Source organism: Boleophthalmus pectinirostris, unplaced genomic scaffold, assembly GCF_026225935.1.
Source record: "Boleophthalmus pectinirostris isolate CB_2022bp ecotype Guang Dong unplaced genomic scaffold, ASM2622593v1 HiC_scaffold_3, whole genome shotgun sequence".
NCBI classification, from domain to species: domain Eukaryota; kingdom Metazoa; phylum Chordata; class Actinopteri; order Gobiiformes; family Gobiidae; genus Boleophthalmus; species Boleophthalmus pectinirostris.
The window spans coordinates 9,631,407-9,775,585 of NW_026571299.1; the positions used below are offsets into that span (position 1 = coordinate 9,631,407).

The following is a 144,179-nucleotide window of genomic DNA, read 5'->3' on the forward strand; positions in this document are numbered from 1 at the left end:
ACCCCGCTCACAGTCAGAATTCCTGTTTTCCTAGGTATTTTTGAGCTGTAAAACCACCTGTAATTTAATAAATGTACAGTGGAGCTGTTTAATGTCACACTGTGGAAGATTCCAGACAGAGTAGTGACATTTTCATGAAGAAATTTGTATTTGTGTTTTGTATACTGAAAACAATCCAACAGAACCCAGTACAATCCAGTAAAACCAGCATTAGTGAACGTATAGAGCCTACTTGTGAAAGTTGCAAAAGTCCCATCCACTGTGCTGAACTGATTGCTGTTGACCTATTGAAATTTATATTGAGGATTTTCTATATACATACAGGTTCATCTTTGATCGATTGTTATTCCATCAATTGTATTGCTGGGTTTCAGACGACATCATAACACTCTGTAGGCCAATAATATTTTACACAATAATATTTACATGCCCAGTCCCCAAGCCTATGTCACCCACAATTGTTCATAAATACACAAAAGCATGATANCTGTGTTTTTAAACTCCATACATCTTCAACATAGAATAATTTTAGGTAATTTCAGCCTGAGACTAGCCAATCTCTTTCAAATTAAAGGTAAAAGGTAGTTGTTGAACTTGAAAACTACCACTTCATGACATCACGAGGAGGAACAGAGCATTTTAAGCTTTGGAGATTCAGACAGACGAATAATAAAGAGTTACTCAAACATGTGTGAATGAAACAAAACACAACTCCAGGTCTGTTTGTGATGAGGAAACAGCATTATAACATGGCATAAAGTTCATAAGAGTCAATTTTGTGTAATACAGGACCTTTAAATAAAAAAAAAAAAAAAAAAAAATCAATAAGAATTTAGTATTGGGAAAAAATATTATTATTATTATTATTATTATTATTATTATTATTATTATTATTATTATTAATTTATTTATGTATTATATGTAAACTTTCAATTAACATTTCAAAATATTACGGTTCTCACTTAATTTTTTTATTCTTTATTTTTCTCTGTGGCTTGGTGGCGTCGCTTCGTTGTGTCCATGGCGATAAATAATCATTAAATGCCACACTGCGAAACATTTTAGCCACGACGACAAGCAGGCGCCAAAACAAAACCCTCCACCAGAAAAGTTACATCGTGTCCCTTTAACTCTAAAACGAAAATCCCCACAACAAGTACTACGTAATTACAACAGGTTTGAAAAAAGTACTGCAGTTCATTAAAGTACAGCGTGTATCATTAGGGACGGTTACAGGAAGTACAGTAAGTATCTAAAAGAGAAGGAGGGTGTGTTCGAAATTTCAAATACATGCAAATTGGCACCGAACTGAGACTGGGACTGGAACCTAGAACTAAACCAGGACTAGACTGGGACTAAACCAGGTCCAAACCAAGTCTAGCTCAGCACTAAATTGCTCAGATTATTGCGATATTTTAAATATGTTGTATTTATTTTGCACGAAGGACGCTTTTGAAATATATACAAAAATGTAGACTGCTTAGTATTTGTACTGCATAATGTTACTTCATAATACTTCATTTTAACACAGTGTACATGTATCCACCTTACATAAGCAGGTGTGTACTGTATGTTTTTACTGCCCCTATTGCTCTGGTCTGCTGCTTCAAACTCACACTAAACATTAATAACCAGAAAAAAAAATAAAAATAAAAAACTTTGATTCAAAATTGTAATATGCGGCGTTGTAAAATTCTTCTCTTGTGAATATGTAAATGCAAACGTGTGGATAAAAAATGTGACTGGTTTAGACTGAGTTACCCAGCTGCATTTTTCTTCATTCCTAATACGTAATACTCCTACTAGGAAGGAAGTACTGTGTAAAAGTACAGTATGTATGTATGTGTCTGGTGGAACACTGAGGGGAAAAGAGACGGGACAACAGGGGCACACGGGGAGGGACGGAGGGACGGAGGGACGGAGGGGGTGGGGCAGTGATGTTGGAGATGTAGAATGTTGCATCACCCAGTATAGAAGCGAAGTCCTGATCTAGTCCTGGTTTAGGTCTAGTTTAGTCCCAGTTTTGTCCTGATTTATTTCTAGTTTAATCCTGGTTGAGTTCTGGTTTAGTCCTGTTTTAATACTGGTTTACTTCTGGTTTAGTCCTGGTTTACTTTAGGTTTAGTTCTGGGTTAGTCCTGGTTTAGTCCTGTTTAGTTCTGGTTTAGCCTTGGTTGAGTTCTAGTTTGGTTTTGGTTTAGTTCTGGTTTAGTCCTGGTTTAGTTATGGTTTAGTTCTAGTTTAGTCCTGGTTTAGTTCTGGGTTAGTCCTGGTTTAGTTCTTGTTTAATTCTGGTTTAGTTTACTTTTGTTCTGGTTTAGTCCTGATTTAGACCTGGTTTAGTATTGGTTTAGTACCGGTTTAGTCCTGATTTAGTTCTAGGTTAGTCCTGGTTTAGTTTAGTTCTAGTTCTGGTTTAGTTCTAGTTTGGTTCTGGTTTAGTTATAGTTTAGTTCCAGGTTAACTAAACCAGGTTTAGTCCTGGTTAATTCTAGTTTAGTCCTGGTTTAGTCCTAGTTTGGTTCTGGTTTAATTCTGGTTTAGTCCTGTTTAGTTCTAGTTTAGTTCTGGTTTAGTCCTCATTCAGTCCTGATTTAGTTCTGGTTTAGTTCTAGTTTGATTCTTGTTTAGTTCTAGGTTAGTCCTGGGTTAGTTCTGGTTTAGTTCTAGTTTAGTTCCCTTTTAGTCCAAGTTTAGTCCTGATTTATTTCTAGTTTAGTCCTGGTTTAGTTCTGGTTTAGTCCTGTTTAGTTCTAGTTTAGTTATAGTTTAGTCCTGGTTTAGTTCTAGTTTGGTTCTGGTTTAATTCTGGTTTAGTCCTGGTTTAGTTCTAGGTTAGTCCTGGTTTAGTTCTAGTTTAGTTTGGTTCCTTTTTAGTCCAGGTTTAGTCCTGATTTATTTCTAGTTTAGTCCTGGTTGAGTTCTGGTTTAGTCCTGGTTTAGTTCTGGTTTAGTCCTGGTTTAGTCCTGGTTTACTTATGGTTTAGTTCTGATTTAGTCCTGGCTTAGTCCTGGTTTAATCCTGGTTGGTTTCATTCCAGTTTAGTCCTGGTTTAATTTACTTTTGTTTTGATCTGATTAATCTAATACTTTTATTTTTATTTTGTGCCAAGACAGTAAGAGCAGTAGGACAGTCATTAGTACCACAACTATAATTACTGAAGTAAAATAAGAGATCACAGTAGTAGTCTAAGTAGTACTAATTAAAGTGATGCAATTTGTCTAATAGTACTTGTACTTTAGGAATTTATTTTTCTGCATTTTTATCAGTTGTTTACCTTATTTCCTCATGTTTCTGCTTCAGACTTAGTGATTTGCATGTTCACTAAGTAATATTTGCCCACTTGACTTTGAAAACATCATTTTGTTTGTTTGTCTTTTGTAACACGCGTTTTGCATTTCTTCATTCTTTGTGTTTCACCTTTGACCTGTTTCACTGAACTTGACTTTGCTTCTTTTTTTTTTTTAACTCGTCTGCGTGTGAAGAGTTTAAGTGACTGAGTTCACATGACTTAAATTTCTGGAGCTGTCACAAGCCTGTTTAGTTTGTCTGAAATAGAAATGTAACTAGTAAAATTTGCATACAGTATTTAACTAAATTAAAACATGACTTGCTTCTAATCAACTATTTATTGGAAGGTTAAGAACTGTATTTTTCATGTAGTTTTGTCCCAGTGCAGGTATATTATAAAAATAAGCTTTTACAATCAAAATTAGATTGCTGTGTACTGTTTACGCCTAATTATGAAGCGTTTCTATCGTCCGCGAACCAGGAAGTAAGGCTGGTGTGGTGTTAGTACGCTAATTGTTGTTAGCGTTACCATGACGACGAAACTCTGAAGTCTGAAAGTGGCGTAAAAGCTCTTACAAACTCATCACTGTGAATAAGTACGATGCGTTTAGAATCGTGAGAAATAACTCTGGACCACTGCAAACTATTTAAAATGAACTAATTCTTTTTTTCCACATTTTTAAGATTGTTATTTAAAGATATCGACTTAATACCTTTTAATAATAGTAAGTAATACTAATACTACTAGTAATAATAATAATAACAATACAGTTTATTTATATAGAGCTTTTCTAAACAATCAAAGATGCTGTACAGTAGGGTTGAACAATTTTAGGAAAAAATTGAATTGTGATTTTTCTGGCAGATATTGCAATTTTGATTTCATCCATGATTTTTTTTCAAATCAAATTTTAGTGCATATGAACATTTGTAAACATCACAGAAACTTACATCATACCAGAGTCCTGCGCCGACGATTTGACGTTGGACCGTTTGCGCACATTTGTTTACGTTTTACAAAAATGAAACTTAAATCACACGGCTCATTTGCATAAATTATAAGCGCTGAAAAAAACAGCTCGCTCCTTGTGCGCTGATGCGGGTCAGCTTCTGTCGGACTAAAGGACACTGCTCAGGCTACGTTTACACTGAAACACTATATCACCGTATCGGAAACGATTTGCGTCCACACACGTCGTTTCTGTGTCCGCGATTAGTGTGGACGAACACTGCATCTACAACGAAAACCACTCGAATACGTACTAGTGTGAACGGGGCCTCAGTGGAATATGAGTTTTCTTTCTGTGACAGAGGGGTGTTCTGCTGATGGTGAGTCTGGTCTGTGCTTCTATTGTGTTGGAGATTTTCATGTTAAACTTTACGCCCCCTAGTGTTGTGGCGGTGAATTGAGTTTTAGGAGCACTGCAAAACAACACAGCTGTGACTCTCCCAAAATCATGTTGTCTGAAATCGCAATTTTCGGTCCAAAATGATACATCGTTCAGCCCCACTGTACAGAGAATACAATTTAAAATAGTACATATAAAATAAAGATACAGACACGATAATAAAATCAGATTAGACATGTTTTTCTCAACTTAGATTTCCAAATAAATCCAACAAGCATCATTACAACATCTCTCCAGGTGTATCCACTCCTCATCTCCTACCTCCACATTTTTAAGACTGTAAATAATCAAGTTTCTCTCAATTTACATTTACACGTATAATTTCACCATCTCTCCAGGTGTATCCACTCCTCGTCTCCTACCTCCTAGCTCCTCCGTCCTCGACTCCTCAGGATGCCTCCTCAGCTTCAGTCCCAGAACCAGAACGGTACGCGCGTGGTTCAGGGGGATCTGGGCGCGCTCAGTCCGGCCGTGAGGGAGTTCGTGGAGACCAACGTCGCCCTCTGCCAGCCGGAGTGTCTGCACATCTGCGACGGGTCCGAGGAGGAGAACAAGGCTCTCCTGGTGCAGCTGGAGGAACAGGGCCTGCTCAAGAAGCTGCCCAAATACCACAACTGGTAAGAAATATTCAAATATTTTATTACATTGTTCCTTCGTCAAAATCATATCCTTGTTTTATATTAAAGACCCTATAAGCTCTTCTGAGGTTTAAGCTGTGTTATAATGTTGTAACCTCCTCAAACATACTCAAAATATCGTGATTTTGTATTCGTCAAAAGTCTCTATAATAACGTGGACCATCACAATATATCGAATCACAAGTTTCTTTGCTTAAATTAATTGTTATGGTGCAGAAATACCTAAAAAAAATAGAGGGAACTACATCGACCATGGTGCTTTGCTCTGTTTTTGTGCAAACAACATGAAGAAATAGAAGTTTTAAGCACTTTTAAGTCTTACTTCTTTGGATTAAGTCTTGTCAAGGCATTTTAAGAGGAAAAAGTAACCCTCCACAAAATATCGCAATAAATACCGTACCGTGAGATGTACACTACTGGTCAAAAGTTTTAGAAACACCACACTTTTTCCTTTCCAGTTTTTTATGGTTTACTGTTGACGAAAACTTATTTCTAAACTTTTGATTGATGAAAGTGTCGACCTTTGGCAGATATAACAGCTGAACACACTCGTGGCTCGTTCTTTTTACTACAGAAAACAAATATTCTTCAGAAAGTTCTTCCCAAGTCTGTTGCAGAAGTTCTTATAAATGTGTTGGCACTTGTAGGTTGTTTGACTTTCACTCTTCTGTCCAGTTCATCTCAAAACAGCTCGATGGGGTTTTAAGTCTGGAAACTGTGCTGGACGCTCCATGTTTTCATGCTTTACCATCTTGTTTATTTTTTCCTGAGGTAGTTTTGGCAGAGCTTGGACTTGATTTTTGTTCTTTTATCTTTTTTTTTAAACCTCTGGCTATTCAGTTCTTACCTTTGTACCATTTCCAGCTCGTCACTGGACTTGCACGACTTGAACTGCAATAAATAACTGGAAAAAATTAGGGTGTTCTAAACTTTTTTGACCGGTAGTGTAGATCGTGAAAATATCGTACCGTGAGATTTGGATATCGTTACATCTCTAATACTCACAGTTCTGTTTTGTCTCATTCACACAAGTTTGAGTAATCCTTTATTATTATTCTGTCTGAATGCTCCACCTCGTGCCTCCGTTCCATTTCATTTCTCTCCAGCGACTAGGTCAGGAATCGTAATACAATAGACGGTTCGCAAAAACCCCAGAAATGCAAGTTCGGGCACCAGCCAACCAGCGAAGAGCCATATATTCCCGTGTTGTCAACAATTCCCGAGATCGAGGATTTAAAGCCGGAACAAAGAGAATGTTTGATGAATTTTATCAACGGGAAAGACTTTATTGTTCTTCTTTCTACGGGAATTTGGAGCATTAAATACGTCACGACCAAATAGCAGCGATTGATTAAATAAAAAAACTTACCCACCTACTGTCGAGCGAACGAATCCTAATGCCGCGAGGTCAGACGGTTTCCGTGAAGTGAAACCGGCTGATGAATCAGGCTACGTGCTCTGTTCCACCTTGTGATACCCTAAAGTAGTAGTTTTTCATTTTTTACTTTTTACCTTCAGTTCAGCAGAGATCGGCAATTCCAGGTCTGAAATCATCCAAATGATTCTACTGAAGGTGTGTGGAGTTTAAAAACACAGTGGAGCACTTCCTGTATTCGAGTTTTCTGTTTGAAACGCAATTCCAAGTATGTTTTTGATGAGAAAAAATCTGAAAATAGGGTAATATGGGCCCAGTAACTCGTAATGATGACAGCATTTTTTGTTGTAACATTGCAGTGGGCTTGGTATTACAGTCCATTGTTTTGGTTAGAACACTGCGTTTTATAAAGAATGTGTTTATGTGTACGTACCGCTCATGTGTTTTCTCTAAAAAAAAAAAAATACCCACAGTGTGTTCTCAGTTTGTCTATAGAGGCTGTAGATTATGTTTGTGTAATTGCCTGAGCTCCAGTTTGGTGACATCTCTGTTCCCTGTGATGTCAACAGTGTTATGGGACAAAACAGCTGCTGACGTCGAACTGTTTTGAGTGTAGATGTTTTCTTTTGAGTCAAACATGATTCACACAGGTACAATTTTGTGGTTACATACGGTGCATTGTGTAACTTTTATGCTGGAGGGTTCGTGAAACGTGGAAATGTTATTGCTTTTTCACTAATGTTTCACAGTATGGTTAGTGTTAAACCTTTTTATCTTGATGGAGATCAAACTAGACCGGTCAAATCTGTGGAGAGGCGACCCCGCTCACAGTCAGAATTCCTGTTTTCCTAGGTATTTTTGAGCTGTAAAACCACCTGTAATTTAATAAATGTACAGTGGAGCTGTTTAATGTCACACTGTGGAAGATTCCAGACAGAGTAGTGACATTTTCATGAAGAAATTTGTATTTGTGTTTTGTATACTGAAAACAATCCAACAGAACCCAGTACAATCCAGTAAAAGCAGCATTAGTGAACGTATAGAGTCTACTTATGAAAGTTGCAAAAGTCCCATCCACTGTGCTGAACTGATTGCTGTTGACCTATTGAAATTTATATTGAGGATTTTCTATATACATACAGGTTCATCTTTGATCGATTGTTATTCCATCAATTGTATTGCTCGGTTTCAGACGACATCATAACACTCTGTAGGCCAATAATATTTACACAATAATATTTACATGCCCAGTCCCCAAGCCTATGTCACCCACAATTGTTCATAAATACACAAAAGCATGATACAAAACACCACAACTTCATAAACTTGCGCTGCAATGTGCAGTAAATGCATGTTGAATGTGTTGTTTCAGCGCTCTGAAGGGGAGTGGCACAGTGTGGTCATTTAACAAACACATCAATGAGTTGTTTTTGGAAATATAACATATTCTAAATCAGGCATGTCAAACTCAGGCCCAGGGGCCAAATTTCATCCGCAATATAATTATATTTGGCCAGTGAGATCATATCAAATATGTATTAGAGCTGGTCCACCGGCTACAGATAGACTATAGAGACAACATTTATTTCAAATTTTGCTATTATTTTATATTTTGCTTGTTCTGGATTCAATGTTTAAGCAAAACTATTCTTAAACATTTGTTTTAATAAGAAAAAGGTTTAACATTATATATCCTGAAAGAAGAAAAAACAAGTAGCCTGATTCATCAGCCGGTTTCACTTTGTGGAAACCGTTGAACCTTGCAGTGTTAGAATTAGTTCGCTCGACAGTAGGCGGGTAATTTTTTTTCATTTAACCTATCGCTGCTATTTGGTCATGATGTATCTAATGCACCACTAACGGGTCTAACTGGTATATTAAGCTTTTCCCAAATCCCGTAGGAAGAAGGACAATAACGTCGTTCTCCTTAATAAAATTCACCAAACATCTAGGGAATTGTTGCCAACACAGAATGTATGACTCTTTGCTGATTGGCTGGTGTCCGAACTTGCACTTCTGGGGTTTTTGCAAATTGTCTAGTGTATTCCGATTCCTGACCTAGTTGCTTGAGAGAAATGAAATGGAGCGGAGGCACTAGGTGGCGCCAGCCTGGCTAGAAAACATGCAGATGTTGTTGAAATTTTTCAATAAATATTTAGTTTGGCCCATAGGCTCTGTGAATTTGAGTTTGACACCCATGGACTAAACAATAAAAGTTAACATGGTGATCTAAATATTTAATTTCATTGTCCGTTGCAGTTGGTTGGCGCGTACAGACCCCAGAGACGTCGCCCGGGTGGAGAGTAAGACGGTGATCGTGACCCGAGAGCAGAGAGACACAGTGCCCTCTCCTGTCGGGGGAGGGAACAGTCAGCTGGGCCGATGGATGTCACACGAGGAGTTCGACAAGGCTGTGACACAAAGGTTTCCTGGATGTATGAAAGGTAGGTATGAAATAGGAACATGAAGGAATATAATCTATATAGGAATATGAAAAACTCACTCCAGTGGGTCAATTCCTGGGGTGTTAGAAATTGGCTTTTGGTGGATTCTATTTGATAATTGTGATAGTATTACACTGTGACCTGTATCACAATTATCAATTAACCAATTAATCTTAAAACCCCTAGTTTGCATGGAGTTCGACAAGGTTGCCCACTTTCTCCCCTCAACTTTTGACCTTTTGAACTACAAATCTTTCCACACTGTGTCACACTCCTCAGCACTACACACAGTAAGTTTAATCCTCTCTGTCTCCCCCTGCAGGTCGTACGATGTATGTGATCCCCTTCAGCATGGGTCCACTGGGCTCTCCTCTCGCTAAGATCGGTGTGGAGCTGACAGACTCGGCGTACGTGGTGTTGAGCATGCGGGTGATGACCAGGATGGGCAAAAGCGTCTTGTCCCAGCTGGGCAACGGAGAGTTTGTGCGCTGCCTGCACTCGGTTGGATGTCCTCTGCCGCTCAAAAGTAAGAAACAAGAAAATTATTTAAAGGGCCCTTGTTTCACTGTTTTCTGATCGATGTTATAATGTTGCTTCCACATCATAAACAGACCTGGGATTGTGTTTTGTTTCATTCACATGTATTTAACACACAAATTCCAATATTACTCAGTGTATTTAAAATGAGTTATTCTCTCAAAACAGTGTGTTCCTCTTTGTGATGTCATGTGGTCAAGTGCTTCACCTTCACAAGAATAATTTGGATAATTTCAACCCTAGAATTGCCAATCTCTACTAAACAACAATAAAAAAATAAAAAATAAACTACCGCTTCATAACATCACAAGTTGGAGCAGAGCATTTTGAGCTTATTAAAACATGTGTGAATGAAACAAAACATAACTCCAGGTTTGTTTTTGATGGGGTAACAACATTTTAACATGTCTTAAAGCTCAAAAGAAGACTACATTAAAAGCACAACTCCTTTTCTTTTCTCTAGAGTGCGCCCTCCTACATTTAAAATAAAATAAAATACCCCTAGAGGCTCTATTCACGTTATGTCACAAAACAGGAAGACGTTTGGAAAGATGCGATTACAACTTCCTGCTGGCTCTGTTCACAGTCATAAGTCTGACAAAATCTAGAAAAAAATGAGAAAATGTCCCAGTTTTCTTCATGTCCATGTCATTGCAAAGTTCCGTTATGTTCGGCAAATTAACAATTACAACCACTAACTTAAATTACAACTAACTACACCGAAAGTTGTAATCGCATCTTTCCAGACGTCTTCTTGGTTTGTGACGTAAGCGTGAATAAAGCCTGTCGACACTTATATAATCCCTCTCTTGACTTTACTGTTGCGTTCCAACACACATATTAGCATCTTATTTAAATATGGAAATACAGTCTTGTTCACTTTGCAAATTGTTGTTTAGTTAAATGTCTTATGAAACAATACTTCTGAGAAACAGGACGGCAGGAACACTCGTATTTGCAATTAACATTTTTGTTGCTTTGTCAACAACACAACAAAAATTTACTGAATTCAGCTTTAAACACTAAGGAATGTATGAATAAAGTTAAATGTAATTTGAGAACTTAAAGTACATATGACAGGTTAGACCACAGGTGTCAAACATAAGGCCCGGGGGCCGGATCCGGCCCTCCAAGACCTTTAATCTGGCCCTCGGCTGATTTTCTACTAAAATATTTTAATTATATTTTCTATTAAAATATTGATAATTTTCTGTGCCTGTGCATAGCAGTGTCTCCAGCGCCTCTGTGCGTGGCCCCTCCCAACAGAGCAGCACAAATGAAGACTTGTCTCTTTCCAAACGCTCTTAAAGGACGATCATTTTTGACCTCATCAGCAAAATGTCAAAAGTGAGAAAAGTGGACGTCAAGTGCAGGATTTTCCAAGAAAAATTGACTTATTCCTATTTGCATACAAGTTAATGTTAAAACATTGAGTTGAAATTGCATTTTTCTTAAAGTTTCAGGTTGTTCATAATATTATAATATTTTGTAAAAAAAAAAAAAATTAGTTAATCAATTAAAAAAGATTTCTGTAATAGATTTGTGTTTCTCTGCACAAATATTTGAACTTATTGTTTTTTTTGGGGTTTATATGACATGAGTTTTCTCATCCGGCCCCTTTGGGATCAAAGTAGGTTGGATACGACCCCCAGACCAAAATGAGTTTGACACCCCTGGGTTAGACTATTCAAAACAAAAAATCTAGATTCATAATTTTCATAATTTTGGTGACATTAATAATTTTACTTTCTGGTTAGACACGTTGCAGATGCAACGTACGCAGGGGTAATTACATAACTCTTAGCAAGCAAAATATTAAATTGCACAGTAGATAAAAAAAATTAGAAACTTTATTTTAATGAAGTAAACTCCCAGAAATGTGCCTTTTTTGTGCGTAAATTGTCCATTAAAGTTTTTGGTGAAGATTTCCATGTTGATGACATAGGTAGAGGCATTCAGTTTTAAAATTCTGCGCTATTTCCTGTATTTTTGTGCTTTATCAACTTTTTTGCTCAAACTGCCATGTGTCTGATGTAAAAATACCACAGATATTATCCCACCAAACATCGTGATAATTACAAAAACACAAATATCTGTCCATATGCACTTTAATAATTACTGTCAACACTGTTTTTCTCTTGTAGAGCCGTTGGTGAATAACTGGCCGTGTAACCCCGAGCTGACCCTGATCGCCCACATCCCGGAGAAGAGGCAGATCGTCTCCTTTGGCAGCGGGTACGGAGGAAACTCTCTCCTGGGCAAAAAATGCTTCGCCCTGCGCATCGCCTCCAGGATCGCCAAAGAGGAGGGCTGGCTCGCAGAACACATGCTGGTAAGAAACGTCTAGAAACATCGAGAGAATAAGAGTAAAAAGATAGATTTTGGTATCCAAGAATAGGGTCCTTGCGTGTGGAATTTGCATGTCTGGGTGGCATTCAGTAGGTCAATCCTTCATCTATTTACTTGGTACTGATTTACTTGGTCCTTGGGTTGGGTCAAATGTGTGGGCAGTTAAGGTTATAATGTCCCCATTGGGAAATTTGTTCTTTGCATTTGACCCATCGTTCAATGCTGTTGGAGCAACCTGTCAGGGACTCAGATCTTTACCTAGACTTTGTCAAAACTATCTTAACCGTAGAATTTAACCTTTCACAAAACATAGTCACAAAACAAAACCAAAAATAATAGATAACAATAATAATAACAAATTATTTTTTAAATAAGTACAGGAGCACTCTTAGAAATATTTATTCTAAACGTAATGTGTCACGTTTACTTATATTTTGGTGACCACCTCTTTCTTTATGCACATAACAATGCTGAACACATCGTACTGTATTTTTCAGTCGCATTAGCCAAAAAATGCGTAATGAAAGAAGAAAAAAACATATATAACAGAACAGAACATCTCCATCTCACTCCAAATCACTAAATCCATTCAATTCTTCATCCTCCGGTGTCACTTCTGAGCAACTTCACGACCTACGGAGGTAAAAAGAGCGCCGCTTCCTCTTCTGTGTAGCTGTCGTCAGACTCAGCATCAGTTCCAGTTAGAATTATTCCGGTCTTTCTGAATCCCGACAGGATGGTTTCAGTGTCACTGAAGTCCAGGCTTTGTTGGTCCATCCAGTGACTTCCAGAAAATCTGCAAGGCACAACCTCCTGGTGGCTGTGAAGCTGTCTTCTCCATCCCTCACAAGTTTCTCGCTCACTCCAAACTTTCTTTCTGCTGCTTGATTAACGTTTTCGGCTGCATATTTCACTACGTGCAGCAGGACAGATGCTCTTTCTGCAGGAGACATGCGCAGTAGAGCAAAGTGTCAGTGGTACAGGAGTAACAGAAGCAGCAGATACTGACACACAAGACTAGAGCCTCTCACGGCTGTCAGTGTGAAAATTTTAATATATAAATCGCATCATAGTATAAGTTGCAGGAAACACCCAAACCATGAAAAAAGTTAACTTATACTCTGAAAAATACAGTAGTTAAACCTGTGTATATTTTTGTTGATTTCAGATTCTGGGAGTAACCAACCCCGCAGGAGAGAAGAAGTACATGGCGGCTGCGTTCCCCTCGGCCTGTGGGAAGACCAACCTGGCCATGCTCAGGCCCACTCTGCCCGGCTGGAAGGTGGAGTGTGTCGGGGACGATATCGCCTGGATGAAGTTTGATGACCAAGGTCAGAAGAAAACCATGTCACTGTATTATGAGAATATTTAGACCACGTAGCATCCACTCATTTTTTTATCCAACAGGAAATCTTCGCGCCATCAACCCCGAGAACGGATTCTTCGGCGTAGCTCCCGGCACGTCGGCCAAAACCAACCCCCACGCCATGTCCACCATCGTCCAGAACACCATCTTCACCAACGTGGCCGAGACCAGCGACGGAGGAGTTTACTGGGAGGGCATGGACCAGGAGCTGCCAGAGGGAGTCACCGTCACGTCGTGGAAGAACAAGCCCTGGACCAAAGAAGATGGTGAGACATTAGCTCAACTTGTACTTTATGTAGGCCTACGTAGGATTTACATCAAGCGTCTGTTTTGGGAGTTCTTGTGGTTTGTCCCCTGAGCTGCACAAATACATAAACTTGTGCGATGTTTGACAGATTGGGTTCGGAGATTCGGCAAAAGGAGATGCCATGCTGTATTTAAGGAATTTTTGCATTGGTATTTTATAATTTAGAACTATTTCTTGTCTTGTTGTGCCTGTGACAAGAGAACGTACATAGTGAATGATACAAGGTTTAAATAAATATATTCAATCTGTAATTTTCTCGTCACCAAGAGTTCTGGAGGAATTAAACCAATGATCACTCTCTGTATGTCCTGCAGGTGAACCATGTGCCCACCCAAACTCTCGATTTTGCACTCCGGCCGGACAGTGCCCCATCATCGACCCGCAGTGGGAGTCTCCCGAGGGCGTCCCCATAGAGGCCATCATCTTCGGGGGCAGGAGACCAGAAGGTGTGGCTCTACTCTACTCTACTCTTCTCCTCTAAAATGAACTAAAGCTAACGTGCATTTTGGTGTGTTTTGGTGACCAGGTGTGCCGCTGGTGTATGAAGCCTTTAGCTGGGAGCATGGAGTGTTTGTAGGAGCAGCCATGAGGTCTGAGGCCACCGCTGCAGCTGAGCACCAAGGTAGGGCATCAGGGTTTTATTGTATTTTGGGAACAAAATATACTACAAGATTTTTGTTGCAATTTTTTCTCAACTTAAAGTTACTTACCCAACCACCACCGCCAAATTAAATGTCTTGCTTAAAGGGACAGTTTGGAATTTTGGACATAGGACCTCATTTCCTAGTGAGCCAGAGTGTTGGAGACGTGTGGAGACACTTTTTTAAAATATTCTATCCAGTCCTTGTATTTGCAGAGGTCGCTGGTGCTAGGCTAGTGCATGTCAATGGCCATAGTTACCCTGCCACTAAAAACAGTCTTACCCACTCCACAAAACACCCGAAGAAAATCTATTATTACACCAGACTGTCCGTGCAAATGTCTGTTGATAGAATAATGTTGAGAAGTAAAACCAACCTTACATTTGAAGGATTTATGTCTGAGCAGCAGCAGCGAGTTGTACTTCCTGATAGAAAGTTTGGCAGCGGCTTAGCACCTATTTTACCGCCAAAGTAAAATTCTGCTGCTGCTGAGAAAATAGTCCCTCAACATGCGACGATTCATGCGACGCAAGGTTAGTTTTATTTCAAACATTATTCTGTCAACACAGACATTTACATCGACAGTCTGGTGTAATAATAGATTTGTTTCGGGTGTTTTGTGGAGTGGGTAAGACTGTTTTTAGTGGCAGGAAAAGTATGACCATTGACATGTACTAGTCTAGCACCAGTGACCTCTGCAAATACAAGGACTGGATGGAATTAGGGGTGTCAAATTATCGCGTTAATTGCGATTAATTAATTACAGTCATATTTTGCACGTTATATTTTTTTATCACGTTAATCTCATTTTTAATCTCTAACTTTACTGTTTCTGTGCGAGTTGCCTTATTATAAAATCTGTTTTTGTGTTGTTGGGACAATAACACATCGCTTCCGCAAACAATAGTGATTTTCTTTCTCGTTCTCGCCGCATCTGCGATAAACCTGCACACGTCTGATCTCTGAAAACATCACGACACAAACACAGAACAGACTCACCTTCACCTTCAACACTCTGTCAGAACACTCATATTCCACTGAGTCGTGTCCTTCAGTCCCACAGAAGCTGAACCGCATCAGTGACACAAGAGCTTTTTTTTTTTTTTTTTTCTCGTTTAGTTTATGCAAATTAGCCATGCGGTTTTTAAGTTTCGTTTCTGTGAGACTTGCGCAAATCAGCATTAAACACATTATAATTTCAAACGAGCTGATGTGGCTCTAGAGTGTTCCTGGTTCATATGTAATAATAATAATGTAATAATTAATTTAAATGAAAATACCTCAAGTTGAAGGATTTTCTCAGCAATTTTTAGGTGAGATCAAAAAGAGATTAATTAGATTAATTAATTACAGATCATAATTAATTAATCTCTCAATTTTTTTAATCGCCTGACAGCACTAGATGGAATATTTAATAAAGTGTCTCCACACGTCTCCAACACTGTGGCTCACTAGGAAATGAGGTCCTATGTCCAAAAGTAAAACTGTCCGAACTGTCCTTCTTTTAAACACTATATTACAATACATTTTGAAAAGTAAAAGTCTTTATTTTGAACTAGAAGAAAAAAGTCCTGACTCCATTTCGTTTTGTTGCAGGTAAAGTGATCATGCACGACCCGTTCGCCATGCGTCCCTTCTTCGGCTACAACTTCGGCCAGTACCTGTCCCACTGGCTCAGCATGTCCCAGCGCCCCAACGCCAAACTGCCCAAGATCTTCCACGTCAACTGGTTCAGGAAGTCCCCAGAGACCGGCTTCCTGTGGCCCGGATTCGGAGACAACATCCGAGTGTTGGACTGGATCTTCCGGAGGGTCACGGGGCAGGCGGGCGCGATGCCGTCCACCGTGGGGTACCTGCCCTGCCAGCATTCCCTCGACCTCAGCAACATGAACCAGGACGTAGATCTGCAGCAGCTGTTCCGACTGGATCAAGCCTTTTGGGAGCAGGAAGTGATAAAAGTGAGGGAGTATTTCGCGACGCAGGTTAATGTGGATTTGCCCGACGAGATCGCGAGGCAGTTAGATCAGCTGGAGCAGCGGGTTAGACAGATGTAAATGAAAAATAAATGGACAAACTTATCTCATTTATAGCTTTTAAATGGATTTCTGTATGGTAAGAAATTAAATTAGGACCTTAGCCGTAGCAATTAACAATTTAAAACAAAATATTCTATCTTTTTGAATGGGTAAAATGATGCTTATACCCGAACTAGTTCATTTTTAGGCTACGTTTATATGATGATGGTCTGAACAGATGACGCAAAAGTGGACGTAAACGCATACGTGACCTGAGCAGATCTGACCATAGTTTTGTGTCTTGGGCAGTGTAGACTTTCCCACTCTGGAAGGTGGTTTCAGATTTTTGCATTTTTAAGACCCAAAAATGCTGTCACCATCTAAACCAGGGGTGTCAAACTCATTTTGGTCCAGGGGCCGTTTCCAACCTACTTTGATCCCAAAGGGGCCGGATCAGAAAACTCATGTCATATAAACCCCAAAAATAGCAATAAGTTCAAATATGTGTGCAGAGAAACACAAATCTATTACAGAAATCTTTTTTAATTGCTGAACTGAATTGATGAATTGATGAAAAATGCAATTTCAACACAATGTTTTAACCTTAACTTGTTTGCAAATAGGAATAAGTCATTTTTTCCTGGAAAATCCTGCACTCGGCTCCACTTTTCTCATTTTTGACATTTTTCTGATGAGGGTGTCACGGTCAACAGTCAAAACGATCGTCCTTTAAGAGCGTTTGGAAAGAGACAAGTCTTCATTTGTGCTGCTCTGGTGGGAGGGGCCACGTACAGAGACACTGGAGAAGCTGCTCTGCTCAGCGACGCAGAAAATTACCAATATTTTAATAGTAAATAGTAAATATTTTAGTAGTCTTGGAGGGTCGGATCCAGCCCCCGGGCCGTATGTTTGACACCCCTGAACAAAAGGCTCTTCCCATAAAACATGTTGTCATTTTTACCCACAAGCGTTTTCGTCTAAACACCAACTTTATTCATTCTGAGCATCCTAATTATTACGAGCACGATGACAATGATAACAACAACTAGCATGGTAACGCACACTTCCTGATTACTGGCCAAAGAAACACTTATAATTCGACATTATTTATATATATTTTGATCTCAAGAGGCTGAGGGAATGAAACTAAGACTTTTGGGGGTTAAAACTATTCCATGATAGAGCTGGTTTATTTTTTTATTTTAATTACATGTTATGGTAGTAGTAGTAGTAGTAGTAGTAGTAGTAGTAGTAGTAGTAGTAGTAGTAGTACGTCAATGCAATTTTTAACACTATACATGGTCAATTATCCAAATATATAGATTTAATTTAATATAGTTTGAGTCAAAGTTTTACTCAGTGATGTTAATTACAATGATGAACTGTGTAGTATTTACTATTATTGAACACTGTTAATTTTTTTAGATTTTAGTTACACTTTTGTTTAGAATAACGTTAAAGTATTGTATTTTTATTTTTGTTCTATTCACTTTTATTTTGAAAAGGTTTTAGTATTGTAGCTGCTGATGGTAAAACTGAACTGTTTTGTTTCTCTATTTAAGTAACTTATTGATGTGGGCACAGTTTTAATTCACTTTTAAGAATGAGTTCACTGCTCTCTCTGTATTATATGAGGTAATTTATTTTTCTACTTCGAAACAAGAACGTACCAATAAATATATTTATCTATTCACGTCATTTGTCTGTTTTAATTATTCACCAGATGTTTCTTGTAGGATGCTGCTTCCTTGCATTTTGCTCAGATACAAAAAAAAATAAAGGCAGGAGACGGGATAACCACTCTGCCACAGTCACACAGGGAAGAGATTCACAGTTCAGTAAGAGAGATTTGCCTTTTTTACCTCAGGAGGTTATGTTTTTGCCGGCGTTTGTCTGTTTGTTTGTTTGTTTGTTTGTCTGTTAGCAACATAACTCAAAAAGTTATGGACCGATTTTGATGAAATTTTCAGGATTTGTTGGAAATGTGAAAAGGAAGAACTGATTTCATTTTGGGGGTGATCCGGAAGAAATTCTGGATTCTGGATCACTTTGAAATTTTAGTTAACATTGTGGTAAATGGGGCCAAATATGTTGTTTCTCAATATCTCGATTAATTATTGACCAAACCTCATGAAATTTGACTCAGGGATGGACAATGGGATCCTCTTTCATATTCCAAAGGCTGATCCGGATCTGATCCAGAAGACTGATTTTATCGCAATTTATATAAAAAATGGGGGTAGTCCTTGGCGGAGGTCTGCGCTCTCTGAGTGCTTTTCTAGTTTTTGTTTTATAAAATGGTACTTCTCATAATAATTTTCAGATATGATACTTTTACTTCTGCTTGAGTAATATATTGCACACAGTGTTGGGGAGTAACAGATTACACGTACCGGAGTTACGTAATCAGAGTACAAATTATGAGTAACTGTATTCAGTTACAGTTACTGTTTCAGTGAGTGGTAATTGGATTACAGTTACTTTGTTGAAATAAATGGATTACATGGCGGGATTTTCCTGTTTTCACATTTTGGGCTATATCCCCCCTTTTTTTTTTTCTTTTTTTCTCGGTAATTCCACTCATTCCCGGACACTAAACCAGATCTAAACCAGGTCTAAACCAGGTCTAAACCAGGTCTAAACCAGGTCTAAATCAGGTCTAAACCAGGTCTAAACCATGTCTAAAACAGGATTTAACAGGCAGACCGTGTCTCCTCCTCTTCTGTCAATAACATTTTTAGAGACTCTGCCTTTTCATTTTCTTTTAGCAAACAAAACATCTTATGTGAAGATTACCGCATCTTTGCTTCTCTACAACAAATCAAGTAATCCAAAGTATTCAGATTACGTTACTCACCTTAAGTAACTTAATGGATTCCGTTACAAACTACATTTTGGGGTATGTAATCTGTAATCTGTAGGGGAATCCATTTTAAAAGTAACCCTCCCAACACTGGTCATTGATCACTCAAGCACAAGTTGTGTGTGAACTCTGCCTCTCTCCACTGGCAGAAAGAAAGAATAAATAACACAGGCTTCTGCACTGGGGAGTGGGTTAGGTCCAGTCTGGTGCCAATAAGGAATCAGTATTTCTGTTTTAGATTATTTCAGGCATGGGATTACTCCAAAATGATTAAAAATGTATGAAAATGTAAGTAATTCCAAACCCAAAAAATGCATAGTGCGCCCTAAAGTCCAACTCATTGCAAAACTCCCAGCATTGGTTTGAAGAAAGCTGAATTACAATGAATTAATATTTGTAAATGTTCTAATTATAACAGTAGTAATAATAAATAAACAACAGTAATCCTTATTTTATGGCTGAGAGGTGGGTTGAATTTATCATGAAAAACAATAACTTTTGTGTTATTATTTCTACTGCAACTCATTTTACAACTACACTTGCATCTTTTTCAGTCCTGCACTGCCCTCTGGTGGACTTGACACAAAATCACTGTTAGGGAAAAGAATTGGACTCCTGTCTAATTTGTACAACAGCAGCAGGACAAACCAGTTTCTAAACTATGGGGAATTTGAACTATATTCACCAAAATTTCACATAAGAGTCACTGTGTTCTTCTGAATAGTGCAAAATAAAAGAAATGCAGCTCACAAACACATTTTAAAGGTCTTATATGCAGTGTTGGGGAGTAACAGATTACATGTACCGGAGTTATGTAATCAGAGTACAAATTATGAGTAACTGTATTCAGTTACAGTTACTGTTTCAGTGAATTGGATTACAGTTACTTTGTTGAAATAAATGGATTACATGGCGGTATTTTCCTGTTTTCACATTTTGGGCTAAACCAGGAGTAAAACCAGGACTAAACCAGGACTAAACCAGGTCTAAACCAGGTCTATCATAAACCAGGACTAAAACCAGGACTAAACCAGGTCTAAACCAGGTCTAAACTAGGACTAAACCAGGTCTAAACCAGGTCTAAAACTAAACAGGTCTAAACCAGGTCTACTAAACAGGTCTAAATCAGGACTAAACAGGTCTAAACCAGGTCTAAACAGGACTAAACCAGGTAAACCAGGTCTAAATCAGGACTAAACCAGGTCTAAACCAGGTTAAACTAGGACCAGGACTAAACCAGGTCTAAACAGGACTAAACAGGTCTAAAACCAGGACTAAACCAGGACTAAAACCAGGACTAAACAGGTCTAAACAGGACTAAACCAGGTCTAAACCAGGTCTAAACTAGGACTAACCAGGTCTAAACCAGGTTAAACCAGGACTAAAACCAGGTCTAAACCAGGTCTAACTAGGACTAAACAGGACTAAACCAGGTCTAACTCAGGACTAAACCAGGACTAAAACAGGACTAAACCAGGTCTAAACCAGGTCTAAACCAGGTCTAAAAACTAAACAGGACTAAACCAGGTCTAAAAATCAGGACTAAACCAGGACTAAACCAGGTCTAAACCAGGACTAAACAGGCTAAAACCAGGACTAAACCAGGACTAAAACCAGGACTAAACCAGGTCTAAACAGGACTAAACCAGGTCTAAAACCAGGTCTAAACTAGGACTTAAACCAGGTCTAAACCAGGTCTAAAATCAGGACTAAAACAGGTCTAAACCAGGTCTAAACCTAGGACTAAACCAGGTCTAAACTAGGACTAAACAGGACTAAACCAGGTCTAAAACCAGGACTAAACCAGGTCTAAACCAGGTCTAACCAGGACTAAACCAGGACTAAACCAGGTCTAAAAGGACTAAACCAGGACTAAAACCAGGACTAAACCAGGTCTAAACCAGGTCTAAACTAGGACTAAACAGGTCTAAACCAGGTCTAAACTCAGGACTAAACCAGGTCTAAACCACAGGACTAAACCAGGCCTAAACCAGGTCTAAATCAGGACTAAAAGCAGGTCTAAACCAGGTCTAAACTAGGACTAAACCAGGACTAAACCAGGTCTAAATCAGGACTAAACCAGGACTAAAACCAGGACTAAACCAGGACTAAAACCAGGACTAAACCAGGTCTAAATCAGGACTAAACCAGGTCTAAACCAGGTCTAAACTAGGACTAAACCAGGTCTAAACCAGGTCTAAATCAGGACTAAAGCAGGTCTAAACCAGGTCTAAACTAAAACCAGGACTAAACCAGGACTAAACCAGGTCTAAACCAGGACTAAAACCAGGACTAAAACCAGGACTAAAAAAACCACCAGGTCTAAATCAGGACTAAACCAGGTCTAAACCAGGTCTAAACCAGGACTAAACCAGGTCTAAACCAGGTCTAAATAAACCAGGACTAAAGACCAGGTCTAAACCAGGTCTAAACCTAGGACTAAACCAGGTCTAAACTAGGACTAAACCAGGACTAAACCAGGTCTAAATCAGGACTAAACCAGGTCTAAACCAGGTCTAAACTAGGACTAAACCAGGTCTAAACCAGGTCTAAACTAGGACTAAACCAGGTCTAAACCAGGTCTAAACCAGGTCTAAACTAGGACTAAACCAGGTCTAAACCAGGTCTAAACCAGGTCTAAACCAGGTCTAAAACTAGGACTAAACCAGACTAAACCAGGTCTAAACCAGGACTAAACTAGTGTAACCCTAACATGTTGTTGTTACCAGTCTCTTAAGGCTGTGGGTATCTCTTACACTTGGATTTGATAATTGTAGTTTCTTGTAGTTTTCCTTGCTCACTAAAAACCGACAGTGTACAATACATTTTTATTAAGCAACACGTCTCTGCTCTTCCAGGCGCAGTGTGCGTTCACCTCTACCTCAACCCCGGTGCACTCACCAAACACGCTCCACTGAAACAACTAAACAACATAACCGAACCAACACAATGCAACAATGAAATGTCAATAAAATAAATGCAAAATAATATTAATTAATTATCCAAACAATATATAAAATAATAATCACACAAATTAATATTAATAAATGAAATAATATGCATTAAAATAAATCAAAGGTTACATACCATTAAAACCAGGATAAATCAAAGGAAACTAAAACCAGGACTAAACCAGGTCTAAAACCAGGACTAAACCAGGTCTAAAACCAGGACTAAACCAGGTCTAAAACCAGGACTAAACCAGGTCTAAAACCAGGACTAAACCAGGTCTAAAACCAGGACTAAACCAGGTCTAAACCAGGACTAAACCAGGACTAAACCAGGTCTAAAACCAGGACTAAACCAGGTCTAAAACCAGGACTAAACCAGGTCTAAAACCAGGACTAAACCAGGACTAAACCAGGTCTAAACCAGGACTAAACCAGGTCTAAAACCAGGACTAAACCAGGTCTAAACCAGGACTAAAACAGGACTAAACCAGGTCTAAACCAGGACTAAACCAGGTCTAAAACCAGGACTAAACCAGGTCTAAAACCAGGACTAAACCAGGTCTAAACCAGGTCTAAACCAGGACTAAACCAGGACTAAACCAGGTCTAAACCAGGACTAAACCAGGTCTAAACCAGGACTAAACCAGGTCTAAAACAGGACTAAACCAGGTCTAAAACCAGGACTAAACCAGGTCTAAAACAGGACTAAACCAGGTCTAAACCAGGACTAAACCAGGTCTAAAACCAGGACTAAACCAGGTCTAAACCAGGTCTAAACCAGGACTAAACCAGGTCTAAAACCAGGACTAAACCAGGTCTAAACCAGGACTAAACCAGGTCTAAACCAGGTCTAAACCAGGTCTAAACCAGGTCTAAAACCAGGACTAAACCAGGTCTAAAACCAGGACTAAACCAGGTCTAAAACCAGGACTAAACCAGATCTAAACCAGGTCTAAACCAGGACTAAACCAGGTCTAAACCAAGTCTAAACTAGGACTAAACCAGGTCTAAACCAGGTCTAAACCAGGACTAAACCAGGTCTAAACCAAGTCTAAACTAGGACTAATACCCAATAAACATTATAGTCCTCAAAACAGTCATAAAATCCTGAAAAACGAGATTAATAACTGATCAAAGTTCATTTATAGTTTAGACCGAAATGTACCAAAGACTGAAAACAACAGAGTAAATGAGGTCATTACTGCGGGTGTGAAAAACATGTTTGGTCAATGATTTGTGGAGGTAAACATGTCCAAAGGTTTTTCCAAGAAACGTTCATACAATATTCATATGGCCAAAGTAGAACATTCTTTTAACACATGTCACCACTAAAGGTACACTGTGAAACTTTTCTGGTGATGTCACTGTTTGTTTGTCACCGTGGAGATGTTATGAGATGTTAAGAATATCATCAAACATAATTATCAATCTTAATCCGTGTATCGTTTGTTCATTTGTTTTTCAAAATAAAACCAAAAATAAGAAAAAGAGAAAACAACTATTTACGGGACCAGACCGGGGCCAGGATCAGGACTGAGATCAGGACCAAACCAGGACCAGACCGGGACTAGACCGAGACCAGACTGGGACTGAGAGCGGGACCAGACCAGGACTGAGACCGGAACCAGACTGGGATTGAGACCAGGACTGAGACCAGGATTGAGACCAGAACCACACCGGGACGTAGACCAGGACCAGACTCGGACCAGAGCGGAACCAGACTGGGACTGAGACCAGACCTGAGACCGGAACCAGATCGGGACGTAGACCAGGACCAGACTCGGACCAGAGCGGAACCAGACTGGGACTGAGACCAGACCTGAGACCGGAACCAGACTGGGAAGTAGACTAGGACCAGACTCGGACCAGACTGGGACTGAGACCAGACCTGAGACCGGAACCAGATTGGGACGTAGACCAGGACCAGACTCGGACCAGACTGGAACCAGACCGGGACTGATACCGGTGCCAGACCCTGACGTAGACTAGGACCATACTCGGACCAGACCGGGACTAAGACCAGGACTGAGACCGGAACCAAAACAGGGCTGAGACTGGGACCAGACTGGGACTGAGACCGTAACCAGACCGGGACGTAGACTAGGACCAGACTCGGACCAGACCGGGAGTAAGACCAGGACTGAGACCAGGACTGAAACTGGGACCAGACCGTGATTGAGACCGGAACTGAGACCAGGACCAGGCCAGAACCAGACCAGGACTGAGACCGATTTAGTCCTGGTTCAGTCCGTATGCAGCGCAAAAGTCCGGCATCGCAGTCACGTAAATGGGAAATGGCCGTTATCCATTTTTTCCATTATTAATTTAAACACAAAATCGAAAACTTAAAAAACAGATCGTTATCTGTTTCTCATTTAGTTTTAGAGACAAATAATGAAGAATATTTTTGTTTTTTCGTTGTCTTATTTTTGGTTTTAATTTGTTTTGGAGTCTCCCTCACTTCCTCCATTGCGTCTTGAGCCAGAATCGAACAAGATCGTCCAATCAGATTCATTTATTTTAGTGCTACTGATTTACAAACTAAATCACAGTTTGGTGCTTCGCTCATTGATTCTGCAGAAACGTGCAATGTTTTTCAGTCCATTGTGATATATTCGTTTACTTTTTCCCCCCTCATAAGCAGCCACATTTGTTTTGACGCAGATTTGCCATGCCTGCTTCTGATTGGTTAATCCATCTGTCAATCACGCCCATTTGAAAACGAGACATTCATTTTTGTAAAGTCCTGGAGAAGTGACTATTCTGGGTACAAGACAAAGTTTGAGTTTTAATAAATAATAAACCATTTTGTAAAGCATTTTATCGATTGGAAACTTGGATAATTTTCACTTTTATTTATTTATTTATTTACACTGATGGAGACAGGAGAGGGTACGACGAAGGGCCTGTGATGTAACATGTTTGTGAAGTTTGAGCGTCTTCTGGGACAAAACACGGCAGAAATCATTCACTCATATCACGCAGCGGTGCACTGTGGGGGTAAACAGGACACATGACATCATTCTCACTTGTTTATGAGAAGAGAGGACACTTATCTGGTCAAATTTTAAGTCAGCAGGTTTTCTGATTACCATATTTGGAAAGGGATGAAGTTAAAGTGACACTGTGTAACTTATGAAATAATAAAGAGTCCGTCACCTGCTTGTTATTGCTTTTGCCTGTGATGTTTTAGACTTTTTGACTGTGACATTAAACTTTTTTAAAATTTAATTTCAAAGGTCTTCATCCACAAAAATACAGTATGTTGAAAAACTTTATTCTTACTGTGAGTGGGGTCACCTCTCCACAGATCTGCACCCTCAGCCGTGGCTTTTTATTGTTGTGTCATGCGTCGTCTCCCCGTCAACTTTTCTTTAGTTTCAAAGCAGAATTCATCCGACTTCTGAACATTTGCTTAATTTGAAGAGCTTTTGTCATCAGCTGGACTCTGTAGATTTGATTACATCACTGCACTTTACCCATCGCAGGAAGAGTAACAGATAAAAGTCAAAGTTGTAGTAAAAGTCAACATGGAACAGCTGTGTCCCAACGTCCCGCACAGACAAACACGGTGCCAACGCAGTGAAGTGGTGACATCATTGTCTCTGAGCTCTGACTGGCCATTTATCATAGGATAACATATACCTTTGAATGACCGCTCAGTACGCCGCTCTGGGTGCATTTCACTGATGAAACAACTGCACATTGCACCAGGTTTGAGAAGTTGCAGTGTATTGTTTTGTATCATACTTTTGCATATTTGTGGAGAATTGTCATGTGGGATCTTAGAGGATGAAGGCTTGTGGACTGAGTACTGGGCAGAATTGTAATGCTAACCATAAAGAGGGTTTGAATAGGCTCAAGCGAGATCACTAGATTACTGTATTTTTCTGACTATAAGTCACTCCAGAATGTAAGTCACACCAGCCAATAAATGCGAAATGAAGAAGAAAAAACATATATAAGTCCCACCAGACTATAAGTCACACTTTTTGGGGGAAATTTATTTTTATAAAATAAAGACCAGGAACCAACATTTCATTTTTGAAAGACAAGTTCTAGTAAAAACATTAGACCAGAGAACAACAGACTGTTAACGTCACATATGAACAGTTCTTCAGATAATTATAGCATAAACAACAGAACAGAACAAGTTTAACAAACTCTCCATCTCACTCCAAATCACTAAATACAATTCTTCATCCTCGGTGTCACTTCTGAGCAACTCCATGACCTCCAGAGGTAAACAGAGCGCCACTTCCTCTTCTGTGTAGCTGTCGTCAGACTCAGCATCAGTTCCAGATTTTTCTGAATTATTTCAGCCTTTCTGAATCCTGATAGGATGGTTTCGGTTGGCACTGAAGACCAGGCTTTGTCCATCTGTCCAGTGACTTTCTTTCTGCTGCTCGATTACCGTTTACGGCTGAATATTTCGCCACTTGCAGCTTGTAATCTGCAAAATATGATTTTCTTTTTGGGGGCATTTGTGTTCAGTCTTCTCAGTCGTCATTATAAGTTTGTTTAAATTTTTAGTGATGCAGAAGTAATGGTGCGATCGACTGACATGATACAGACAGGACAGAGGCTCTTTCTGCAGGAGACATGCGCAGTAGAGCCAAGTGACAGTGGTACAGGAGGAACAGGAGCAGCAGATACTGACACTGACAAGCCTTGAGTGCCCTTGTGAGACTGTCAGTGTGAAATTTTAATATATAAGTTGCACTGCAGTATAAGTCGTAGGACCACCCAAGCCATGAAAAAAGTGTGACTTATAGTCCAAAAAATACGGTACTCAAACATGCATGGATGACATCTAAAACTTCTTCAGACATGTTTCAATGTTAGAACAGAAAGTCCCAACATGTTTTTGGCATTATACTCCCTCTTTAACATCTTAAATTGTCGATTGATATAATATTGGCTAAATAAAAATTCTGGTGACATCACAATCACGAGCAAATGCCATCGTTGTCCAGGGTTAAATGTCCATGTTTTTTATCGATGATGAAATTGTGAAACTCTCTCTCTCCCTCTCTGTCAACTCTTTCTCTCTGTTTCTGTCTTTCATGTGTTATCAGTAGAGCGTCACACATTATCTCTTCCCCCACGCGTACCTTTGATGTTCGTCTGGTCCAGGGCGAGGACTATAGCCCCAGATATCCCCGGGTCTGGAGCAGGGCCACAGTGACGCGTGAGGGCAGGAGGTGAGAGATCGATACGGGGGGACACTACATGACGCTACACCACAAACACACGAACGCAGCTGACAGGACTGGACAGGTCAAAGTACTAGTCCATAGTATCACTATCATTAAAAGCTGTCACAACCCAGAGTGTTCAGCTCCGCTCAAAAGAAACACGTGATGCTGACAGTTATATGGGCGAATTTGGAGCCAGACTCTATGTTATAAATATGATTTTTTTGACAAAGAAAAGCAAAAATAAATCACGTAGATCAGGCATGTCAGACGATAAAATTATATTTGGCCCTCGAGATCATATCAAATATTTATTAGAGCTGCCCGCCAGCTACACATAGACTATAGAGACATTATTTATTAAAAATGTTATTATTTTATATTGTACTTGTTCTGGATTCAATGTTTAAGGAAAACTGTTACTAAACATTTATTTTAATAAGAAAAGGTTTAACATTACATATCTCGAAAGAAGAGAAAACATGCAAATGTTGTTGAAATTTTTCTGTAAATATTTAGTTTGGCCCACGACTTAGTCCCAGTTTTTAATTTTGGCCTCTGTGAATTTGAGTTTGACTCCCCTGATGTAGATCGTGTAGAGCAGAGACTGAAATGACGAGGCTCACAGCAGCAGGTACAGAGACAGAGGCCACAATATTCTAACTGTAAGTCAATGGGAGCCAGGGTCAGAAGGAGCCAGAAGAGCCACATGTGAACTTCCTATTTGGAACGTGGCGACTAGAATGTTAACTATGTCCATTTATATATATACAGTCTATGGAACAACCTTATAACATGTCTTAAAGCTCACAAGAGTCAATTTTTGTTCCTTAGAAGTGGTGCTGCACCCAAGGGACCCATCTCCAGATTTTGAGCTAATCTTGGTCAGGACCTTACATAATCAGAGCATTTGACCCATTGTTCAGGTTTTGGGTGAATGGGGGGAAACCGGAAGGCCCAAAGAAAACCTGCAAATTAAGTAAGATCTCAGTCTAATAGCTGATTTTATAGTTACTTAATGGATTTAAGGGGGGGGGGGGGGTGGACTCATCAAGAATATATATTTTATAAAACCATGGAAGGAATGGGAGCTTCAGGGGAGTTTTACTTGGTTAAAAGTCCCAGGGTCAAAGCCCAAAAGCTAAAACAAACTCTAAAAATGACCATGACCATGTAGTATAAAAACTTATTTGTGACTTGTGAGTAAATAAAGAGGTCAAAAAAGGTCTGAGGCACTTTGTTTGAAATACGATAACAGTCCTTTTTGGGTTACAAGGGACAGGAGATAAACTACACTTAGTACACAAGATTATTTTATTCTCATTGTTGCAACTCATTCATCTTCAGATCCACAAAGTGTTTTATCTAATCTTATGTAATCTACTAATCTGTTGTAGTGTTAAGAACCAAACCAAGTCCACAAGTTTTACGGCTCCGTTGATTCACATTGACCCACATATCTGTCGTCCTTTATCACTATCAACAGGTAAATCTAATTATTTTATTACTTCTGATATCAGAGAATTAGCTGATATGAGGATATGTCCCAAGAGGTTTTTATAGGGTAATACACGATGTTATTGGTTATTTGTTTTGACATCAACAACTTTCCCTGCTTTGTCTGAGACTCTTTTACTCAAGTTAGACTTTAATCTGAGTTTTGTTTTAACATAATCTGACCATATAAAAGAATGAGAACTTCGCACATCAATTCCTAGAGATGGGTGCGTCGGAGGAGCCCAAGAACATAGAGAGAAATACACCGTCTTACTTACAAATTGTGAGATTTATTAGGACAAACCGTGCAACGTTTCGGCACTGGGCCTTCGTCAGACAACATAATCTGACCAGAAAGTGCTGACTTTGCTTGAACTACAACACGTGAGATGATTTGAGATGTTAAACAAGTCTCTCACGGATTAAAATTACATCAGTTTTTCAATTAGTCACTCTCACCTTTTTGTTAAAAATCAAGCACCTAAACTGGACCATGAACGCTTGTATTGATCACTTCTGAAAATGTAAATAAAAAAAAAAAAAGAACCGTGTCTGCTGTACTGAACATTCCACCGAGGGAAATAGACGAAGGGGCCTGTTGCCCTGGGCCCCAAAATTTCTGTCGACAGGCCTGATTCCACCATAGAAATACATGTAGAACAGTCCCAGTGTGACGTCACTGCTCATCGTTCGCACTACAATAACAAATATGTATATAATATGGGAAGAGTGTGACAAGGGGGCTTAAAGTGTCTTGCCCAAGAACACAAGGGTATCAGACCAACAATGTTTGAGTGTAAGGGCAAATACTTTACCAATAAACCACTGCCACCCCCCACAAAGGAATAACCGAGTTTTATATGAAGTCTTACAATCACAAAATTTCAATCTATTTAATTTGTCTGTTAAATTTTGAGGTGTTTTGTGCAAATAGAGATTAAAAACAAAGTGGAGCACTTCCTGTATTGCAACATGACGTCACAGTTTGAGAGAAGGAGATGGAATATACAGGGTTTGTGTGAATCTGTGTGTGTGAAACAAAATAAAACTCCAGGTATGTTTTTGATGAGGAAACAGAATTATAACACAGATCAGAAAATAATGTAATATAAGCCCTTTAAAAAGTGCACTATTATGACAAAAATATACACCAAATATATTTTTACTTTGCCAAAATTCATTTAGGGATATAAAAATGTACATTCTGAGCAGAAACAGTGAGCTGTGTTTAGTTCTGTGTTTGCAAAAGTGAATAAAGTGCGCCACCTGCTGGTAAAGACGGTCTCTGCAGGATTGTTCATCAGATCTGTCCAGCAGAGGGCGATATGTCTGCACATTTTTATAGGAATGTCTTTAGTGGAACATGTTAGTTGTGACTTATTGCAGTTTTTTTTTTTATTTTTTTTTTTATTATTATTAGAATATATTGTGCTAGTTTAACATGTAATAATAATTTAATTTAATTTAATAAATATAATATAATAAATGTAATAATAAACATGTTTTTGTTTTCAATTATAACATTTGTGGATAATTAGTTTCTCCTTTGTTCATTGTAAATCGCATGCATGTTGATCTAAAAAGTAACATAACTTAATAACAAACAGCAGATATAAATTTACATGTTTTATTGTTTAAAAAATAAAAAATAAAAATACAAAAAAACATGGGTAATATTTGTAATTTAAACCTGCAGCCCAGAAAGTAAATTCCTCATAGAGCACAATGTAAACACAAACTGATCGTGTTCAGCTGACAGGACACCAAAAGCTTTCACAAAGATCAGATTTCGTGATGATTTTGACCTATTTTCAGATGATTAACTTTTTCTCAGTTGAAAATCTTTCAGTTGTCTTTTTAAAAATCTTTCGCTTTGTTTCATTTAAATGGACGGCCATGTTTGAATCCCTTATTTAGATCATCCTGTTATGTTTTATTGTTTAGAACAGTGTTTCCCAGACTTTTTTCTGGAGGCAAGTCACAATCTTTCGAGACCCAAGTCAATAGACATTATTCGCAAATCACAAAATAAAGGTGGATTTGAGAATGATTGAATATTAATGAGGATATTTTATTGTTGACTGAGTGATCGTGTCTACGGTAATTGAAGCAGCAATAAAAGGATCCATAAGTCGCCTATTTGGACAGTAAATGTAGCCCATTTCTTTTTCTTTTCAACATTCAATTGAACCAGCAATATTGGAACAAAATAGTCCAAAAATAATAATTACAACACTCGTACCAGCTTCATTGCGGATTGGCTCTTGACTTCCCTCACTTCCCTGAAGAGCACTGACTTTTGCTGATTTATCACCCTTCTTTTTGGACAACCAAGCAAGCGTTTCTCAACTTGAGCTTCAGGAACACTCATTCAGGGCAGGCAGAGAGGATTCACTGACTCACTAGCGCTCTCATGTGTCAGAACTGTATATTGCAGAGCAGACCTACATGTAGATCACAGGTGTCAAACATAAGGCCCGGGGGCCAGATCCGGCCCTCCAAGACCTTTAATCTGGCCCTCAGCTGACTTTCTATTTTAGTAGAAAGTCATCTGAGGGCCAGATTAAAGGTGTTGTAATTATATTTTCTATTCAAATCTTGTTAATTTTCTGTGGTGTTTATCACAGCAGCGTCTCCAGTGTCTCTGTACGTGGCCCCTCCCACCAGAGCAGCACAAATGAAGACTTGTCTCTTTCCAAACGCTCTTAAAGGACGATCGTTTTGACTGTTGACCGTGACACCCTCATCAGAAAAATGTCAAAAATTAGAAAAGTGGAGCCGAGTGCAGGATTTTCCAAGAAAAATTGACTTAATCCTGTTTACATACAAGTTCATGTTAAAACATTGTGTTGAAACAGTATTTTTCTTAAAGTTTCAGGTTGTAAATAATATTATAATATTTTGTAAAAGAAAGAGTTCATCAATTAAAAAAGATTTCTGTAATAGATTTGCGTTTCTCTGCACAAGTATTTAAACTTATTGTTATTTTTGGCGTTTATATGCCAGGAGTTTTCTGATCCGGCCCCTTTGAGATCAAAGTAAGTTGGACACGGCCCCCGGACCAAAATGAGTTTGACACCCCTGATGTAGATCATGACAAGAAAAGAAAAAAAAAAAAACTCTTGCAACCCACCTGAGGGCTTCAACCCAGTCTTCTGTAAACAATGGTTTAGAAAATGCTATATTTGCCAAAACAAACAAACAAAAAAAAGATATTAAAGAGGTAAATAATTATCTGTTTAAGTTTTGTCGCTCTAAATAGCCCCTCCTCTTTGCTCTCTGTGCTAAGTCACTCAGGTTTGTGAAGTTATAGTGTATTGCTTTTGTGCTGTGAAAATGTTATATTTGCCAAAAACAAGGCATTCAAAAGCGTGCATAAGTTTCTGTTTAATTTTTGACACTCTAAGTACCCCATCCCCTTTGGTCTTTATGCTAAGTCACTCCCCCTTCAGAGCGCTAATAAAACTACTGCACACTGCATCAAGGTTTGTGAAGTTGTAGTGAATTGCTTTTGTGTTTTGTGAAGGTATTAAATGGTATTAAAATGGTTTCAGTTTAATTTATGACACACCGAGCACTCCCTCCCCTTTGCTCTCTGTGCTAAGTGATTCCCCCTTCAGAGTGCTAATAAAACTACTGCACATCACATCAAGGTTTGTGAAGTTATAGTGTATTGCTTTTGTGTTTTGAAAATACTATATTTGCCAAAAACAAGGTATTAAAAAGCGTAAATAAGTTTAAGTTTCATTTTTGACACTCTGAGTACCCCCTCCCCTTTGCTCTCTGGGCTAAGTCACTCCCCCTTCAGAGCGCTAATGAAACTACTGCACATCAAGGTTTGTGAAGTTATAGTGTATCGCTTTTGTTTTGAAAACGCTGTATTTGTCAAAAACAAGATACATTTCTGTTTAATTTTTGACGCTCTGAGTACCCCCTCCCATTTTCTCTCTGTGCTAAGTCACTCTCACTTCAGAACGCTAATGAAACTACTGCACATCTCATTAATGTTTGTGAAGTTGTAGTGTATTGCTTTTGTGTTTTGAAAATACTATATTTGCCAAAAACAAGGTATTAAAAAGCGTAAATAAGTTTAAGTTTCATTTTTGACACTCTGAGTACCCCCTCCCCTTTGCTCTTTGTGCTAAGTCACACCCCCTTCAGAGCGCGAATGAAACTACTGCACATCACATCAAGGTTTGTCAAGTTATAGCGTATTGCTTTTGTGTTTTGAAATTGTATTGCATACTCACCAAAATCAAGGTATTAAAATGGTTTCAGTTTCATTTTTGACCACTCTGAGTACCCCCTCCCCTTTTGCTCTTTGCACTAAGTCACTCCCCCTTCAGAGCGCTAATGAAACTGTGTATTGCTTTTGTTTTGAAAATGCAATATTCGCCAAAAACAAGATATTAAAAAGCATACATACTTTTCAGTTTCTGTTTTTAATGCTCTGAGTACTCCTCCCCTTTTGCTCTCTGCGCTAAGTCTCTCCCCCTTCAGAGCAGAGAGAAGTTATAGTGTATTGTTTTGGTGAAGTAGGCTTGAATCTTGGACAAAATTGTAGAGCTAACCATAAGGAGATTCCAAATAGGACCCGGGAGAGATCGCTATATGACTCAAACATGCATGGATGACATTTAAAACCTCTTCAGACATGTTTATGGTGAGAAAACATTTCGCATAACACTCCCTCTTTAATAATTTGTCCACAACCCATTTTGTGAAATAAATAAAAACAACAGAGGACACACAGTTCTTTATAAAATCCTTTATTGATAAATCCAACTGAAATGTGTGAAGTCATTGTCTTGTGTTCGAGACCAAACAGCATCCATCCATTATAAATACACATACAAGCATTTCAAAAACGCATTATACTTATTATCATACGTATTATTATGGTCAGTGAGGATACATGGAGATAAATATGGAATAGTACTGTAAAAGAGGCATGCATTAGGACACGGGTTTGAATGACTTTTTACCTTCAAAAGTGTGACTATTATTAACATTTTGTGTATATTTCAGTTTCTTTTACGTTGGTTTTGACCAGCGACTCTTAAAATTCTCAAGATTAAACTACACCAGGTCTAAATCAGGACTAAACCGGACTAGACCAGGATCGGACAAGGACTAAAAGTGTAAACGAACGTGCTCAGGATCAAGTAGGGTCTAAACCAGGACTAAACCAAGCCCAAGAAGACAAAACTAGGAATACACCAAAATTAAACATCGATAAAACCAGGACTAACCAACCACCAATGGTCCCTGAACCTTATTTTGAGAATCACTGGTGTAAAAATCCAATATTTTTTCCGAAGGATTGTAAAGTCTTCCTTCGCTCGTGTCCTTTTCATTCATGCTCCGTGTTGCTATATTGAAAAAGACTAATACATTTTTGTGCTCTGAAGCGTTACATACTTGTAAATACTGCAATTTCCCAAGTCAAAATATTAAAAAATGTAATTCTTTGACATTTGAGCAAGACGGGATAGAAAAGAAAGTTGGGGAATACATATATTTGTATTATGTACGGAAGCAAGTTTGTGTCAAAAAGAAGCAAAAGAAAGAAAGTTTGACAGATATCCTTGATCTTTTTTTATTTTTGACAGTTGTACGGGATTCAAAGGGTCAAAGAGCAAATATTTTATGGCACAAAAAGGCTTCCGTACTTGTCTCGCATCATCTCATTTCAGCAGAAGTTGGTGCGTTGTTTTGTTTTGGGAGAATTTTGGAAGTGAAGTCTCTTTTGAAAAGCAGAAGGCACGCCATGATTAAGTTTGTTTCAAATCTACAAACTGGACTAAGACCACTCACAAAAGGACAATTTGGGGTTTTAAGAGAAAATGCAAAAATGTATATTCCTAAAATCACATTTAAAAGTACAATTATTATTAGTTTTTGTTTTTAAATCTTAAGAAATCTTTTCATCCAACAACTTAAGATACTGAATTTGAAACGGGTTTTGGAGCTCATTCTTCAGTTGCCGGTTCAATTCCCGCTATCTCCAATGGATACTGCAGTTGTGTCCATGGGCAAGACACTTCACCCACATTGCGCACAGCTTTAAATATCCATTATTATCTTTAGGAATTAACAGATTTAGTTACTCTCTTATCAGGAAACATTTCACTTAAAACCCAAACTGTTCCTCGTGTATTTATGTCGTCACGTTTTTTTTTTTTTTGCAGCTCAAATGTGTGGTAGGTAGTTTAATCTCTATCTTTTCACAAATAACAATACAAATAATAATTAAAAAAAAAAACATTTGAAAGATTAAAAGAAAGTTTTACAACAAGAAACAACTTTTTTTAAAAACTTACTCGCTACTCTCAAATAAGACTAATATCAAAAAGGCAAAATGGAGGTGTATTGCAACGTTCTATAAAGAAAACAAAAACATCATCATCATCAGCATCATCATCATCATCACCGTCATCCAATCATCTTTCTCTGAGACACAAAGGGGGCGTGGTCTGGGATGATTGACAGCCCAGAGAGCCACTCATGTACGTCGTCCCAGAGCGGGCAGGCACACTTGTACACAGAAGCACGGACCGACCAAGACAGACTTACTCGAATGAAGGGTCGTAAAAGTTCTGACCAATGGGAGTAAAGAGGAGGCGGGACCAGAGTGGATGAAGCGATGTGATTGGATATTGGGGAAAAGCAGGCATTTCTAGAGAACGGGAAGAGATTTTATTCGACAGACAATTAGCGTTTCGATATAACTTTATAGTAAGTTTAAAAGTATGCAGGAATAAAGTCTAAAAATGCAAATTAAGCGACAAAATTTGGCACAAAAGATTTTTCATTCCTTTAAAATAGACCTAAAAACATCCAAATAACAATTGATTTTTAAAAATTTTCTATATTTCAACTAATTTCTGTAATATTTCAACAAATTTGGATTAAAGTTTTAAGCTTTTTAGATTCTTTTTGTCTGTGTCATCAGCCAGCACCATTTATTTTGCTTTTATCTTCAATTTATTTATTTAAGTTTTATTGTTATTACCATTGCAAGCCTCGTTCAGAGCTGTCCAGTCTTTTCTTATACCCGCTGCAAACCCTTCGAGCAGAAAACCATTTTAAAGTAAAATACATCTAAATAATAAATATACATTTTGACACCAGTTGTGCCTTGTCACAGTGAACTTTGATTATTCACTCAATGAGCTACTTTGGGATTTTTAAAAGTAATGATTTGGGGGTAAACGTGAGTCTTAAATATAAAATAAATCTATATAAACATAATGTATATCAGCGGCTGAAGAGAGAGGCAGTAAACATTGTGTAAGGAGGAAGTGAACGCAAACGGCGCACTTCTGATTAAGTCCACTTTGTCTTGTTCTAAAAAAGGAGAATTTTGACAATTTTCTAGTATTTCTGCATCAAACTATAGATAATATAAGCTAGAAAGAAGATGGGACTTTACTAAATTTACTTATTTAGTAAAAGAAATGAATACTGAATATACTAAACTTCATATTTAATTTTCTAGGGACATTATAGAACAGATAGTCTAAAAAGCATAAGGCACAAAAAGATAAATGCATTAAAATCTCTAAAGATATAAACAAGTTCTACAAATTTCACCAAAAAACTATTACAACTAATATTAATAATGTTCTTACAGTGTTATTGAACTACTGTCAGAAGTGTTTTTGTCTATTCATATATATATTTTTATTGATTTTGTCATTTTGTTTAAAAATTAGCAGCTACTTGTTGACGCTTTAAAGTAAAGACAAAGTTCTCATAAAGATTCACCATGTTCTTCGATTAATTTTTCATTTTTTGGCCTTAACTCTCTCCTCTCAGGCTGGAGTTTTGGGTGTAGTTTGGTCTGGTTCCTGGGGAGGGCGCTGTTGCATAAAGACTGGACATTACATTGTGCTCTGAGCTCAGCAGGAGTTTGAGAAGTTGAACAGAATGGTGGATTTGTTTCCGATTTAGGGCTAAATTTCAAAAGCGATGACGCCGAACGAGCTGCTATTAACACTTGTGTCATTTGTCAACACTCCAATGTGCCTAGTTTCAACAGCTCGCCCGACGCTGCCAACGCACAAATAATTTTACTAATGAAAAATCATAATGGGCGAATGAAAAATCAGCTCATATTCTGAAAATTTGAGATTTCAATTTGACGATCCTTTGTGTAACTTTTCTCGTGGAGGGTCCGTCAAAAGCTTTTCGTGGCAGAGATATTATTACTTTGTCTGGAATGTCTCACAGTATGGCTTTAAACCTTTCTGTCGTCACGGAGACCAAACTAGAGCAAGTTACAGGTCAGATCTGGGAAGAGGCGAGCCCACTCACAGTCAGAACGCATGTTTTTCTTGATACTTTGAGCTATAAAACCATCTGGAATTGAATTGAATTGAATAAATGTAAAGTAGAGCATGTAAAGTTTAATGCTATACTGTGGGACATTCCAGGCAGAGCAATGACGTCTCCATAGAAACAAGCAGGTGACGAACTCCCAACCAAAAAGTTACAGAGTGCAACTTTAATAGGCATTTGACAACTCTAGTTAAGATGAATTGCCAATGTTTTTTTTCTGTGGTTTTTTTTTTTTTTTGCATATAAATTTAGATCAAATTTCTCATCTTTTATTTCATATCAACACTAATTTCCAAGTGACAGTGGCGTAGTTGAATAAGCATGCCCAGCCACCAGAGGGTAATTGGTTTAAACCTCACCTGAACGCACAACTGGAATTGTGCCGTTGGGCCGGACACTTCCAACACCCAAAGCCAACTCCAGTGACAACAAATGTGCTATGCTATTTCCGCAATCACAGTATTTTTCTCGTTTTGAATTTCGTAGCATTTTTTATTTGCATCCTTTTAAAATCAAGCTCTAAAACTTTTCAACTCCACCATTTCACGGAGTTTTGTTTTTGTTATTTTTGTTTTTTTTTTATGCCGTGGTCTGGCGATGGCTGAAATCGAGATTGCGTTCTCTTTCCCGCTGCAGTAAAGTGCTCAGAAACGCCGTGAAACCAGGTGAATTTTGGGACATTTGTGAATTGCCGTAGCAACAGTGCACAGCCACAATCGCGTCGTATTTTGATCCTGAGAACCAAATGGCTTTTCATAATCCTACTCCAATTCTCTCTCACACTTTCATGATACCCACAAACAAAACAAATACAACGCTATCTAACTAATAATAACTAACTAAATGCTACAACTTAACACATCGTCTTGATTGGTTGAGACATTCGTTCGATGTGGAAAAAAAAAAAAAAAGAGAAAACGATGATTAACTCATAAGATGCGCTTCACTGCGTGGTCGAGGTAGTGAGAGCCTGCTTTGGGATTGGCTAATTCAAGTCTAGAAAATGAAAACATGGTTAAGAGATTTTTGGAGATTTTTTTTTTTTTGATTAGGCGCTCAGGTCAAAGTTGGAAAACGAAAACATGCTTGGGACTCATTTACATTTGCATAAACCAGCGGATTCGTTTCCAACGGTTAGAAAAATAACATCGCGGATTCCAACTTTTGAGATACTGTGCACTGCTGCTGGCTCGCGGTCAAGGCAAGAACGTGAAACACCTTCGGAAATAAGTCTGCCTCTCGTCAAATCCGTGCGAAAAATAGTGCAACATTTTCAGCATTTTTATAAATAAGTCTTAATCGTGCTTTCTCTCGGCTTGCATACATGTTTCAGAGCAGGTCGATCATGTATGGAGCTCGTAAACGCTAATGGCTTACAAGATTTTCTCTTCTAAAACTACGACATAGAAAAGCAAAGTTTAGAAAAATATGCCTACTTTACATAATCTCACTTTTATCCCCCTGTGGTGAACAGTTTTGTGCAAACCTTCCTTGGGAATTTATACAGCGGCGGCTCCGATTGGTCGAAATAAGGCGTGGGCACAGGCTGAGTGAAAATACTGGACCAAAGGACGGTGTTGTCGTCAGTAAGGGAGGTTTTTTTTGCAGTTATCTGTAGCCACATACTAACCGGCGACGCTACTGAATACATCCTACAAAGGCATTATTATGATCATCTTAAAAGTCCTATATGACACAAAATTTACTGGTAGATCGGTAGAATGTTGTTACCTTCTCAAAAACATGGAGTTGTGTTTTGTTTCTTTCACACATGTTTGAGAAACTCTGTAGTTTTCACCGTATCACCGAAACAATTTGTGTCCAGACACGTTGTTTCTGTGTCCGCAAGCCTTCTCTATCCACACAGCTTTGAGCATATTTGTTTACGTTTTACAGAAATTAAAGTTAAAACTGCATGGATATTTTGAATAAACTGAGAGCTCAAAAAAAACAGCTCGTTATTGTGCGCTGATGCGGTTCAGCTTCTGTCGGACTAAAGGACACGACTCAGTGGAATATGAGTGTTCTTTCTGGGACAGAGGGGTGTTCTGCTGATGGTGAGTCTGTTCTGTGCGTCTATCGCGTAAACTTTTCAGAGATTATACGTCTGCAGGTCGTACGCACAGACCGTATATATGAATGGACACATATTCTAGCCCAGGGGTGTCCAAACTTTTTTTCATCAAGGGCTACAAATCTAAACACAAATAAAGCAGAGGGCCAATCAAGAGCTGTAGACTGATGCTCAATACAGTGAAGAATTGAAATATGTACATGTTTAACACGTTAGAATGAGCCATCAGTCTTTATTTATGCTAAGATCCTTAAAACCACATACTAAATATTAAATATTAGATTTCTCAAGAGAGATTTTCAAACAACTTTGAGTAAAAACTTAATTTTTAATTGAAGCAAGGTCATTTTGGGCCAATTCACCTGGAAGCCTGAGGGCCAAGAAAAAATTGTCTGAGGGCCGCATTTGGCTCACGGGCCATAGTTTGGACAGGCCTGTTCTAGCCTCTTTACTTCGCAGTGCATAGACCTACATCAGCATATCAGCGTTTTCAGGCATCCACACAGGGCCGGATCAGATCCCTACTCAAATTTGTGGGAGCTGGAGCTATTTTTCCATCGGATTAGTGTGAACGAACACTGCATCCACAACGAAAACGATTCGAATACATACTAGTGCGGACGGGGCTTTTGTTCAGTAGAGATTGTAAATCCTAGAGCTGAAATTATCTGAATTATTTTAGTGATGATGTATGGAGTTTAAAAAGAGAGAGAATTTGAGAGAAGAACTTTGGATTTGTGAGTTAAACGTTTGAATGAAACAAAACACAACTCCGGGTATGTTTTTGATGAGGAAACATTATAACAACAATATAGACCCTTTAACTAATGAGATATACAGCTACACATGTTAGTAGCAGAAATATCCATAGTTTCGATGTAAAAATCAATTAGGATTTTTGCAATTACAAAAAGTACAATTTGATTTTAACAAGCCAATTATAATGCTGCATTCTGTTGCTCTTGGGACTTGGGGAAAACCGACCTCCACCTTGAAAAAGTGCAATCAAATCGAGGTTCCGAAACACAAACTCGGGCTAGTCGGTCGGACATTAAACTTTCTCGGGCGTCCATATTTTCCCCAACTGCTGCAATGGAACGAATCTACAACAAAAGTCGGGAGAACTGACTCGGATTTATCGACTCCCGACATTCAATAGAACTTAGAACTTAGAATAGAACATTGCATTTGTCTCATTGGTCCATTATTTACGCAGACTGTGGGAAGAACCTCCATTTGGGAAGACTTTCAGCACTTTTGCTACATCTAGTTTGCTATTTTTTACAACTTCTCTAGCTACGTCTAAACTGGAAGCGCTAACGTGCTAAAAAGTCAGCCAGGAGCCGCTGCCGTGGACTGCAACTTAGAATGCGTTCAAAAGCAGCAAAATGGAGATTATCGTTAAGAAAACAGCCGGACAGAGTAGACAGATTGCAACGTTTCGCTATGATAGGAATGAAAACAGGTAAATATTTATAAAGAAGAAGGTGGCGGCAAGGTAGGGGGCGCCGTTTTGCCACATTTACCATCCGAGGTTCGACGTAAGTGCTTTTATTTTTTTTTCCATGGAATCGGCCAATCGGCATGCTCGATTTCCCTCGCTTCCTTCCTTTCGTTTTCCTTTCAGACATTTTGTGGTTTGTGGGGCTTCTCTTTGCTGTTCTTGCTGTTGCGTTGGTCCGTGGAGCCCCGGAGCAGGCCGTGTATGAGGGAGTGTGGCGGGGAGGGGGCAGTTCTGGTGCTGGGGGGGGTTAGCAGTTCGATTGTGATTGGCCGGTAGATTTGGCGGGGGATAGAAGTGTCCGATGATGACCTCGCTGTACGTGGGAGGGGCTCCGTCTACCCTGCTGGAGTGTTTGTGCTGGCGGGACTCCTGTGCTTCCATCACGCTCATGCCGGAGTGGACACTAGGGGGCGGTAACTGCAAACTGTAGCACAACACAAAGGTACAAATTAGTGTTTTTGCGTTTTAGCGTTTCGTGATTTTTACTTCATCTGCCATGTGGTAATGGTCCGTGTACCGTTTGCTCTTCTGAATTTCAATTAAGAACGAAAAACAATAAAATGTAAAAACTGTTTATTTTATTTTTAAGTTTTTGTGTCAAACAAAAAAACTGATTTCGACCTCTTTTTCCAATATTTAATTTAAAGTTTATCTCAAACAAACAAGTCTTAAAACAGCCTGTTTTAATTTTGATATTTTATTCTCTCTGGTTTATTTGCCCCGGAAGTTCTGCTGCAGTGTCAACCATGGATCTATAATTAAAACAATTTTTTTTATAATTCTGTGGTGTGAACTGAACAAAGGAGAGTTTATCGCTGCTTCCTGTTTCTCGTCAATAAAATGAGTTCAATAATGACTTTCTAGGACATGAAAGTAAACGCATCCCTATAAAAGAAGACGAGCTTTCAGGTAAGTCCTTCTAGTAACAGAATTTCTGGGGCAAATAAACCAGAGAGAAGAAAATATCCAAATTAAAATAAGCACTGTTTATTATCTATTAAAATAGAGTGGTTTTGATTGGTGTTATTTGTTTTTTTTTCTTTTTTTGTTTTTTCTGTTTTGTTTTGTTTGTCTTTTTTAAACTAAAGTGGAATAATGAAATAATTAACTGTTTTCCCATTTTATTGTTTTTCATTCTTAATTGAAATTAAAAAAAAAAAAAACAATACTGATAATAAAGGCTTTTAATTATTTTTGCATTTCTCAGTGCTTCCACTTTTTCAGCTTTGTATTTGAGACAATATCTACATCTCATGCCCCTAAACCTTTGAAGAATTTGTGTTTTTTTTTGTTTGTTTTTTTCATGTTTTTATCTTGTGTTGAGTTTAATGGAAAGCCCTTTGGTCACCTTGAGTGTTGTTAAAGTTTCTATTAATAAAGATTGATTGCTGATTGATTGATAAATGCATCTGACATAAAGGTGCACTATGTAATCTTTTTCTTTACCTTAACTGGAATATTCCACCGTACGACATGAATCTATCCTCCATTTATTTTAATTACAGGTGTTTTTATTGCTGAAAAAATAAATGTTGGCCTACGTGAGCTGGGTCAATTCTCCACAGATCTGGCTTAAACTACAGCTTATTGTTGTTTTTATTGCTCAAAAACACCTTTAAAAACATGAATTCTTGCTCTGAGTTGCGTCATCTCCACGCAGATCTCACCTGTAAATTGGCCTGGTGGTATTTTCTGCTTTTCTCTATGGGGGTTTCTAAGTTTTAATGCAAATTTTGGAACATTGCAGGCAAAGAAATGACATATCTGTGGAGATAAGCAACCGGCGGGCCCTCTATCAGAAAAGTTACATAGTGCACCTCGAGAAACACCTGATTTCTTTACTAGAAGGAGAAAGAATGCGCTTCCGTCTCTTGTGGTACTTCGTCAGATCCACATTTTCACAGGCTCGCAAAGTAAACACGCTTTGTGAGGCAGGTGTGGGAGCTAACCGCAGTTATGGAAATACTAATTGGGCGAATTTACAAAATGAGAGTCACCATAATTATAATTCCTGTTCCTGAGGTCGAGTCGTCAAGGAATACTTTAATGAAGCTCGTAAGAAGTCTGTCCAATAACACCACAACACTGCAATAATTATCAAAGGGTTTAACTGTGAGTCTTAAGAACTTGTTTACAATATTCACTCGGCTGCATCTTCAAGCCAAGAGTTCAAAACGGTGCCAAACTTTATTATTATGCCATTTCCCAGCGCTAAACCGGCGTCTGCGTTACACAATAATTACTGACTTATCACTGGAGGTGAAGAGGCTTGAATAAATAACAGATATGACGCTTTAAAGATACAAACTCATCACTTAAGTGTTCTGTGAAGTTATCGCAGCTCGTGCTTTTTGACACCGCGATACATTCAGATACGTAACTGCTGAACATTTACCCATAGACATAGATGCAGTACCTCTCCCGACATGATGTTATACTAAATTAAGTCACTTTTTCAGCTCTTAATGCTGTAGAGAGCAGATTTTTTAAAGGTACAACTCTTCAATGTATTATATATTTATGTTTATTTATTATGTTGTTTAAAAGTATCACACTTAGGGGTGTGCAAAAAAATATCAAAATCAATATATCGTATTGTTTAATGTGATGATACAGTATCGATATCGTGGGCTGCTGTATCGATATATATCACCAAGAGTATTTTTTGGTGTATTTTACTAAGTTATTTTGTTACAGCGCTACTGTTTTTGTTGCTTGTTTAGTGGAAGGAAACTCATTTATGCAGCACATTTAACAAATTCACTATTTTAAGGATTAAAATGTGTGTGTTTGAAATTGACTTTGCACAAGAAGTGGTTAAACAAAGACTTTTAGTATCACAGCCATGACTGGCCATATCAAATCGATTTGAAATATATCGTATCGAAAGTGAACCGTATTGAGATATGTATCGTATCGTGGCCTATGTATCAAGGTATGTGTATCGTATCGGCAGCTTCTTACTGATACCCGGCGCTAATCACACTACATCTATATCGTCTCCAAATCCTAAATATATCACACTTCACACAATTGTCATCGTCACACTCCTTAATATATACTTGTAGAAGTCGTGACTTGGACTTGAGTCAGACTTGAGTCACTATTTTTAGGATTTGAGACTTGACAAAATGGACGAAGACTTGGGACTCGACTTGGACTTGAAGGTCAGTAACTTGGACTTGACTCGGATTTAAGGCCTGTGACTCGAGAAGCACTTTTAAATCAGATTTTTTTTTCTATTTTCACTGTAATGATTCACACTAAGATCTTGTCAAGACATTTAAAAAGGAAAAATTTAAAATTCCTACAACTCTTACATACTCTAGAAATACTCATACATAAATATACTATGATTTTTTTATGTACAATTTATCTTAAAAGTCATATAAATGGCAAAAATCTACTTTGGTTTAAAGACTTGAAATGACTTGAAGCTCAAAGCAGACGACTTGGACTTGACTTGGACTTAAGGGCCAGTGACTCAAGACTCGACTTGGACTTGCCTGTATTTGACTTAGGACTTGACTCCGACTTGAGACTTACAAAAAAAACAACTTGGTCGCTACTCTGCCTCCGTGTTTTACTGTTACATTATTGTGAAGTGCCTTTGTGTTACCATGAAAGTCACAATATAAAACCAGTTTATTATCAGTTTTATCACACTTTCTTCCTCACCTGTTGTGCGTGCAGTTGCCGTGCGTCACCAGTTGCGAGTCGAACACCGTGCGGTTAGGGGGCGCTCTCACCGACTCCCTGTTGAGCTCCCTCTGCTGCTCGGGGTCCCTCAGCTGCAGCGTGCAGGGCCCAGCGTACGGCGGGGGCTCCTCCCCGTCCGACAGCGCGATGGTGGGGGGCAGTTCGATGACGCCCCGGGGCAGGTAGGGGTAGGTGGGCTGGAACCTGCTCGCCCCGTACGGAGACTGGAAACGCGTGGGCACCGAGGAGGGCTGCAGCCTGTCCGGGGGCCGGGCGCTGTACACCTGTGGCTGGGAGACAAGAATGTGACGGTTAGACGCGCTTTATGTGAAGACCTGTCATTAACCCGTCTTTTTAAATGTCTGCAATTGTCGTTAACGTTGACATTTAGCTGTTTTAAAAGTCTACTGTCTTTACTTTGAGTCTTTACAAGTTTAAGACCACAAGGACCACTACGGAAGCAAGAGAAATCACCACTGATACTAGTCTCTGTGCTCTTATACTTTTCTAATAAAGCTCAAGATCATTTTAAAACTTCAGGAAAGGTTCATTTCTGTCTGTGAATGTGACTTTTTTAATATCAATACCTACTCAAATGACAATCTTGTTTCGATACAAGTTTTAGTATTGATTAATATTAGATTTTTTGATACTTCTGACAACCCTAAAGCGCGTATGTATTTTTTTTAGTGTACCACAAAACAAGTTCTGCTTTTTATGTTTGTAATAATGTTGGATATTTTGGTATACATCGTGTGGGCGTGTTGTGGGCGACTTTGAGCGAATGCAGTAGTTTATATTTTGCTAACGTAACACATTTTAAGCAAAAATCTAAGTCACTTTTTAGCCAAAATATAATCTAAACGAAAGCATGTTTTGTTGCAATAAAAAACCTCTCCACAAACCTGACTTTTACTTGGACTGATAGAAGGCCTGCACCTGCTTGTCTCCATGGAAATTTAGTTCTTTTGACCATAATATTCTATCAACTGGTTTCACTTCATGGAAACCGTCTGACCTCAAAGCATTAGGATTCATTCGCTCGACGGTAGGCGGGGAATTTTTAACCAGTCGCTGTTATTTGGTCGTGACGTATGTAATGTGCCAAATCCTGTAGGAAGAAGGACAATAACGTCTTTCCTCTTGATAAAATTCACCAAACGTTCTCTTTGTTCCGGCTTTAAATCCTCGATCTCGGGAATCGTTGCCAACACAGAATGTCTGTCTTCATCTAAATCCATCTCGACCGCTTTGTTTACCGTTGGTAAGTAAGCAAGTCTTTATGTATATAGCGTTTTTCACAGACATATGTCACAAAGACGCTTTACAGAGCATTTATAGATTCATTATTCTTTTTCCTCCACACCCGGTGATGGTGAGCCCTCCGACCACCACCATCACTCACGCACACACCACTTTCATACTTGGCAATGTGGGTGAAGTGTCTTGCCTAAGGACACAACGACAATTTTTATGACTGGTTCCCCACAAAAGGGATCCAGACAGGCGCTTGAGTTTGGCGTCATGGCTTCACAGCTCTTCACTGATTGGCCGGTGCGCGGTCTACAACGTCTGAGGTTCTTGCAAAACGTCTAGTGTGTTCCGATTAATGACCTCGTCGCTGGAGAGAAATGAAACTGAGCGGAGGCACTATTTAGCGCCAACCTGGCCGGTAATATTACACAGTATGAAAATAAAACGTGTCCGTGTACATGAATGTTCCTAAGATTTTATCTGTCTAATTCCGTGACTCATGCAGGTGAGGCCCCGCTTCCAGAAAGTTACACTGTGTTGCTTTAAATGTTCAACTTACCTCGTTGATGGGCACGTTTGTCCCCTCTGAGGACCACAGACCGGCCTCCTGTAAAAGATCACATGGGTTCATTCACTTTCAGTTGAATCTTTTACATTATCTGGAGCAACATTTGGAACTGAATTAGAAAACTATAAAACTTGTTTTCTCCTTACAACTCTTTTTTACAACTGAGATATACTTGTTTTACTACATTTTAATTTATTTATATTATTCTACCTTATTTGCACAAGTCTCTTTTGTTATTTCTGCTACTTATTTTGAACTTACACCATTTATATTTTTGCTCTTTTTTATTATAATATACTGTGTTGTGTGAGTTACTGTGTCCAAATAATTTCCCTTGTGAATCAACAAAGTTTGCCTAAGTCTAACGTCTAAACTGCTTTGAACTCGTGCCCTGTTTTAGTCTACTCCTCCCACTTCCAGCCAGATGTTATCTTCAGATCAGGTGTGCAAAGTAGACATCTAGCTGATCTTTTGAACCATTCATGCAGCACTAATGAAACTGGAAGTCGGCCAGAGTATTTGCATATGAAGTCAAAAACCAGTCGGACGGGTCTGGGAGCCAACTGCACTTATACAGGTAATGGTTTTAGGGTGAAATTACGTAGGAATTTATTTTACATAGCCAGGCTTGTGAAACTGTCAGAATTGTTGATTGTTAAAAATTTCAGGTTCTTTTGGTGTTATTGTCTGCTAATGTTAAAGTCAATTATTATAGAAGAATGTATGAGTCAGCGTTTAGAATATTTTAAAGAGCCTATATTGTGCAAAACTGACGCTTGTGAGCTTTAAGCCATGTTACAATGTTGTTGCCTCATCGAAAACATTAACTGGAGTTGTGTTTTGTTCCATTCACACAGTAATTTGAGTAATTTTGCATTATTAGTCTACAGCTCCAAAGCTCAAAACACTCCGTTCCACTTTGTGATCTCATGAAGCAGTGGTTTTCAAGTTAACAACTTGAAACAACAACTTAACTTTTACCTTTTTGCTATGTTTATACGATGACGGTCTGAACAGAAGACGCAAAAGTGGCGCCGCGTCTTTACTTTTTATTCCGTGTTTAGACAAGCGTTTTCGGGAGGAAATCTGCGTGCATACGGTGATGCAAAAGTGTGTGGAATTGTCAGGTTTCTGCGTACTGTACGTATGCGGCATAAACTCGTACGCGACGTGAGCAGATCTGACCAGAGCTTTGCGTCTTGGGCAGTGTAGACGGAAACGCTATGGCGGAGAGTATTCAACTTTTCCACTCTGGAGGGTGGTTTCAGATTCAAAAACTCCATCGCCATCTAAACCAGACATGTCAAACTCAGGCCTGGGAGCCAAATTTGACCCACGATATAATTGTATTTGGTCTGCAATTTCATATCATATCGCCGGCTACAGATAGATTATAGATACATCATTTATTTAAAACTTGTGTTATTATTTTATATTACGCTTTTTCTGGATTCAATGTTTAAGCAAAACTATTATTAAACATTTATTTTAATTAGAAAAGGTTTAGCATTAAATATCTCGAAAGAAGAGAAAAAATGCAGATGTTGCTGAAATTTTCCATTTAAATATTTAGTTTGGCCCATAACTTAGTCCCAGTTTTTAATTTTGGCCTCTGTGAATTTGAGTTTGACACCAACGCTCTAAACAAAAGGCACTTCAGATAAAATATTTTGTTGTTTTTACCCGCAAGCGTTCTTTTGTAAACAGGCCCTTAGTTCAGTGGAGATTGGCGATTCCGGGGCTGAAATCATCCAAATTATTCTAGTGAAGGTGTATGGAGTTTAAAAACCCAATGGAGCACTTCCTGTATCACCAAATGACATCACAAGGTGTAACTGGGTGTTTTCTGTTGGCGAATAACTCCGTCTAAATATGCAGTTTTTGTGTGTTAAACGTGTGAATGAAACAAAACACAACTCCCGGTCTGTTTGTGATGAGGAAACAACATTATAACATAAATCAGAACATTTTGTAAAACGGGCCCTTTAATACTTTTGTAACTGCAGCTCGTTAGATCTTTTTCCAGCGAGAACATAACATTATGATAATTATTTAAGGTTTGGCAATGAGCTCAGAACACTTGGTTTAAGTGTCTCCAAGACTTGGTTTTCAAGCCAAAAATAGCTTCAGTCCAACGTATTAATACATTCACAGAGGAATTGTGGATGCAAGATTAATCACAATCAAATCAAAATTGCAATTTGAGTGGTTGTAATTAGCAAATCGCAAAGGCTGCATTTTTGAAGTACCATAATTTCCTCCACAAACAACAAAATCTGTGACTGTACCAAACTCTCCACCTACAAGAAACTGTATTTACAACTGTTTTAATGGCTAAACTGCTTTTAAATCATGCCTATATTTTTATCTGATTACCTTTTTTTACCTTTTATTTTTAATTGTATTCTTTGTACAGTATCTTTAAGTGTAGAAAAAGTAGTAGTAGTAGTAGTAGTAGTAGTAGTAGTAGTAGAAAAACCCTATATAAATAAAAAGTAATATTGTTATAGTATGAAAATATCCTGTCTGTTTCTGCATAAAAACTGCAAACCCTGTAATTCAGATCTGTACAAACATGTTCAGAAATGTGATTCGCTTCCGTTCACATTTCAGTGTTTTTGTTCATTCTTCTAGACACGATTTTTGAAAAATATTATTAAATCATTAAAGCAAATACTCAAATTTTGCCGCTTGTCAGAAAGTTCACAACAGAGGTGGGACCAAGTGTTTGTCTCAAGTAAGTCTCAAGTCTTTGACCTCAAGTCCGAGTCAAGTCTCAAGTCAAAGACGGGCAAGTCCAAGTCGAGTCTCGAGTCACTGGCCCATAAGTCCAAGTCAAGTCCAAGTCGTCTGCTTTGAGCTTCAAATTATTTCAAGTCTTTAAACCAAAGTACCACATATAGCTTAGATTTAGAAATTGTACTTTAAAAATCATAGAATATTTATATATGAGTATTTATAAAAGAGTTGTAAAAATGTCACACCTTTTTTCCTTTTGACAACATCTTAGAGTGAATCTTTATGGTCAGAATAGGAAGAATTCAGATTTAAAAGTACTAATCAAGTCTTCTCAAGTCACAGGCCTCAAGTCTAAGTCAAGTCCCGAGTCACTGACCTTCAAGTCCATGTCAAGTCCCAAGTCTTGGTCCATTTTATCAAGTGAAGTCTAAAAAATAGTGACTCAAGTCTGACTCAAGTTCTCCACCTCTGGTTCACAAATAAATATTTTTCAAAAGTTCAGTCATAGTGTGGGGACTGAATAATTTTGGGGAAAAAAATATTTACTATTTCTAACAAGCATTGAAAGACTCCAGACTGAAAGACTTATATTTTAATAGTTGGATTCTGTTCATGTTCAGGAGCAGAAACACCTACACAAGAATCTAATGCATTGTAGATCATTGTAAAGGTCTAAACTAGTGTTATTTCGTTGATTTGCTATTATAATTCTCTCCACAATTTCCAAGAGGATCTGACTATGAGAACAAGATGAGACTTTATGTTTTATTCAGTTCAGAGTTCAGTTTGCAATTTTGACCTCACAATTTATTATTTATTACTCTTTTATTAAAAAATTTTGCTGTCATTGTTGCACTACATTTTGGAACTACAGCTTCTCAACAGGTGTGATTAATCTGTATCATTCGCTCATTCGTTTTTCAAAATAAAACCAAAAATAAGAAAACGAAAAAAGAACTATTTTCGATGCCGGACATTTGCGCTGCATACGGACCGAACCAGGACTGAACTAGGGGTAAACCAGGTCTAAACCAGGTTTAAACCAGGACTAAGCCAGGACTAAACCAAGACTAAACAGGTCTCAGTCCTGGTCTGGTCCCGGTCTCAGTCCCTGTCTCAGTCCTGGACCTGGTTCTGGTGTCAGTCCCGGTCTCAGTTCGAATCCTGATCCCGGGCTCATCCCAGTCTTAGTCCTGCTCTGTCCGGTCTACGTGGGTCCGTCCTGGCTTAGTTCTGGCTTAGTCCTGGTTCAGACCCGGTACGTTCCGTATGCGGCGCAAAAGTCCAGTATTGCAGTTTTTATTACCCATTTTTTATTACCATCATTATCCGTTTTTTCATTTTGGTTTTGGCGACAAATAATGAAGAAAATAGTTGCTTTTTCTTTTTATTATTTTTGGTTTTATTTTGAAAAACAAATGAACAAATGATACACAGATTGTAACTCAGCGATGTTTAGTTTTTTGGTTTGTTTTGGTCCAAGCTAAATTTAAACATGGGAAAAATGTCACAAGAAGATAAATTTCCACATGTTTCGTATCTTTTTTCAGTGTTTTTTGCAGGTTTGTATGTCTTACGTTGGCGAGGGGTTGGTGCCGCCTCCGCTCCGTGCTGTGTCTGTGGATGAGGGAGCGGGCCGACAGTCTGTAGTGGTTCAGCAAACACGTGATGACCACTACCATGACCATCATCACCACCACGATGACCAGGATCTGCACAAACTCCAGCTGGGCTAAAGGAGACACACACACAGAGACACAAGAAGGTTAGACAAAGTTCAACGCATTTACCAAGAGTTTTAAAGGCCGAGACCGAGACAAGACCAAGACTTTTAAAGATTGAGACAAGACCAAGACATTTAAAGGTCACAACCGAGACAAGACCAAGACTTTTAAAGATCGAGACAAGACCAAGACTCTTAAAGATCGAGACTGAGACAAGACCGAGACTTTTAAAGACCGAGACAAGACCAAGACTTTTAAAGTTCGAGACACAGACATGACCAAAACTTTTAAAGATCGAGACCAAGACAAGACCAAGACAAGACCAAGACTTGTAAAGATCGAGACTGAGACAAGGCCAGAACTTTTAAAGATCGAGACAGAGACAAGACAAAGACTTTTAAAGGTCAAAACCGACCAAGACCGTCAAAACAAGACCAAGACCACAGCCAATCGAGATCAAATCAAGACCATCTTTGTCATTTTCGACTTTTATTTCTATCTTACAGTTATTTTGGCTCATATATTTCAATGTTTTTTTTATAAATCTGTCTCCATTCTATCTGATTAATGTTAATTTAAGCTTAAAATAAGCCAAGCAAACTGTACTGCACTGAAACACTTCCCTTTTTTAAACCCTGGCGCAGTTTGAAAACCCCTTCTTTAATCCCGCTTCCACTGGTACTTTACAGAAAACAACTTCAAAGTGAATCAAGTGTTTTTTTTTTCAAGTTCATAACATTTACAGTTACATTATCTTACTGGTTTTGCAGTGATATTGAGCAGCCTGTGCACATTTACCGGCCGTAATGAAATATGATCGCACTCCGGACATTATAAAGACATTCTCTTCATATGTTGGATTTTATGAACTGTAACATCAACCTGCCCAGCGACGACAGGTGGAAATCAGAACTGGTGCTACAACCTTGAACAAAGCATCTCTCCTGTTAAGGTTCATGTAAATTGTGCACTGTCCCTGTCTCGTTAAATAAATAAACTAAACTAAACTTGTCAAGTGTCAGACTTCGAGATCGAGACAAGACAAGCCCGAGACCAAACGCCATCGAGACTGAGACAAGACCGAATCCAAGCACCTTTGAGACGCGACAAAACAGAGTCCAAACGCGTTCGAGTCCGAGACGAGACCAAGACCGTAAAAAAGCGCTTTCAAGTAGTGACGTCTGTGTTTGACCAGAGAACTCAAGAGTAGAAGTGTCCAAAATATTGATACTAATCTTGAGGGTTGAGCAAATACTGATGAATCAAGGCGATGGCGATATATCGATACAGCAGCCCACAATATCGATCATCAATATATCATCACATTAAACAATACGATATCTTGATATTTCAATATTTTTCAGTTCAGTTGTTCAGTCACACACACCATGGTGGTCAGCTACTCCTCTAGCCACAGCTGCCCCGGGACAGACAATCTGTGCCATCAGTCCCTCTGAACATAACCAACATTCGTAGACACATATTTACACTAGGTAATGTGAGTGTCTTGTAGGGGTGTGCAAAAATACTGAAATATCAATATATCGTATCGTTTAATGTGATGATACAGCATCAAAATCGAGGGCTGCTGTACCGATATATCGCCAAGAGTATTTTTTGGTTCATTTTACTAAATCATTTTGTTACAGTGCTACAGTTTTGTTCCTTGTTCAGAGGAAGGAAACTCATTTATGCAACACATTTGACATTTTCACTGTTTTGATGAGTAAAAATGAATGTGTTGCATATGAACTTGTGGTTTTAGTGTCACTGTGTCACTGCCAGCAAGCAAAAATTCACTGTATGTATCTTATCGTAGCCTGTGTATTGAGGTATGTATCGTATCGGCAACTTCTGAATGATACCCGACCCTAGTGTCTTGCCTAAGAACACAACAACAGTTTGTACTAATGCCTTCAAACCCCAGCACGGGAGTTTGGGTGAATCTGCTGCCTAAAAAGTAAAACACAAAGAGATAACAACGCAAAACATGAGTACACAGCTGCCTTAAATATTTGTAAAAAATAAAATTAAAAAGGCTATGGGTGAGTTTGAATACATTTTTAATTACATCACTGTGGAAAAAATAACTAGATTGGACCTACATATCTTCACAGAGTTTGGACTTTGGATGAAAGAAGAAATTAGAATGTCACAGATTAAAAGTCTACTATGTCAAAAGTTCAAGAAAACGCACACTGAAAGCAATTTTTGAAAACAATATAAGCTCTAAAACTCATCAAAACTTGCCTACATCTTCATATCTTTGCATATCAAGGTTTTTGCAGATATTTCAAACATGCAATCATAACACAATAGGTCAAGAACTAAAGAATTCAGAAATTTACTCAAATAAAAGCAACAATATTCTAAAAATCCACTAATTTCAACTAAATATGAAAATACTGTAACGTCTAAAGTAAAATTAAAGGTTTCCAAAATTTACAACTAGACACAGAGTTGATGTTCCTCTTTAAAACCCTTTAGCAAACAAATTTTAGTGCAGTGTAGTGACAATTTTGTAGATAGAAAATCGTGAAAATGCCAATTTTTTTTTTTAAAGACAAGAATATAATGTCATCCTCAGACAGTGTCCTCCTCATACGTGCGGGACAGACACTCCTTTGTTTAGAGCCGTCATTCACACGCACATTTCCACAGGGTTTCCCCGGGCTGTCCCCAGGGGCCCGGGGGGGTTGGGGTGAGATGGGGTGAGATGGGGGGGGGAGCGGGCTTTGAGGGTCAGAGGTCGCAGCAGAGTCAGACGTCTAGCCCTTCCTCCTGCCGCACCTCTTCCTCTTCAGACGGGTTTGGACAGACAGCGAGCCAGACATGGTGAAGTGAAACTGCGATTCTAGACGTCAGCTGACCCCTCCTTTCATTAAACACGGACTCGATGCAAAATACTATATCAATATGTATGAAGACTGGCCTGCTGTAGTCTGGAAAACTACACAATGTCTGTTCTTTGCAAATGAGGTCTACTTCACAGACTTTCACTGACAAATTTTTAAAGAAGATATGGTTTTTCCAGCATATCTCTTTGTATTTACTTATTGTGCTTAGATCACAGTGCAAAAAATGATCCCTAGATATACATTTTTAGACATTTATTGATATGATTGAGTTATATTTTACTTTTAAACCAAAGTTTCAAAAGTACAACTTCACAATTAAAAGCTTATAAAATGAAAATCTAAGGCTGCTCGGTTATGGAAAAAATCATTATCGCGATTATTTTGGTCAATATTGAAATCACGATTATTCAAACGATTATTATTTTTTAGTTACACGTTGCATTTCTTCACTTTCTCTCACTTTGTTATTGATAATTTAAGCAAAACTTCCAAATTGAAAATAAATATGGGCTACAAATATGAGCATTTTTGCGATGTATAAAACATAAAATGAATAAAATACACAAGACACAGAAAAACATAAATGTATCCAAAATAAACTATATATTCAACTGTTCTACAATATGTACAATTAAAAAATAAAATAAATATACTTGTTTATATAAAAAATATCCCAAAATAAACTTTGTTAAGCTTTAAATTTTTTCAGTTCAATTATATGAGTTTGGAGATTGTTTGACTAACAAGTAGAAATTGTGATCAAAATTCGATTAATTGCACAGCCTTATGAAAATCTAATATGAAGTTTACTTTTTAATAATTTTATAGGGACTCAATGCAAAACACTATATCAACATGTACAGTCAAATACTGTACAAGGTTAGTTCTTTGCAATTATAAATATAAAAAGTACAAAGTACTGTCGTATGATGTATGCATGTTTGGATTTGTTTGTATTGTATTGTGATTTTAATGTCTTTCTTATTCTGTAAAGCACTTTGAATTACTTTGTGTACTAATACAAACAAACTTACGAATACAAATAGACTTGCCTTGCCTATAAATGAATGAATTTAGTAGATTTTACTGACGAAGCAAAATTTCAAAGCAGAACTTCACAATTCAAAGCTAATCGCATCAAAATACTCTCCATGTTTAGGTTTTAATCACAATTATTTTGTTTTTGTAGTGTATAATTGATGTATTTCCAGATATATTTTGAAGCAATTTATTATTTCAAGCATGATTTTTACTGAAAATATGGTAAAATTCACTAAAAACCTACGTATCTACGCCAATGACAAAACATACATGGACCTTATTTGGCATTGATGGTTAAAACTAAACCAAATTCCGCTTAACTGATCTATTTTTGTATTTCAGTGTAGATCCAATATTATAACTTTTATTGTCAAGTTATAGTTCACAAATAAATCACTGTATTTCAGCCGAACTTCACGTAAACAGATTAGAAACTCCTGTACTAAGAGCTCATTGGAGGATCTGTCCAAACCTTTGACACAGTAAAATAATTAAGACGTGTACAGAAGGTGTAGTACAAAATTCTCGGATCTTGGTGGGCCCATATTACATGTTTTTACAGATTTTGTGAAGGGCCCCTTACTGATCTGGGCCCCGGATAAACAGCACCGTTCACCCCCTCCTTAAAGACGCCCCTGTTAGTTTATAATAAATACCACAATACAGATAAAAATTCTATCTCCTCACCTTTTTTATGCAGGTGAGGCTTCTTTTTCCAAACATTTCCTGCTGCACTAGACTTTAAGTAGCAGCTTTTACTATTTAACAGTTTTAGAGTGTTGAAAAGTTTTGCAATTACAATTTTCCCCATGAAAACAAAACACAAAACAAAGCTGCTTTTTGCATACGGCACACTTCCTCAAAAACGTTCCTTGAATATTAAGAAAACTAACAGTTACGTAAACTGTCTGCACACAAATTTTACTTGCAAATGCTGTATTATATGTGGACTTTCTAACAGTACAGAAGCTTTAGTTAGTTTTACACTTAAAAATGTTCATATATTTAAAAATGTTGTTGCTTTGCCATTTGATTTTCTCATCCTGGAACTAAAAAAAGCAATAAAGAGACAATATCTAAATAATTATGACTTGAAAAGAAGTAGTGTCACCAAAAATGAACAAAAAATTTAGCAAAATATTGTGTACACATCATAAAAAACAGAAAATGTAATAAAAAAAATTCGAAATATTTACAAATCTGAAAAATTTACTTGTGAAACCACTTGTTACTGAAAGTTAATCAGCTAAAACTTGTTGATAACGAAGCCGCCGATACGCACTACATTTTCTATATCAAACAATGCCTTTTTTACTGACTTTTTTGACGTATTTGAACTCACCACAAAGTTGCGTTGGCACACAGTCTTCATGGTTGTGGCTTCCTGATGGAGGCTGCATTGTCTCTGAGCGTCTGATGAAAAAAAATATCCCGTTTCTCTAAAGCTGTTCCTTTTAAATCCACTCATCAAACTTGTTATAGGCACTTTAAATCTCCAGGCACTTGGTAAAAACGAAAAAAAAAACGAAACGAAGAAACTAAAAAAACGACTAAAGCTATGATTAAGTCTACATATTCGAAGTTACGCGCCGTGTGTCCTTGTCCAGGCACACTCTATTCTGAAGGCAGCCAAGAGTTGCCGTAGACTTTTAGGCAAATTCCCATGGACGGGAACAGCTGAGCGACCCCCAATGAACTCCCCCCACGTACAAAAGGCTTGAATGGGAGGTCCCGTAAAAGAAGGGGGGTCCCGGGGGGGTCCCAGACAGATGGGGCAAGCCAAAATACGTGGGAAAGAGAAACGCAAACTTGGACCAGACAACTTCCAGACATACACTCTAGACGGGTAATTAGCAAGAGACAAAACGCCAGGTTAGACTATTGGGTGATTCAGACTATAGGGGCTTTAAAGGGCCCAGGGTAGACTGTTTTATTTATGTTATAATGTTGTTTTCTCATCACAAACAGACCTGGAGCTGTGTTTCTTTTTTCATTCACGCATGTTTAACACAGAAATCCAACATGTTTAGGCTGAGTTCTGGAAATGCCGAAAGTCCTCCGCTGTGTTTTTAAACTCCAAAACCTTCACTAGAATCATTTGGATCATCGAAAAAATAAAAGGAGCTGTTTAACTTGAAAACTACCACTACATGACATCACAAGTTAAAGGTAAAAGTACCATACTCGCAGTTTTGTAAGCGTCCACAAAATATCGGAAAAAATAAACATACCGTGAAATGACGTATCGTGAAAATATCATACAGAGAAATTTTAATATCGTTACATCCCTAATTCCTGTGCTGGAATTGAACAAAAAAGTCAAAAGTAGCTCTTAACTTCATGACATCACAAGTTGGAATGGAGCATTTTGAGCTTTGGAGATGCAGACAGACTAATAATAAAGTGATACTCAAACATGTGTGAATGAAACAAAACACAACTTCAGGTGTTTTTGAGGAAATAACAACATTACAACATGACTTAAAGCTCACAAGAGGCAATTTTTTGTAATATTAGCCCTTAAAATAAAAGGTAAATAATGTAGTTGCTGGCAAAATGTTAGTTAAACAACATTAGCTTTTCACGACTTCATAATTTTTTATCTTATTTTATGTATAATGGAAGCCCCTTGAGATGTAACTTCTCGTTTGGAAAGGATTCTGAAGTCATGTACAAAATTAGCATTTATAGAAAAGAAAGAAAGACCAAAAGGCAAACACAACACAAAGAAAACATTCACACAACACACGGACGACATTCGCACTATACAATACAGGATCCTAAGACATACATCTCTCTGACTTTATCATTTCCACACCAATATTTGTAAATTATTGAAGAAAAAAGCAACTCTATGTACAACAGAAAGTCCATAAAACAGAAGTGTATTTTTATGGAAAACAGGAGCAGGATGTTTGTAAGTATCTGAAGATTGACGCCTTAAAATGTTGGATCGATGTAACTGATTGGATTGAGGAGGGCAAGTTGTTCCATTCATTTGGAGCTTTGAAGTTAAATATTCTGTGTGTTTTTTTATAGTAGGAACACTAAAAATAGTTGTTCACTGTGATGTCAATTATATGCTGATCTAAATGGAATCAGAAACTCTTTTAGCTAAGGTGGAAACTTTGAGTATTAACATTTAAACACAAATTATCTTGAAGGATTCATCATGGATTTATATTTTTTTAATTGAAAAGATTTGAATTCTAAAACTAACACATTCTTTAATCAAAACTAAAATTTGCCTCAACTATAGAAAATCATCCAAAAAATTCCACCTTGAGAATGCCCAATTCACGATCTCGTCTGATGTCAGAAGTTCTACGCAGGGTTGGGCCTGGTTTGAATAAGGATCAGAAACTGCAGGGAGGACAAGGTGCGGGGCTGCTGTCGATCTTTTCCTGTGTTCTCTGTGTGCGGGAGTGCCCTCCGACTCGCAGAAGAGATTAAATATCTTGGACACTATGTCACCAGTGACCTCTCAGATGACACAGACACGTACAGGCAGCAGTGTAGGCTTCACAGTCAGGTCAGTGCGCTCGTCCAAAAGTTCTCCATGTGTCCAAACTGCACTTTTCAAATGTTTCTGCTCGCCCTTCTAAACCACGCATCACTGGCGCATCTATAAGGAAAAGAGTTTGCTGAGTTTGACAGTGGCCTATAATGACTTTTTGAGAATATTACTGAGGCTACTTTTAAACAGAGCCGGGTATGTTGAGAATCAAATATTTACTTCCCTCTGTTTTCCAAAATAACATCATGCACGTTGCATCATTTTCAAAAAAGCTTTCATTTACATCAACCTGCATAAATACAGGATCGAGCACCATCATAACTAGTCTGGATTAGATTCAAACCTGTAGCATTTACTTCATTACAGTTATAAGTATTACTCTAGCCAGGCTGGCGTCACCTAGTGCCTCCGCTCAATGTCATTTCTGTCCAGGGACTAGGTCAGGAATCAGAATAAAATAGACGGTTCACAAAAATCCCGGAAATGCAAGTTCGGGCACTAACCAATCAACAAAGAGAGATATATTCTGTGTTTGCAATGATTCCCGAGATCAAGGATTTAAAGCCGGAACAAAGAGAAAGTTTGTTGAATTTTATCAAGGGGAAAGACGTTATTGTTATTCCTACAAGATTCGAAAAAAGTTTAATATACCATCATGACCAAGTAGCAGCAATTGGATAAATAAAAAAAAGTACCCGTCTACCGTCAAGTGAACGAATCCTAATGCTGCGAGGTCAGACAGTTTCTACAAAGTGAAACCGGCTGATGAATCACGCTACTATTACTCCAAAATACCTTGAAAAACGTGCATTACTGAGCGAGCTCGCCTCTCCGCAGACATATTAAAGAAGTGTCAAAATTGCTGACCTCTGAGCCCCATTCGTCTCTGGTCATGGATATGAAACTCAGCTGTGTGTGCAAATGCAAACACATGAAAAGTGTTTGCCCCAAAATAAATGCGACTGCTGCTTTGAATGCTTCATCATGATCAGAACAAAAGGGAAACATTTGTCGCACTTTCGGTGCATCAGTTCCTAAAACTTCATCAAAACCGTAGTTTTCTAGAATCTCCACTCTAGCCGGAGTTTTTTTGAAATATTCATTTTCAGAGGTGAATTCACTGTTTGTGTTTAAAAGACGGGTACAAAGAAGGGAAATGTCTCAGTTTTTAAAAAATTCCCATGTACATGTAAACAGGGCCTGAAAGTGCCGAGGTTCTGTAGCGCCAATACAATGTTTGTAAACTGTGATGTGAGACTCTGTGTTGTCACGATCAGATGTTGTATTTATTCATTTATGTTCAGAGCCATGAATCTGTGCAACCAAATCATTCATTCAGGAGCTTCATCAGATTCACCTCGAAGTATATTTACATTTTTTATTCTTCTTATTTATTTATTTTTTATTTTTTTTACTATTCTTCTTTCTTTTTATTCTTCTTATTTTGTTATACTATGAACCAGATCTTATGTGTTTTTAATAAAGATTGAATGGAATTGATCTACTGCACACTGCTGTTGTGTCCTTAAGCAAGACACTTCAACCAACTTGGTGTATGCATATGTATATTTATATAAGATCTCAAAATCTGCACAAAATACTTTTAATTTTTATTCCTTAAGTACATTTTTAAACACGTACTTTAATATTTTTACGTAAGTAGATTTTTTTTCATGTGATACTTTTACTTTTATATGACTAATTTTTGCTCTGGTATTTGTACTTTTACTGAAAAATGAGTACTTCCACCACCACTGTTTAGAAAGTCTGATAATGTTGTTCCAAGATTGTGTAAAAAAAAAAAAAAAAAAGAAAGATTGTAAGATTCCCAGCTCAAAAAAAACACTTTCTTAATGATCTCCAACGATGCAAAAATGAATAAATAAAAAGATCATATTTATAGTTAACATTTTTGTACACCAGTGTTTAGATCATTTGACTAAATCCGTAATCGCATGACTAGTTGCTAACCCCAAGTGACTCCACTTCCTCTTTCACTGCATGTTTTTATTTATGGCATCCGTCTGTGGGAAAGTTCCTCCAGGACAAAGCACGCTCCACTGCCCCTGCACTGAAACTCAAGAAAACGCCAAAGTGACACAGAAAAATCATGAAAGTGGGGCATCTTCGGTCTAGCTTCGTGGACAGAGGCTAATATTTGTGCTGTAAGTGAAGATGTACTATGGAAACTACTATAAAGCAACAGAATCAGTATACTGGGCTGGAGTTTGTTTCATGGATTTATATTTTTAATTGATCTGAACATTTGAAGGCTAAATAAGGTGTAAAAAAATATATATATTGTGAAGTGTTGCTTGCAAAATCTTAGATAAACACTGTTTATATCAGGATTGTATGGTATAATAATAGTCTTTATAGTAAGGGTGTAAGAAAATATCGATTCACTGATATATCGCGATACTTTATTGCACGGTTCTTATCTAAGTCATGTTTTTCATTAAAAATTCATGAGTTCAATTTACTGTTCTCATGATTTAAAAATTAAATTAACTGGACTTGATTAAGATGTGTTTTTGTGAATGTTACTCAACCAAAATATTATACCTAATTTGTGATAAGTCAAAATATATCTTCCTTTGTTTTAGTATCCGGATATATCGGGATATATTGAATCATGAGGGGTAAATCGTGATTAGTGTTGCTTTCGGCATTACAGGAAAAAGAATAGTAATATTTTAGTTGGTACAAATGTCAGTAACGCGCGTCTTGATACAAATTCGCTAAAATCGCCGCGATACCAGCAGCGGTGAAACGCCATCGTCAGGACTCCGAATGTCGCCCGATCGCTCTTTGCGGGCACCCTGCTCTACGGGCTTGGGGTTCTCTCAGGGGGTGGTCCTAGATTCCAAGTCCTAGTCCAAGATTAGTCCTGGTTCAGTCCTGCTTCAGTCCTGGTTCAGTTCTGATTTAGTCCTGGTTCAGTTCTGGTTTAGACCTGGATTAGTCCTGGTTGAATTCTGGTTTAGTCCTGGTTCAGTCCTGGTTCAGTTCTGGTTCAGTTCTGGTTTAGTTCTGGTTTAGTCCTAGTTCAGTCCTGGTTCAGCCCTGGTTTAGTCCTGGTTTAGAACTGGTTTAGTCCTGGTTTAAGTAAGTAAGTAAGTATTTGAAGATCAGCAACAGTTATTTTGTTGAGAGTAACTTAAGGTGATGTAATAGTCAAGTAATGTTTTACATTTTAAACACATTAATTACCTTCGCCAAGGAGGTTATGTTTTTGCCGGCGTTTGTCTGTTTGTTTGTTTGTTTGTCTGTTAGCAACATAACTCAAAAAGTTATGGACCGATTTTGATGAAATTTTCAGGATTTGTTCGAAATGTGAAAAGGAAGAACTGATGGTGATCCGGAAGAAATCCTGGATTCTGGATCACTTTGAAATTTTAGTTAACATTGTGGTAAATGGGGCCAAAAATTTTGTTTCTCAATATCTCGGTTAATTATTGACCAAACCCCATGAAATTTGACTCAGGGATGGACAATGGGATCCTCTTTCATATTCCAAAGGCTGATCCGGATCTGATCCAGAAGACTGATTTTATCGCAATTTATATAAAAAAATGGGGGTAGTCCTTGGCGGAGGTCTGCGCTCTCTGAGTGCTTTTCTAGTTTTGTAATGTAACGAATTACTTTGAAATGACAGAAACAAATCATAAATAACACGTTACAGTTTTAAAGCAACTTGCCCAATGTGATGCGTATCTTATCGCCAGATTCATGACAATGCACACCTCTATTATATAGTGCTTTTCCAGATGCTGAAAGTTCTGCATTCACTTCACACTTAATGGTGGGAAGAAACTATTCTAGACACAGCTGCCCTGGGGTAGAGTGAAGGAAGAGAGGCTGCCCATCTGCATCTGAAGTAAATATAAGTATATAAATGAGCTTTAATTCTGAATAAAAATTAATTCTGCTTTAAAAAGACCATGTAAACACTTAATTTCTAATGAAAATGATGAATTAAACTTAATTCCAAAGTAAGTGGGTGGTTTATTCCGATTTTAAAGCCAAATTAATTTATTCCTCGATGATGTAAACGTTTATTCTTCTTAAAAATAATTCTGGTTTGTCTTCTTCCTCTCTTCTCCTCCTCAGCTGACAGTCGTAAAGCGTGATGAAAGAATTCTCGAGCTGCTGCGTACAGAGATTATCATTGGAAAGACTGCAAAAAAAGTTTGTATCACGTCTGTGTCCGTGGCGTAATGACAAAGTGTCTCGGCCAAGAAGCTTTGTCAATTCTGAAACATCTGCAAACTGAAATCATTTTTTTATTTCCTGTCTGGTTCAGAGTCCTCGCGTGCGTTGGCCTCGCTGATGGGAGTTTTGAGCTCCTAATTTCCCACAGTGCGTCCGACCCAAGCGAGACAGGGGGCAAGAGATCACCCAATTTACATAAGAAAAACTCAAATACGGCTCCGCCAACTCGGCCGTGGAGCGCTCCGGAGCAGACTGTTGAGTCACTGGACGAGAGGAGGGTGGAGTCTGACATGTCTGTTTTGATTTAGACTTAGAATTAGACTTAAATAAACTTTACTGATCCACAAGTGAAATTGTTTGGACACAGTAGCTCACACACGGCAATATATTATAAAAACAAAGAGGAAAAATACAAATATAAATGGTAATAATACATTCAAAACAAGTAATAAACAGTAATACAAAATATATCAGCTATATATAAGAGGTTGTACAGTTGTAGGGAGTATTATCTATTAATGTTGGTGAGTTGTTGTACGGTTGTAGGGAGTATTATCTGTTACATAAGGGTGAGTTGTTGTACAGTTGTAGGGAGTATCATCTGTTACATAAGGGTGAGTTGTGCAGTTGTAGGGAGTATTATCTATTACATAATGGTGAGTTGTTGTACAGTTGTGAGGAGTATTATCTGTTACATAAGAGTGAGTTGTTGTACAGTTGTAGGGATTATTATCTATTAAATAAGCGTGAGTTGTTGTACAGTTGTAAGGAGTATTATCTGATACATAACGGTGAATTTTTGTACAGTTGTAAGGAGTATTTTCTGTTAAATATCGGCGAGTTGTTGTTGGGAGCATTATCTTTTCCATGAGGGTGAGTTGTTGTACAGTTGTAGGGAGTATTATCCATTACATAAGTGTGAGTTATTGTATAGATGTAGGGAGTATTATCTGTTACATAAGGGTGAGTTGTTGTACAGTTTTATGAAGAATTGTATGAATATAGTATTTATTATTTGGATATAATTTTATAAAATGAATGGAATTGCTAAAGATTGGCGCTTGCTAGGCTAATTGCTAAAGCTGTACCACACAACTGCATCATTAGTAGTTAAGTTTTGGACTAGTTATACAAAATAAACAACATAATTGCCTTTTATATCCTTGCTAAGTGAACATCATCGTTTTGAAACACTCTGTAGAGACCTCAGGGCAGGGGTGAGCTATCAATGCTAACGGGAAAAGCTAGCGTGAAAGGCTAATGCTAGTGGTAATAGCGCGTGGGTGTTTTCGATTCACACTGACCCTGACACGGTCCAGAGGATATGCTGACCTCACCGCAAGCGGACAGCGACCTGTGACCTCCGAACTACGCTGACCGGGCCAATTAGACACAACGTTATGTAATGACGGGTCGAGTCTGAATTATTTTTGAGAAAAACAAAACTTGGAGGCAGGAGAGAGGGATAAATATGATGCAGAGGAGGAAGAGGTGAACATTTAGCAAAGAGCAATGATTATACGGTACAGAGGTATGTATAGATGACAGGGGTGGGATTAAATACATTTTCTTCTTCCCACTCCTTTTTAGGCCAATTTTTTTATTTTATTTATTTTTTTATTGTTGTTATTTCTGCTATGACTTCATTAATGTTATGTGTTCCGATGTAAAAGAATGTACGTTCTTACTTGCCCAAAATAAATACATAAATCAGTGAGGGACAGTAAATTATTGTACAGAGTAAGGACAGTGAATAGAATATGGTACAGAAGTGTTTGGTCCACAGAAACAAAGGGACAGTGTCAGCAGTCACCTCCAGTCTCTCTCTCTAAAACCTTCAAATCAGGCAAGAAATCTAGGGGTAATAATGGACTCAGACTTGAACTTTAACAGTCACATAAAATCAATAACATCTGCAGCCTTTTACCATCTAAAAAACATAGCAAAAATCAAAGGTTTACTGTCTAAATCAGACTTGGAGAAACTTATCCATGCGTTTGTCTCCAGTAGGTTAGATACTGTAATGTTCTGCTCACTGGTCTCTCCAAACGAGCTGTGAGACGCTGCAGAACATCCAGAACGCTGCAGCTCAGGTCCTGACTCGAACTAGGAAGTACGAGCACATAAGTCCTGTGCTCAGGTCTCTGCACTGGCTCCTGTGCCTCAGAGACTTTAAAGCAGCTCTGCTTGTACAAGTGTCTCCATGACCGAGCACCAAAGTCCATCTGTGATATGTTAGTGTCATATGAACCATCTCGCACTCTGAGGAGCTCAGGGACCGGCCTCCTGCTGGTGCCCAGAGTCACGACTAAACAAGGGGAGTCAGAGTTTCAGGTTCATGCAGCTAAAACCTGGAACATGTGAGACAGACTCTTCTGTGACGCTGTTTAAATCCAGGCTCAAAACATTTCTGTTTAACTGTTCATATAACTGAAAGGTTTTCATTCCGCACTCTTCTCTCCAATTTATGTCTCTCTTTTTTAATTTGAATCTTCATGATTATTTATGTTTTGATTTGTTTTTGTTATGATTTTAATGTATTTCTTATTCTGTAAAGCACTTTGAATTACTTTGTGTACGAATTGTGCTATACAAATAAACTTGCCTTGCCAGAAGAAGCAGAATGAATACAGGGTACAGAGGAGGAATTGGTAAATTGGTAACTATGGTAGAGAGGAGGGAAAATTAATACATGGTACAGATGAGGGATAGTGAATAGGTGGTAAAGAGGAGGGACACTCAATAATACATGGTACAGAGGAAGGACAGTAAATATGTGGTACAGAGGAGGGACAGTGAATATTTGGTATAGAGGAGAGACTGAATATGTGGTACAGAGGAAGAACAATGAATATATGGTACAGAGCAGGGACTGTAAATAGAACATGCTATAGAGGAAGGACAGTGAATATGTGGTAAAAAGGAAGGACGATGAATACAATACAGTACAGAGGAAGGATAACGAATACATGGTACAGAGGAAGGATAGTGAATGTATCATACAGAGGAGGGACAGTAAATATGGTACAGAGGAAGGAGAATGAATACATGGTACGGAGGAAGTAAAGTAAATATGTGGTACAGGGGAAAGACGGTAAATATGGTATAGAAGAAGGACAGCGAATACAATAAGGTACAGAGAAGGAACAGTAAATATGGTACAGAGGAAGAACAGTAAATATGGTACAGAGGAGAAGAGTGAATATATGGTACAGAGGAGGGACACTAATTACAATATGGTATAGAGGAAAGATAGTGACTATATGGTACAGAGGAAGTACAGTGAATATGGTACACAGGAGCAAGAGTGAATACATGGCACAGAGGAGGGACAGAGAATATATGCAGTGTTGGGAAGTTTACTTTTAAAATGTATTCCCCTACAGATTACAGATTACATGTCCCAAAATGTAGTTTGTAACGTAATCCATTAAATTACTTAAAGTGAGTAACGTAATCTGAATACTTTGGATTACTTGATTTTCTGTAGAGAAGCAAAGACTCGGATATCTTCACACAAGATGTTTTTTCTGCTAAAAGAAAATAAAAAGCCCAGATTTTACTAAACCAAATTAAAAATATTATTGATAGAAGAGGAGGAGACACGGACCGCACGGCATGGTTTCGTCCTCTTAAATCCTGTTTTAGTCCTGGTTTAGATCTAGTTTAGACCTGGTTTAGATCTAGTTTAGAGCTGGTTTTAGTCCTGGTTTAGATCTAGTTTAGAGCTGGTTTTAGTTCTGGTTTAGATCTAGTTTAGACTTGGTTTTAGTCCTGGTTTAGGTCTAGTTTAGACCTGGTTTTAGCCCTGGTTTAGATCTAGTTTAAACCTGGTTTTAGTTCTGGTTTAGATCTGGTTTAGACCTGGTTTAGATCTAGTTTAGAGCTGGTTTTAGTCCTGGTTTAGATCTAGTTTAGAGCTGGTTTTAGTCCTGGTTTAGATCTAGTTTAGACCTGGTTTTAGTTCTAGTTTAGATCTAGTTTAGACTTGGTTTTAGTCCTGGTTTAGGTCTAGTTTAGACCTGGTTTTAGCCCTGGTTTAGATCTAGTTTAAACCTGGTTTTAGTTCTGGTTTAGATCTGGTTTAGACCTGGTTTAGATCTAGTTTAGACCTGGTTTTAGTCCTGGGTTCAGTCCTGGTTCAATCCTGAATTAGTCCTGGTTTAGACTTGGTTAAAATAAATAAATAAATAAATAAATAAAAAAGAAAGGGATTTAGCCCAAAATGTGAAAACAGGAAAATCCTGCCGTGTAATCTCATTTATTTCAACAAAGTAACTGTAATCCAATTACCACTCACTGAAACAGTAACTGTAACTGAATACAGTTACTCATAATTTGTACTCTGATTACATAACTCCAGTACATGTAATCTGTTACTCCCCAACACTGAATATATGATATACAGAGGAAGGACAGTAAATACAATATGGTGCAGAGGAGAGTAAATATGATACAGAAGAGGGACAATGAATAAACGGTATAAAGGAGTGCAGTGAATATTATATGGTACAGAGGAGGGAGAGTGAAAAATACATGGTACAGAGGAGAAACGGTAAATATGTGGTACAGAGGAGGGACAGTAAATACAATATGGTATAAAGGAAGGATGGTGGTCATATGGTGCAGAGGAGGAACAGTAAATATGGTACAGAGAGTCACAGAGGATTCCTCGTAGACACCGACAAACTGCAAAACCAGAAGCGTTGAAACCACAGAAAATAAAGTGCTATAAGTTAAACCAACCAGCGCCTTCCCTGTTTTGTTACTATGACGACTCGACCGCAGTGTTATTCTTATGTCGACGTAATTTGGCGACCACAAACGTCCATGAGAAACTGTCCCTTATAAAACACAATGTCATAAAAGCAGTTCATTGTCTGGGTAATTGGTCAGACATTTTGAGAAAATAGCAGTTTTAAAAGGTGGGTTGGACGGGCTGAGTAATGTAGATATTTTGGAGAGACGGCGCACAAAGGTCTTCAGTGTGGATGCGACGGCTAACAGTGAGCTAATGGACGCCGATGAACCGCACGGACTAAGTGAAGGAGCAGATAGGGCTTAATACGGGGTTTATGAGCAGTGAAAAGTGGTCGTATTCAGGATGTAGACACAAATTCATTACAAAAAACATATTATTTTGGTTTTCTACAAGACAGTTGACCGAGATTTGACCACTTTTGTATGCTAACACTAGCTAAGAGTCAAAACGCGACTTCTAGTTTCAAGCTACAACTCTTAACAATAGGCTAATTATTACCACAAAAGTTTCATTTTCAAAGCTAAAATTTGATTCTCACTTAATATTAACTATTTTTTAAAATAGACAAAAAGACAAAGAAGAAAAATATAAAAAGAAATCCGTGTATCATTCGTTCATTCATTTTTCAAAATAAAACCAAAAATAAGAAAACGAAAAAACAACGGTTTTCTTCATTATTTGTCTCCAAAGCCAAAATGAAAAAAAAAACAGATAAGGAGCCTCTGCAGGGTCCGAGCCTCAGCTTCGAGCTCTGGCCCTGCCGTGGGCTCTGAGCCTCCGGTCTGGTCCTGGTCTGGTCTCAGTCTTGGCCTGGTCTCGGTCTCAGTCCCGCTCTGGTCCCAGTCTGGTCTCAGTCTCTGTCCCGCTCTGGTGCCGGTTTGGTCCCGGCCTGGTCCTGGTCTGGTCTCGGTCTCAGTCCCGCTTTGGTCCGGGTCTTGTCTCAGTCTCGGTCTGGTCTTGGTCTCGGTGTCGGTCTCAAACCCGGTCTGGCCCTGGTCTGGTCCCGGTCTGGTCCTGGACCTGGATCAGACCTGGTTCAGTCCATATGTGGTGCAAAAGTCCGACATCGCAGTCACAAAAGTCACGTAAACGGGAAAAGGCCGTGATCCATTTTTTTCCATTCTTCATTTGAACACAAAATCGAAAACTGAAACTGAACTGTTTTTTCATTTTGGTTTTGGAGACAAATAATGTTTTCTTATTTTTGGTTTTATACTGAAAAACGAATGAACTACCCAGGGCCAGCTCCAGCTATAGACAAGCGTGGGCATTGCTTGAAAAATAAATTCTTGCCCACTCAATCAAACCTACAGTCAAATACAAATACACAAATACTCAAATAAAAATATAGTTGCCTACATTCACTATTGATCCTAGAAACAATATGAACACAATCTGCTGAATGGCAAACCAACAACTAGGACTGCAAGATATGAGAAAAAGATAACTACTATATTGTATGTTTTACTAATGATATTACTGGAATATTTAAATTAAAATGTATCTTTTTGGCACAATAATGTCACGTTCAATTCAAGTTTATTTATTTTGCACATTTAAAACAACTTCAGCTGACCAAAGTGCTTCACATACAAGTCAACAAAATAGAAGAAACAGTTACAAATACAAATATACAGAGAACATGTGAAAACTACAATAAAAACACCACACGTAATTTAAAACTAAAAAAGCACAAGCCTTCATTTACTAGTCAAACTTAACTATAGGGTTCCCACTCTTTTTCATTGGCAAAATTTCACTTTTCTTGACCCATAGTGAATTTTCCATGACTTTACAGCACCTACATGTGTAGAATTGATCAGACTTTTAGGGCTAAATATGAAATGTGAACCTTTTCCACTCACCTTATGGTTTGGTATTATAGTTTTTTAACATTCAAAATCCTGTCAGTGCATTTATTGTCGTCTCTTTTAAACAAAAAAGGTGCAGACGTTCGGAAATAATCAGAATAGTCTAATGCGAACTTAACAGAACGATGTAGTTGCATGAATGAGATACTAAAATTCCAGGATTTTTCCAAAACTTTCATTTAATGTACAAAATTTCATGAGTTTCCCAGGCCTGGGAAATTACATTTTCAATTTCCATGACTTTTCCAGGATTTCCATGACCGTGGGAACCCTGTAACTAACAGAACACAAGGACCGACATAAATCTAATGTAGTTGATAAGGAAAATCATTACAGTCTGCCTTTTTATCCATTTTACTTTCCAAAATCTTTCTGTTGCTGCAATAGCCTCAGTGTTGGGAAGGTGACTTTTAAAATGTAATCCCCTACAGATTACAGATTACATACACCAAAATGTAGTTTATAACGTAATCCATTAAATTACTTAAAGTGAGCAACATAATCTGAATACTTTGGATTACTTGATTTGCTGTAGAGAAGCAAAGACCAGGAAACCTTCACATAAGATGTTTTATCTGCTAAAAGACAAAACAAAGCCCAGACTTTCCTTAACCGTATTAAACATATTATTGATGGAAGAGGAGGAGACACGGTCCACACGACATGGTTTAGTCCTGTTAAATCCTGTTTTAGACATGGTTTCGACCTGGTTTAGACCTGGTTTTCAACCTGGTTTTTGACCTGGTTTTATACTTGGTTTAGACCTGGTTTTAGACCTGGTTTACACCTGGTTTTAGACCTGGGTTTAGACCTGGTTTAGACCTGGTTTAGACCTGGTTTTAGACCTGGTTTAGACCTGGTTTAGACCTGGTTTTAGACTGGGTTTAGACCTGGTTTTAGACCTGGTTTTAGACCTGGTTTTAGACCTGGTTTAGACCTGGTTTAGACCTGGTTTAGACCTGGTTTAGACCTGGTTTAGACCTGGTTTTAGACCTGGTTTAGACCTGGTTTTAGACCTGGTTTAGACCTGGTTTAGACCTGGTTTAGACCTGGTTTTAGACCTGGTTTAGACCTGGTTTAGACCTGGTTTAGACCTGGTTTTAGACCTGGTTTACACCTGGTTTTAGACCTGGTTTTAGACCTGGTTTTAGACCTGGTTTTAGACCTGGTTTAGACCTGGTTTTAGACCTGGTTTATACCTAGTTTAAACCTGGTTTTAGACCTGGTTTAGTGTCCGGCAATGAGTGGAATTACGAAAAAAAAAAAAAGAAAAAAAGTGTAATCCACTTATTTCAACAAAGTAACTGTAATCTAATTACCACTCACTTAAACAGTAACTGTAACTGAATACAGTTACTCATAATTTGTACTCTGATTAACTCCGGTACATGTAATCTGTTACTCCCCAACTCTAAATAGCCTATATTTACTTTTTTTTTATGTTGATTACTGCACAAGCCAATGTTGCAATATTTATATTTTTGCAATACTTTATGCAGCCTTAACAACAATTACACACTGTCACTTTCAGAGAAGAAATGGGGCATTGTTTTTGCTCATTATTCCAGTAACTCTTCAGTCTAAATTTACAAGTGAACAAAGCGTAAGAGGAAGTGCGTTGGCTCTTCCTGTCTAACACATATGAAAATCCCGCTTCATTAAAACCCTTGTCTAGTCCCAGTCTCGTCCCCCGGTCTAGTCCCGGTCTAGTCCTGGCCTTGGCGACTTGTCCCCAGGCTGCGGTTATAATGAGCAGGGTTGATTTGAATGAGAAAGACACCAGTCAGACGGAGTCACACACAGGTCACGTGCACGCCCGCAGAGGGATGCTCGTGCACGCTCGCAGTGTTTTAGACTGGGACGCTGTTCAGGGCTTGGCTTGGGTTAGTCCCATTTAAGTCTGGTTTAGTCCTCTTTAAGTCTTATTTAGGCCAAGTCTATGTTCTGTGTCTGGCATGATGGTGACTTATGGTTAAAGGTGCACTGTGTAACTTTTCTGATGGTCAGCCATTGTTTGTTTCCATGGAGATGTTAATGCTTTGGTTTAAATTGTCAAAAGTATGGCATTAAATTAATCTGTCTTACATTTATTCAACTACAAATGTTACTTATTGCACAAAAACTCTTTCGTATTGTGAGTGGGGTTGCCTCTCCATAGATCTAATGTGGCTTGGGAGTCGTCATGGAGATTCTTAAGTTTATGGCGACAGTGTGGAACATTTGAGGCACATTTCCATGGAGATAAGTAAGTGACAGACCACATTTTACAAGAGAATGACTGGTAATTTTCCATATTACCAGCAGGTGGAGTAGTAGCATAGTCTCTTCACAAAAAAAATAAAAAAATCTAGATCTTAATCAGTCATCCAGGCTGTCTCGACACATTTCCGATTAATTATCTGTTTATCGTTATCGCAATAATCCTAAAAAATGTTTTGAGATAATTTTTTCCATGTAAAGAACAATTTATATCATGTCAAAAAGTAAAATTTCTTTGGGCCCTTTACATATACATACTGTAAAAGTTGCCCTTAAGGTCTAAAATATAGTCTGTGAACAAGGACGTTATGCTGGTGCGCTGTTAGCATGCTAGTTATTGTTAGCAGTAGCTCCAAAACTCAGCGATGGACTTTAAACATCAAAGAAATATCGTGCAAAAAACTTAGATCTTCCACTATACTGACAAAAGTTTTGACATTTGTTTGCCCTGATTCTTTCTGGATTAAACCATTTCTAGTGGAGGGTTCGCCACCTGCTAGTCTCCATGGTGATGTTATTGCTTTGTCTGGAATGTTCCATAGTATAGAGTAAAACCTAATCTATCACGAGAGAGACAAGCAGGTTACAGCTCAGATCTGTGGAGAGTTGCTCCTATTTACAGCAGTAATTATTGTATTTTTGAGCAATTTTTTCATTGCTCTGCCTGGAATGTTCCACATTATGGCATTAAACATCTCTGCCCTACATTTATTCAATTACAGGTGGTTTTATAGCTCAAAAATACTTAGAATAAACAACATTCTGACTGTGAGCGGCGTCCCCTCTCCGCAGATCTGACCTGTAACTTGCTCTGGTTTGGTCTCCATGAGGATAGAAAGATTTAATACCATACTGTGGAACATTCCGGACAACATCTCCATGGAGAAAAGCATCTGACAGAACCTTCCACCAGAAAACGTACCCACTTTTACAGATTTAACGTCATGTCACGTTACATTCGAGGCAAAGCGGCGACATTTCCATGGGAGACAAGCCCCATCTCCGCCAGAAAAGTTGCGCAGTGCACCTTTAAGACCACACAGGTTTCCACGGCAGACTTCAGGGTGGAGGTGAGTAAAAGTGAGTAAAACCGGTAGAGCTGGTTGAGACTCAGAAGTAGACACAACAGCGTGACTCAGCGCCGATGAATGAGACAGGGTTCATGTACAAGTCACAGCTACATTATCCAGCTTACAGTTTACAGAAGGACAAACAAAAGGCGTGTAATTAGACCAAAGACTATAATATTGTCATTGTTCATACAGGAAAACCGTCCATGGATAGCGGAGTTTCCTAACCAGGGGTACCGTAAAGGGCGTACAATAGAACTGCCATCAATCAAATTTTTAAAGAGCGTCAGGGATTTCAGAGCACGTGAAGAGATGTTACAAGACCAAATACTGTACTATTGTCATGTTATTATTGGAAAACCGTCCATGGGTAGCGCAGTTTCAAAACCAAGGTAACTGTAAACTTTGTACAAAAGAACAACCATTAATCAAAATTGTTAAAATAATAGTACAGACTTATGTAGAGCTTTTTGGATGCTCAAAGACGGTTTAAAAAGAATGTCATGGATTTCAGAGCATGTAAAGATGCAACTGTAATCTTACTGGATAATATTGTCATTGATATAATCGGAAAGTTGTCCATGGATAGCGTAGTTTCAAAACCAAGGTACCGAGCATGTACAAAAGGACTACCATTACAATTTTTTACCAACCATCCATGGATAGCGTAGTTTCAAAATCAAGGTAACTGTAAAAGGTGTACAAAAGAACCACAATTAATCAAAATTTTAATAATAATACATCATCAGACTTATATAGCACTTTTTGGATGCTCAAAGATGCTTTAAAAAGAATGTCACGGATTTCAGAGCATGTAAAGACGCAGTTGTAATCTTACTAGATAATATTATCATTAATATTATTGGAAAACTGTCCATTGATAGCGTAGTTTCAAAGCCAAAGTTAGTGTAAAGGATGTAATTAATCAAAATTTTAATAATAATAATAATACATCAGGCTTATAAAGCGCTTTTTGGATGCTCAAAGACCTTTTAAAAAGAGTGACAGGGATATCAGAGCATGTGAAGAGATGTTACAAGACCAAATACTGTACTATTGTCATCTTATTATTGGAAAACCATCCATGGATAGCGCAGTTTCAAAACCAAGGTTACTGTAAAGGGTGTAATTAATCAACATTTTAATAATAATAATAATACATCATCAGACTTATGTAGCGCTTTTTGGATGCTCAAAGATGTTTTAAAAAGAATGTCATGGATTTCAGAGCATGTAAAGACGCTGTTGTAATCTTACTAGATAATATTGTCATTGATATTATCAGAAACCCGTCCATAGTTTCAAAACCAAGGTTACTGTAAAGGGTGTAATTCATTTAATAATAATAATAATAATAATACATCTGACTTATATAGCGCTTTTTGGACACTCAAAGGTGTTTTAAAAAGAGTGTCATGGATTTCAGAGCATGTAAAGACGCAACTGTAATTTTACTAGACCATGTAATATTGTCATTGTTATTATTGGAAAACCGTCCATGGATAGCATTATTTCAAAACCAAGGTTACTGTAAAGGGTGTAATTAATCAACATTTTAATAATAATAATAATACATCAGACGTATTGAGTGCTTTTTGGACACTCAAAACCGTTTAAAAAGAGTGTCATGGATTTCAGAGCATGTAAAGATGCAACTGTAATCTTACTAGATAATATTGTCATTGATATTATCGGAAAGTTGTCCATGGATAGCATAGTTTCAAAACCAAGACAACCGTAAACGGTGTACAAAAGAAGTACCATTAATCAAACTTTTGATAATAATAATAATAATAATAATAATAATAATAAGACTTAAATAGCGCTTTTTGGATGCTCAAAGGTGTTTTAAAAAGAGTGTCATGGATTTCAGACCATGTAAAAATGCAATTTTAATCTTACTAGATAATATTGTCACTGATATTATTGGAAAACCATCCATGGATAGCGCAGTTTCAAAACCAAGGTTACTGTAAAGGATGTAATTAATCAACATTTTAATAATAATAATAATACATCAGACTTATGTAGCGCTTTTTGGATGCTCAGAAACATTTTAAAAAGCGTGTCATGTATTTCAGAGCGTGTCAAGATGCAACTGTAATATAAATACTCCAAATACTGTAATCGTCATTGTTATTATTGGAAAACCGTCCATGGATAGCGCAGTTTTAAAACCAGGATTCCTGCAAAGGGTGTACAAAAGGACTACCATTAATCATAATTTTTAAAATAATAATGCATCATCAGGCTTATATTCAGGGTTCCTACTCTTTTTCACTGACAAAATTTCAAAAGTTTTCCATGACTAGAAATCACCTAAAGTCCTACATGTGAAGAACTGATCAGACTTTTAGAGCTAAATATGAAATGTTAATCCTTTCCACTCACCTTGTGGTTTGGTATTATAGTTTTTTAACATTCAAAATACTGTCAGTGCATTTATTGTCGTCTCTTTTAAACAAAAGGCGCAAATGTACAGAAATAATCATAATAGTCTAATGATAATTTAACAGAACGCTGTAGTTGCGTGAAAGAGACACTAAAATTCCATGACTTTTCCAAAACTTTCATTGAATAATTACAAAATACCATAACTTTTCTAGGCCTGGAAAATGACATTTTCAATTTCCATGACTTTTCCAGGATTTCCATTACCGTGGGAACCCTGTATATAGCCGTTTTTTGGACACTCAACAACGTTTTAAAAAGAATATCATGGATTTCAGAGCATGTAAAGATGCAGCTGTAATTATACTAGACCAAATACTGTAATAGTGTTATTGTTATTATTGGAAAACACGTCCTGGAGAGCAGTAGGGCTGTAGTTGAATAAATAAATTCTTGGTCGTGGAAAGAGCTGTAAAAACAATTCTGTATCTCTATCTGAACCCAAAATACACCCTCAAGAGATTACGACTTCACGGGAGTTCATGCAAAATAAAAAAATATTATTATCTAAAGCATGACTCCCAAATCTTTAAACAACTTACTTTATAACTTCTCCTTTCTGCTGTTGTCCCGTATACAGTAAATTCTCTTGATATAAAGAAAATAACGACTCGTAATACAGACCTATGGTGGATTAAAGGTGCACTGAGTAACTTTTCTTTCCTTTCCTTTGCCTGTAATGTTCCACCATAAGGTATTAAACTTGTATAAGGCCTATTTATTCAGTTATGAGTGTTTTATTGCTCAAAATATCTTTAAAAACATGCATTCTGACTGTGAGTGGGCTCGCCTCTTCACAGATCTCACTTGTAAATTAACCTGGCGGCATCTCGAGCTTGTTTTTTAGGAAGATTGAAAAGTTTAATGCCATACTTTGGAATATCGGAGGTAAAGCATTAACATGTCCATACAGAAAAGCACTAAACAACTAAAGGATAAACCTGGAAAGACTTTCACAACCAGGGGCACTAAAGGGCGTCCAAAAAAAAAAAAAAAATTACCATTACTCACATCTTTAGAAAGAATGTCATGCATTTCTGAGCACGTTTGTAGACTTGGGCTAACTTAAAGGTATGCATACAATTTCAGACAAGATGAGTCACTCGCAGAAGTTTTACAACCAAAATAACTCCAGCTTTTGCGACTTGTGACGAATCAAATAGCAAGTTTTATGAGATTACAACATTTTAGCCTTGGTTCATATCTCTTACAGTTGTTTTATTGTTTTGTTTTTTGATCTTTTTGAGAAATTTGTGAACACTACGGTATAGTAAATGTACTTTATTCACATTTATTTGCAGGTTAATTTCATTTAAACAGACTGCACGTAGATGGGACATTTGCAGAAAACATAACATTTCCAAATTGCAAAATCAACGTTAGTTTAATTAATCACAATTTCCTGAACATAAAAACACAGACTTTTAATCATCGCCTATTAACGCAATAGTAACATTTCTTCCTCTAAAGTCTGACCCCACCTCAAACCACATCCTTTTACTGACTGACAGAAAACTATTAAAGGGCCCATATTGCGCTGTTTTCTGATCCATGTTATAATGTTGTTCCCTCATCAAAAATGTACCTGGGGTTTTGTTTTGTTTTGTTTCATTCGCACATGTTTAACTCACAAAACCCTGCATCCTTTAGACTGAGTTCTCTTCACCTTCACTCGCAGAATTTGGATGATTTCAGCCCTAGAATTGCCCATTTCTGCTGAACTAAAGGTAAAAAGTTGTAAAAAGAGGTGGGGACTTGCGAGTTGTGACTTGGACTCGAGTCAGACTTGAGTCAATATTTTTAGGACTTGAGATTTGGCTTGATAAAATGGACTTGATAAAAGACTTGGGACTCGACTTGGACTTGAAGATCAATGACTTGGGACTTGACTCAAACCTGAGGCCTGTGACTTGAGAAGACTTGGTGCTTCTCCTAAAAAATAAATGTTTTTGAAAATACTTTTCTCTTTACAGATGATACATGTGGTGCTGTGATATGGTATCCTCAAATGTACTGCAGTAATACAAAGTACGATACAGTAATATATAGTACTACAATGCAGTACAACAGATGGAACTACAGAGAACTACATGAGAAAATAACTTTTAAATCTGAATTATTTATTTTCTGAACGTAATGATCTTGTCAAGACTTTTTTTGGTACTTTGGTTTAAAGACTTGAAATGACTTGAGGCTCAATGCAGTGACTTGAATTGGACTCATGGGACAGTGACTCAAAACTCGACTTGGACTTGTCTGTATTTGACTTGGGACTTGACTCGGACTTGAGGCCGGTGACTTGAAAAGACTTGCGCGGCATTTTAAAATCAGAAATCTTTCTATTCTGACCATAATGATTCACGTTAGATCTTGTCAAGACATTTAAAAAGGAAAAATGTAATAAATTTCTACAACTCTTGTATACTCTATTAGCCTGCTTCATCAGCCCGTTTCACTTCATTTCACTTCGTAGAAACCGTGTGACCTTGTAGCGTTAGAATTCGTTCGCTCGACATGTATTGCGCCACTAACGGGGATAACTGGTATATTAAGCTTTTCCCAAATCCCGTAGGAAGAAGGACAATAACATCTTTCCCCTTGACAAAATTCACCAAACATTCTCTTTATTCCGGCTTTAAATCCTCGATCTCGGGAATCGTTGACATCACAAAATGTATGGGTCTTTGCTGATTGGCTGGTGCCCGAACTCGCACTTCTGGGGTTTTGCGAACCGTCTAGTGTATTTTGATTCCTGACCTAGTTGCTGGAGAGAAATGAAATTGAGCAGAATTCACTAGGTGGCGCCAGGTTGGCTAATATTCTATAAATACTCACATATAAATATACTCTGATTTTTTAAAAGTACAATTTATCTTAAAATTCATATAAATTGCAAAAAAGTTATTTGGTACTTTGGTTTAAAGACTTGAAATGACTTGAGGCTCAAAGTGGGTGACTTGGACTTAACTTGGACTTATGGGCCAGTGACTCGAAACTCGATTTGGACTTGCCTGTCTTTGACTTGGGACTTGACTCGGACTTGAGGTCAAAGACTTGAGACTTAGTTGAGACTTGCAAAACAACGACTTGGTCCCACCTCTGACTTGAAAACTCCCACTACATGACATCGCAAGTTAGAACAGAGCATTTTGAGCTTTGGAGATGCAGACAAACTAATAATAAAGTGTTACTCAGACGTGTGTGAATGAAACAAAACACAACTCCAGGTCTGTTTTTGAAGAGATAACAACATTCTAACATGATTTAAAGCTCACAAGAGTCAATTTTGCGTAATGTAGAACCTTCAAAAAGACCCAAGCTGATCACAGACGATTACAGATGACTAATTTGTACTAAAACCACAGCTAGTATCTTTCCAAAAAAAAGGCCCAACCCCGTTTCTACCGCTACCTTGATTGTCGGACACTGTTTAACAATAGCTCATGGAGGATGCACCTGGTTTTGAATGGCTGGGGCTGTTGCCAGATGTCAGCGTGCACGGACCTGCCCTCCTCCCCGTGTTCCTCTCTGTATCGCTGTTATGGAGAGTGAGAGCGTGAGAGAACTGGCTTCAGACTAAACAAGCTCTGCCACAAACCCAAACAAATCTACCACGCAACTGCCCCAAGACGCTGCAATCAGGAGCAGAAAGACAGCCGGGATGTGGGCTATGCAGGATGCGAAGAAATGAAACGGCAAAAATGAATCGTTTTTAGCTTTTGGTTTAAGATAGAACACTTTGGCTTTATCGGTGCAAGCACTAAAGGTCCTACATTACGCGAAATTGACTCTTGTGAGCGTTAAACCATATTATAATGTTGTTGCCTCCTTAAAAGCACACCCAGAGTTGTGTTTTGTTTCATTCACACATGTTTGACTCATCTAATGTCCACATCTTCAAGACTCAAAACGCTCCAGTGATGTCACAAAGTGGTAGTTTTCAAGTTAACAGCTGCCTTTTACCTTTAGTTCAGTAGAGATTGGCAGTTTCAGGGCTGGAATTAACCAAAATGATTCTAGTGAAGGTGTGTACGGAGTTTTAAAACACAGTCGAGCACTTCCTGTGTCACCACATGACATCACAAGGTGGAACAGAGTGTTTCCAGTTTGAGAGAAGAACTAAATTTGTGTGTTAAACATGTGCGAATGAAACAAAACACAACTCCAGGCATGTTTTTGAAGAGTAACTTATAACTTTTCTAATCGTTTCTTACCTATGACTATGGAGATGTTATTCATTTGTTCAGAAAGTTCCACACAATGGCTTTAAATTTAGCTTTTACGGGGTCAAATTTGGCAGGCATGCATTCTTATATGTGCCGGGTCGCCTCTCCACAGATCTGAACTGTCACTGTGTCTACATGAAGATAGAGAATTCCAGGCAAAGCAGTTGGGCTTTAACTAGTTTTCTATAAATAGTATCTAAAATAGCTGAACCGTAGATATTAAGACTGCGATTTGGGTAAAACTTCTAAGTTGCGATTGAGATTACAGTAGGTTTGCGAATTTATGTTTAAATAATAAATGTTCAAAGTTCACACATTTTATACTCAGACTTTTAATTGTGTTATTTACTCATGTTCATATTCTGTGGTTTGTGTTTTTAATATGGTTTCATTTGTTTGTTTGAATGTGTGTATGAATGCTCTCGCACCCCTTTTTCCAATTTGGATTTTATACTTCAAATGGCAAGTGAACTGAAATGAACTCATACAAAAGAACTGACAAAAATCTGTGTCATTCGTTTTTCAAAATAAAACCAAAAATAAGAAAATGAAAAAAACAACTATTTTCTTCGTTATTTGTCTCCAAAACCAAAATTTAAAAACAGACGATTCGCTTTTTCAATTTTCGATTTTGTGTTTAAATGAATAATGGAGTTCTGTGCCGGTCCTTTCCACCTCTGGGCCCATCCCGACACTCAGTCCTGGTTCAGTTCTGGTTTAGTCCTGGTTTAGTCCTCCTAGTTCGGTCCTTGGGATAAGTCCTGTTTTAGTCCTAGTTCAGTCCTGGTTTAGTCCTGTTTTAGTCCTGTTTTAGTCCTGGTTCAGTCTTGGTTTAGTCCTCCTGGTTCAAACCTGGGATAAGTCAAGTTTTAGTCCTGTTTTAGTCCTGGTATCAGTCCTGTTTTAGTCCTGTTTTAGTCTTGGTTCAGTCCTGGGATAAATCCTAGTTTAGTCCTGTTTTGGTCTTAGTTCAGTCCTAGTTTAGTCCTCCTGGTTCGGTCCTGGGATAAATCCTGTTTTAGTCCTGTTTTAGTCCTAGTTCAGTCCTGGGATAAGTCCTGATTCCGTCTGTTGGGTCAAAATCAGATGAAACCGTTTTTTCCAATCGCTATTTGTTTTTGTTTTTTTCATTTTGGTTTTGGAGACAAATAATGAAGAAAATCATTTTTGTTTGTTTGTTTGTTTGATTTTTATTTATTTATTTTTTATTATTTTTGGTTTTATTTTGAAAAACGAATGAACAAATGATACACGAATTGACAAAAAGCACTGAAATATGAACTGACAAAACACTAGAACAGTCCCATTTCAGAGCATGTTTGTACAGATCTAAACTACAGGAACAGCAGTTTTTATACAGAATAAGACAAGGCATTTTGCTGTTGGTGGACGAAATTATGGTCCTTTTTTAAAAAAAATGCAGCCTTTGCGTTTTGTTAATTGCGTACATTTTGCGATTTTGATTCGTCTGCAATTAATCTAACCCTGATATTCACGTTCATTAAACAATTTCAGTTAAAAAAGACTTCAATCTAACTTGTGTAAAGCTTTATTTTGTCAACACTCCTCTCTCTGTGGGCCAATAAGTGAAGTGTCCTTAAAACCAATTATTTCATTAACAAAAGAGAGGCCCCACAGACTTCTCCTGAGCTGGTAAGTGTGGGCAGCTGTGAAGGTGGGTGAACCCTGGATGAATGGCAGAGCGTCTGGGAAACTGGCACCGTGCCCCGGCGAGCTGGCCCAAAAACAAGGTGTGGAGGACAATACGGCAAGCAGCGAGTGCCAAAAATGTGTCACCAAAAAAAGTCAGGTGTCAACAAACAGGCAGACCTTGGCCTTATCGGCGAGGGGGGTATCAGATGTCAAATTCACACTGGTGTCTGAGAGGTCTTTGTTAAGTGGGGAGATAGAACAATGGGGTAGTGTGCCAGTGCTGAGGTTTTGATTCGACGGGGCACTCGGGGTTTGGTCAGTGCGTGTCCAAAAGGGATGGGGCAAGATCTCGTAAGACCAAGTTTTGTGAGTTTTTTTACACATCTGTTTGCTTTTGGATTGGATAAAAAAGTGTTAAACGGTGGTGAGTTAGAGGTTTGAGAAGCTATAGTTCCAAAAAGCAGCAAAAATAAAGACCAAAACTGTGAAAAGAATGATACAATTTACCGTATTTTTCGGACTATAAGGCGCACGTAAAATCCTTTAATTTTCTCAAAAATCGACAGTGCGCCTTATGTATTAATTCTGGTTGTGCTTACTGACCTCAAACTGATTTTATGTGGTACACGGAGCTCCAAAATCTGTCAAAATGTTTTAGTACGACTTTGGTAAACTACGAAGCCGCACCGCTTGATAGATTGTCGGAGTCAGGAGCCTCGATCTGCCAATGGATTGTGGACGCCTGGGCAAAGGGATCAGTCCCAAGTGTCGCCCGTTTGTTTTTCGCTTAATGCGCCTTATAATCCGGTGCGCCTTATAGTCCAAAAAGTAAGGCATTTTTAAAAATTCATATCAAAATCTTGGCTTGTCTCGATCCCAACCTTTTCTCTTCTTGTGGGATTTCTGTCTCGTCCCACCCCTAGTGTCCAAATCTCTAGGTTAGACTACACTTTCATTTAACTGGAATCATATCGCAATAAATATCGTACCGTGAGATTTGGATATTGTTACATCCCTACTAAAATGACAGCAAAAGTAAAAGCCACAATTTATTGTAATTTATATCAAAATGTTGGCTTGTCTCGACCTTTTGAACCTTATCTCGTCTTGTGCAAATCCTGTCACGTCCACCTCTAGTGTACAAGTCTCTAAAGTGAATTTGTGAAAATGAAGTGAAAATAACTTTCATTTAAACAGAAATTGGTGCTTTCCCTTGCTGTTTTTCTTTCATTTTTCATAGTGGAGTTTCCCTTATATTTATGGTTAACAAAGCCCTTTTTAGTAGGGATGTAACAATAACCGAAATATCATGATATCGTATCGTCAGAAAGTCTCTCAGTAATATCGTGCGCCATCACAATATATCGAATTACAAATCTCTTTGCTTAAATTCATGGTTTTGCTTTAGCAGTAGTTAAAAAGAAACAGAGGGAACTACATAGACCATGATCCTCTGCTCTGTTTCAGTCCAATGAAATTACTTCTTAAGCATTTTTTTCAGAAACTCTTTGGTTTATGATAGAACCAAAGGCTTGTCAAGAGGAAAAGGAAAGGAAAAAGGAGTATATTCACAATCCAAAATATCGCAATAAATACCGTACCATGAGATATATATCGTGAAAATATCGTACCGAGGAATTTGGATATTGTTACATCCCTACTAAAATGAAAAGTAAAGTAAGTAAGTAAAAGTCGATGTTTTGAACCTTATATTGTCTTGTGCGAATTCTTTCTCGTCTCTAAAGTAGACTACACTTTCATTTAAACAGAAATCGGTGCTTTCCCTTGCTGTTTTTCTTTCATTTTTCATTGTGGAGTTTCACTTATATTTATAGTTAACAAAGCTATCTATTTAGTAGAGATGTAACAATAACCGAAATATCGTGATATTGTATCGTCAAAAGTCTCAAAATAATATCACGAGATGTCAAAATATATCGAATTATAAGTTCCTTTGCTTAAATGCAGGTTTTATAGTAGAAACAGCTTATGAACATCGCAAACTACATATCCCATGATTCATTTCAGCGCAGAAAACATGAAGAAATATGTTTTTTACTTGACTTCTTAGGATTATGACGGTAATAATTCACACCAAAATCTTGTCAAGGTGTTTTAAAAGCAAAAAAAAAAGTGTCCTATCTACAATTATATCAGCTTCTTCAAAATATCGTACCGTAAGATGTATATCGTGATAATATTGTACTATGAGATTTGGATATCGTTACATCCCTACTATTTAGAGAGTGAAATAGTTGAATATTATTGGTGTAAAATAGGTTTGCAGTTGGAAAAGTGACCAAAACTCTGATGGTCAGTGATTATCGGTACTGCTAATATCGATCTTATATTACGCAAAATTGACTCTTGAGCTTTAAGTCATGTTATAATGTTGTTACCTCGCGACAACACAAGGTGGAACAGAGTATTTCCTGTTTCAGAGAAGAGAGAAGAGGTATGTTTGCGATGAGGAAACAAGATTATAATGCAGATCGTAAAATAGCGGGCCCTTCAACGAGCAAAACACCAAACCTGAAAAGCTTCATGCCGAGATTGACGCTACAATAAACAGAGTCAAACCGCAGTCAGCCGTTATTGTTTTGGACATTGTGGGACTTTATCAGTAGTTTCTCCTTAACCAAAATAGACAGTGAGTTTCTCGTTTCTATATTTGTTATGGCCCGTTGCCGTGTGCACAGACTGGTGTGAGATAAGGCCTTGATTTGGCCTTGAGACGCAGTTATCAGACACACTGTATTTTGGACGCTCCCCATACTTCGGCTGCAGATGTGCTCAGCCCCGTCTGGTAACGTCATGAAAACAACTTTGCTATTAAAGGATCACTACGTAACTTTCCTGGGGGATAAGACAGCTTGTTTGTTTCCATGGAATATTCCACAGTACTGCAATAAGCCTTACGTCACTAGGCCAAGTCGGGGCCGGGTCAGCTCTGTGGACAGTCGAGCAACTTTCCTTTCAATGACTCACTACGTAACTTTTCTGGGGAATTGGCTAACTGCTTATCTCCATGGAAATATCATTGCTTTACAGAGAATATTCCACAGTATTGCTTTAAGGCTGACTTGTAACTTGGGTATGCTAGGCCGAGTTACAGGTCAGCTCTGTGGAGAGGAGGACAACTTTTCTTTCACACTATGTAACTTTTCTGGTAGATTAACGTACTGCGCATCTCCATGGAAATATCATTGCTTTACAGGGAATATTCCACAGTATTGCATTAAGACTGACCCGTAACTTGGGTAAACTAGGTCAAGTTACGCGTCAGCTCTGTGGACAGGAGGAAGACTTTGCTTTTAAAGGCACACTATGTAACTTTTCGATGGATTAGCTGCTTGTTTACATGGAAATATTGTTGCTTTACTTGGAATATTCCACAGTATAGCATTAAACCTTATGCTATTAGGTAAAGTCACATGTCAGCTCTGTGGACAGGAGGACAACTTTGCTTTTAATGACGCACTACGTAACTTTTCTGGTGAATTAGCTGCTTATCTCCATGGAAATGCCATTTCTTTACAGGGAATATTCCACAGTATTGCATTAAACCTTATGGTATACTAGGCCAAGTTACGAGTCAGCTCTGTGAACAGGAGGACAACTTTGCTTTTAAAAGTGCACTACTTAATTAACTTTTCAAGGGGTTAGCTGCTTGTCTCCATGGAAATATCATTGCTTTACAGGGAATATTCCACAGTATTGCATTAAGCCTCACAGTATAGAAAGCCATGTTACGGGTCAGCTCTGTGGACAGGTGGACAACTTTTCTTTTAATGACGCACTACGTAACTTTTAGAGAGTTTAGCTGAGTGTTTACATGGAAATATCGTTGCTTTACTTGGAATATTCCACAGTATTGCATTAAACCGTATGCTTTTAGGTAAAGTGACAGGTCAGCTCTGTGGACAGGAGGACAACTTTGCTTTTAATGACGCACTACATAACTTTTCTGGTGGATTAGCTGCATGTTTCCACGGAATTATTGCTTCATAGGGAATATTCCACAGTATTGCATTAAACCTTATGGTATTTAGGCAATGTTATGTGTCAGATCTGTGGAGAGGTGGACCCACTTACAGTAAGTATGCATGTTTTTTTTTTATGTTGGAGAATGGAGAAAACCACAATTTCCATGGAAACAAGTAGGCGGCAGACCTCATGAGAAATGTTTACTACCCAAATTCTGATTTAAAAAAACAAAAAATTATAAATAAAAGCATTGTCATAACTTAATCAGATACTGTATCCCTAATTAAAAAAACAAAGCTAAACAATGCAATAAAACAACCAACAGCTACCAACTCCTTCCTTTTGCAGTGTCCCTATGCCAGGCTAACCACTCTGCCACAGTAACACAGGCAGAACATGCACATGCACACTCCACCCAGACAGATCAGGGAGTCTAACCCACAACCTCCTCACTGCAGAGACAGGATAAACCCCTCTGCCACAGCAGCACGGGGAGGACATGCACACAAGAGGTTAAACGAGATTTGGGTTGAACCAGACTTCTAGATTACATAATACTGTGCCATTTGCTTCTAATTATATAATGTCTGTATTTTTGTTACTGTCTGGGACCAAATGAAAGAAAAACAGTTTAAGATTTGAATGAAACCGTTGCTCCCCTTGGCAAAATAATTATATAATCTTTGAAAATACAGCAAGTGCCTCCTGACTGATTTATGAAGTAGTTTAGCATACTATACACTTTTAGGAAGTTTAACCAAATGCAAATTTAAATCACTTTATTACTGATTCCATAGCGACGTATACACTACATATAGATCACTACAACTTCTGATAACCACATTTTAAGTTTGCTAGACTATTAAGTTACTAGTACTACTAATACTTTGGTCAGTTCCACTACTACTACTACTGCTGCTGCTTCTAACTACTAGTAGGTATAATTGTACTAGTAGTTATGCTTGCAGTAGCATTATTGTATTAGAGGTCATTTTGATGAATTAATAAAGATATGTCAAACTCAGGCCCGGGGACCAAATTTGGCCCGTGATATAATTATATTTGGTCCTCAAGATTATATCAAATATGTATTAGATCTGGCCCGCTGGATACAAATAGGCTATAGATCAGGGGTCTCCAACCTGTAGCTCGGGGGCCACCAGGAGCTCTCCACCAACTTCCAAGTAGCTCGGCAAGGGATTTCTTAATCATACGTATTGTGTTGTACCATCAGATCCATTCTTTTTAAGCCATTATTTATTATCTGTTTTGTTGTATGTTACCTTTTCCTGCTGTTCTGGAATTGCGTGTGGCAACATTGGAATTTCACCACTGTGGGACTAATAAAGGCAGATCTTATCTTATCTTATTTACCAGTATAAATTGTATCTGATGGCTAAATTTGTGCACTAATAAATGGATGGTTTATGTTTTATAGACACCTAACTGTTCCCCACCTAAGGCTTGCCGTGGCTCTGGTATTTACTCAATTTCTTGCAAATACTGATTTTCATTTTGTAAAAGTACATTATTTGTTTGAAATTTTGTTATTATTTTAATATTATGCTTGTTCTGGATTCAGTGTTTAAGCAAAACTATGATTAAACATTTATTTTAATGAGAAAAGGTTTAACATTACATATCTCGAAAGAAGAGAAAACATGCAAATGTTGGTGAAATTTTTCAATAAATATTTAGTTTGGCCACGATTTAGTCCCGTTTTTTAAATTTTTAAATTGTGAATTTGAGTATATAGTCTTGGTAAAAGTCATAGTTAGTAGCTGTGGTAGTAGTAGTAGAATATAGTATTTGTAATAATTGTTAAATGAAAAATATAGAGATTATTTTAGAAACTGAAAAACTGGTGGAAGGTCCGTCAAATGCTTTTCTCCCTGGAGATGTTATTGCTTTGTCTGGAATGTTTCACAGTGCAAAAATATCAAAATATCGATATATCATACCGTTTCATGTTATGATACAGTATCGATATCAGGGGCTGCTGTATCGATATATCGCCAAGAGTATTTTTTGGTATATTTTACTAAATTATTTTGTTACAGCGCTACAGTTTTGTTGCTTGTTCAGAGGAAGGAAACTCATTTATGTGACACATTTGACATTTTCACTGTTTTGAGGATTAAAATTAGTATGTTTCATATTCACTTTGCACAAGAAGTGGTTTAACAAAGAATTTTAGTATGACAGTCATGATTTATAGAACCGTATCGAATACATTTGAAATATATCGTATCAAATCGAAAGCCCACTGTATCGAGATATGTATCATATCGTGGTTTATGTATCGAGGTATGTATTGTATCGGCAGCTTCTTAACGATACCCAGCCCTATTCACAGTATGGTATTAAACCTTTCTATCGTCATGGAGACCAAACCAAGACCAAGTTACAGGTCAGATCTGTGGAGATGTGACGACGCTCACAGTCAGAATGTCTGTTTTTCTTGGGATTTTTGAGCTATGAAACCATCTGTAATTGAATAAATGTAAAGTAGAGATGTTAAATGTCACACTGTGGAACATTCCAGGCAGAGAAATAACATATCCATAGATTCAAGAGGTGACGGACCCCCAAACAAAAAGTTATATATATGAATAGCATCTTTAAAGTAATAAAAGTGTTTCAAATTCGAATAGTAGCAGTGGGACTCTTGTATGAGTTAGCAGTAATATTTGCAGTAGCAGTACCAAAACATACATATATCTGCTTAAAAAAAACCTTGGTAAAGTTCACGCCGAGTTCAGACACTTGTTTGAACCGCAGACCGTGTGGTTCGGAGGAAAACATGTGGAATACCTGGAACATTAGCGAGCGTCTGGGCATCTGACTGAGCATTCCTGCATTTCAGCGAGGAGGACGGCTGCCTTCGACCCGCTGAACTCCACTCAGGAATCAGCTCTGTTTGCTCTAAAAACAGCTGATAGAGACATAGAGAGGAACAAGATGTAACCTAGCATGGACCAAATAAGGAAGCGCGAGTGGCTTTGTTTGTAGATGTTGTGGGAAAAAATCAGCACTATGCAAGAAACTATCCGTGCTAATGTAAACAGCCCAAACAACATCTGAACACTGATTTTGATTTGAGCAGCTCTGTTCAATATTAGGGCTGTCAAAAGTATCGAAAGTCATATGTTGAAATCAGTCTATTACTAATAATTTGGTCACTTCCACAACCACTACTGCTACTACAGCTTCTAAACAGTAGTAATAGTTGTAGTATTAGAGGAGCAGTAAATGTATTTGTAGTTGTAACTTAGAACAAACCAAATAAGGGAGCGCAACTGGTTTTGTTTTTAGATGTTATGGGGAAAAAAATTGGTCCTATGCAAGAAGTTATCCATGCTATTGTAAATAAACAACATCTGAATTCAGCTATTTAGAATTATTTACTTACTTAGTCGGTATTAGGGATGCCCAAAAGTAATGGAAAAAAATCAGACACTAATCGAGTAAGTTGAACTATTAGTCTACTACTAATACTTTGGTCAGTAGTAATAGTTGTAGTACAAGAGGAGCAGTAAATGTATTTGTAGTTGTAACTTAGAACAAACCAGATAAGGTAGAACAACTGGCTTTGGTTTTAAATGTTGTGGGAAAATGTCAGTACTGTGCAAGACCTTTTCCATGCTATTGTAAACAACCCAAACAACATCTGAATTCAGTTCTTTAGAATTATTTACTTAGTCAGTACAGTCAGATGCCCAAAAGTATCGAAAATCAGGTACCAATTGAGTAAGTTGAACTACTACTTTGGTAAGTGGTAATAGTAATAGTAAGTTTTAATAGTATTAGAGGAGCAGTAGATATATTTGTAGTTGTAACTAAGGATAGACCAAATAAAAAGTGCAAGTGGCTTTGTTTTATTGTAACAGTAAAACTGTAAAATCTTATTAGCAATAAAATAGGAGTGCAGTCGGAAAGGTGACCACTACTATGACTGCAACTACAGCTTCCAACTACTAGTAAAAGTTAGAGTATTAGGGGAGCTTGTAGTTGTAACCTAGGATAGACCAAATAAGGAAGCACAAGTGGCTCTGTTTTATTCAGAGTAAAATTGTACAGTCTTATCGGAAAGGTGATCACTACTACTACTGCTACCACAGCTTCCAAGTTGTAATAGTTGTAGTATTAGAGGGATAGTAAATGTACTTGTAGTTGTAACTAAGAACAAGCCAAATAAGGAAGCACAACTGGTTTTGTTTTTAAATGTTATGGGAAAAAGTCAGTACTGTGCAAGAAGTTATCCATGCTATTGTAAACTGTCAAAACAACATCTGAATTCAGTTATTTAGAATGATTTACTTACTTACTTACTTAGTCAGTATTAGGGATGCCCAAAAGTATAGAAAATCAAATACTAATCTAGTAAGTTGAACTATTAGTCTACTATTAAGTCGTTACTACTTTTGGTTAGTAGTAACAGTTGTAGTATTGGAGGAGCAGTAGATATACTTGCAGTTGTAACCCGGACCACATAAGGAAGCGCAAGTGGCTTTGTTTTATTGTAAGAGTAAAATTATACAATCTTATTAGCGATAAAATAGGTGTGCAGTCGGAAACGTGACCACTACTACTACTACTGCTGCTACTACAGCTTCCAAATACTAGTAGCAATAGTTGTAGTATTAGAGGATCTTGTAGTTGTAACCTGGACAGACCACATAAGGACGCACAAGTGGCTTTGGTTTTAGATGTTGTGGGAAAAAACCTGCAAGAAGTTATCCATGCTATTGTAAACAGCCCAAACAACATCTGAATTGAGTTGTTTAGAATTATTTACTTAGTCAGTATTAAGGTTGTCAAAAGCACTGAAAATCAGATACTACAGCTTCCAACTACTACTAGTAGGGATGTAACGATATCCAAATCTCACGTACAATATTTATTGCGATATTTTGAAGATGCTGATATAACTGTAGATGGAACACTTTTTTGCTTCTACCTTGACAAGCATTTTGGTGTGAATTATTTCCATCATAATCTCAAGAATTCAAGTAAAAAACATATCTCTTCATGTATGTCTGCGCTGAAATGAATCATGGGATATGTAGTTTCCGATGTTTATAAGTTATGTTACTACTATAAAACCATGCATTTAAGCAAAGGAACTTGTAATTCGACATATTGTGACAGCCCACGATATTATGTTGAGACTTTTGACGATACGATATCACGATATTTCGGTTATTGTTACATCCCTTTAGTTGTAGTATTAGAGGAGCAGTAGAAATACTTGCAGCTGTAACCTAGGATGGACCAAATAAGGAAGCACAAGTAGCTTTGTTTAATTCAGAGTAAAATTGTAAAAATCTTATTAGCGATCAAATAGGTGGGCAATTAAAAAGATGACCAATACTACTACTGCTACTACAGCTTCCAAATATAAATAGTAATAGTTGTAGTATTAGAGGAGCAGTAGATAAACTTGTAGTTGTAACTTAGAACAAACCAAATAAGGAAAAACAACTGGCTTTGGTTTGAAATGTTGTGGGAAAAAATCGGGACTATGCAAGAAACTATCCATGCTATTGTAAACAGCCCAAACAACATCTGAAGTTGAGTAGCTCTGTTTAGAATTATTTACTTCAGTCAGCGCTAGGGTTGTCAAAAGTTTTGAAAACCAGACACTAACCCATAATAAAACTATTACTGAAACTCGATATTCATTTGAGGAGGTATCGATACTAAAAAGTCACATTCACAGGACTGGAATGAACCTTTCCTGAAGCTCTTGTGTTTTGTTTCATTCACACACCTTTAACACTCAAACCCTGAGATTTTAGGCAGAGTTCTTCTCTCAAACTGATAATACTCTGTTCCACACCACCTTGCTATGTCACATGGTAGAACAGGAAGTGCTCCACTGTGTTTTTAAAGTCTTTACACCTTCACTAGAATCATCTGGACAATTTCAGCTCACAGCAACACAATATGAAGTGATCATTTTTAAGTTAACATCTTTTTTTACCTTTGTTTACTAGAGACAAGCAATTCCAATTATCCAAATGATTCTAGTGAGGGTGTATGGAGTTTAAAAACACAGTGGAGCGCTTATTGTAAAACCACATGGCATCACAAGTTTAGAATGATCAGTATAAGAGCACATGGACTAGTATACGCCCGTGGACCACTATGGAACCAACCTGGACCACTGAAGGATTACACACATTAAAAAAAACAAAAACACATGGGAATATAAAAGAACATACTACTAATTAATTTTGTAAATGACATTCTATTGTGGTACTGAAATCGGTTTCGAGTATCACGTCTGTTTCTTCGCATTGAAACTGTGTTTGACATTTTTGTATCATGACAACACTATTTATATAAAGCACTGTGGCAAAGTCTGGAATTTCGCCTCATAGCACGAATGTCTTGTGCTGTGAGCAGTTTGCATGTTCTCCCATTGCCTGAATCGGTTCCCCTTACTCACCACGAAAGCACGAACAATGACACCAGGACTCCTCTAGAAAAATATTCTGAATCTTAAGAGGGACTTTCTTGGTAAAATGAGGCTTGAAGTAATAAATATTGTACAAAAAATACCAAATAATGAAAAAGATAATGGATATATTAAACTTGTATCAGAAAAAATGTACAGAAATTCAAATGTATGTTTACTTTTTGTATTGAAATGACTGACAAAAAAAACAACAAAAAAAACACATATATAGCGTATATAAATTAGTCTACATATATCAAATGTATACTTACTTTTTCTATTGAAATGGCTGACTAAAACTAAACACCACATATTTAGCTTATATAAACTAACCTACATATAAACAAAAAATAAAGTCATTTAGAGATTTTTGTTAATTTCCTTACTAAGCTTTGAAAACATGGGGTCATAGTCAAGGCTGTCCTTTATCACCCCTACTCTTTTTCTTATACTAATTTTCTTGTTTAGTCTTAAGCATTATTTATTTCAACGCATATTTCCAGCCCATATTTTGGTCTAGACACACAGCCAGCTCCCTCCGTCTGCACTGGTGTCGAGGTGCTGCCGTTGGTTTATTTGTTCATATGTATGTACGACTAAAATTGAATTTGCTCATGCTAATTCTCTGGTCGCAGCTGTTTCCTGTGAACCAGAGAGACACGCACATAGGTCTAATGTGCAGAGGTCAAACCCACGGTCACGACTATGTCTGGGGGGGGAGGGGCCGAGTCTAGACCTGACCCAAACCACACCAGCTGAGTGACAGTCGCAAGGCATTCTGGGTGATGTGGTAAACACAGCCTAGGCCGGAGTTGTAAGGTTCTTTGTTCAAGTCCAAAACAAACACAAATGGTTATATTTGCACTCTTGTCGGCTTGTAGGAAAAGTAAATACTCATAATCATTGCAGTGGTAGTTATAGTAAGATGTAGTAAAGTAGTAGTGGTAGAACTCTTGGTAGTACCTCTGTAAATCACAATAAAGTAAAGAAGTACTCCAGATTAAGAGTAGAAATAAGATATAAGGTAAGAAATAAAATAAGCATTGCAACATTTATTAATAAAACATTGTTAAACTTGGATATTTATTTCAATTTCAATTTAACAATTTAAAACGAAAAACAACAATAAATCAGTTTAAAAAAAATGTGTCTTTTTTCTTTTATTGCCATTTTTGTTTGCATTAAAATTTTTCTTTATTTATTACTGACTGTTTTTCAGTTGTGAACTGGGACAAGCTAAACTTTTATTTTATTTTATTTTTTTGTTTGATTTTGATTTTGTCACTTCTGACTGAGAGAGTCAAAGTGGATTTTTTTTTTTTTTTTTTTGTTTCAGGCCAAAACAAAAACACAAACCCCCACATTTCTCTCGTCGTTTTCTCTGATCCCTATCCCAACCCCCCTCGGCTCAAACTCTGACCCCTGACCTTTCACCTCTGACCTGTAGACTGCAGAGGGCCGGAGTCGCAGATGCACAGTCTGTGTTGTCTTTATGCAACCACTCTGCATTAGCTCCATTTGCATAAAGGCATGTGAATATTAATAGCCGAGTTTACTTATGTATTCCGTCATAAGCAGGTGGACTTGCATATGCTAATAAGAGAATATTGTAATATCTGTCCATTAGTCCAACGGGATAAACATTTCAGCTGCACTTGAGTTGAATAACAATATATTTCAAATTCATACCAAAATTTCAACTGTTAAAAAGCAAGACATTAGGTAAAAGCAGCATTAGTAACAATCAGGTTGGATATTAAAGAGTACCATGTTTTAAAACAACCAAATATTACTGTTAGGATTGTCAAAAGTATCAAAAATCAGATAATAATCAACACTAAAACTAGTATCGAAACTAGATAATCATTTAAGCACGTATCGATAATAAAAAAGCTCACTGACAGGACAAATATGAACCTTTCCTGCGATTTAGAATGATCTTTAGTTGTATCAGAACAAGTATAGGAGCACAAAGACTAGTGTTTACTCTGAAATATCAAAATCAAGTGTTAAATTTTAGTATTGAGGCAACACTATCCAATCCAATCCACTTTATTTCTATAGCACATTTCACAAACAAACAATTTCCAAAGTGCTACACAAACACAGAGTAATAACAGCGATAATAAAATGCTAAAATAAACTACTAAAATAATCATACTAGTCTTAAAGTAATAAAAACGGTAAAATAAAATAAGAGCAAATTCACAAAATAGCATTAAGTAAATAAAACCAATAAAATACATTAAAAATAAATAAAAGACACAGATTGGTGTACAATTAATTACAACTAATTGGTGTACAAACCAAAGCTTTGTATTGTAAAATTATAACTTAAGTAGTATTTCTGTTTAGTCATGTTTAGTTATGGAACAATATGAGTAATGATTTCAAGTAGAAGCCTTTAAAAATGAGTATAAAGTGTTGTTTTTAAAGATATAGAGCTCTGGAATGAATGAATTATGCATTAAATGGTGTTTGTTTTAATTTATATTTTGTCTCTTATATGTACAGTAAGCTGTAAGTGAACTTGTAAATGCAAATTTGCTGTTCATACGCTGTTTTTTTCTTGGAATTCTGTCATTGTTTAAAAGTGTTTGGCATTATAAGTACTTTTTATTTCAGCCCAAACCCTTTCGGTCATGATCCATGGGGTTGTAGTTTATGTTGTTTTGTTTTGTGTTGTAGTGCTGCAAAATGTATAAACTACAACTCCTACTAAAGACGAAGTATAAGAATTTGACTTTTCTTTCCACATTTTGAGCAAAAATAACAATACTCAAGTTTTATTTTTATTATTGTTTTGCTATTTGAATTCTTTCTCAACCAAGCGATAGGGTCATAGAGGTGTAATTCAAGCTAAAATATGCTTTCTACTCATACTATTTACTTAAATCACATATATATTTACATACTGTACTGTCTGGAATTTTTGTGCATATGCTAAAAGATGAAATATGGAACAAGCACAGTCTACACCGCAATTCCTTCCAGCCATAGCATAACCAACATATCATTTTGCCCCGACAGTTTTGCTGTTTACTGCATCCAGACAGTGTCTTCTTCAGACGTGAATGCCCCTCACTTAGAGGTCTAGACAATCACAGTTTGGCCCAGACTAATTAACCAAGCAACCACGACGCTGCCATTTAAAACCATTACAATCCCCACGTTTAGCCTGGAGAGACCCGACTCGGACTAATTGCTGGAAAACAACATGGAAAACACTACATGGGGTTGTTCAGATCCCCGACGTAGACAGTCATTGGCCTTATTTATAGCTTTTAGTATGGATTTATGCACTGTGCGAGACACTCCAGACTAATTAATGGGACAATGCGCGAGCTAGGGATGTGGCTAAACGCTGGTACATATGCAGATGACATGCAGGGAGATCGCACAATGAAACAAGACCTTGACCTCTCTGTGCGTTCATTTACATAGAGGCATTAACATATATGCATTATAGAGGAAAACGTCATAGGAGTCTAGACATGTCACAATGAACAGCTGAGCCGAGAAACAAGGAGCGCATTTAACAAGAAGGGACCAAACTAGTACTAAAGACAATATAGTAATCCCGTGTAAATCACTGAGCGTTTGTCTTGAAAGTGAATAAAAGTGCAACATAAAGAGAAGAGTTATTGCTTGTTGAGGTACTGGATTAGTTGCCGACGATTATGTTAAGAGAGGCCATTGATTGCACTTCTTTAACACTTCAGAAACAAGCTTTGAAACTTAAGCAGACTGCAGGATAATGACTATGGGAAAAAGGGCTGGAAGTAACAAACAAGGAGGAATATCGGCGAAAACCGAGCACTCACATTAATCCGGAAGAGAAAACTTGCAGATTTAGAATGTATCTGTATTCTGCTGCATCACAGATTAATGTACCGTATTTTGCAGACTAAAAGGCTCACCGGATTATAAGGTGCAATACCAATAATGCTGAATTCTCTCGTCTATTTTCATACATAAAGCGCACCGGATTATAAGACATGTTAAACAAAACAAATGGACGACACTTGAGACTGATCCCTTAGCCCAAACTTCCACGACCCATTAGCAGATCATAGCGTAACTCGTCCAGCGTTGTGGATTAAGAATGCGAATGTGGGTGGATAATTTAAGTCTGCTTTTTATTTTCTACGAGGACGACTCAAATATACATTGAGTAATAATAATGTGTTTAATGCAGCTTTGCTCACATTTGTTTACCTTTTACAGAAACAAAATTTAAAACCACATGGATAATTTGCATAAACTATAAGCTCTGAAAAAACAGCTCACTCCTTGTGGCTGATGTGGTTCAGCGTCTGTCGAACTAAAGGACCGTAAATTGGGTTTTACACTGAGAATCTCCGCACTACGGTAGCCGTAATGCTTTGACAATCCATCAAGTGGTGCGGCTTCGTAGTTTACCAAAGTCGTACTAAAACATTTTGACAGATTTTTGAGCGCCGTGTACCACATAAAATCGGTTCGAGGTCAGTAAGCACAATCAGATTTAATACATAAGCCACACCGGATTATAAAACACACTGTCATTTTGAGAAAATGAAAGGATCTTAAGTGCGCCTTATAGTCCAAAAAATACAGTAAGATCCATTGTACTAATATAGGAAATGTTATACTTTTGTGGTTAATGGCAATGACTAAAAAACAGTATTGTATACAGTAAAGAAAATGCATACAGAAAGCCAATTTTTAAAAAGTGCATTAAGTCATTTTTCAAGCTAGACCAAAATATATTGTTCCATCTGTCATATATTGATAATTCCATATAGTTATTATCGTGGCGGGACTATAAGAGAGCAGTGTAGTCACAATTTGTGCATTTTGCTTGCCTCTAAATACATTTATTTGTATTCTTGAAGCAGCTGGTTGGCCAAAACCAAATATCAGCTTCTTTTGGAGATTTAAAGGTGCACGGTGTAACTTTTCTGGTGGAGGGTCTGTCAAGCGTCCACCCAGAGGAGCTGGTGGAAGTGTCTAGGGTGAAGGAAGTCTGGGAGTCCCTGCTTCGACTAGCGGAAGAAAATGGATGGATGGATGGGTTCGTCAAACACTTTTCTTCATGGAAATGTTATTTCTTTGTCCTCTCTATCTATCTCGGAGACCAACCCAGACTGATTTACGGGTCAGATCTGTGGAGAGGCAACCCCGCTCACAGTCAGAATGCCTGTTTTCTTGGTATTTCTGAGCTATAAAACTACCTGCAATTGCATAAATGTAAAGTAGAGCTGTTTAATATCATACTGTGGAACATTCCAGGTAAAAAAAATGACATATCCATAGAAAAAAAAACAGGTGACGGACCCCCAACCAAGAAGTTACACAATGCACCTTTAAATATAAATGACAAATTTCCCAGCTCCAAAATATACTAGTATTGTTCCAGCTCTTATATAAATACTTGATAGACTGTCTCATATGGAAACGAGAGACATATGTGTGAATAAAAAAGGAAAATATTCTGTAATTCAAGCCTATACATCCCTCCTCAAGTGCCATTCAGAGTTATTTAATTTAATTTCAGTCGCGGTTATTCTTACAGTCTTACATCTGTTCCCCTTTTTATGTTCTATTCTAACAGTTTCCCAGATATCGACATCCAAAAGTGGCCCCATGCCTCTCGCTGTGAAGTGTCAGGAGCAGCAGTCGTCATTGATTGTGTCTCTGTCTCTCCGTGAATCACATGAATTGGAGCAGTCTTGTCTTGTCTGGCCCTGGTTCTAGACTAGTTATGTAAACTCTGTCTGCTGCTCCCCTCGGTGTTGTCTGACTGAAAAAAAAAAGGAGGAAAAAAAACAAAAACACACACACCAATGGGCTCAATGACTCTGCAGTTCTCGCTCCGTGCCGAAATTGGGGAATCGCAGCTGTTTTATTAAAATAGGAAGTGATCGCTCGAGTTTGTGGGTGTGTATGTGTGTTGTCAGTCAGTGGGTAGCAAGTCAAGTTATAAAAATGTCGTAATTGTGATTCACATTTGATCATGCATTCCAAGTACATTTCAAAAAGATGATGTGGTGTTACAGTGGTTAAGGCGCTAGACTCATAACAAAGAAGTCAAAGGTTCAAATCCTGGACTGATCTTGTATCTGAATTTTGCTATTTACTATGTGTATGTTCGTGATTAAATGACTCATATTATGCTATTTTCTGACTGTATATGATATAATTAGGGCTGGGTATCATTAAGAAGTTGCCGATACGATACATACCTCGATACAGAGGCCATGAAACGATACCTAGCTCGATACAGCGGCCACGATACGATACCTAGCTCGATACATAGGCCACGAAACGATACATAGCTCGATACAGAGACCACGATACGATACCTAGCTCGATACATACCTCGATACATAGGCCACGAAACGATACATAGCTCGATACAGAGGCCATGAAACGATACATACCTCGATACATAGGCCACGATACGATACATACCTCGATACATAGGTCATGATGCGATACATACCTCGATACATAGGCCACGATGCGATACATACCTCGATACATAGGCCACGATGCGATACATACCTCGATACAGAGGCCACGATACGATACATACCTCGATACAGAGACCACGAAACGATACATAGCTCGATACAGAGGCCATGATACAATACATACCTCGATACAGAGGCCACGATACGATACATACCTCGATACATAGGCCACGATACGATACATACCTCTATACATAGGCCACGATACGATACATACCTCGATACATAGGTCATGATGCGATACATACCTCGATACAGAGGCCACGATACGATACATACCTCGATACAGATGCCACCATACAATACATGTCTTGATATAATGCAATTTCGGTTGGATACGATGTATTTGTAACTGATTCGATACAGTTCAGTAAAAAATAATGGCTTAATCATGACTGTGATAGTAAAAGTCTTTGTTAAACCACTTCTTGTGCAAAGTTAATATGAAACACGTACATTTTAAATATTAAAATAGTGAAAATGTCAAATGTGTCACATACACAAGATTCCTTCATCTAAAAAAGCAACAAAACTGTAGCACTGTAACAAAAGAATTTAGTAAAATACACCAAAAAATACTCTTGGCGATATATTGACACAGCAGCCCACGATATTGATACTATATCATCACATTAAATGATACGCTATATCGATAAAATATTTCGAAATTTTTGCACGCCCCTAGATATAATGTTGTTTGGAGTTGGGTTCTGTTTAATTTAACATTTAACACACAAACTCTACTGTGTTTTTAAACTCCATACACCTTCACTAGAAACATTTGGAGGATTTCAGCCCTGGAAGAAAATGTAAAAGGTAGCTGTCAACTTGGAAACTACCGTTACATGGCGTCACGAGGTGTACAGAACGTTTTGAGCTTTGGAGATGTAGACAGACTAATAATAAAGGATTACTCAAACGTGTGAATGAAACAAAACATAACTCCATTATAACACGGCTTAAACCTCACATGAGTCATTTTGTGTCATATTGGACTTTTACTGAAACTACGAACAGATAATTTTAGATTTTTTTCCTGTTAAATGGTGTAACAAAACTAAAAATTCACACTAGATACTGACTTTTATACAGTTTTTAGATAAACCTTTGACAAAAATGTGCAGAAAAAACTTATATATAGTAGTACTAGTTCTGATACAGATCAAGGTCACTCTATAAAACAATTTTAAAAGGCGCCAACTATCATTTTTATAATCAATACTAGTTTTATTTTAGCATGTATTTGTTTCTGGGCGCTCCTTATTTTGACTCCAAGTTACATTTCAGTAATCTATTCTGAATGGTATTTTTTTTTAAAACATAAATAAGATCACATCAGTCTACAATTTCAGTATGTAAGCAGTAGGATTGGTGACCTAAATTTGAGTTTGAGGTCAGACAAACTAAGCCAGACCGGTGTAACTGTCATGTTTAGTCTTCACTGGAGATAAGGAGCCCAGACTAAGCTCCATTTGTTTGGGTCACGGAGGACGAGGCAGGGCTGACAGTGTAAAATGATTTGGCACAAAACAAAAACATGTGAGCCGGCAGACAGGAAGAGGACTGGGCGGTCATAAGACAGACGCACTCATGATGGTGACAAATGCACCCAGATTCAAGGCCAAGTCTGACCCATAGACTGTAAACGGACACAGCGAACCCACGAGCCGCCACGTTCCACATAGGAAGTGGGCATGGGCGTGCTTCCGGCTCCATCGACAGTTTCCAAGTGACTTAACGGAGGAATACTCTCACCTCTCTGTGTAACTGCTGCTCTGAGCCTCGTGATTTTGGTCTTAAAATGTTTGTATAAACCCGCTCTGCATGATCCTGGTGTTTTAATTTTGTTATTTTGTCCATAAAAGCTGGCCTCGTGAGCTTCATTTGGTTTCATTTGACATACTTCCTTAGTCCACTTCTTTATACAATCTATGGTTTGACCCAGTGAATTATAATTGTCAAATTAGGTTACACTATTGAACAGATACTACAATGCACATCTTTGTACAACGATGGCCAAGAGTTTAAGGAATTGGACGTAAGATCCGATGGGAGATGTCCTATATTAAGTTTTTTTCTGATGTGAGGTTTTATCTTAGTCAATAAAACATTTGGTTGCACTTATAAGTTTGTTTTCGTATTAATAAATTTAGTATTAGTATGCATTACATGAGGAAACACAACCAGGATGGCCGAGTGGTTAAGGCGTTGGACTTAAGATCCAATGGACAATAGTCCTCGTGGGTTCGAACCCCACTCCTGGTAACAGTTTAGATATCAGGTTTTAATTAGGAAATACACCCAGAGCAATACAGTTAATGGATCTAGGTTCAGCCAAGATCATGTTTGGGACTTTAAGTAAATGTAATTAGACTTTAAAAGCTGATGTTGTTGAGAACGTGTCATGTTTGAACAATTATTCATTAGGGATGTAACGATATCCAAATCTCACGATACGATATATACTGTGATATTTTGAAAAAACTGTGAATATGCTACTTTTTCCTCTTAAAATGCTGTGACAAGTCTTGATTCAAAGAACTAAGATTTAACTGAACGGCTATTTGTTCATGTAGTTTGCACCAAAATGGAGCAAAGGATCATGGTCGATGTAGTTCCCTCTGCTTTTTTAGCTATTGCTGCACCATAACTCTTAATTTAAGCAAAGAGACTTGTGATTCGATATACTGTGATGGTCCACGATATTACTGAGAGACTTCTAACAATACGATATCATGATATTTTGGTTATTGTTACATCTCTAATTATTCACACAAAGCTGTTCAGTAGTAGAATATATATATTTACATAATACAGTTTGATCCATTCTGTTATAAGTTAACTGTGTTTTGAGTCCCGACACTAGTAGTAATTAATATTGTTTGAATATTGTTATGGACAATATTCAATATGGACAATATGAGATGGACTGGTGCATCTCTACTTTTAAGTTGGACAATAAAGCCTTTTGAATGTTTTTAAGTTTTATCGCTCTGCTTTTTTTTTTTTTTTTTTCTTTATCCATTCGTTCTTTTGTGTATTGTCATGTTTTTAAGTTTAAAGAGGACCAGGATGGCCGAGTGGTTAAGGCGTTGGACTTAAGATCCGATGGGAAATGTCCCACGTGGGTTCAAACCCCACTCCTGGTAAAGCAAAATCAAGAAGTTGTGAAGAAGCTATTTTATATTTATGGTGTCTTGAAAATTCAGATTTCCTCAAATAATCCAATGTATCATCAATCATAACTCACCCTAACAGAAGTACAATAACAAGTTTTGTTTTTTTTTTCATTTTTCGATTTTGTGTTTAAATAAATAATGGAAAAAAAACTGATAACGGCCGTTTCCCGTTTTCCGTGGTCTCAGTCCTGGTCTCAATCCTGGTCCCGGTCTGGTCCCAGAGTCAGTCCAAGCCTGGCCCCGATCTAAATCCCGGTCTCAGTCCCAGTCTGGTCCCAGACTCAGTCCTGGTCTGGACCCGGTCTAAGTCCTGGTCTCAGTCCTGGTCCTGGTCTCAGTCCTCGTCCTGTTCCCCCCGGTCTGATCTTAGACTCAGTCCTGGTCTGGTCCCGGTCTAAGTCCTGGTCTCAGTCCTGGTCCTGGTCCCGGTCTCAGTCCTCGTCCTGTTCCCGCCCGGTCTGATCCTAGACTCAGTCCTGGTCTGGTCCCGGTCTAAGTCCTGGTCCTGGTCCCGGTCTCAGTCCTCGTCCTGTTTCCGCCCGGTCTGGTCCTAGACTCAGTCCTGGTCTGGTCCCGGTCTAAGTCCTGGTCTCAGTCCCGGTCGGTCTGGCTCTGGTCTGGGCCTGGAACAGGTTCAGTCCTGGTTCAGTCCTGGTTCAGTCCCACATCGCAGTTTAAATCACGTCGTTATCCTTTTTTTTTTTTTTTTTTTTTTCATTATTCATTTAAACACAAAATCAAAAACTGAAAAAGCAAATCGTTATCCATTTTTCATTTTGGTTTTGGAGACAAATAATGAAGAAAATTGTTGTTTTCGTTTTCTTATTTTTGGTTTTATATTGAAAAATTAATGAACAAATGACACACGGGCTCATATCTTTAGTTGAACAAGAATTTCTTTAGTCGACTGCAGGTTTACAGTATAATGGTCCTTGTCCTTTCACTGTACATGAAACAGTAACCAATGGTGAGTCAGCCTGAAGTCATGTGACCCCGGTGCACATGCTGTACAGATGTGAAGCCTGCTATTATCTCCGCAGACACAGAGGAGTGAGTCAAAGTCTGCACTCTCCAAACTCAAACCAGAGGGATCAGGAGGAAAAGAAGGAAGAGGAGGAGAGCAGGTGGGCTGACCCTGACCACAGCCACATGAGTCACAGGAAATACAATGGAGACTTTGAAGTTTGCAGGAATCATACCGGATTAAATAACAGGACTTGCTGAATTGACTTTGGAGCACTTGCCAAATATGAAAAACAGAACAAGTTCATTTGAAACGTCTGAAACAGTTCGCAGTCGTTCAAAGTTTTCCTCACTTACCATTTACAGAAACATTTTAAATTGAAATCTATGGTGTCGCTTGAGAAGTTCAAGATCATTTTAAAAAGCTGTGGTGATGGTTTTACAACGTGGTACTTTCTGGTTTGACTGTTTTGTATTGATTCCGTTGGCTGCTACCTCGGTTGGTTAAATAAAGGTTAAATAAATAAAATTCCGAGATAATTACTCACGTTTCGTAACTTTCAGAGTGAGTTTTCCACCAACTAGCATGCAAACGTGCACTTTATAATTTGATGCAGGCATATTTTGACCTTGAGCTGCTTGTACATACTGAGGCAGGACAGATTTCGCTCAAATGCTTGAGAAAATCAGGTACAGGGCGTTTAACTATAGTTTTCTGTGAGATATAGTCTTGTTTCGACAATCCAAATTATATCTAAAGTAAAATAACCAAAAACATGGACTATATCCAGTGTTGGGGAGTAACAGATTACATGTACCGGAGTTATGTAATCAGAGTACAAATTATGAGTAACTGTATTCGGTTACAGTTACTGTTTTAATGAGTGGTAATTGGATTACAGTTACTTTGTTGAAATAAATGGATTACACTGCAGTATTTTCCTGTTTTCACATTTCGGACTAAATCTCTTTTTTTTTTCCGGTAATTCCACTCATTGCCGGACACTAAACCAGGTCTAAACCAGGTCTAAACCAGGTCTAAACCAGGTCTAAACCAGGTCTAAAACCAGGTCTAAACCAGGACTAAACCAGGTCTAAACCAGGTCCAAACCAGGTCTAAATCAGGACTAAACCAGGTCTAAACCAGGTCCAAACCAGGACTAAACCAGGTCTAAATCAGGACTAAACCAGGTCTAAACCAGGTCCAAACCAGGACTAAACCAGGACTAAACCAGGTCTAAATCAGGACTAAACCAGGACTAAACCAGGTCTAAAACCAGGTCTACAACAGGATTTAACAGGACTAAATCATGCTGCGTGGACCGTGTCTCCTCCTCTTCTATCAATAATATTTTTAATACGGTTCAGTAAAGTCTGGGCTTTTCATTTTCTTTTAGCAGACAAAACTTCTTATGTGAAGATTTCCTCGTCTTTGCTTCTCTACAACAAATCAAGTAATCCAAAGTATTCAGATTAAATTACTCACTTTAAGTAATTTAATGGATTACGTTACAAACTACATTTTGAGGTATGTAATCTGTAATCTGTAGGGGAATACATTTTAAAAGTCACCTTCCGAACACTAACTATATCAGATCTAAACCTGGACTAAACCAGGACTAGCACAAAGCAGGGCTGCACAATATTGGCTTTCATTTCAGTGCTGCTGTATCAATATTACGGCGATTTTGAATCATATTTTTACACAATAATTTGTTAATATTGAAATATAAAAAGACACACTTCGATTTAGTCAAGATAACATGTTTTCATTACAAGAAAACAAAAACATTAATTCCAAACAAGAAAAAAAATCTGATTTCAGTCTTGAAAGATGGAGAACATTGGCAATTTTCTTTGTTTCTTGCCAATTAAAGCCTAAAATATCAGTACTTTTGCGTTATATTTTGGAACCCTATAATGTAAAATCAAACAAAACATTTCAGGTTCACAGCCAATTTCCAATTTCAGTTTTGTCTGAGGACATTGGAGAACTGAGAACTTTGGTGTTATTCTGATATTTTCTTTGTTTGTTGCCATAACGATTAAAGCTAAAAATATCAAAATCTTTGCATTATATTGTGGAACTTTAGTTAGTATAAATCAAACATTGCAGGTTCACAGCCCAAAACTTGGCAGTCTCCAAGTATTATTGTTTATCTTCTAGTTTCAGTTTTGCCTGAGGAGAACGTTGGTGTTATTTTCATATTTTCTTAGTTTGTTGCCATAACGATTGAAAATAAAATTGCAATATCAGTACTTTTACATTATATATAGTATTATAACAAAACATTTGAGGTTCACGACCCATACGTAACAATCTCAAAGCATTATTGTTTATCTTCCCGTTTCAATCTTATCTGATGGAGAATTTTGGTTTTTTGGCCCATTTCCAATTTCAGTTTTGTCTGAAAACATTGGAGAACTGAGAACTTTGGTGTTATTCTGATATTTTCTCTGTTTGTTGCCATAACGATTACAGCTAAAATTGCAATATCAATACTTTTTCATCATATTATACAAAACAAAACATTAAGGTGCACAACCCCATGACATGACAATCTCAGAGCATAATTTTTTTTCTTCCAGTTTCAGTTTTGTCTGATGAAGAACTTTGGTGTTATTGCAATATTTTCTTTGCTTGTTGCCATACCAACTGAAAATAAAATTGTAATATCAACACTTTTGCGCTATATTGTGGTAGTATAAAATCAAACAAAAGATTCAGGTTCACAGCCCATGACGTGACGATCTCAAAGCATTATTTTTTATCTTACAGTATCAGTTTTGTACGATGGTGAACATTGGTGTTATTTCGATATTTTCTTTGTTTTTGTTCTTTGTTTTCTTTGTTTGTTGCCGATTAAAGCTAAAAATTTCAATATTTTTTTTATATTTTTAGCATAAAATCAAACAAAACATTCCAGGTTCACAGCTCAGGACATGACAGTCTCCAAGCATTATTGTTTATCTCCCAGTTTCTCTTTTGCCTGATGGAAAATTTTGGCGTTATTTCCTTTGTTTGTTGCTGTAACAATTAAAGCTAATTTTGTAATATCAATATTTTTTACATTACATTCTAGAGCCCTATAGCATAAAATCAAACAAAACATTTCAGGTTCACAGCCCAGGACATGACGATCTCCAAGCATTATTTTATATCTTTTTCAGTTTCAGTTTTGTCCGATGGAGAACATTGGTGTTATTTCAATATTTTTTTTGTTTGTTGTCAATTAAAGCTAAAAATTTCAAATATTTCAAGCTCCAAGCATTACTGTTTATCTTCCAATTTCGGTTTTGTCCAATGGAGAATTTAGGCATTATTTCCTTTGTTTGTTGACGTAACGATTAAAGCTAAAAATATCAATACTTTTACGTTATATTGTGGAGTCGTATAGTGTAAAATCCAACAAAACATTCTAGGTTCACAGCCCATGACATGACGATCTCCAAGCATTATTGGTTTTGTCCGGTGGAGAACATTGGAGTTATTGCGGTATTTTCTTAGTTTGTCGCCATACTGATTAAAGCTAAAAATTTCAATATTTTTGCGTTATATTGTGGAGCTTTATAGCATAAAATCCAACAAAACATTCCAGGTTCACAGCCCATGACATGGCGATCTCCAAGGATTATTGTTTATCTTCTAGTTTCAGTTTTGTCCGATGGAGAACATTGGTGTTATTTAAATATTTTCTTTGTTTGTTGTCGATTAAAGCTAAAAATTTCAATATTTCAGTCTCCAAGCATTACTGTTTATCATCCAATTTCGGTTTTGTCCAATGGAGAATTTAGGCATTATTTCCTTTGTTTGTTGCCGTAATACTTTTGCGTTATATTGTGGAGTCGTATAGTATAAAATCAAACAAAACATTCCAGGTTCACAGCCCATGACATGACGATCTCCAAGCAATATTGTTTTTCTTCCAGTTTCGGTTTTGTCCGGTGGAGAACATTGGCGTTATTCCGATATTTTCCTAGTTTGTCACCATAATGATTAAAGCTAAAATTTACATACTTTTGCGTCATATGGTGGAGCTTTATAGCATAAAAATCAAACAAAACATTCCAGGTTCACAGCCCAGGACATGACGATCTCCAAGCATTATTGTTTATCTTTCAGTTTCGGTTTTGTGGTGAAGACACTCAGCTCCCGAACCGCAGACACATTAAACACCTCCGAGACCAATCGAAGCCTTTAATAAAATCAACTGGAGTTTTATTGACCCACATCAGACAGACCACACTTAAGCCGTCCCGACTGCGCTGTGCGGTTAGCAACGGACAAGAGCACTTTCAATAACACTGAATAGCGACCTGTGAACAATGTAAGCTGTTAGACTTGACTAATACGCTTGTCAAGTCTCCATGGTCTGGTTTAGTTAAGGCTTATTCTGAGTTAAGTGCGCATTGTGTAACATTGAGATGTTATTGCTTTGTCTGGAATGTTTCACAGTATGGCATTAAACCGCTGTATATTCATGGAGACCAAACTAGACCAAGTCAGATCGCAGAAAGCTGAGTATTTTTGAGCTATAAAACCACTTGTAATTGAATAAATGCAAGGTAGATCTGTTTTAATGTCATACTGCGGAACATTCCAGGCAGAGCGGTGACGTATCCATAGAAACAAGAAAGTTACGAACCAAACAGTTACACAGTGCACCTTTAACCTTTAATTTAGGCTCGTTTAAACTATGGCTTAGTTCCGGGGCAAGTGTTGGGACGGCAATCGCTCAGTTGTTAGAGCCACGTCGATATATCGATTCTTGCTCAGACTAGTGCTTACTCTTGTTGTGTCCTCGGGCAAGACACTTAAGCCACTTCTTTTTTTTTTTTTTTTTTTTTGCGGAGTGGTCTAATAAGAGATGATACAAAAAAAATAAAAAAATACACAAACATATAGCGTTAAACAGATTAGACTATTTAAAGGGGCAGTACGTGATTTTTTTTGTAAAATAGTCTTTTCTTGAAGGTCACACCACATGATATTTGAAAAAAATTGACACTCTCACACAATATTTGTTTGTATATTATGGGGGAAGTAGCTTATCCGGTTTCACTTTGTGGAAACCGTCTGACCTCACAGCATTAGGATTCGTTCGCTCGACGGTAGACGGGTACTTTTTATTTAACCAATCGCTGTTATTTGGTCGTGACGTATGTAATGCGCCAAATCCCGTAGGAAGAAGGGCAAAAACATCTTTCCCCTTGATAAAATTCACCAAACATTCTCTTTGTTCCGGCTTTAAATCCTCGATCTCGGGAATCGTTGGCAACACAGAATGTCTGTCTTCGTCTACATCCATCTCGACCGCTTTGTTTACAGTTGTGCTGTTCCACAAAAGGGACCCAGTCATGACTTCACAGCTCTTCAGGGTTCTTAAAAACCTTCTAGTATATTCTGACTCCAGACCTAGTCGCTGGAGAGAAATGAAATTCATTGCGATATTTTGTGGAGGCTGACAAAACTGTTAATATGCTACTTTTCCCTCTTAAAATGCCTTGAAAAGACTTAATCCAAAGAGCTAAGACTTAAAAGTGCTTAGAACTGTTATTTCTTCCTGTAGTTTGCACTGAAATGGAGCAAAGGATCATGGTCTATGTCGTTCTGTAGTCTATTGCTGCACCATAACTCTTAATTTAAGCAAAGAGACTTGCAATTCGATATATTGCGATGGTCCACGATATTATTGCGAGAACTTTGACGATGCGATATCACGATATTTCGGGTATTGTTACATCCCTAGTGACATATTTGGATCAGTTTTGTCTTATTTAATTTGTGTTTTGAGGAAATAAATCAGTTTTTAGTCTTGTTTTGGTATCGGTTGAATCCATAGTATCGGAATCAGTATCGGAACTGAAAAAGCGGTGACAAAACAACTCCACTCTGGCCTCTGAAAGTTGCGAAAAACTCCTTGCGATTAAGACACCAATGAGTAATAACTTTGGATCACTGCAAACTGCTTAAAATGAACTAGTTGTGCTGTTCATGTTTTTAAGAGGAAACAGGTAATTAGTTTATTTAATTGCTTTATCTTGGTACATAAAACCCCTTCCCTCAGTATGTGTTCCAGATAAAAGATTACATGACTAAACAGCATGTCATCTCTGTAATTACTTAATCCGATTAGTAGTTGCAACACAAGATATCAAATTCTTATAAACCCACACACACCACGAAAAATCATCTGCAAGTAATTTTTACAAGGAAACAAAACGCCAAATATCTTCGCTAGAAAAAAAAATGAAAAAATACAGAATTTCAACATATCTTCACATTTTGTTCTGTTTTGTTTCTATGGTAAAAAACGTTCCCGGGAGGTACAATGTCCTTTTGTTTGGACCACCTTCGCACTCAGTCAAGCCTATAATCATTTGGGTGAGTAAAAAGGTAAAAAGACATGACTAAAGGACGTTTGAGTGGTTGCCGGAGCTGTTGCCGTTGCTGTATATCTCCTAATGTGATGAAAGTCAGGGTAACTACTGCGCTGTAATAACAAAGCTGACAACCCCAGTCTAAACAGCTCCGATTGTGTGAGTCAGTCCAGCTGGTAAGGGTGACCTCAGCTAGACTCGTGCACGCGCTCACACACACACACACACACACAAACACACACACACACAGTAAAAAACACGCACGCGCACGCAGTAAAACACACATACGCTGGGTCTGTACTGCTTTTTAGGGACATCGCGTTGATTTACATGCCTTTCCTGGAGACACATCCTTCTTGCCTTTAACCTTAACCTAAATCTGAACTTTAAAGAGCCCATTTTACGCTATTTTCTGATTTTTGTTATGAAGTTTTTGTGCGCGCGTGTGTGTTGCCGAGTATTTCTCACGTTGTCGAGGCTCCTTATGGGGACAAAAATGAGGTCCCCATGACGTAACTCCTTTATTAATAGACCAACAATGAGGTTTAAAGGTTGTGTTTTGTTTCGTTCACACGTGTTTAACACAAAAAAGCTGCATATTTAGGCTCAGTTCTTCTCTCAAATGAAAAAAAAAAAACACCCTGTCCCACCGTGTCATGTCATGTGGCAATACAGGACGTGCTCCACTGTGTTTTTAAACTCCATACAGCAACAAAACTAGAATCACTTGGATAAATTTCAGCCCTAGAATTGCCAATTTGTACCGAACGAAAGGTAAAAGGACTTGAAAACTTGAAAGCACAAAGTGGAACAGAGCATTTTGAGCTTTGGAGATGTAGACAGACTAATAATAGAAAGTTACTCAAACATGTGGGAAAGAAACAAAACACAACTTCGGGTATGTTTTTGAGAAGGACAAACATTATAACATGGCTTAAAGCTCACGAGGATAAATTTTGTGTAATGTTGGACCTTTAAAGTCACGTTGTTGATCTATTAATAAAGAAGTTCCATAACGCGAACCTCATTTTTGTCCCCGTAAGTAATTCAGGTCTAGCCCCATTCATCAGCTGGTTTCACTTCATGGAAACCGTCTGACCTTGCAGCATTAGGATTTGTTCGCTCAACGGTAGGTGGTTACTTTTTTATTTAACCAATCACTACTATTTGGTCGTGAAGTATGTAATGCGCCACTAACGGGGATAACTGGTATATTAAACTTTTCCCAAATCCCGTAGGAAGAAGGACAATAACGTCTTTCCCTTGATAAAATTCATCGAACATTCTCTTTATTCCGGCTTTAAATCCTCGATCTCGGGAAAACACAGAATGTATGGCTCTTCGCTGATTGGCTGGTGCCTGAACTCGCACTTCCGGGGTTCCTGACCGAGTCGCTGGAGAGAAATGAAATTGAGCACAGGCACTAGGTGGCGCCAGCCTTGGCTACCAATTTGTACCGAATGAAAGGATTTGAAAACTTGAAAACACAAACTGGAAAAGAGCATTTTGAGCTTTGGAGATGTAGACAGACTAATAATAAAGCGTTACTCAAACATGTGAGAATGAAACAAAACACAACTTGAGAAGGACAAAACATTATATAACATGGCTTAAAGCTCACAAGGATCAATTTTGTGTACTGAAGGACATTTAAACCACGTTGCTGATCTATTAATAAAGAAACTGCATAATGGGGACTTCATTTTTGTTGCCGTAACAAATTCAGGTTCCCATGAATTGATGCTGTATCGATATAGAGTATTTTTTGGCATATTTTACTCAATTATTTTGTTACAGTGCTACAGTTTTGTTGTTTGTCTAGAGGAAGGAAACTCATTTATGTGACACATTTGACATTTTCACTGTTTGTGTGTTTCATATGAACTTTGCACAAGAAGTGGTTTAACAAAGACTTTTTAGTGTCACAGCCATGACTTAGCCTTTATTTTTTATTGTATCGAATCAATTTGATATCGTATCAAATCAAAATTCCACTGTATTGAGGTATCGTATCGGCAACTTCTTAGTGATACCCAACCCTAGACATTGTAGTTCCCACAATGTGACACACAAACAAATGCAGTAAAACTCATGAACTTGTAATAAAACTGCTTCTTGGGTTGCAAAAGTTGCTTCACATTTTGGATCGGTTTGCATTATTTCCAGTCCTTGTTTGATCCTGGTTTGGTAGTCTGAGTTTATACATGTTGTAGCTTTGGTTTATAACTGGTTTATATTTTGGTTTAGTCCTGGTTTGGTTTTGAAACGGTGCGGTTAGTGATTTAATCCTGGTTTAGTCTGGGTGCAGTCTCGGTGCAGTCCTCAGACTCCTCGTGTAGTCCTGGTTTGTGCTGGTGTAATCATGGTTCAGGTCTGGTTCAGTCCTAGTTTAGTCTTGGTTTAGTCTTGGTTTAGTCCTGGTTGGGTCCTGCCCCCAGACAGTCCTGTTTAGTCCTGTTTTCGTCCCAGATTCGTCCCATTTGAGTCCTGTTTTAGCCCAAATTCCATTCCGGTTTAGCCCTGGTCTAGCCAATTGTTAAGCCCAGGTTCAGTCTTGGCACAGTCCTCATTTAGTCCTGGTTCAGTTTTTGTTCTCCTGCTTTAGTCCTAATTTAGCCTTGGTTCATTCTTGCTTTTGAACTGCTATAGCCCCGGTTCAGTCCTCCTGGTTCAGTCCTGGTTTTGTCCCAGTTGAGTCCTGTTTTAGTCCTGTTTTAGCCCAAATTCCTTTCTGGTTTAGCTCTGGTCTAGCCAGTTGTTTAGTCCTGGTTCAGTCCTGTTTTAGCCCTGGTTCAGACCTGGTTTAGTCCTGTTCAATCCTGGTTTGGTACTGTTCAGTTTTAGCAAAGTCCTCATTTAGTCCTGGTTCAGTTTTTGTTCAGTCTTTGTTTAGTTCTGTTTTAGCCCTGGTTCAGTCCTGCTTTAGTCCCGGTTCAGTCCCACTTTAGCCCTGGTTTTAGTCCTGGTTCAGTCCCACTTTAGCCATGGCTTTAGTCCTGGTTCAGTCCTGGTTCAGTCCTGCTTTAGTCTTGGCTTTAGTCCTGGTTCAGTCCTGGTTCAGTCCTGCTTTAGTCTTGGCTTTAGTCTTGGCTTTAGTCCTGGTTCAGTCCTGATTCAGTCCTGGTTCAGTCCCGCTTTAGCCCTGCTTTAGTCCTGCTTTAATCTTGGTTCAGTCCTGATTTGCTCCTGCTTCAGTCCCACTTTAGCCCTGGTTTTAGTCCTGGTTCAGTCCCACTTTAGCCATGGTTTTAGTCCTGGTTCAGTCCCGCTTTAGAGAGCCTTTAGTCCTGGCTCAGTCCGTCCTGCTTTAGTCCTAGTTCAGTCCTGGTTCGGTCCTGGTTCAGTCTTGCTTTAGAACAGCTTTAGTCCCGGTTCAGTCCTGGTTCAGTCCTCCTTTAGTCTTGGTTCAGTCCCACTTTAGCCATGGCTTTAGTCCTAGTTCAGTCCTAATTCAGTCCCACTTTAGTCCTGCTTTAATCTTGGTTCAGTCCTGGTTTGGTCCTGGTTCAGTCCTGCTTTAGAACAGCTTTAGTCCTGGTTCAGCCCCACCTTAGTCCCGGTTCAGTCCTGGTTCAGTCCTCCTTTAGTCCCGGTTCAGTCCCACTTTAGCCTTGCTTTGGTCCTGGTTCAGTCCTCCTTTAGAACAGCTTTAGTCCTGGTTCAGCCCCACCTTAGTCCCGGTTCAGTCCTGGTTCAGTTCTCCTTTACTCCTGGTTCAGTCCCACTTTAGCCCAGCTTTAGTCCTGGTTTTAGTCCTGGTTCAGTCCCACTTTAGCCCAGCTTTAGTCCTGGTTTTAGTCCTGGTTCAGTCCCACTTTAGCCCTGGTTTTAGTCCTGGTTCAGTCCCACTTTAGCCCTGGCTTTAGTCCTGGTTCAGTCCTGCTTTAGTCCTGGTTCAGTCCTGGTTTCAGTCCTGGTTCAGTCCTGGTTCAGTCCTGGTTCAGTCCTGTTTTAGTCTTGGCTTTAGTCCTGGTTCAGTCCTGATTCAGTCCTGGGTCAGTCCTGCTTTAGTCCTGCTTCAATCTTGGTTCAGTCCTGGTTTGGTCCTGGTTCAGTCCTGGTTCAGTCCTGCTTTAGAACAGCTTTAGTCCTGGTTCAGTCCTGCTTTAGTCCTGGTTCAGTCCTGCTTTAGTCTTGGCTTTAGTCCTAGTTCAGTCCTGATTCAGTCCCACTTTAGCCCTGGTTTAGTCCCGGTTCAGTCCTGGTTCAGTCCTGCTTTAGTCCTGGTTCAGTCCTGGTTCAGTCCTGCTTTAGTCTTGGCTTTAGTCCTAGTTCAGTCCTGATTCAGTCCCACTTTAGCCCTGGTTTAGTCCCGGTTCAGTCCTGGTTCAGTCCTCCTTTAGTCCTGGTCCAGTCCCACTTTAGCCCTGCTCTATTCCTGGTTCAGTTCTCCTTTAGTCCTGGTTCAGTTCTCCTTTAGCCCAGTTTTAGTCCTAGTTCAGTCCCGCTTTATCCCTGGTCTATGCACACAGACACACACACGCACACACACACACACACACACACACACACACACACACACACACAGGGAGGAGGGGGGGAGCACGAGCCTCAGCCTCACGCGCACACTCGCACGCGCCGCAGCAGCAGCAGACTAGACAGACGTCTGGCTTTGCTTCGCTTTTGCCCGAATGACGAAGCGGCGATAAACTTGAGCTCCCAGCGCCTCTCCACCGCGCACAAACACGACTTCACCTGCATTTTCCACCCGCACACTTCCCCCTCCACCTTTTATGCTCGATTCGGGAAACATTTAGCGTTAAAATTCACAAGAAAAACCCCAGCAAAACGCCGAAATTTGCCCAGTAAAGCTGTAAAACAAGACAGTGATAGTGACTGGAGGCTGTCAGGGATGAATGCAGTCAAATTCCCAGCTTAACTTTCTAATAATTAACTTAAAAGTGACCTTAAATACACATATAAACATTTAAAACATCTGCAATTCCAATTTTATGCAATTTTATAGTTTTTTTTAATTATACGTCTTGTCGCGTTCACCCACAATAAACAACATCAAGTGATTAGCGTAATTAAAATAATAGTTACAAGGCTATTATGATGGATTTAAGTCAAGGGTTAACAACTATCATTAAAACTGGTAAGATAATAATTGTGTAATAATGACATAAGTGCTCGTTTCAGTTTGTAACTCTGCGTTTAAGGTGAGAAAATCGCTTTCATGTCGGTATTCAGCCATGCTTCTTTGACAGTGGATATATATAAGAGCTCGAAAAGTCATCCAAGTGCTAAATAAGCAGTTTTGTTTGAGCAAACTACGAGAAATACACCTGGAAGTTGTGTCTGTGCAGCTGTGGTGAAAATGCACGAGAAATAACCAAAGATTACAGCAACTAAACAGCGATCAAGTTCATCAGACAGGCTTGCACGCCGAAAAACACAAGTTACGTGACATAGAAAATAAAAAAAATTAAAAGAAAGTGAAAATCGTGGAGGGACTTACTGATTTCCATGGTCTGGAGTGAAGTGTAGCGCTTGCAGTTACACGTACAGGAGACATTGGCGGTCGTGGCGTTTAAAACACCCATGAAGTTCAACATCAAATCGTCCTAAAATGCATGAATACTCCCCGGAGAAGTGAGAAGATCTACGAGACGAGACGGGTCCGCGCCGGGGGTGGGAATGCGGAGGAGAGAGCAAGAGCGACCCAATCCGCACCGCCAAACTCCCCGCTAGTCGCTTCCCCTTTTCGGCCACCCCTTTACGCACCGCCCGGCCGTCCTTCCTCCACCTCCGGGTCTCTCCTCCTCTTCCTTTCCCCAAAAATAAGTCAGGATCCAGTCTCTAAATAACGGGTTAAAGGCTGCGGAGGGGCTTTAACGCCATGTTTAGAGCGGATTTCGTCTCGTCGCGGTGGTGGCTCCGGCGGCGGTGGCTGCTGCGCTCGGCTCAAGTGCGAGTGAGTGACCGGCGTCTGTCTGAGCTGTCTGCCCGCTCGCAGCGCCTGTCTCTGGGGAGTTCTCCAGGCTCCCTCCGCCCTCTGTCTCTCCACACGGCTGCGGCTGGCGGTGGTGGCGGCGGTGGAGGTGGTGGTGGTGGAGGGGACAATGTTTTGTGTCTCGCTCGCCTCTTTCACCTTGTCACCCCGCATTCGCGATTACCATATTATGCAAAATATTGTAATTGAATTGTTTATTTCAATAGTATTTGCATAAATGTGTAATTGGTCTGATCAGTCCTGGATGCAGGTGCTCATATGGCTGATGATAACATTTGAAACATGCTTTTAACATAGAGTGACCCACGGTTTAGGTGTTTGGTAATCATACAATTGTGAAACGAGTGCGTATTTAAGGAAATTTTTATTCATTTTTAAGCAGCTTTTCTGTATTTTACCTTAACAAATGATCATTTATGTCTCTTTTTACTGTTGACAAGGATCAAATTGTTCAAAAACAGAGACACCTGAGACATTTGTTGTATAAAACTGGGACAAATCAATAGTTTTGGATAAAATGTTCTGCAACAGGGGACACAGGGCTCAAATTTGGGACTGTCCCGGGTAAACAGGGACGTCTGGTCACTCTGTTTTAAGGTAATGACTTTTAGGCCTAGATCTGGATCTTTACAGTCTTGCATAATGACTAGTGCTGTCACAATATAGACATTTCAAACTCGATTTTGATTCTAAAGAATATAGAGTCTGATATCCCGATGATAATATAAAACACAAGTGCAACAGCAGTTCGTAGTACTTTCTTTTATATTCCCATGTGTCTTATATCTGTGTAATCCCCAGTGTTGGGGAGTAACAGATTACATGTACCGGAGTTACGTAATCAGAGTACAAATTATGAGTAACTGTATTCAGTTACAGTTACTGTTTTAATGAGTGGTAATTGGATTATAGTTACTTTGTTGAAATAAATACTAAAGCAGGACTAAAACTGGATTTAACAGGACTAAACCAGGACTAAACCAAGTCTAAACCAGGACTAAACCAGGACTAAAGCAGGACTAAAACCAGGACTAAACCAGGTCTAAACCAGGACTAAACCAGGACTAAACCAGGTCTAAAACAGGATTTAACAGGACTAAATCATGCTGCACGGACCATGTCTCCTCGTCTTCTATCAATAATATTTTTAATTTGGTTCAGTAAAGTCTGGGCTTTTCATTTTCTTTTATCAGACAAAACATCTTATGTTATGATTTCCTCGTCTTTGCTTCTCTACAACAAATCAAGTAATCCAAAGTATTCAGATTATGTTACTCACTTTAAGTAATTTAATGAATTACGTTACAAACTACATTTTGGTGTGTGTAATCTGTAATCTGTAGGGGAATACATTTTAAAAGTAACACTCCCAACACTGGTAATCCCCCAGTGGTCCAGTTGCGTAAACTAGTGTTTGTGCTCTTATACTTGCTCTGATTCAGCTCAAGATCATTCTAAAGCTTCAGGAAAGGTTAAATTTCTATCCTGTGAATGTGACTTTTTTAGTATCAATACCTGCTCGAATTGAGAATCCAGAATCTGATTTCCAATACTTTGACAACCCGTATAGTGAGTAGTGGAGTGTAGAAGTGAAACAACATGTGCTTAATTAGGTCTATATCCAGTGTTCGTGAAGGTTACTTTTAAAATGTATTCCCCTACAGATTACAGATTACATACCCCAAAGTTTGTAACGTAATCCATTAAATTATTTAAAGTGAGTAACCTAATCTGAATACCTTGATATTGTCGTGCTTTTTAAAACTACATGAATGTAACAACCGCATCCTGAAAATTCTTGTTTGTTCTCTTCAAATTGTCTGTCTCCATGAACAGACTTTTGTTTACTGTAGAGAAGCAAAGATGAGGAAATCTTAACATAAGATAAGTCTGCTTAAAGACAATAAAAGCCCAGTCTTTAACCGTATTAAAAATATTATTGATAGAGAAATGATTTTTATATGAGATCACTGCTGCCTTAAATTATGTCCACCTACTGTTATGTGTCATATTGTTTAGACTTGATTTAGTCCTGGTTTTAGTCCTGGTTTAGTCCTAGTTTTGTCCTGGTTTTAGACCTGGTTTTAGTCCTGGTTTAGTCCTGGTTTAGTCCTGGTTTAGGCCTGGTTTAGACCTGGTTTAGTCCTGGTTTTAGACCTGGTTTAGTCCTAGTTTAAACCTGGTTTAGTCCTAGTTTAGACCTGGTTTAGTCCTGGTTTAGTCCTGGTTTTTAGTCCTGGTTTAGTCCTAGTTTAAACCTGGTTTAGACCTGGTTTAGTCCTAGTTTAGACCTGGTTTAGACCTGGTTTAGTCCTAGTTTAGACCTGGTTTAGTCCTGGTTTTAGACCTGGTTTAGACCTGGTTTAGTCCTGGTTTTAGACCTGGTTTAGACCTGGTTTAGTCCTGGTTTAGTCCTGGTTTAGTCCTAGTTTAGACCTGGTTTACAGTAGACCTGGTTTAGTCCTGCTTTTAGTTCTGGTTTAGCCCAAAATGAGAAAACAGAAACATACCGCCATGTAATCCATTTATTTCAACAAAGTAACTGTAATCCAATTACCACTCACTGAAACAGTAACTGTAACTGAATACAGTTACTCATAATTTGTACTCTGATTACGTAACTCCGGTACATGTAATCTGTTACTCCCCAACACTGATTATATCAGGGATGTTTTTAGTAGTTATATTGTGTATTGTCTTGTACTCTGATTGTCCTCGTCTATTTGTGTACAGCACTTTGGCAGCTGTGAAGTTTTAAAGTGCTTTATAAATAAAGTTGGCATGGTATGGTATGATATGGATGCACCGATACCGATACTGGTTTCAGGTATCAGCCCCATACTTTGTTATATACTCGTTCTCGTACTTGTTAAACGTCTGTCGATACCACGCACCGATACCAGTATTACACGACACTACACAAAATCACTGGTCACGTTGAAGATGCTCATTTCTTGTTCAAGCGACTTCAGATGTCTAGGGCAGGCATGTCCAAACTACGGCCTCTGGGCCAAATGCGGCCCTCGGACAAATTTTTCTTGGCCCTCAGGCTTCCAGGTGATTTGACCCAAATAACCTTGCATCAATTAAAAATGAACTTTTTACTGCAAGTTTTTTGGAAAATCTACTCTGATAAAGCCAATATTGAAGATTTAATGTGTGGTTTGAGGATTTTAGAGTGAATAAAGACTCATGGCTCATTCTAACGTGTTAAACATGCACATGTTTCAATTATTCACTGTATTGAGCACCAGTCTACGGCCCTCGATCGGCCCTCTGCTTCATCTGTGTTTAGAAATGTGGCCCTTGATGAAAAAAGTTTGGACACCCCTGGTCTAGGTGGAGACAAAGAGTCAGAAGATATGGCTAGTCATATGCGCAAATAATGCTCAATCATCAGCAGTTTGGAAGTATTTTAGTATTGGGGATGACGAAAGGAGTAAGGCGGATGGCAAATTATGTAGTGCCAAGGTGTCGGGAGGTGAAAGGGAAAAAAAAAACATTTGAAGACACACCACAGTGATAAGTATGTCGAGGTCACTAGCCGTCAATAGCCAACTTTAACCGAAGTTTTCAAGAAGTGAGAGAAAACGTCCAAAGATAGCACTCGGACAACAAAAATAACTGAGGCTCTGTGGACAGATGAGGCATTTATTCTTCATCAGGTTGTACTCCAGACAAAGCCATTTCGAGGCCATCACAAAAAAAATTTAGTTCATGTTGTCCTCCAAGACAACGCAAGAAATATGACTTGGGGCATGAGTAATGCTGGACTCCCTAGCCTGTGTTGCGCCGCTTATTCTCTCCATCCAAAGTATCGGTATTGGTACTCAGTATCGGCAAGTACAGAAATGATTATACTTGTACTCGTATTGGTTTTCAAAAAAGTGTTATCGGTGCATCCCTAGTCCATATAGCCCGAAAATAAATGCAACAAAACATCTAAAATCTCTAAAATGTCTATTTACTACGTAGACAATATTATAAGGTGATACTCTGTGCTGCCATTGTGCTCTTGAGCAATAGTCTTCTTCCTCATACTGATCACGCAGCAGACTTATTTTGACTTCAAGAGCTGCTTATACAAGATATTTGTAATAGGACAAGATCAATTTTACTCAAATACATCGGAAAAAAATCTGAAAAAAATCAAGTGTCTCCTCTTCTGCATTCGACCCATCTTCAGTGCCTCTGGGTCAAATGTGGAGTTCAGAGTTCACAGTACAGCACAGTTTTAAACCCGTCTCCATATTTTGAGCCCAGTTTGCTGAAGATGAGTCTATATATTCAGGCCTGTGGACAGAAACTTGGGGGCCCGGGACAAGAAGAATTCGTGTATCATTCGAATATAAATAAAAATAAGAAAACGAAAAAACAACAGTTTTCTTCATTATTTGTCTCCAAAACCAAAATGAAAAAAACAGATAATGATTTGTTTTTTCAGTTTTCAATTTTGTGTTTAAATGAAGAATGGAAAAAACGGATCATGACCGTTTCCCGTTTACGTGACGATCTGTGACTGCGATGCCGGACTGAACCAGGACTGATCCAGGCCCGGGACCCGACCGGGACCAGAGCGGGACCAGAGCGTGACCAGACCGGGACCAGACCAGGACCAGACCGGGACCAGAGCGTGACCAGACCAGGACCAGACCGGGACTGAGATCAGAACTGAGACCGGGACCAGAGTGGACTCGGAGCTTTGACTCCGAGCCTCAGCTTCAAGCTCCGGCCCTGCCGTGGGCTCTGAGCCTCCGGCCTGGTTTTGGTCTGGTGCCGCTCTGGTCCTGCTCTGGTCCCGCTCTGGTCTCGGTCTGGTCCCGCTCTGGTCCCGGCCTGGTTCCAGTCTGGGCACGGTCTGGTCCCGGTCTGGTCTCGGTCTGGTCCCGATCTGGTCCCGGTCTGGTCTTGGTCTTGTCCCGGTCTGGTCTCGGTCTGGTCCCGGTCTGGTCCCGCTCTGGTCTCAGTCTCGGTCTGGTTCTGCTCTGGTCCTGTTCTGGTCTCAGTCTCGGTCTGGTCTCAGTCTGGTCCCGGTCTGGTCCCGGCCTGATCTCGCTCTGGTCTTGCTCTGGTCTCAGTCTCGGTCTGGTCCCGGTCTGGTCCCGGTCTGGTCCCCGCCTGGTCTCGGTCTCATTCCTGCTCTGGTCTCGGACTGGTCTGGCCTGGTCTCAGTCTCGGTCTGGTCCCGGTCTGGTCCCGGTCTCAATCCCGCTCTGGTCCCGGTCTGGTCTCGGTCTCAGTCCCGGTCTGGTTCCAGTCTGGTTCCAGTCTGGTCCCGGGCCTGGAACAGTCCTGGTTCAGTCCGGCATCGCAGTCACAGATCGTCACGTAAACGGGAAACGGTCATGATCCGTTTTTTCCATTCTTCATTTAAACACAAAATTGAAAACTGAAACAACAAATCATTATCTGTTTTTTCATTTTGGTTTTGGAGACAAATAATGAAGAAAACTGTTGTTTTTTCATTTTCTTATTTTTGGTTTTATATTGAAAAACAAATGAACGAATGACACAAGGATTAAGAAGCGTCACATGGAGCCCCTCTAATATAAAATAATAGAAAGAGAGTCCAATTCTGGGTCCCTAAAACTCTGGGGCTCGGGACCATAGACCCCTTGCCCCCCCCCCGTCTGTCTACTTCTCTATATATAGTGCTTGTTGATGGGGAAACCATGTTAACCACATTATTTTGTTTGTTTCCTCAGAAAAGCCAAACCTGGAGCCGGATTTGGTTTCATTTCAGCGTTTTCAGTGGACACATTTGGTGAGGTCAGCCCTGTCTGAACAGTCTGAAACACTCTCGCATTTGTATCACATTAGAGCTTTACAAGTCTGATGTCTGAAAACTACTCCAAGAAGTACAATTTTATTAAGTTACACTAATGCAGTGTGCAAAGAACTGAATACTCATACTTATCCCCACACTACAGACAGACGGATCGATACCAGAATATAAATACTTAGATATTCACTGAGGTATTGAAAAGTGATATTCAAAAGTTCTCAAAAAATAGATAAATAGAACCCTGCGGTGAATAAAAGGATGCGGCGAATATATGGACGGATTCTTTGTTTGGCACATTGTCCGCACATCTAAACCAAACTCAAATTCACAGAGGCCAAAATTAAAAACTGGGACTAAATTGTGGGCCAAACTAAATATTTATTGAAAATTTTCAACAACATCTGCATGTTTTCTCTTCTTTCAAGATATGTAATGTTAAATCGTTTCTTATTAAAATAAATGTTGAATAATAGTTTTGCTCTAACATTGAACAAAGAACAAACATAATACAAAATTATAACAAAATTTTAAATAAATAATGTCTCTATAGTCTATTCGTAACCAGTGGGGCAGCTCTAATACATGTTTGATATGATCTCGCGGGCCAATTATAATTGTACCGTGTGCCAAATTTGGTCCCCAGGCCTGAGTTTGACATGTCTGATATAAACGGTCTATTGTTTGGCAACACAGCAGATACGAGCAGCCTGAGTGCAGAAAGACGTCGCTGTCTGTGCGGTCACACATGGATCTAGGGTTCACATGAAGTTGCTGCACGAGCTCGCGATATTGTCAGCGCACTTAAACAGTTTATCGCCGTGTGATAAAATAAGTCATGCTGCTAAATGAACATGAGTGAGGGGGATACATCTTACCCGTGTGTGTAAATGACGAGAAGAAACGTCTCAAACTTCAGTACCCGGATATCCCCGCTCCCGAGAGAGTTTCAAATCTGCTGAAATCCTCCATGACACTGACATGATACAGACGAGACAGCGGCTCTTTCTTCAGGAGACATGTGCAGTAGAGCGAGGGAAGAGATGTTGGTGATGCGTGGAGGAAGATGCTCGTTTGATTGTGTTTTGAAGTTATTTTGCGCTTCATGCACACACCCTCTTCACGGAAAACACACGAAAAAATTTTGTTGATGAAGCTTTTAAGTTAACGGCGATTGATGTGGATGTGGAAGAAGGAAACAGAGCTGCTGCACGTGAACTCGACATCAGTGAGTTGATGGTGAGACGTTGGCGACGGCAGCGATGAACTGACTCAATGCAAAAAGATGACAAAAGCTTTCAGAGGCGATAAAAGCAGACGGCCCGGACTTGAAAAAGATCTTGAAGACGTGGACACCTGCGGCTTATATTCAGGTGCTGCCTATATATGTACAGTTTTAAAAATTTTGTTAAAATTTACTTGATGCGGCTTATATTCAGGTGCGGAAAATACGGTATGTACACTTCTGGAGATGGGAAGTCACCTACAAACCGTTTTTGCACCATGGACCGGTTTAATGTCAGACAATATATTCACGGACCGGCCTTTAAGGTGTGGTGGATAAATATGTCAAAATAAAATGATACGAACAACACAAAAACTGTGGCATTTTGTAAATATAATAATAAAAGTTTCCAAAGACGTCTGTTTTTTACTAATTTTGCAGCTTGTGGGTTTTATATTAGCGTCAATTTATCATATGACCAAAACAAGGAGTCATAAACTGGATGTAACAGAGAGAATTTGGTCATTTTTCAAAATAAAACATTATTCAGACTCGGATAATAAATAAAACAAAAATAATGTAAGTTATTTATTCTTTCTGTGAGGCCCGGAACCAAAGAGAAAAATAGGTTTTACGCCATATTGCGGATGTTTATAGCCAAAGGAACCGCATTTCCATGGAAACAAGCAGGAGCTGGACCTCTTCCATGCCAAAATAAGAGTCAGGTTTGTGGAGATGCAAGCCCACTCTAGTAAGTAAGTGCAATCAAAACACTTAAAGTAAAATAAGATGCTTTTATCTCAGTCTATTTTTCAACTAAAATGTGACATACTGTGGATTTAAAGCTGACTTATTTAGCAAAATCAGCTTTATAGACTTTATAGAACTTTCACCGTGTTGTACAGTAGTTGTTTCCATTTCTCATTTCCTCTCTCAGAGTTTTGTACTTATTCATGTCTGTTTGAGTAATCTTTATTCTCCTGTATTCCAGCAGAATCAGAATCAGAACTGAGACACGCAGCCGACCACAGGTATTCGATTCGCCCACTGCTCAGTACTTCCTTCGTCCTCCAGATTTTATTTTCGTAATTGGTGATGCACGTAGGATTCAGATGTGACGCACAATCTCGGAATCCTACAAAAATGATATATAAGTAATAAAAACTCGACTCAAATAAAGTGATGCGCAGTTATCCACAAGAGGTGTCGACAGCTGCACGGCTCTTTATTGTGATGAAGTTTACGGCGCGACGTCAAGGCCCCACAGTTTTCTAACACGGAAATCAGTGAACTGTTTGTTTTATTAAGTCGTTTTAGATCAATGTTGCAATTTAAAATGTCCAAATTACAAAATAACGATCCACTGGGCTTGTATAGCAGACATTAAAGGGCCCATATTACACTATTTTCTGATCTCTTGTGTTGTTTCCTCATCATAAACAGACTTGGAGTTGTGTTTTGTTTCATTCACACATGTTTAGGCTCTGCTCCACCTTGTGATGTCATGTGGTAATCCAAGAAATTCTCTATTGTGTTTTTAAACTCTATACACCTTCGCTAGAATCATTTGGATAATTTCAGCCCTGGAATTGCCCATTTTTACTGAACTGAAAGGTAAAATCTAGCTGTTAACTTGAAAACTATCAATACATGACATCACAAGGTGGAACAGAGCATTTTGAGCTTTGGAGACGTAAATAGACTAACAAACCGGGGTTACTCAGATATGTGTAAATGAAACAAACACAGCTCCGGGTCTGTTTTTGATGAGGTAACAACATTATAACATGACTCAATGCTCACAAGAGTCCAATTTATGTAATAGACCTTTAATACACACTACCAAAAGTTTTAGAACACCATCGTTTTTCCAGTTATTTATTCCAATTCAACTCAAGCAAGTCCAATGAAGAGCTTGAAATGGTACAAAAGGTAAGAACTGAACAGACAGAGGTTAAAAAAAAGATAAAAGATACAAAACACAAGTCCAAGCTCTGCCAAACTACCTCAGGAAAAAAGAACAAGATGGTAAAACTTGAAAACATGGAGCGTCCAGCACAGTGTCCAGACTTAAACCCCATCGAGCTGGTTTGGGATGAACTGGACAGAAGAGTGAAAGTCAAACAACCTGCAAGTGCCACACATTTATGGGAACTTCTGCGACAGACTTGGGAAGAACTTTCTGAAGAATATTTGTTTATTTCTATTGTAAAAAGAACGAGCCACGAGTGTGTTCAGCTGTTATATCTGCCAAAGGTCGACACTTTCATGAATCGAAAGTTTAGAATACGTTTTGGTCGACAGTAAACAGTAAAAAAAATTGAAAAAGTGTGGTGTTCTAAAACTTTTGACTGGTAGTGTATATTATAGTTTGTAGTTTAGATCAGACCTGGGAATTGCTCAACTCCTGGGCCACTACAGTCCTTTGGTTGACTCTGACAGGCTCATTTAAGATAATTTGGAATCACAAAATAAACATATTTTATAATTTTACCTCATGCATGGACTATTTTAGAGGTGTTTTTTAAATTTATGTACAAAACGACACAATATGTAAATCAAGACGTGTGCGTAAAATTAATATTACGCAGAATTTAGTTAAGCATTTTGGCACGACCCTCAAAAATATTTTCTGTTTCTCATGCCCCGTGGAAAAAATAATCACCCACCATTGGTTTAGAGTTTATTTGCAGATTCATTCAAGCTGAGGTGTCGCAAATGTGGCAAATCATCGACGAGTTTCAGTGCATTTCAACAAAACTTAGTGGTATCTATATTGGACTGAAATCGCAGTACCTTTTATTACTTTGACTGAAACAAAAATTGCCCATCACATCTTCTGTCTGAACCATGAACTCAAATCCTCCCATCTTCTTTTTTCGTCTTTTTTTTTTTCCGCAATTGTCTGAAAACTCTTATGCAACTTCATCATAATTGCAGACCAAGAACATGGCAGACGGCTTTATCCTAACTCAAAATAACGCGCATACTTTGGCCGACCAATATAGACGACACTGTAGACGCTATAAGAGAAAGCTGTAATTGCCCCAAACATACACTAGCACTCAAAAGTTTGGAGACACCCTCTAATTCTGTGTTTTTTTTTCCTTTATGTTTACCACATTCTACATTTTATATACGTGCAGACAACATCAAACTACGGTATATAAAATTATGTAGTGATTATGCCTTGTGAGTTGTAAGAAGTAAGTGTCAGCTTTGCCTAAATAAAGGACTTTTATTGTATTTTCGGAGCGCCTTGGATCTCCTGTTTCTTTCTAGTCTGCTCCCAGGATCCTCAAAGAACACCTGCATAACTTTTTATTTGACCCAGTGATGCACACACTCTTCATGTTTTTGTTTTTTTTGTATTTAGTGTTACTTAGTTTCAATTTTTTTCTTTATTACATAATTATATATATTTTGCTTCATCTATTTGGTATTTTCTGTATGTATATTAAATGTAAAAAGCTGAAGAAAAAAAAACAAAAAAACACAAGCAACAGAACAGGAACAATTCAAGTCATCCATTTCTGAAAAAACACAGGAGCAACAAAACACGAAGCAGAACAGATCGGCCATTTCTGTGCACTGTAAAAGAGAGAACCGCATTATGGACTGGGACGGAGCAAACATCACTGGAACAGAGGAAATAAACATCGTCGCTGGATTAAAGAGGCAGTTGAAATACGGAAACGGGACTATAAACCGGGACGAGGGGGCTTCTTTACTTTCACACACCTGGGATACTGTCCTGAGGAAGTCGGACTGCAGATGGCGCTGTCGTCCTGCCTCCACCGGTAGGAAAACAGCGCCAAAACCTGTTTAAATCAACTGAGCGACATGTCACAGCAACATCACGTGACTCAGAGGAAGACCACAGGGAGCAGTTCAAACTGGTATGAAAACAAACTCTAATAACCTAATAACAAAAGGGGAAAAAAATGAATTTGTAGTTTATAGAATTATACAGCAAAGAAAAAAAGAGAAATAACTTGTTTATATACTTATATTCAGATCTTTCAAAGTATCCACCCTTTGCTTTGTTGACAGAGCAGAGCAGGGTTCAAAGCAAAGAGTGGCTATTAGAAAAAATATATATATATCTATCCATCCATTTTCTTCCGCTTATCAGGGACCTACTACCTCCAGTTCCTCCGAGGGGACCCCAAAGCATTCCCAGGCCAACTGAGAGACATAGTCCCTCCAGTGTCTTCCCCGGGACCTCCTTCCCAGAACACCTCTTCAGGGAGGCGTCCAGGAGGCATCCGGAACAGATGTCCAAGCCACCACAGCTGGCTCCTCTCGATGTGGAGGAGCAGCGGCTCTACTCCGAGCTCCTTCCGTGTGACTGAGCTCCTCACCCTATCTCTAAGGGAGCGCCCAGCCACCCTGCGGAGGAAACTCATTTCGGCCACTTGTATCCGCGATCTCATCCTTTCGGTCACTACCCAGAGCTCATGACAATAGGTGAGGGGAGGAACGTAGATTGAGCAGTAAATCGAGAGCTTCGCCTTTCAGCTCAGCTCCTTCTTTAACGGTCCGATACAGCGACTGAGACTGAGTAATACTAAATCTGAATAATGTTTTTATGTTTATTATTTTTACTCTTATTATTATATTATATTGCGATTTGTGAGCTGCTGTGTCCAAACAATTTCCTTTGTCTTTAATTTGTTTCCCCTAAGTCTAAGTTTGGAGTTATTTTACGTTGTTGTTTTTTGTTGCTACACTCCTTACACCTTCATCCATAGTTTCGTTGCCTTCGTTGAGAAACTACAACTCAAAAACCATACCAATAAAGAAGAAGCAATGTTAAAATGTGCATCCAAACTTCTGACTGGCCGTGTACGTTGCTGTTTTCTCAACATAAATGACACAGTATTTATATTTGTGGCGTGGGACCAGCTGTCTGCGGAGTCTCGTCTCTGGTTCAGACGGCGCATGAAGAAAGTGTTAAAAATAAATAAAAAAAAAAAACACATTGCATGAGATGATGTATCCAAACTTTTGACTGGTTGTGGTTGGTTGGTTATGGGATTACAGAGCGAAGAAAAAAAGTGAAATAACCCAACTTTTTAATATACATTTTATATTCAAATCCTTTGCTTTGGTGACAATGCAAAGGTTGGCTATTTTCTTCCTTTTTTTTTTTTTTTTAAACCAAGTTTTTGCTGCTCTGTATGTATGTATTATTTTATTTAGATTTTTTACATTTTTATATATATTTGTTATTATATTGTTTATTATATTATTATTATTATTTTGAGTTTTCTTTATTTTCTTTTTCTTTTTTTACATTCTATACATGTTCGTTCATAGTTTTGTCGCCTTCACTGAAAATCTACAACCACAAATGACCATAGAAATAAATAAAAAAGAAACATTAACAACAAAGTATCTCCAAACTTTTGACTGGCAGTGTATTTAATTATGAAGCAAAGAAAAAAAAAGTGAAATAACTCGACAAAGTGTGGCTTATTTTGAATGTTTTCTTTTATCTGAACATTTTTATTGACATATACCTTTGTTATTATATTATAGTGTCTAAGTTTGGAGTTATTTTTTTGCAAGTGTTCATTAATTTTGTTTGTTTGCCTTCAGTAAGAATCTACAACGCAAATAACTCTAAAAAATAAAGGAGAAACAACATGTCCAAACTTCTGACATTGCGTTTCTCTGAGCAAAAATTACACACATACAGTTTTTGTAACGGTTGCGTGGGACCAGCTGTCTGCAGACTCCGGTCCCCTGGTTCAGACGGCGCATGTTTGTGGAGCACTTCCTGATGAGAGCTTGGAGGAGCACAGCTGGCCCATAAAAACCCTCTCTTGTGTGGAAGCGGAGCGGCTCAAACCCAGCCACAGTCACCGGGGCTCTGACTCAGTGCTGTCTCTCACCGCTGCAGGCTGACGCAACGCCGTCTGGGTTTGAGCGTTCAGAAATAACATTTGAGAGAGACGTGTTTTTCCAATGTCTTAAAGAGTCTGTAAAGTAAGTACAGTATGGGGAGACAGTGGTTAGAGTTTATATTCACCTTCGTAACCAGTTTGTTGTTGTTGTGTCCGCGGGTAAGACACTTCGTCCACCGTGCGTACAGTGTCCATTTGAGCAGGTGTGTTTGTGATTGTAAATACCTCAAATATGCAATGTTATGACCAAATAAGTATAATAAGGTAAGATGCACTTTATTGTCCTTTCATACATGCATCCTGAATTTTGGACTTCCGGTCATCGCTCAATGCAAACTGGGAAGGATCCTCCGAAAAAGTGAGCATCAAACCGCCATGTTTGATTTCCCAGTAGGATGCGTCTATTGACAAATCCGATCTTTTCTAGTCTTTTGAACCATATCGCTTTTGTTTCTGGTTCTGATATTGTCATATTTTAGTGTTGGGATTCGGACATCTTAATTGCATAGTTGTTGGATGTACTAACAGCGGAAAACGGCTCGAGAAACGGGCTTCGGAAGTTTGCGAACTCCATAACAGCAAAAAGGAAAAGGGAAGATCTGTGTGACTGCAAACCTTGGAAAATTATTATCCTTAAGTTTCAACATTTTGAACATGATAAAATAAAATAAATAATAATATAATAAAATAATAAAATGTTTTACAGAGCATTATTCATTCACTCCACACTCAGTGGTGGTAAGATATTATTGTAGTCACACCTGCCCTGGGCCAGACTGAGAGAAGTGAGGCTGCCGATCTGCGCCATCAGCCCCACCAAGCACCACCAACACTCACACTCACAACAGTTTCTTACTAGGCAACGTGGGTGAATTGTCTGGCCTAAGGACACAATGGCACCTGGAATTCCCAGTAGTAGTAGTAGTAGTAGTAGTAGTAGTAGTAGTAGTAGTAGTAGTAGTAGTAGTAGTAGTAGTAGTAGTAGTAGTAGTAGTAGTAGTAGTAGTAGTAGTAGTAGTAGTAGTAGTAGTAGTAGTAGTAGTAGTAGTAGTCTCCCATCCAAGTCCTACCCAGGCCCGGCTGAGCTTCTGAGGTCTGAGGAGATCCAGCTTTGACAAGGAGGTTTGGCCACAAACAATATTGATGACATTTGCTCCAAAGTCCAGTCGTGCATGTTTTGGGTTGATGGGGGAACTAGTGTGTCTGGAGAAAACATGCACACTCCTCACAGAAAGGAGATTGGGAATTGAACCTGGAATCTTCTTGCTTTAAGGCACAGGTGTCAAACATGCGGCCCGGGGGCCAGATCCGGCCCTCCAAGACCTTTAATCTGGCCCTCGGCTGATTTTCTACTAAAATATTTTAATTATATTTTTTATAAAAATATTGTAAATTTTCTGTGGTGTTTATCATAGCAGCGTCTCCAGCGTCTCTGTACGTGGCCCCTCCCACCAGAGCAGCACAAATGAAGACTTGTCTCTTTCCAAACGCTCTTAAAGGACGATCGTTTTGACTGTTGACCGTGACACCCTCATCAGAAAAATGTCCAACATGAGAAAAGTGGAGCCGAGTGCAGGATTTTCTTAAAGTTTCAGGTTGTTCATAATATTATAATATTTTGTAAAAGAAAGAGTTCATGAATTAAAAAAGATTTCTGTAATAGATTTGTGTTTCTCTGCACAAATATTTGAACTTATTGTTATTTTTGAGGTTTATATGACATGAGTTTTCTGATCCGGCCCCTTTGGGATCAAAGTCGGTTGGATACGGCCCCCAGACCAAAATGAGTTTGACACCCCTGCTTTAAGGCATGAGTGCTGGATACTCTTAATCAGGCTGGCACCACCTAGTGCCTTTGCTCAATTTCATTTCTCTCCAGCAACTAGGTCAAGAATCGGAATGCACTAGACGGTTTGTAAGAACCCTGGAAGTGCGAGTGTGAGAATGTTTGGTGAATTTTATCAAGGGGAAAGACGTTATTGCCCTTCTTGCAACAGGATTTGAGAAAAGCTTAATATACCAGTTATCCTCGTTAGTGGCGCATTACATATGTCACGACCAAATAGAAGTGATTGGCTAAACCGTCTGATGAATCAGGCTAGGATACTCTACTCTGTCACCAAAACAAAGAGTTGTCTGAGCATCTGAATATGTTAAAAAAAAAAAGCCTAAGTTGTTATTAAATTTTGTATTTGCTAGATCATTCCACATGTTTTACTTCATATATTTGATGTCTTCTGTTTGTATATCAAATGTAGAAAGTGTGAAACATAAAGAAAAAAACTTTGAATGAGACTTTTGACTGATGTGTACAATATGAATGATCCTGATAACCTGGACCTGAGCAGTGTTTCATTTCCGTGTATTTTTATCCTGAAGTGACAAATAAATTCTGAGTCATGACCAATCTGGCCTGAAGATCTTTGCACCCAGACGTTGTGATGTGACGGCTCCCGCTGACGTTAATGGTCCTATATTACACAAAATTGACTCTTGTGAGATTTTAGCCAAGTTCTAATGTTGTTACCTCCTCAAAAGCAGACCTGGACTTGTGTTTTGTTTCATTCACACGTGTTTGAGTAACAATTTATTATTCGTCTGTTTACATCTCCAAAGCTCAAAACACTCTGTTCCACTTTGTGATGTTTTCAAGTTCACAGCTACATTTTACCTTTAGTTGAGTAAAGAGAAACCTTTTTCACAACAGCCGGAGGTGCTGCGATGTAGGGTAAATGTCACGTTCGATTAGTGCTTTTCTATGGCAAAATATCTGTGGAAATGTCTCGCGTATTTTCCACCAGCTCCATAAATTTGCCCCATCACCAAATCTTCATCCAACAAGCTCGACAAAGGATAAACATGAACCATGAAGAATTTATCCACAACTATCAAGGTAAGAAAGACGAAAACGATTAACGATTAAAGACATAGACAGAGCGACATGTAATCTGTGCGCATCTGTATCATTTAAACTGCACAAATCTCTCTGTCTCTACTAATATCTACATCATGAAATCAATTTTTAATTTTAATTCTAGAATCAGTCTGAGTTCACAAGTTACTTATGTTTTATTCATGATCATAACATTAGTTTTGTTCAGTCGTTCACTAATGCTCGTCATTGTTTGCCTTTAAGTTTTTGTCTTTCTTACCTTGATAGTTGCGAATAAATTCTTCATGGACAGAATTTGATCTTAGTCGACCTTGTTGGATGAAGATTTGGTGATGGGGCAGATTTATGAAGCTGGTGGAAAATACTCGAGACATTTCCACAGATATTTTGCCATAGTAAAGCAATAACTGGGAGTTACATTACATCGCAGCTGTTGTGAAAAACGTCTGTTGGCAATTCCAGGCCTGAAATTATCCAAATGATTCTAGTGAAGGTGTATGGAGTTTAAAAACACAGTGAAGCACTTCCTTTATTACCATCACAAGGTAAAAAATAGTGTTTTCTGTTCAAGAGAAGAAGAACTCAACCTAAACATGCAGGATTTGTGTGTTAAACGTGTGTGAATGAAACAAAACACAATTCCAGGTCTGTTTATAATGAGGAAACAACATTATAACACAGTAGTAGATCAGGAAAATAGTGTAATATTGGCCTGTTAAAACATTTGAGTAATGCAGAGGAGAAATTGACTGGGTATGGCTGCTGCCCTTGTGAACTGTGTGGCCCTCTGTATCTTTTATTAATTGTATTTACCTATTTTATTCGTTGTTTTATGCATTTTAATCCTTTTTATTTATATTTTTAATTTACAATTTACTGCCTTTCATTGTATTAATTTGTCTGTGCAGTACTTTGGAAACTTTCATGTTCATAAAATGTGCTATAGAAGTAAAGTGGAGTAGATTGGATTGTCTCCCAACGTAGGTCTAGAGCAGATTCCCAGATTTACCATGGGGACAGGGGTTGGAAGATGAGAAGTTCGAGTGTGAGGAGAGTGGAGTAAATGTCTCCCTCTGCTGGACACTTCTCTGTATTGCCACTGAGACAAAAGTGAATGTTGCTGGTATGACTTGCAAACATCCGCAAACCACACAGACGATTGTAAAAGGTCCTGTACCTACATTTTTCCCTTTGTATTTGAGCAAAATTTGTCTGTTCCAGTACAGATATGTTTTATAAGAAGCTCAAAATATGTCAAAATTAAAAAAAGTCTGTTGTCCAATTAGAAAGCATTTTACTGTACGATAATCAGGATGTGCATGGTTAGCATGCTAGTTGGTAGTAGCTTTTCCCGTTGCAACAAAACTCCGCTCTGAAAGTTGTGAAAAGTGGTGAATAATGAATATGATCGGAATGCTTTAGGAAAATGAACACAACTGGATCACTGTAAACACTTAAGTTTGCAGGTGGACTCATCAATCTATAGTCAGATGCTCAGTTGGTAGAGCGTTTGCCCACTGATCTGAAGGTTGGCAGTTTGAATCCTGACATACACATCATTGTCTGAGTGGTTGAAACTACTGACCCACATGTGGCTGGTGAGATTCCAGCTCCCACAGATGAATGCAAGACACTTAACCCACCGTGCCCCCAGTGTCTGTGTACACTGGAGTGTGGGTGAGAGGTTCCTCATTGTAAAGTGCTTTGAGCACCTTAAAGGTGGAGAAGTGCAGTGGTGGAGTGTCAGGGCCTGCAAGGCCTTCTCTGCTGGCCTAAAAAAATAATCTGAATCACAGACTGTTGTGAATTATATTATTATTATTAAATAATTCCAAATGGTCTGTCCGCTTCCTTTTAGAGCTTTTACGATGGTTGTGCTGCTTCCACACATGTATTTTCATATTAAAGCATTTGACCAATCACATTTCAGCTGTCACTTGTTGCTAGGCAGAGTCAAAGTCAAAGAAATCTGCTTGTGGCCTTCACAATCTGTTCTGCAGGCCCTCCAACATTAAATAAATGTCCATGAAACTAACCAAAGCAGCAAACTGCATCTGTAGCTTAACCGGGACTAAACCAGGTCTAAATCAGGACTAAACCAGGACTAATCTCGGACTTGAGCACAAGAGAGTGTTCGCAAAGTGCAGCTGTGCAGGTTGGAGCACCAGCCCCGGCGCGGTCCTTTCATCTGCGGTCACCCAACAGTCTATGCAGGTGCACCTTCGGGCCAGTCCCGAAAAACAGTCCTGGTTTAGTTCTAGGTTAGTCCTGGTTTAGAACCCCAGCACTCCTCAAATTTTTCTCCGTGTACCGAATCTCCACGGCTCTTTATACTGTAACCATAAATAGCTATTGAGGATCAGTATTGAGGATTGTTTCAGACGGAGCACCACTGAAGGCCTAGGTGTGAAACGCTCCACCACTGGAAAAGTGGTGTATAAAGATCTGATCATGACCTTGCTCAAAGACACAAAGTAATAATTTGCAATTTGTTCTCAGTAGTGGGAATAGAACTGTCAACCTTTTCACTTACTACCGGCTCTTCTGAACCTGTAGACAAGATTAAGCATTTGCAGTGAGAACCACCTAAGAAGGCAAATGAAGTGTCTTGCTCAAAGACACAAAACTATCATTTGTTCTTTGTAGTTGGAATATCGCCTTCAACCTTTTCTCTTACTTCCAACTGCTCTCAGACCCACCCAATAAGGCCAGGTGGGTGAAGTGTCTTGCTCAACGACACAATGGCACAGATTGTCTCTCTAGTATAGAAATAGACCTGCCAACTTTTTCATTTATTATCAAATGTTCTAAGCCTATAGCAAAGATTAAGAAAGTGCAGTCAGACTATCCTATTTACACAAGGTACGACTGGTGAAATGTCATGCTCAAAGACACAACGGCATCATTTGTTCTCCGTAGCCGGAATTGAACTGCCAACCTTTTCACTTATGAGCAAACGTTCTCGTGGCCTCAGCCAACAGCAGCCGGGATCAAGACAGTGCAGTCATCCTAACCCATTTACACAAGTGTAATGGAGTGTCTTGCTCAAAGATATTATGTAATCACTTGTTCCTGGCAGCGGGAATCGAACTACCACCCCCGCTCTAAAAGTCTGTGTGTTCCCGTTCCCGCTCCTTGTGTTTCTGTGCCGGACGGAGCCTCTGTGTGTGTGAGAGAGAGAGAGAGTGAGGTAATGTCTGTCTGTACAATAACACTCCGAGCATTTCAAACACATCGCATTATCGCTGCTATCAATCTGTCTGGACTCCTGCGAACGCTCCTCTGCTCCTCTGCTCCTCTGCTCCACATTCGGACTCAAAGTTTAGATATGTATTTACGGTAGGTTTGTGTGTTTAAAGCTGCACTGCGGAACATGTCAGAGAGGGAAGTGGAAGTGGTTTCAGAGCAGAGTGAGGTCCAGGTTTGGTGGCTGGACAGTGGGGGGTGAAATGTGGATTTTGCATCTTTAGACTTCGACTTACACGAATTTTATCGATCCACGGGGAAATTATTTGGACACAGCAGCTCACACATCACAATATAACACATGTTTATATTTTTTTCATTCTCATTGTGGTTTATTTTGTAAAGGGGCTGTCACACCTTGATGATTTAGCCAGCGTATGCCGATGTATGAAAAATTTGGCAAATGCGCTGGTGTACGTCAGATAAGTTATAGGTAAGTTTTGTATGTTATGAGCGCCACCTAGTGCCTCCGCTCAGTTTCATTTCTCTTCAGCGACTAGGTCAGGACTCAAAATACAATAGACCAGGGGTGTCAAACATACGGCCCAGGGGCAGGATCCGGCCCTCCAAGACTTTTAATCTGGCCCTCGGCTGATTTTCTACTAAAATATTTTAATTATATTTTAAAAGCTGAAGACAGAATTTGCAATTTTTCGCACACCATTCACAGTCTAAACCTCTGATGTGCTGCAGATATGCAACTAGAAATAACAGATTTACAGTTGCTACCTTTGTGAGCAGGTTTTCTCAGTAATGAAAATTAATAAAACAAAGCCCGTGCTCAAAGCTAAAACACACAACACACAAACACTTGAATGACGTTCTGAAGATCGCAGCTACTCAGGACATGGTGCCTGATATTGATGCACTTGTGCAGGCTGAAAGATGCCAAATTTCAGGAGTAAAAAGAAAGCATGACTAAAGTCTATGAAATGCATACAAGTTAATGTTAAAACATTGTGTTAAAATTGCATTTTTCTTAAAGTTTCAGGTTGTTCATAATATAATATTTTCTAAAAGAAAGAGTTCATCAATTAAAAAAAGATTTCTGTAATAAACTTTGAATTACTTTGTGTACGAATTGTGCTATACAAATAAACTTGCCTTGCCTTGCCTAATAGACTGCACAAATATTTGAACTTATTGCTATTTTTGGGGTTTATATATGCCATGAGTTTTCTGATCGAGCCCCTTTGGGATCAAAGTAGGTTGGATACGACCCCTGACCATAATGAGTTTGACACTCCTGCGCTAGACGGTTTGCAAAAACCCCGGGAGTTGCAAGTTCGGGCACCAGCCAATCAGCGAAGAGCCCGACATTCTGTGTTGTCAACAATTCTCGAGATTGAGGATTTTAATCCGGAACAAAGAGAATGTTTGGTGAATTTTATCAAGGGGAAAGACATTATTGCCCTTCTTCCTACGGGATTTGGGAAAACCTTAATATAACAGTTATCCCCGTTAGCGGAGCTTTACATACATCACAACCAAACAGCATTAATTGGTTCTAATTCTAATTCTAATGCTGCGAGGTCAGACGGTTTCTACAAAGTACAATGAACATGCAGCAAGAAAAATGTTGAGAATGCTTAAAATTTCTCAACGTATGTCAGCATGTGCTTATACGTCCTGCACACGTGGGCTATAAGTTGTAGGTAAGTTCTGCGACTGTTGACACAAGTTCACACACGTTAATTGTAAGTTACTCATACGTCCAAACAGGTTGAGATAATGTCTAGTGCCCTATTTTGCTATGTAATGTAAACATTTGTAAAGTTCTGTGGTCAATGTGCATAAGAAACCACATCATTTTTGAAACTATGTCTTGAACAGGGTTGGGTTAATATAAGTTTTTTCTTCTTCCTACTCCTTTTTGAGACATGTGCTTTTCTGTTGTTTACGATTTATATGTAGTATGTCTATGATTATCGTTTCTCTCTTGGCACAAACTCAAAATAAAAAAATCTGTCAATACAATATAATAACAAAGAGCAAAAATATAAATGATAATAATACAATAAATTCTAAATAAGTGGCAAAAATAGCAAAAGACTGGTGTCAAATATGTCATAACTGTACAAGTGCAAATAAAATACAGAAATATAGTAAAACAAAATATATCCAGGCTTTATACACTGCAAATTTCTTTGATCTAGCCAAGATTTTAAACCTTATATCAGGTTCTTCATCTTGTTTTCAGATTTATTATCTACTTACTAGTGATGAAATGGATTAATTTTAGTCTAGAAGTCTGTTTATTTTAAGATCATTTGTCAAGTGCACAGGAAAACTGGAGGGTTAAAATTTCAGGGTAAAATATTTCAGAGTTGCTTTAACACAAAAAGTGTTATTTTAACTATTTGAAAATTAAATGAGGGTTTGAGTTTGGGTTATTTGAGTTGATTTGGTTGAAGGTAATTCAACTTCCTCTAGTGTTAATTTGGCTCCTCCCACCACCACCACTTCTAACTCACAGACAGAAGACCAGTTTGAACCAGTTTTGTTCATAATTTCATCTTAAATGTTAAAACCCTCTGTCTCTGTTTAGTTAAATCAAGAAAAATCTACAAAGTGTTTAGTTCTCGGTCTTCAAATGTTGGATCGTCTTGTCTCAAAGTCTTAAACATGAACTCGGTTGTCTCGGTCTTGAACTCCTTGGACATTTCTTTCTCTCTAACAGATTGGACTCAGATAAACACTTGAAAAAGTTAAAATGATTAAAACTGAGTTCTGCTCACTGTCTGTGAATGATGCTTGATGTCTTTCTCGGTCTTTTGAAGTGTGGACATTTCTTTGTCTCGTCTTGAAGATCTTGGACTCGGTCTTGTCTCGGTCTTGAACGGCTTGGACTCGGTCTTTGTCTCGGTCTTGAAGTCCAAGATGCTTGGACTCGGTCTTGTCTCGGTCTTGAAGATGCTTGGACTTCGGTCTTGTCTCGGTCTTGTCTTGAAAGATGCTTGGACTTCGGTCTTGTCTCGGTCTTGAAGCCTTGGACTTGGTCTTGTCTCGGTCTTGAAGATGCTTGGAGGCTTGGACTCGGTCTTGTCTTGGTCTTAAAGGCGCTTGGACTCGGTCTTGTCTCGGTCTTGAAAGGAGCCGCTTGGACTCGGTCTTGTCTCGGTCTTGAAGGTCTTGCTTGGACTCGGTCTCTGGTCTCTGGGTCTTGAAGGATCGCTTGGACTTGGTCGGTCTGTCTTGGTCTTGAAGGCGCTTGGAGGTCTCGTCTTGGACTCGGTCTTGTCTCGGTCTTAAAGCCGCTTGGACTCGGTCTTGTCTCGGTCTTGAAGGCGCTTGGATTCGGTCTTGTCTCGGTCTTGTCTCGATCTCGAGGTCTGACACCCGACGAGTGATAAAATAGAGTTAGATTTATAAAAACATTGATATATTTGTGCTAAAACCAAGACAAGACAAGTAAAAAACGATCACTATAGCAACGCTGTCGGCTCAAACAGATGTCAGACACACTGAATTAAAATAATAATAACTAAGCATTTTTTTCTAAAAGTTACACAGACGATATGAAACAAAACACAACTCCAGGGTTTGACGAGGAAACAACATTATAACAGATCAGAAAATAGTGTAATCTGGCTCTTAAACCCCACGTCAGAACACAAAGGTCACACTTAAAGCTGCTTCACGGAACATGTCTGTGTGTTTGTGTCAGTGAGAGTCTGATTCTCTCTGAACTGTTCATTTAAACTCAGTGTCGCTGCAGCAGACGGACAAAAGTGATAAATATATTATTGTGTCTGAGAGAGGAGGAGAGGAAAAAGTGAAGGAGAGGTGGAGAGAAAAAGGTGAAGGAGAGGAAGAAGAGAGAGAAGAGGAGGAAAGAGAGAGAGAAAGGAGGAGGAGAAGGAGAGAGGAAGAGGAGAAAGAGAGGAGGAGAGGTGGAGAGAAAGAGGACGAGGTGAGAGGAGGAAGAGAAGGAGGAGGAGGAGGAGGAGGAGGAGAAAGGAGAGGAGAGGTGGAGAGAAAGAGGAGGAAGGGGAGAGGAAAAGGAGGAGAGGAAGAAGACAGGAGAAGGAAGAGAGGAGGAGGACGGGAGAGGAGGAAGAGAGGAGGAGAAGGAAGAGAGGGGGGAATACAGGGAGAGGAGGAAGAGGAGAGGGAGAGGAAGAGGGAAGAATGAGGAGAGGAGAAAGAAAGGAAGAGAGGAAAAGGACAGAAAGAATAGAGGAGAAGGAAGAGAGGAGGAGGGGAAGAAGGAGAGAGGAGGAAAAGAAGGAAAGGAGAAAGAGGAGAAGGAGAGGTGGAGAGGAAGATAAGAGAGTTGAAGGATGAACAGAAGGAGAGAGGAGGAGGAGGAGAAAGAAGGAGAGGAGAGGGAGAGGTGGAGAGAAAGAGGAGGAGGGGGAGAGGAAGAGAGGAAAAGGAGGAGAGGAAGAAGACAGGAGAAGGGAGAGAGGAGGAGGAGGATGAGAGAGGAAGAAGAGAGGAGAGGATGGAGAAGGAGAAGAGAGGAGGAGGAGGAGTAAGGAGGGGATGGGGAGAGGAGGAGGAGAAGAAGGAGAGGAAGAGAGGAGGAGGAGAGGAGGAGGAAGAGAGAAAGAGGAGGAAGAGAGGGGCAGGAATACAGGGAGAGGAGGAAGAGGAGAAGGAGGAGAGGGAGAGGAAGAGAGGAGAAGAAGAATAGAAAGAATAAAGGAGAAGGAAGAGAGGAGGAGAAGAAGAAGGAGAGAGGAGAGGAGGAAGAGGAGAAAGAGGAGAAGGAAAGGTGGAGAGGAAGATAAGAGAGTTGAAGGATGAACAGATGAGAGGAAGAGTGTACAGGAGAGGAGAGGAGAAGGAGAGGTGGAGAGAAAGAGGAAGAGGAGAGGAGAAGGGTTAGGGGAGAAGGAGAGGAAGAGAGGAGAAGGACAAGAGGAGAAGGAGAGGAAGAGAGGAGAAGGACAAGAGGAGGAGGAGAGAATAACAGATGTCTCTAAAAAATCCTGGCACTAACTCACCCAGACGCACCGACCGTCCAGGGAATTCTCCAAATGATTCTCGATGTTTTTATCTCAACGGCGTCTAGACACAATTTGATTTGATTTGAAATGTTGCGCTGTTTGTCCGGAGGAAGAGGCCGTTTATAATCACAGTAAATCGTCTTGTTTTTCTCCACGTTTTCGTTCACGCGAGGTGGGAGAAGCGCCTTGCTCAGAGACACAAAGGCACCATTCATTCTTGGTTTTTAGGAACTGGTTAAGATACACTTTATTTTCACCTCGGGGAAATTTGTCGTCTGTAGGGAGAAGACGCAAACTCCACAAAGAGGCACGGAAATCCAACCCGGAGCCCAACCCCAAAGGCCTGTTTACACGAGAACGCTTGAGGGGAAAAACAACAAAATATTTTAGCGGAAGTGCCTTTCGTTTAGACCAGGCATGTCCAAACTATGGCCCGGGGACCAAATGCGGCCCTCGGACAAATATTTCTTGGCCCTCAGAGTTCCAGGTGAATTGGCCCAAATTACCTTGCATCAATTAAATATTTTTTTACTGCAAGTTTTTTGATAAAGCTAATATTTAGTATTTAGTGTGTGGTTTTAAGGATCTTAGCATGAATAAAGACTCATCAGGCTCATTCTAACGTGTTAAACCTGCACATATTTCAATTATTCACTTTATTGAGCACCAGTCTACGGCCCTCGATCGGCCCTCTGCTTCGTCTGTGTTTAGATATGTGGCCCTTGATGAAAAAAGTTTGGACACCCCTGGTTTAGACGGTGACTGTGTTTTTGGGACTTAAAATCACAAATCTGAAACCACCCTCCAGAGTGGAAAAGTTGAATTCGCTCCACCGTAGCGTTTCCATCTACACTTTAACTTCTTAGGTTCTTTTTAAAGACATGCAGTAAAGTGTGTTTACCTTGTTGACATGTTTTGGCTGCTACATCTTCAGAAGTGTCACCGGTGTTGGTGGTGACGTGTCGTATATCAGTTGTTGTTACTTCCTGTGGGCGTGGTCAGACCTGATGGACCTGCAGGTGGCTCAGACTGACCACGCCTCCCGTCGCCCGGTGGAGAGTCTCTGGAGGAGGGTGTCCCAGGTGTGTGAAAGGAGGAACGCTCCGTCATCACGGTTCATACTGTCTGTGCCTCGTTTCCTGATTTCAATGTCCTCCTTGATTCAGCGTTTGAACTTGTTGTTTTCTGATCCAATGACCCGAGCCCCGTCCAGATCCAGAATGTGGTTGTTCTTTTTACACTGGTCTGATATGGTGGATTTTAGGTTTTCCTGTTCTGCTTTATCTTTTTGTGTTCTGGTGAGTCTCCCTGATGTTTCCTTTTGGTGTTCCTTTTTTCGGATGTGAAATGGTCGGCCTGTTTCCCCTACGTATGATTTACTGCATGATTTGCATTGGATTTCGTAGATGGTGTTGCATTTTTGTTCTTGTGGGATTTTATCTTTGGGGTGTACGAGCTGTTGGCGGAGTTTTTCCATCTACGCTGCTCAAGACGCAAAACTCTGGTCACGTTTACGTCGCATACACACAGTACACAGAAACAAACATGTCGGATCATTTTCATGCGTCGGACCTTCAAGCTGCTCTCAACAAATGTACAGAATCTGCAGAGATACGATTAGTGAACAGAGAAGGATCTGCAACCACCTCTGTCAAATTCTGGATGCACCAGGTCGTCGCAGGCGAGTGTTGGGGAGTAACAGATTACATGTACTGGAGTTATGTAATCAGAGTACAAATTATGAGTTATGAGTAACTGTATGCAGTTACAGTTACTGTTTCAGTGAGTGGTAATTGGATTACAGTTACTTTGTTGAAATAAATGGATTACACGGTGGGATTTTCCTGTTTTCACATTTTGGGCTAAACCAGAACTAAACCATGACTAAAACCAGGACTAAACCAGGACTAAACCAGGACTAAACCAGGTCTAAACCACCACTAAACCAGGACTAAAACCAGGACTAAACCAGGACTAAACCAGGTCTAAACCAGCAATAAACCAGGACTAAAACCAGGAACTAAAACCAGGACTAAACCAGGACTAACCAGGTCTAAACCACTAAACCAGGACTAAAAGGACTAAACCAGGACTAAAACCAGGACTAAACCACTAAACCAGGACTAAAACAGGACTAAACCAGGACTAAACCAGGTCTAAACCAGACTAAACCAGGACTAAAACCAGAACTAAAACCTAAAGAACTAAAACCAGGACTAAACAAACTAAAACAGGACTAAAACCAACTAAACCAGGACTAAACCAGGACTAAACTAAACCAGGACTAAACCAGGACTAAACCAGGTCTAAACCACTAAACCAGGACTAAAACCAGGACTAACCAGGTCTAAACCAGGACTAAACCAGCTAAACCAGACTAAAACCAGAACTAAAACTAAAACCAGGACTAAACCAGGACTAAACCAGGACTAAACCAGTCTAAACCAGACTAAACCAGGCTAAACCAGAACTAAAACCAGAGACTAAAACCAGACTAAACCAGACTAAAACCAGACTAAACCAGGACTAAAACCAGGACTAAACCAGGACTAAACCAGGTCTAAACCAGACTAAACCAGGACTAAAACCAGAACTAAAACCAAGACTAAAGCAGGACTAAAACCAAGACTAAACCCAGACTAAACTAGGACTAAAACCAGGTCTAAACCAGGACTAAACTAATACAATATGACACTAACAGTAGGTGGACATAATTGAAGGCAGCAGTGATCTCATATAAAAATCATTTCTCTATCAATAATATTTTTAATCTGGTCAAATAAACACTGAACAAACAAGAACTTTCAGGATGTGGTTGATACATTCATGTAGTTTTAAAAAACATGACAATATCAAGTAATCCAAAGTATTCAGATTACGTTACTCACTTTAAGTAATTTAATGGATTAATGTTACAAACTACATTTTGGGGTGTGTAATCTGTAATCTGTAGGGGATTACATTTTAAAAGTCACCTTCCCAACACTGGTCTCAGGGGAGTCAGACGGATGTGGACGAGACCTGGAGAACCAGTCGCTGGTGGAACTTTCTGGAAGGAGCAGCTGATGAAAATGTGTGGCGTGAAAACTTCCGTATGTCCAGAGATGCTCTTGTTGCTTTAAGAACAATCATACCCAGTCGGATTCCACACATTTTTGCGTCACCGTATGCACGCAGATTTCCTCCTGAAAACGCTTTTCTAAACGCGGAATAAAAAGTGAAGACACAACACCACTTTTGCATCTTCTGGTCAGACCGTCATCATATAAATGTAGCCTAAATGAATGTTAACATATTGCAAATCCAAATACAAGGTTGGTGAAGTGTATTGCACAAAGGTCTACCAGCGTTAGAAGCCATGGGGATTGAACCATCAATATTTTATCAGCTTTGTTAAGTACAGATCAAACTAACACATTCACTCAAGATCAGAGAAGTGTCATGCTCAAAGAAAAAACTGCAGAAATCATTGAGCAGTGAGAATGTAGTTTCTGAATCATCACAAAGTCAAACCAACACATTCACCGAAACAGGACGTGTGAAGAGTCTTGCTCAAGTACACAATGACATCACTTATACTCAGTGTTGTAGAGTAACAGATTACATGTACCGGAGTTACATAATCAGAGTACAAATTATGAGTAACTGTATTCGGTTACAGTTACTGTTTCAGTGAGTGGTAATTGGATTACAGTTACTTTGTTAAAATAAAAGGATTACTCGGCGGTATTTTTCCTGTTTTCCTGTTTTCACATTTTGGGCCACTCATTGACGGAAACTATACCAGGTCTAAACTAGATCTAAACCAGGTCTAAAACCAGGACTAAACCATGACTAAAACCAGGACTAAACCAGGACTAAATCAGGTCTAAACCAGCAATAAACCAGGACTAAAACCAGAACTAAAACCAGGACTAAAGCAGGACTAAACCAGGTCTAAACCAGGTCTAAACCAGCAATAAACCAGGACTAAAACCAGAACTAAAACCAGGACTAAAGCAGGACTAAACCAGGACTAAACCAGGTCTAAACCAGCAATAAACCAGGACTAAAACTGGACTAAAGCAGGACTAAACCAGGTCTAAACCAGCAATAAACCAGGACTAAAACCAGGACTAAACCAGGTATAAACCAGCAATAAACCAGGACTAAAACCAGAACTAAAACCAGGACTAAAGCAGGACTAAACCAGGTCTAAACCAGCACTAAACCAGGACTAAAACTGGACTAAACCAGGACTAAACCAGGTCTAAACCAGACTAAACCAGGACTAAAACCAGAACTAAAACCAGGACTAAAGCAGGACTAAACCAGGCCTAAGACAGCACTAAACCAGGACTAAAACCAAACTAAACCAGGACTAAAACCAGGTCTAAACTTGATCTAAACTAGATCTAAACCTTGTCTAAAACAGGTCTAAAACCAGGACTAAACCAGGACTAAACCAGGACTAAACCGGGACTAAACCGGGACTAAACCGGGTCTAAACCATGTCTAAAACAGGATTTAACATCTTTTTTATTTTCTTTCAGCAGACAAAACATCTTATTTTACGATATTCTTGTCTTTGCTTCTCTACAGCAAATCAAGTAATCCAAAGTATTCAGATTACGTTACTCACTTTAAGTAATTTAATGGATTACGTTACAAACTACATTTTGGGGTATGTAATCTGTAATCTGTAGGGGAATACATTTTAAAAGTAACACTCCCAACGCTGCTTATACTCAGTCGTGGGGATTCCAAGCTTTTTTAGAAGTAGAAACTGTTACATGCCTACAGCTTTTCCAACCTAAAATTTCCAATTTCCAACCTAAAGGCTACGTTCAGACTGCAGCCTGAAGTGACCCAAATCCATTTTTTTCAGTCTGAGCAACACAGATCTGATTTTTTTTCAAATGCGACCCAGGCCACTTGGACATGTGCTCCTAAAACCGACACGTATCCGATCTTTTGACATGTGACTTCAGTCTGGACGGTCAGGTCACATTCATCCCACCTACACGTCATAACAACATGGAAACAAGCACCAATACAGCCAAACACCGACGCATTTGTCAAAGACGTGTTTCCTCCCGCTAGAGTGATACAAGTAAGCACTCACAAATGTACACAAACGTTCTTCTTCCCAAACAAAAATTGTGTCTGAACTCCATGTCAGTGAAGCCCCAAAGCTCATATCAATCCCACCACTCGATTGCGACTCAGCACCCACACGTTCCTTTCTACGGACGTTGCTGCCACTGTTCCAAAAAACCTCGTCCTTCTCAATCTCGTTCTTAAAACAAATAAGCTGTACATGTTCTGGCTCCGGTACGACAGCAACTTTAAAATCTCCTGGTGCTTAATGCTTAAACGACTTCCGTAAACACTGAGCCACTGAGTCCTCCAGCGCACATGCAGGACACTTTTGGGGAATTTAAAGGCAAGGCAAGTTTATTTGTATAGCACAATTCGTACACAAAGTAATTCAAAGTGCTTTACAGAATAAGAAATACATTAAAATCATAATAAAAACAAATCAAAACATAAATAATCATGAAGATTAAAATTAAAAAGAGAGACATAAATTGGATTGAAGAGTGCAGAATGAAAACCTTTCAGTTATATGCACAGTTAAACAGAAATGTTTTGAGCCTGGATTTAAACAGCGTCACAGAAGAGTCTGTCTCACATGTTCAGACTGTTCCAGGTTTTAGCTGCATGAACCTGAAACTCTGACTCCCCTTGTTTAGTTCTGACTCTGGGCACCAGCAGGAGGCCGGTCCCTGAGCTCCTCAGAGTGTGAGATGGTTCATATGACACTAACATGTCACAGATGGACTTTGGTGCTCGGCCATGGAGACACTTGTACAAGCAGAGCTGCTTTAAACTCTATTCTCTGAGGCACAGGAGCCAGTGCAGAGACCTGAGCACAGGACTTATGTGCTCGTACTTCCTAGTTCGAGTAAGGACCCGAGCTGCAGTGTTCTGGATGTTCTGCAGCGTCTCACAGCTCGTTTGAAGAGA

General features: G+C 38.7%; 2 protein-coding genes and 2 non-coding genes across 4 annotated transcripts; 3 read left to right on the top strand and 1 right to left on the bottom strand.

The window, feature by feature from the left end:
* Nucleotides 1-5,042: 5,042 nt before the first annotated feature.
* Nucleotides 5,043-18,066, top strand: pck1 (phosphoenolpyruvate carboxykinase 1 (soluble)). Its single transcript, XM_055160871.1, has 9 exons — nucleotides 5,043-5,318; nucleotides 8,974-9,158; nucleotides 9,481-9,684; nucleotides 11,840-12,027; nucleotides 13,213-13,375; nucleotides 13,452-13,676; nucleotides 14,032-14,163; nucleotides 14,244-14,339; nucleotides 15,955-18,066. The coding sequence occupies exons 1-9, from the start codon at nucleotides 5,095-5,097 to the stop codon at nucleotides 16,410-16,412; spliced, it is 1,875 nt and encodes a 624-aa protein (XP_055016846.1). The 5' UTR covers nucleotides 5,043-5,094; the 3' UTR covers nucleotides 16,413-18,066.
* Nucleotides 18,067-37,296: 19,230 nt separating this feature from the next.
* pmepa1 (prostate transmembrane protein, androgen induced 1) lies at nucleotides 37,297-114,142 on the bottom strand. Its single transcript, XM_020927423.2, is given in 6 exon segments — nucleotides 37,297-41,051; nucleotides 41,053-41,227; nucleotides 44,482-44,792; nucleotides 46,316-46,363; nucleotides 50,641-50,795; nucleotides 113,663-114,142. Coding segments are annotated over 6 exon segments (915 nt in total). The 5' UTR covers nucleotides 113,760-114,142; the 3' UTR covers nucleotides 37,297-40,922.
* On the top strand, nucleotides 99,861-99,943 carry trnal-uaa (transfer RNA leucine (anticodon UAA)). Its single transcript has one exon. It is a non-coding gene; the product is annotated as a tRNA-Leu (tRNA).
* On the top strand, nucleotides 100,745-100,827 carry trnal-uaa (transfer RNA leucine (anticodon UAA)). Its single transcript has one exon. It is a non-coding gene; the product is annotated as a tRNA-Leu (tRNA).
* Nucleotides 114,143-144,179: the final 30,037 nt, after the last annotated feature.

Coding starts and splice junctions, on each gene's coding strand:
- pck1 (XM_055160871.1), top strand. CDS start 5,095: ATGCCTCCTCAGCTTCAGTCCCAGAACCAGAACGGTACGCGCGTGGTT. Junction 13,677..14,031: donor GCCCTGGACCAAAGAAGATG/GTGAGACATTAG, acceptor TATGTCCTGCAG/GTGAACCATGTGCCCACCCA. Junction 14,164..14,243: donor CGGGGGCAGGAGACCAGAAG/GTGTGGCTCTAC, acceptor TTTGGTGACCAG/GTGTGCCGCTGGTGTATGAA.